The following is a 130,281-nucleotide window of genomic DNA, read 5'->3' on the forward strand; positions in this document are numbered from 1 at the left end:
CGTCAAATAGTGTCAAAGTTATGGGGAGAATTTTGCAGGGATACAAGCTTTCACGGCTTCAAAAATGTAGAAGACAAACGAAAACACCGGATGGAGAGGTAGTAAAAGTAATCAAAACTATTTATGAATACATCAGTTTAAAGGATATCTTATTTCGTCGTGGGTTATTATTTAATTTTTATTTGTTTGTAGTTGTTTTTTGTTTTTTAACAGTTATTGTTATTTTTTTGTATGGATGTACTTGTACTGTTGTATTAAAAACTATGCCATGACTCCATGTAAATGTACAGCTATACAACTTTAGATACATCTATGCTTTTGTTTTGATCAAACCTAACATTTAAATTAAAATCGTTGTAAAATAGTCGTGATATTAGGACCCGTTTTATATACAGAACTTTTTCTGGGCTCTAAGGTCATACCTAGAGTCCTCATTCGAAATGCATGCACTTTTTATGCAATTGTGTAGACTCTTTAAGTTTGAACACGAGTCTGAACAGACCAGAGGTGTTCGCAAAAGCCGAACGGGTTTCTTCTGATGACTAAGTGTCAGAATTACCAAATGTTTGACATCCAATAGCCGATGGTTAATTAATCAATGTGCTCTAGTGGTGTCGTTAAACAAAACAAACTTTGTTGCAGATGGTGTATTTACATACGATGCTACAGTACGTGATACGTTTCTGAACAGGATTACATATAAATGATCAGGACACGATTTTATGACGGGGAAAATATGTAGTAGCTTTTACCATATGTAAATAAAATTTAAATGTAACAGAATCAACCTGTCTGCTGTCTGTTTGTCTGACGATCTTTATCTGTATGCCCCATACACCATTGCATTGGCTATTGAACTGCTTATCAAAACTAAAAAAAATAATTACAATTGCTGTTCACCATATGACTTACAACTGATAAATAATATAATAATAGTGAATGATTGTGTCTGTTTGTTTACAGGGTAATGTGGGCTCTGGTTGTCATGGGAATGATGTCCGGTATGCTCTACTTTCTGGCCCAGTCGTACATCTCTTACTACAAATACAACGTCATGACGACCACACAGATCATGCAGACGGCAAGCCTACCTTTTCCCGCCATTACCATCTGTAACTTGGGAATATATGATACTACACAAGGCAAACCATTCACTGAACCTCTAACTAACTTCATGTACATGTTATCAGACGTTAAATCAAATGTTAAGTTCAATTTTAGCGACCCAAAAGTTATTGCCTTTATGAATTCGTCCTTCAGTGAATTTTATGAGACTCATGCCTTCAATGTTTCTGAGATGTTTACAGCTTTGAAATACGAGGGACATTTTTTGACAGATATATCAAAATATATGAAACCAGTCGACACGGAAATGGGACGCTGTTATATGTTCAACGGTCCAACGTCCATGGCTGCTGACGGCAGAAAGATATCAACAAAAACCGGCTATGAGTATGGCTTTATTGCATACATAAACATTAAACAACATGCATATCCTTTCATTGCTGACACCACCGCTGGATTAAGGGTAAGAAATATATATGTCTACACAGACCAAAACAAAATAGTCCTTAAATACCAACAATGTATTTCTTATTAGAAACAAAATTGTCTTGAAAACGGCTTTAGAAATCAAAACAATCAACTGTAAAGTATTTTATGTCATTTCAACTCATTTTCATGCTTATATTCAATTAAAGTTGAAGCACGCTGTCCTAGACACACACCTCAGCTATTTGGGCTGTCTGTCTAGGACAGTGGTTAATGGTTAGTGAGAGAGAAGAAGGTGTAGTGTTCTTACACCTACCCACTGAGACGTTAAAACTAGCTCTGGGTGTGAGCCGATACCGGGGTGCAAACCCAGTACCTACCAGCCTTATGACCACAACACCACTGAGGCTGGTACTGGAAAGTAAAGAATAGATAACTTTCAGCGATACAAGAAAATCTAGTCATCATATCTTGGCAGTGCATATAGTGATTGTAAAATAAAAGAGGAAGCAATCACGAAAGTCAATTGAAATGAATGGAAATGAGGCAGGAGTAGTGGTGGTGGTGATGGTAATAGTGGTAGTAGTGGTGGTAGTGGTGGTGGTGTTAGTGGTGGTGGTGGTGATGGTAATAGTGGTGGTGGTGGTGGTGGTAGTGATTGTGGTGGTGGTGGTAGTGATTGTGGTGGTGGTGGTGGTAGTGGTGGTTTTGGTGGTGGTGGTGGTAGTGGTGGTGGTGGTGGTGGTGGTGGTGGTTGTGTGGACGTGTGATCAGACTTTAAACACCTTTCATCTCGTCTATCCAATCTGAAAGAGCGTGGAACGTAGCTCAGTGGTAAAGTGCTCTCCTGATGCACGGTCGGTCTAGATCGATCCCCGTCAGTGAGCCCATTGGACTATTTCTCGTTCAAGCCAATATAGGAAAATGTACCTCCTCTCGGTAGCCACTACGGTCCATGATGTATATTCCAGCCCCTCCGTTTTCCACTACATTTGTTGCAGATCAATCACTATATACCTGTGTCCATGATGTCTCTGGATACTGTTCATCAATCATGGCCAATATCAGGGCTCGTTTGTATGGTTCACTGTGTTCGTCTCCACAATGGGGGTTGACCTCATTGCTCCAGTTATTATCCCGAGTGCTTGGCTTTGAACCCTGTCTAGTTTTTGTTGATGTCACTTTGCTGCTGTTGACCATGCACTGGATCCGTACTGATGATGTGGTCTGATTGGTCCTTGGTAGACTCTTTTCAGTATGTTATGATCAGAACCCCACTTGGTGCCAGCTAGTTTTTTCATTATGGCAAGTTTTCCACTTGTGGTTTCCAGGTCTGTCTCTTGTCAAAAGTGACCCCCAGGTATGTCTGTTGGTCCTCATACTGGAGAGGCGTGTCATCAAGTTTTAGGGTGCCTGCTTCCTGCTTTGTGAAGAGTGAGAAAAGAGTAGCAGCTGACTTGTCTTTGTTGATTGTCATGCACCAGTCTCGAGTCCAAGATGTAACATTGTCAAAGGCAAGCTGCATGCGATGTTGCATGTTGCTGTTCTTGCATACTCCTCTGAGCACCACAAAACTAGGTCATCTGCATATAATGCTGCATGTATCCCTTTGGGTAGTTGTGTGACCAGGTCATTGATGAAGATGATGAAGAGAATAGGTGACAGTACTCCTCCCTGAGGTACTCCATGGCGTATGGGTACTTTCTTGCTGTGTTGGCCATCTACCATTACTCTCGCCTTTCGGTTATGAAGATAAGACTTGGTCCATCTGTACATGTTGCCACATATTCCGTCAGAGCGTTTGTCGGGCTTTTCAATATTATGGTGAGATCATGGAGTTATCGCATTCGATCCACATTTAACTTTGATAGTTCGTACATGTTTGATGGATTCGTAGAATTCAAATATCTGTTTTTCTCCATATCCATGGCTACAGTTCTCATTACTTGTCTTTACATAATTCAGATGTCACAAAAATCAAAACCAATTCTTCTTCTCATTCTAATTCTATTGTGCAATGATGTTGAAACAAATCCCGGGTCAAACCAAAACACTGAAAATTATGGACAATTATCAATCTTCCACTTAAATATACGTAGCTTACGCAATAAACTGTGTATACCAGAACTTTCGGAAACACTTACTGACTTTCATATTCTATGCTTCACCGAAACCCATCTTGATCATCAGGTATCCAATAAGGAAATAAAGATAGATCACTATGACGAACCGTACCGAAGAGACCATACCAATCACGGAGGGGGTGTCGCAGTTTATGTTGATTTACATCTAGCCCATAAATGACGATACGACTTAGAAACGCCTCGTGACGAAATAATATGGGTACAAATTAAACTTAAACAGAAATCAATACTATTATGCGTGATATACCGCCCAAATACATCACGGACAACATTCTGGGACAGGTTAGACTATTCGATAGAAAAAGCATTGCCCACGTAAAACCAAAAAAGGAGATAGAAGTTCACCAACAAATTACAGACCTATATCATTAATAAGTTGTGTTGGAAAACTATTTGAGAGAATCGTGTTTAAACACCTGTATAATTATTTCACATTCAATAATCTACTTTATAAGTATCAGTGTGCTTATCGACCTAACCACAGCACCGTGTACCAATTAATTGAATTGTATAATAAAATTTGTAAATCACTTGACAATAAAGAATATTTCCGTGCAGTTTTCTGTGACATGTCCAAGGCCTTTGATAGGGTATGAAATTTAATCTATAAACTTAAACAATATGGCATCAGAGGCAATCTCTTAAAATGGATTATAATTATATTTCTAATCGGAAACAAAGAGTGTATATAAATGGAACGTTATCAAATTATGGAACTCTAAAGGCTGGAGTACCTCAAGGATCAGTTTTAGGTCCCTTATTATTTTTGATCTATGTTAACGATATTGCTGATGAACAAGGCTATTTGCCGATGATACAAACATTGGAATATCGTCAAATGGCATTTCAATTATAGAACGCGTTCTCAACATTAATTTGTTGAAACTTTATGAATGGTCAAACAAATGGTTAATTACCTTTAATCCGAATAAAACGAATGTATTATTGTTCTCTATAACCAAACTAATTAACGAACCATCCTTGTATTTGGTGACACAACTTTAAACAAATCAAAAACGCATAAACATTGAGATTTAACTTGAGCAGATGATGCAAATGGTCTAGTCATATTCAAAATGTATGCACATCAGCATCCGTAATGATCTCAGTGTTAAGGAAATACAGACTGTTATTAAATCGTCAAACTCCAATGCGACTATATAGTACTTTCATTCATCCTGTCCTAGAATATGCTTCAGAGGTCTGGGATGGCTGTTCCCAATTAAACGCAGATAATTTAGAAATGGTACAACCAGAAACAGCAAGAGTATTCACTGGCATGCCTAAATTTGTTTCATATAATTCGCTATATATTAAAACCGGTCTTACAACACTTACTGAAAGGAGTGAAAAAACAAAAAGAGGTGTACAATGTTTAAAATAATGAAAGGAATGACTCCTGATTTCTTAACTAATTGTATTCCACAAAGATTAGAAGAAAGGGTTCCTTATATGTTAAGAAATCGGGAGGACATATCTACACCTTTTGCTAGAACCTGCTTATTAAAATCATCATTTATTTATTCAGCAATTGATTTATGGAATAATTTAAGCCCAGCAATTAAAAAGTTTGAAACAATATCGTCTTTCAAAAAAGCAGTAACACCAGTGGTAAATAAAGTTTCATATTATTTTTCCTGTGGAAAAATAAAAGGAAATATATTACATACAAGATTACGACATGGATGTAGCCCTTTAAACACCGATTTGTACAGATGTGGACTTACCACGGATCTTTCGTGTAACTGTGGATACAGATTAGAAAATAATATCCATTTTTTTCTTTCAATGTAAAAAATATGAACAACAGAGACAGATTCTATGTAATTCCTTACAGCTTTTTCAACCAATAGATTTACAAATACTGTTATATGGTCGAAGCACATTAAAAGGACATTCCTGAGATTCCTGCAATTTTTAAGATGTTATCGACTAACAGAAACTTTTTGACGACTGTAATGACATATCAAATATATGTTTCTGCATAAAATATTAAAATGGCTGTATATTAAACTTTCTGATCGTCCTTTTGATTAATAAATTAATTATATTAAATTAAAAAGATTTTTTCGTAAGTACGAAATTATTTGAAGACAATATCCATAGCGACAAATATTAAGACTGAACGTGATGTACTATTTATGCACGAAAATATATTTATGCATCATTTGTTTTTCTTTCTTTACAATGCACAAACTCGGGAATGTCCCTTTAAGCGATGTATATAAGACATTTTACTTCCAAATGTATATACTCATCGTTTTGTTTAAAGTATTATTTAAATTACCATAAGGATTATTTGTAATGTGATAGCGTTAACGCCAAGTACTATTGTGTGTAATCTTTTACATCATTTCTTTTCTCGTTCCTTTACATTGTTTTGTATATACTACATTTCCTCCACTGTCTTTTATTTACAGCTATGTAATATATCGCCAAAATATTGTTTGCAATATAAGAGGGCCTCGTAAGTTTTCAAACTTGTGCCCAGCTTTGCTATACAGTTTGCCATATGCCGTCTTTTTGTAGCTTTGCACACCTTGTCAAAGGCCTTTTGTAAATCAATGAAGGAGGCAAGAACAACCTTCTGTGCTTGGAAAGCATCTTCGATTACTTGTGACAGGTAGGTGGCCTGGTCTTCTGTGCTGCGGAATTGTTTAAATCCTGCCTGTTCAAAAGTGATGATGTTCTCAGTATCAAGGAACTGTTGAAGCCGATGGTTGATGATGCGCTCTATGGTCTTGCAGACATATCTAGTTTGGCTGATGGGTCTGTAGCTGCTTGCCTTTCGTTTGCTTTTACCTTTTTTCAGTATGGGTATCATCACTGTCTCTTTCGAAATGCGTGGCACTTTGCCTTCAGACCAGCTTAGGTTGAACATTTCCAACAGCTTGGATCGCGCAGTATTGTCTAGGTTTTTCAACATTTCATTAGTAATACCATCCGGTCCTGGAGATTTCTTACTGTTTTAGACGTTTGAGGGCATTTCCAAGTTCTGGTAGAGTTATACTATTCGTCAGGGAATCTTGCGGGGTAGTTGTACTTGCCGTTTCGTTTTGTTCCCTTCGTGCTTCTTTCATCTGAATTGTTGTGATGGTAATGCCACTTTTCTTGGGATAGGTCTTTGCCAAATGGTCAGCAGATTTCTTACCCGTGAGTATATTTCCATCCTCCGTTAGAGTGATCTTCTGTCCTTCATCCTCATTTGATTGTTTTGAAAGTTTCCATAATTTGGTGCTGTCCTTTTCAAGGTTTAGTGCAGCAGTTTTGTCTTTCCAGCTTTTTCTTTTGGATTCAATCTTGGTTCTGAGGTATATGGCTTTAGCATGCTGGAGCTTCAGGTTGTTGTTTTGGCTCGGGTCAGTTCATCATGTGCCATTTGAAGTGTTTTATTCCAGTAAGGAGCATATACTTTCCTAACTCCTCTTGGGATATTTTCTTTGGCAGATTTAATGATTTGGAGGTTGAATTCCTTCACTACAGTGTGTATGTTCCTTCCCTGCACTTCAATTTCTTTGGTCAACTCGTTCATGAAGCTTGAAAAGTTCCAATTTGACTTTCTTGTAGTTCCACCTTGGGGGCTGTGAAGCTGTATGAATTTTGCTATCACTTAAGGTTCAGGAGGACCGGTCGATGGCCACTTCACCCAAGCTGTGGTCCTACTTCTCGAATAATGACTCTATGGACATCGTCAGTACAGAAGGCAAGGTTAGGGGAGGTTGTGAAATGCCAACGCCTGGAATAGAATGTTGATTGATCAAGTGGGTCATTGATGTGATTAAGGTTCTTTTCATCCTGCCATCTTTCTATTTTCTCTCCTCTTTTATCAATGTTGTTGTAACCGCAGCTCTGGGATTGGCTGTTGAAGTCTTGAACAAGTAGGAAGTTACTGTCTGATGTCTGGATATCATCATGGGAGAGTTTTTTTGTCATTTGGGCAGTAAACATTTACAATGTGAAACTCAGATGTTTTTGTTTTGATCCTGACCTCTATTAATTCAGCTTCCTCCATGTATCTATTGGTTTCAATTGCATTGATGTTGTTCCTTATCAGAGTGACTACCCCACCCTTGGATCTTCCACTGCGATCATTTCTGAAGGTCTAGCATTGAAGCTCATCGATTCTTCAGATGCGACAGATGTTGATCTGGTTTTCATGCATAAAGTGCTGAAGCTCTGTCTTCTTTTTTGAAACTCCCTCAGCATTCCAGTGCATTATGTTGATAGGGGTGTTTTCTTTTGTTGCTTTTGTCTTGCCAGTAGCTTTAAATCCTCGTCTCCTAGCTCCGCGAGACGGTCGGGAAGGACTTCCTGTTGTTAAGGATGGACCCCCTCGAGGTAAGTCATCACCTGCCTGATGAGTCATCACAGGGCGAGCACCGATCACGTCATTATTGTCCAGAAATATAGTCATAATAGCTTTTGATGCATGGTATTGTATATTAGAGTGCGCCGTGTGGCCCAATACCTCTGACTTCAGCGCTCGAGGTTTCTGTTAGGGTTACCTCACCTTTAGTCCATATCAGTCTAGTCTCTACCCATTGACCAGTCCGGCTTGGGTGTCCCTAACAGAAGCGAAAGCTCCTGCTGGCATAGCTCTCTGGGTCACTGAGACATACAAGCCCCCTCGCCAAGGATGGACTATGTACACCCTTTTTTATTTAAACTGATTTTTTCGTCCGTAAGAAATTACTTGAAGACAAAATCCATTTTGGGTTTCTTTCCAATATTAAGACGACCAGAAACATATTGAATATACAGACACTGATATTCTAAACAAGAAAATATATTTAATGTATAAGTTTAATCGTAGAAATATTTTATAAGTCGGAAACATCTTACAATGCAGAAAAGTCGGGAATGTCCCTTTAACAACATGATGATACAGATAATATAAATAAGCCTAAGCTCTTAGGTGAACGATAGAGTTGACACTGTGATTGAGAACTCCAAGGGAAAGAACAGCTGAGCTGTCCTCCTTTGGTCCCCGCTTCGGTTCTCTCTGGGTCTTTCTCTTTCTGTTTTTCTCATGGTCTATTTTATAGGATCAGGCTCAAATTGTTACGTCTTAATGTGCTTTGGTACTTTATTTTCCGTCAGTAGCGTTGCCCTAGGCAACACACTCAGGCTAAGACCTCTTTTGTGGAGTGTGTCGTTAGTCGACACATAACCATTATTTTGTCAAATGATCAGCTGTAATCTGCAACTGCTGCCGATTCTGAAGTAATAGTAAATAGGTACGTTGATTGACAGACTGGGTACCAGCTGGGAACAACAATTAAAATTCCGTAGTCTTCTTGATTGCAGTGATTTAGTTTCACACTAATTGGTCTGATAGCTATCCCCTAAATAACTAAAGTCTTACTTATTGCATAATTGGCAGGTGACACAATAACAATTAATTGAATCGTATATGCGCAGCTAAAATATAAATTACTTTTGAATATAGTTGTAAATGTTCCACTATGACAATAGGTTGTAAATTTATTTCAGGTGACTGTTCATGAGCCTCACGAATTTCCACGACCCAAGCTTGATGGTGTCTTGATGGCGCCAGGGACAGCAAATTTTATAAAGCTACAAAGAACGGGGGTAAGTACTGCTGAAATAATCACACTGAAAGTTTATTTCATAAATAAACAATACATTTTTAAAATATACAAAAATGGACATATTACTATGAAGCTAACTAAAGTTGATTATAAACATTTTAAATTATTTTCAACAACTATGTGTGTGTATGTGTGTGTTTGACCTCACATTTAATAACTGCGCCCCACCCCCATTGTGTCCCCCAGATTCGGACGCTATATGCGCTTAAATAAATTTTGAACATATGTTTATGAATATTCAAAACAGAGCAATCAAAATTTTACCCAACAATAAATGAGTTACGTTCATTTTTATAAAAGTACTACGATACTACAAGAGAAACTTTGAAACGGACTAGAACACGCATATGACATCATTTCATTTAAAACGGCTTAAAAATAGCATCTACTGTATTCCGAAGTACACTAACATACATTAAACACAGGCCATCTTCAGCAAAAACTAAAATATAAATCTACATCACTAAAGAGTAATAAATGTATTATATTCATCCGTTAAGCACCGATTGTCAGGACACACACACCAGCTTATCGTTAACTGTATAATGTATTGTTTTATTGCAGTACAAGTTCTTACCACGCCCGTACAGATCATACGGCGATGGTTACTGTGCCGAGACGTCAGCACTGCTGTATCAGAACTACAGCTACGACCGCTGCGTTTTCCAATGGATTAACAAAAACGTCCATCATGACTGCAATTGTTCGACTTTGCCGATAGAAGGTATGCATAAAAACAAGTCAAAACAAAAGCACAAAAATATGAATAAAATGTTATCTCAAGGAACGTATTGTTTATTTAACGACACCTCAGCACATTGTAAACTACGGCTCTTTGGTGAATACATTCAGTTATTTAATTAAATCAGTTAAAATGATTGATTATTTCTTCTCATATCGTTTTTACACCTACAAATCTAACTGGTGTGTTTTCAATGTTTGGTATAATATGTTTAGTAGTGTAGTCTTTGTTTTATAGCTTTCTCAAACAAAATGGTGTTACTGCATGATATAAAACTACATGTATTTATTGCGAGATAAAACACGTTCAAATGACAACAGGGGCGGATTATGCTTTAGGTAAGGGGGGGGGGTGGGGGGGGTGGGGAGGGGTTCCGAAACAATATGTAAATGTTTATAATTTGAAATTATACATTTTACATGGACATCAATTTACATCTATGTGGTGGAGTTGTTGTTTTTTACCCGAGGGGGTGGGGGCAGGTTCCGTACAACTGGGAAACTCCCCATAATCCGCCCCCGAACAAACACTGCCAGTTATTACCAATGTCACGATTGTCAGTATTTACTGTCCTATACGTATACGTATTTATGTACGTTGAAATAATGTAACTCTTAACAGCATAATTATATCATGATGAAAGACTGCTTATTAACGGACACTTCGGCACCGCCCCACCCACCTCTACACACACCATGAGTGTCTGTTAAAGGTTATCTCGTACAAGTCATTATTCATGTTCATCATTAACCCCAGTACTCAGACGGTAAGGGGGGAGGGGAGGAGGGTGTAGCTCAGTGGTAAAGCCCTCGCTCGATACGCGGTCGGTCTAAGATCGAACCCCGTCGGTGGGCCCATTGGGCTATTTCTCGTTCCAGCCAGTGCACCACGACTGGTATATCAAAGGCCGTGGTATGCACTACCCTGTCAGTGCATATAAAAGATCCCTTGCTGCTAATCGAAAAGAGTAGCCCATGAAGTGGCGACAGCGGGTTTCCTCTCTATATATTTGTATGGTCCTTAACCATATGTCTGACGCCATATAAAAGTAAATAAAATGTGTTGAGTGCGTCGTTAAATAAAACATTTCCTTCCTTCCTGACGGTAAGAGAGCTTGATAGACATTTGTCCAAATGTTCATCTAGCTCTCTTACCGTCACAGTACTCGGGTTAATCCATCATACACGTTGTACCAATTTATCAAAATTAAATAATTATTTAATACCACAGGTTATTATAGTTATTATTTCTCTTTTTTTTAAAGGACTACCGTTTAAGGAATGTTCCTTTCTGGATATACGCACATGTACACTGTGGAAATCAAGTAAGTAGACTATGTTCTAAGTTGCAATAGAAACTTTAGGCTATGCATGTGTTTGCGTGCGTGTACGTACGTATATGTGTGACTGCCTACCTGCATGTCTATCTGTATTGGGATACGGGCACCCATTTTGTAGGGGGCAGTTTGGCTTTTGCCCGAATTAAACGAAAATGCCCGAATCTGGACAACATTATTTATTCATATCATCATTATTACAAAATTACTTGATAGGTTGCAAACGAGTCACTACGCATTTTTGCATAGATTACATCTAATTTTGAGGGTAGATTGATGGAAATACATGATAAAAAGGTGTCAGGTTAGCACATTTTGCCCGAATATCTGTATAATGTCCCCCTGAATTTGAGGTTTTGCTCCAGCACTAAGAAGGCAGTTCCCCCTCTCTCTACTCCTCACTGTCTGGTACGCGTATGTATGTGTATATCTGCGAGTGCATGTGTGTGTGTGTGTGTGTGTGTGTGTGTGTGTGTGTGCGCGCGCGTGGTTCGAATGAAGTAGGTCTGTAGTAAAACATGGTTTTGTTTCCGTTGTTGTATTACTTTTATTAATTTTTAAATTAAAGACAAAGTAGCACTGAAATTTACCTAATTTAGCCCTTTCGAAAACATTTTAACATCTAACCTTATTTATATACATATAAACGAAATTATTATTATTTATATTATGCAACACATTATCAATAGTAGATGTAACGATGGCTGATGCCATTCCATATTTTGAACTTGTGCATACGTTTTCATCTCTTTTATGAAGTAACACACCTCACAGCTGTGGTGGCAGCTACTCAACTTTTGCGAACACTTGATATCATCACTGTTTTGACGGTGTTCTATGAGTACATGTCATCACAACTGTATTTATTCCAATGAGCTCTGTCCTTGTGCTAGATATGATTTAATAAAACAAGAGTGGCAGTCTTTTGTTTGACGGTGCAAGGATGAAATCTCCAGTAAAGAATATCCTCGGGAGTGGCTGTCCTCCTATAGACGAGGCATTAGATAGAGATTCATGGAATTGCATTGTGCAGAAATACGGCCTTTATCACGGTTTTCGGTTTTATCGTTCAGAATTACTTGAATAAAGTACTTTTTTTGGGGGGGGGGGGGATTTAAATGGATGTATGTTCCGTAAATATTTTGTTGAGCCATTCAGTAGATCAGTTTAAAACCCGTACCAACCCATGAACTGTCGGTGGTGCAGTGGTTAGGCCATCGTACATAAAGCTGGTAGGTATTGGGTTCACCTCTCGATACCGGCTCCCAACCAGAGCGATTTTAACGATTCAGTGGGTAGATGTAAGGCCACTACACATCTCTCTCTCTCTCTCTCTCTCTCTCTCTCTCTCTCTCTCTCTCTCTCTCTCTCTCTCTCTCTCTCTCTCTCTCTCTACTAATCCAAAGTCCCGGACAGAGAGCCTAGATAGCTGAGGTGTGCTTGAAACTAATTGGATATAAGTACGAACTTAACTATAAATGAATGAATAAATACACTGAACGTTTTCCTCTTATTTCCCCAGTAAAGTACTACACCCAGGTGGCGCAGATGAACGTACCACCAGACGACTGTCCTCGACCTTGTGAGGTCGTCCATTACAAACCTCAGATGACCTCATCAGCATATCCCTCACAACCGGCGCTTAAGAGTTATGCCAACGGGCCAAATGACACTGAGCAATATATTAGGTAATGTATGGTGACATAGAACTGCCATCGACATAACGACATAATTTAGAAACGAATTTCTGACAAAATTATATATTTCTAGGCGACTGTCAATATAACGATATAATTAAGCCAACAAAATGTAAAAATATATTACAACATATTGTACACAAACGGCGCTCAAGTTGTATGCCAGTGCGTTAAATGACAGTGAACAACATATTAGGTAATGTATTACAATCGTTAAAAAGTCTTTGTCAGTCGATAACATCTTAAAACGTGCAGCAAACTCAGGAATGTCCCTTTAAGCCAACAAAATGTGAAAATGTATTACAACATATTGTAAAAAACTAAGCCTAATCCAAATAAACTTAACCCTAACCCTAACTTTAAGCCTAAATCATGTCATTATGTGGTTATGTCTATGTCACCATAGTAATGAAACAGTGTTGAAAAATTGAAGATGATTCATGCTTAAAGCAATAGCAGCAACATCAAGCGCCCCTTCTCCCAAAAAACACACCAGCATAAACACATCACACAAAAATAATGGAATGAAAGAAATAAAATGACCAAAGGAAAGAGAAAGAAGACGGGAGTAAGATATAAATTCATGAAACAGGAGTAAAGGCATATGAGAGAGAGAGAGAGAGAGAGAGAGAGAGAGAGAGAGAGAGAGAGAGAGAGAGAGAGAGAGAGAGAGAGAGAGAGAGAGAGAGAGAGAGAGAGAGACTCAGACTCTAACCGCCAGTAGAATGATTTTGTGTTTGACCAACAAAATCTAAAATAGATAATCTGTATTCTGAAGACCTCTAATATTCTGCCTTGAAAAAGGTTATCTTGGACATGTACGAATCTTACCTGGATTTGGACATATTAAATTTTATATGGGCATGTTAAAGAGTATCTATCCATCCACCCAAAACAACCCCAAACAGCTAATCCCACAAAGTTCGTCAAATGCCCAAGAAACATCACACACCACATAGACGTAAACAAACAACGAGTATTCAAAACAGCCCTAGTCCAACCTACGTTTACGTCACCTACCTTATTGCTTTTAGTCCGATGCTGCTCTAATTTAGTTACACTGTTATTATCATCACTTTATGAACAAGAAAAACCACATCCCCTTAAAAAAAACCCCACAAAAAAACAGAACAACATAAAAAAAACCCCAAACAAAACAAATTAAAATAAAACAGAAACAACAATTATCTTAAAAGGTCTTCAGTAGCACCTATGACGTCGTTAGAACTACTTTATCTTCCCTGAATTAACTCGGAACTTTTCCAGTTTATGAAATAGATATACTCTGAGAATTAAGATCAGGTTAATAAAGAGGGCGGGGAAACAATCTGAAGCCACATTCAGTGCTGCAAAAATAGCAAATATGGTTTTGTGAGCTGGCGCATGTTTCACAGAGGTGCACGGGCCATTTACCTCTGCAGCTTTCACGACACTTACTTTTATTGTAATGTCGCAACATTTTCTGCATCATTGTGCCTTTGTGAAGGTATAGATTATTCATAAAATCATAAAGATTCTTTCCTGAATCCCCAAAAACCCGAAGCAAATAGCCTCTTCTACAAATGAAACTCTCTTTATTTACTTTGGAGGGATTAAACCAGGGTGCGTCCATTGCTTTAGTTTTTGGATCAAAATCATGAATCCATGTTTTGTCTTGCTTTACGATCTGCCTTATAAAATCGTTCTTGGATTTCTTGGAAGTTGCACTAATAAAGATGTTGAATGGTAAATTACTGCCTTCTTTTCATCAACAGTCAATATTCTAGGGAACCATCACACACACATTCCTGTATTCACTCGAAAGTAGATATCAAAATCTATCAACTCCATCCCCACCCTCCATTGGAAAACTTACGTTTACTCCATAAAAGTCAAGAATGCACCGTTTAAAAAGAAGAAGAAGAAGAAGAAAGAAGAAAGCAAACAAGAAAACCCCCCACAACAAACAAAAACAAAACAAAACAACGAAACACAAAAAAAACAAACAACAACAACAACAACAAACAACAAACAACACCCCCAAGTACTCGCCTCTACCGCTGGCCAGATCCTAAATGTAGATCCGCTTAAAAAATAGGTTTATTTTTTATGTCGATACTTTTGACACCTTGAACGTTTGTAGCAAAAATATTAATAACATGTATGTAAAAAAAATTAATATGTAACAGAATGTTTCCTTTCTAAACAGGGACAACGTCCTTGCCGTGTACGTATTTTATGACCGGTTTCTTGAAGAGCGAGTGGAGTATGTTCCAGAATACACATCCATGTCTATACTTGGTAAGTTCCTCAATACACATCCATGTCTATACTTGGTAAGTTCCACAATAGACATCCATGTCTGTACTTGGTAAGTTCCACAATATACATCTGTCTATACTTGGTAAGTTCCATAATACACATCTATGTCTATACTTGGTAAGTTCCACAATACACATCCATGTCTATGCTTGGTAAGTCACAGAATACACATCTGTCTATACTTGGTAAGTTCCACAATACACATCCATGTCTATTCTTGATACGTTTATATTTCCACTACCACTCTATCAAGACCAAAGATTCCAGGATATTCGTAGGAGAATTAGCATGTTGTTGGTGATTTTGGAGCCAGTTCATACACATTTTACACGTTCAAAATATAGAGTTCGTGGAAAACGCAAATACAAAAAGCACCCATTGATTCCCACATCCATAACTAATGGCAGAACTTAAGAGTGCTACTTGTTTTGACAATGTTATACTCAGACGTTTTACAATTATTAATATACTCAATAGATCCTTAAAATTATAAAAGCATGCTAATGATAATTGAATACTTTTTCAGGTAACCTTAGTGGCCAGATGGGTTTCTTCCTGGGTGCAAGCCTCGTTACCATTACGGAAGTTGCACAAACTGTTCTGTTGACGATCTGGATGTTCTTTTGCCGGTTTATAAAACATTGATATAAGTCCCACAGGCCTTGGCAACGTTCAAAACGTAATCCCAGAGATCCTGTTAATCTTAATCTTCTTGCGTGGTTTATGTAGGAAAGTCTTCAAAAAAAAAAAAAAAAAAAAAAAAAAAAAAGGAAAGAAAAAAGATTGCTTAACGACACATGAGAACATTTAAAAAAAGACTGTGGCTATTTGTTGTCTAGCGTACTTACTGTGACTTTTGGATTAAATAAAAATTAAAAGTTTGTTTTATTTCTTCTTCTTTCTTCTTCTCGTTAGGTTTCATATGCTCACTAAACCCTAAGATGTGCTGCATCAATGAACTGGATCGTCAGTTGGAGCTCAACCGTTCTGCCCTATAGCTTTTCTTTAATGCTCTTTTCTTCTGGCCAGATGTTTTGCCTTATGTTTTGGAGGAGAGGGCAGCTTTGAAGAACGTGTTCTGGCGTCTGAGATCCACTGTTGCAGGGACATTCTCCTGCATGTTTGAGCCTTAGGCGATGGAGGTGAGCCTTTAGTCTACAGTGTCCAGTCCTGAGTCTGAAAATTTGGACTTGCTGTTTTCTTTCCAGGCGCCACATTGGGTTCGATGGGTATGTACTACCTGTTCTGGATTTCCAAATGTTTTCATATCTTCTTTTGATGAGTGTTTTAGTTTCATCATAAGACATCTGACGTAGATACTGTGGCTTTTGACTGCCTTCTTTTGCTAATTGATCGGCTTTCTCATTTCCAATAATGCCACAGTGGGCAGGAATCCATTGTAGTGTGGTCTTATTGGTGTTCAGGCTGTTAAGCATGTCTTGCATTTTCCTTTTGGCGTTTCCTCGTGGCTCTTCTTGGAGGGCTTGCAAGACTGATTTGCAGTCACAAAGGAAGAGAATGTTTCTGTTGTATATATTTCTATCCACCAAAATGTTTCCAGCTTTTTAAGATGGCACACTGTTCAGCCCTGAAATTTGTTGAGAGTTCTCCAGTGGTGGCTGACATCTCTTCTGAATGTTTTATTTAACAACACAGCCAGTACACACTGATTTAATAATCATTGGCAAACATTTCATAAAAAGACTTAGAAGAAACCTGCTACAGTTTTCATTAGCAGCTAGGGATATTTAAATGTACGTTTCCAGAAACAGGACAGCATCCTTTGATATACCAATTGTGAGGCATTGGTCTAAATGGTGAATGTACCATCTCATATAGAGTATCCATACAGAAAAAAAGAGTAGATAATCTGTTAGATACTTTCTCACAGACAGAAAATATTTTACGACTGAGTCACATTCCGCCCACCAGCGATGACGATGTGTACAATTAGTTGGTTTTTATAGACTGACGTTATTACTATGTTGGTCTGTATTAGTGGTATGTTTATCTTTATGGCAAGCAATAGATACATGTATTTGTATTTTCATTAGCTCACTTTCATTATTGGTTTAGTTCTATTAATTCTGAAAGATCATTTAAAATTTTACATTATGTAGTCATTGTTAATATTGTTATAAGTATATGTTTAAAACAATTTACGGACATTAGGTGAATATTCTCATTAAAAAAAACCCAACTGTTTTAACAAATCACAAGTTTTTCGTCATGGTATTGTTGGTAGAACAGTAACATATAGTAATGAAAGCTTCATTTGTAGATCTATTATTTTTAAAGACAATCAAAATGAAACATATTATCAGATATTACTTGATTTTTGTGGCGTACCCCTTGACAGATTCACGGTACACGACGTTTAGTTCTTGAAAGCTATATGGATCAGCCAGCGTTTCTCCATTTTGCTTCGTTTTACTGGGACAAGGTTGCAGACGGTGGTTTGACACGAAACTGCTTCCTTTAAACAACCATAGAGATAGTAGATTATAAAAACAGAAAAAAATATGCATTACACGAAAACAATAACTGTAATCTAAGTACGTAAACATTGCAAATTTACACCAGAGCGCAGCTTTGAAGGCGAGCATAACGCCTGGAATGCTAAACCACCTCGTAACAAACCACATTTGACCATGTCAACACTGCAATCAATTTCCATTATCAATGTGTGTTGCAACACATTACTATGTTTGTTCAAGTCTTTCATACATTCATTTACATTAACACACACTTCTGTTTTCAATGAGCATAAAAGCAATATGATGTAGAGTTGACCACTTTCGTTTTATTGATTTTCGTCGGTCGTAAATACAAATTGTAAATAATCGTTGTATATAATATAAAGTTATATCGATTCCAATAATATCTTTTCAATTCTTGCTGTTAGATGAATGGGGCAAAACACTAAAAGGGGTGCAGAGGCAACTGAAATTCACCCAAAAACACAGTAACAACAAAGTATTGTGCTTTTTATTTAGAAGCGCCCATTTGGTTTTTCTGAAGAAACCACTATATTACAACAAGCGCATACCATGGTGGGCCATCTGAGTGGGGGGCCTTACCATACAATTATTACAAAAACTTTACCCCTTTCTGGACTATAAACCAAGAGCTTTTGTCGTCATTAACCCAGTTGCATGAATTATGTCATGCCCTTTTGATCTCATTTAAACTGGACTGTGTTGCTGTTTGGTTTGGTTTTGTTTTATGTTTTTGCTTTTGTTGTTTTAACTGCTGATAAAATTATTTCATCACTACCAACTATGTGGACATTCATTATGGTGTCTCCACCGATTTCAAGGAAACATTATTTGGCAGATTGTTTCCCCAAGTTAACTGCAGCTAAAGAGGATTCTGTATAAATGCTGATATATGCCAGTGCACTGATGTGGCAAATGACGGTCATGTAGACCATATTCGAATACGAGAATGTCATTACTACCAACCTTTATGGACATTCTGTATGGCGTCTAAATATACTGATCAAACAAGAGGGGATAATTAACACTTCCAAATGGCATATTTTAGAATTCAGCATTTCAAGCAATTTAAATTTCAAAAGTTTCTGCAGGAGGTTACCCCCTCGAAGGTTTGTGAGTTTCGAGCCCTCAGGAAAAGCACGATGCGAGAGACCATGGTTTGACTCCCAATAGCCGATGTATGTTTGTAGTGCGTGGGGTGTTGATAAAAATATTTTTTTCAGCAGGAATGGACAACTAGGTACTGCCCTGAACCCCAAGTAAGTACACCACTGTGCAGCTCAGTGGACAGGTGTAAAACATACACATTTGTCAGAGCTGGATCATAATCATTGATTAATTAATCATCGGCTATTGGATGTCAAATATTTGGTAATTATGACTCGTAGTCATCAGAAGAAACCCGCTACATGTTTTCTAATGCAGCAAGTGATCTTTTATATGCACTTTCCTACAGACAGGAAAGTACATACCACGGCCTTTGACCAGTCTTGGTGCACTGGTGGGAATGAGAAAAAAACCAATCAGTTGAATGGATCCACCAAGGTGGTTCGATCCTGCGATGCAAGCACCTCAAGCGAGCACTCAACCGACTGAACTAAATCACGCCCCACATCATAATCAGTGCTGTGGTATATAAAAAGCTGTACCATGTATTGCACTGGCCTCGGTGGTGTAGTGGTAAAGACACTGAATTTGAGGCTGGCATATATTCATACTGAGCTCACTTCCCAAGAGTAGTAGTTTATTTTTTACTTTAAGCCGTGTGGCTCATAAACATACAATTATATACAATATTATAAGTCATATATAAACAATCATCAGCGTAAACATAAACAAGTGGATGCGTATTTGGAGGATGCACAGTTATACATGCTGCGATCTTAAATGTAATGTATATTTTAAATATTTTCCAAGGTTACAAAGTTGTTTTCTATTCTGAACAGACAGTAATTCTATTGATTTAAAAACAGACGGTCTTAACCAGTAGTATTAGTTTTCATACAATATGCGAATATGCAAATACATTGAACATATTAAAATAAAATGAAATTCATCTTCAATTTTATTCCGATTACACATACGACATTTTCTCTGCGATCGTTCAGTTCCACAATACCTTCCTTGTTCAATGAGTAATTGGTGCGATGAAACACGAAATTTTGTGATAAGAGATTAATAACAAATAGGTAATGATATCCTAAGATAATATTGTAAACAAAAAATATCTGTTAAATGCTTTAAAATATTACATTTTGGTGAATTGATCAACAATTTGTCTATTTCTTGAATACAGTGATCTGACAGGCGCATGTTAATTCTTTTTATAAATATTACATGATTATCAACTTGCTGATTAAATCATACATCTCCAAATCCTAAAGAAAATAATAAATGTGTTACGTGGTGTAGTCAGTGAAAAGATTCCTGACTTTCTAACATATCATATATTGATTTCAAGATACAATTATTCGTTTCTAAAAGCTTCAACCAATATTTAATTTAAATTTAAAGTTTTGTAAATTTATCATTGTAATTTAACGTTAATCCTAGATAATTAAAACTATCAACCACTTGGATTATATTGTCATTGTAAGTCCATTTGTCTTTAGTAGTAATTTTCCCCGTTTCTGAAAAAAAAAATTCTATATTTATATCAATATTCCATTTAGTACTATAAGCATATAACGAATCTAATATTTTCTGCAGACCATCACAGACTGACAGCAGCACAGTATCGTCTGCGTACATTAAAAGAAACAGTGAAATATGTTGGATATACATCGGCTCACTAGAGCCTTTAATTAACTCGTTCTTAAAATCATTTACATACATGAAAACAAAAATGGTGACAAGGCTTCGCCTTGCATAAGTCTTGTGTTACTATTGAAAAAGTCACAAAAACCAGATTGGAATTTTACACAAGTCTTTAAGACATTATACATAGATTTAATAATAGTATGAATTTTCCCTGTGATACCGTTTCGGGCTAATTTAAATAATAGCTTATATCTATTTATACTGTCAAAGGCTTTTCTGTAATCAACAAAACCACAATACAGCTTCTTCTTACGTCCCAACGCTTTCGAAATCAGACAATGAAGAGCAAACATAGCATCAATTGTACCATAATCAGATTTAAAACCAAAACGTGCATCTGTCACAATATTATTTTCATCTGACCAATTAAGCAGTCTATTCTTTAAAACTGAGGTAAATATTTTCTCAAGACAACTGATCAGCGTTATACCTCTATAATTATCCGGGTTATTAGCATCTCCTTTTTTATACAATACTACGCCAACTTCTCTCTCACTAACAATTAATCACTGTCCTGGGCAGACAATAGCTGAGATATATGCCCAGAACAGCGTGCTTGAACCTTAATTGGATATAGGCATGAACATTTTGTTAAAATGAATACTAAAACTATTTTATATCAATCTTGATGGCATCATGGTTAAACCACTGGCTTTAAGGCTTCCACCCAGAGATGTTAATTACAACTCTCTAACATTTACAGGACGGGACGTAGCCCAGTGGTAAAGCGTACTCCTGATGCGCGGTCTGTCTATAATCGATCCCCGTCGGTGAGTCCATCGGGCTATTTATTGTTCCAGCCAGTGCTCCACAACTGATATAACAAAGGCCGTGGTAGGTATGTACTATCTTGTCTGTCGGATGTTGCATATAAAAGATCCCTTGCTGCTAATCGGAGAGTAGCCCATTGTGTGGCAGCAGTGGGTTTTCTCTCTTCGGATATGAATACGAAAATGTTCCATTATTGCCTATCATTTCACGTGTTCCACACATAGATGCATTACAATGCATATACACAAATCCACATCTAATTAATTAACATCAATGTTAAAAGTGAATATAAATTTAAAATAACAAATGTCAAATTAAGTATTGACACTATTTTGGCGGACAATTTGAGCATCTTAATTATAAACTTACTTAAGTTAGTACAATAGTGTATATTTAATGGGTTTAGCATTAAAGGGACATACCTTAGTTTTAAAACACTAAGGCATATTGTTTACTATTAGAGCCGTTTTTTTTATAACAGAAATCACACTTTACTTAGATTTTATTGGTTAGATGATCCATTTCCGTACATTCGAAGTGTTTTTTGGTCATTATGGTGTTTTTAAAATCACAAAATGCATTTCTCATATTTAAAAAACCGCACGTGCGTCTGAGAAGAAACAGTTATGGAGTCAACTTTCAGTCTATTTTTAAAGGGTATTTCACCATTTCAACTCGTGTTACAGGTTTGTAGATTAACTAAACTTAGTGTTAGTTTTCACTGGTGGAAACTAACGTCTGTTCCTTTAATAAACATAACTTAAGTTCATCTTGGATGGCAATCTTATGTGTATGGTTATTTTTTAATAATGTTTTTTAAAATAGGTTTCTTAATCCATGAAATGTGTTAAATGAGAAGCGCATTTCTGTCTCAATCACGTTTTGACAAAAGGGGCAGTATCTTTCATTTCTAGGAATTTTTATATCTTCCAGTTTCAAATATTTAAATTATGTGAGCTTGTTCTTAATTTTGTAATCACATAACTTCTTCTTTTTTTTCTTCTTTTTTTCTTCTTTTTTTTGGGGGGGGGGGGGCGGTTATTAAATCTAAATAAGTAGCACTTGTAAAAATATTATATAGGTTGCTACAGTTTAATATTCTGACACCTTTGTCGCTATCCTGATGTGTTGTTTGCTGCTTTTTAAGGATATTTAAAATCACGCGTTTTGGTTTCGTTAATAAAACTTATTTGACCAAGCCCATGGAATGAACCACAGACGGCATAACTTTTTAGTAAAGTAATACAATTGGGTTATGACTAAATTTTAAATTGGGCCAGACAAGTGCGATTTTAAAAAGGTTTTAATTAAAGATATGATGAAATACTCTTTTGTGTTAAAACCCCCCAATATTCTCCATGTAATGTAGGTGATAACAAAGAAAGTTTTAAAGATACTTTTCGTCCATTAGTTTTAGAATTAGTTGTTCATATTTGAGTATAAATATAAATTAATTAGCATCCAAACAATACTTAATTGTTAATTTCGATTCTTAGCTAAAGTGTCATTCTAAACTATGGGTGGACAAGAATGTCTTATAAAGATAACGACTCCTACAACTATTACAGTAGTAGGTGGTTGTGTTGAACATTGGCTCTATAAAACCCGTGGGCTACGAACATTTTATTAATAGATTGAAAGCAGTGGCGGATCCTGAAACTGTTCATGTGAGTAGAAAAATATTCCGTGTGACATTACTTGTTGTTGTAAAGGCAGGGCGACCAACTTTCCGGAATTTTCCGGAAAATCCGGAATTTTTAACCCATATCCGCAATTCCGAAATTAATGCCAAATATCCGGAATTTTTTCCAAATTCGCTATCATTATTATTTTTTTGGAAGCAACCATTTCTGAATATATTATAAATTTTCTATATTTTTAAATCCCGAGTTTATTAAACAGAGGTTATCATTCTGCATTCTCCATTGCAACCTGAACTTGATAATATCGACTGTTTCGTGCTATTACTAAGACTATTGTCTATTGGCTGTATGTGTCAACAGCCGACCAATGAAAATGTTTTTGACAATCGGGTAAACTGAAGCCATGTATGAAATTTGTCTTACTTGTTATGTAGTTTATGTACTAATTTTAAAGTGAATTCAAATATCATATAGTAATTACTACCGGACAGACATCGGTTCTATGGCGATGCATGCAACTTCGCCACGGTGTGTAAAAACCTGAACATATAACAGAACACTTGCGATCGTACGAAAAACAAAAGAAACGGATCCATAATTCTCTTCTTAAGTTCTTTTCATATGCTTTCACGTGTAACATTTCACTAAATACTATTTGGCTACCAGTAATCTGTGACACATTCATGACAATAATATTTATTAATTAATATACCTACCGATCTTGTTTTATTCAAGTAAGTTAAACTATAAAAAAATTAAATTTTTGCAAACCATTAGATTTTGCCGCGAAAAGTGATACTCTAATAGTGATGTAAGAACGATAGCCAATCTTAATGTGGGTACCAGACGTTTCGTCCCCGATTCAGTTAACCACAGATTAGTTCGACCCCACTAATGAAATAGTGCAAATGTGGCAATGTATCTACATAAAAATAACATTGGTCCCAAGTTTGTCACTTCATTACTAATCTGTAGGTGGGAGTGAAACTGTACAACACTATTTGCTGATAAAGTGGGGCTTTTAGGGTTGGTCTGTGTGTGTGTGTGTGTGTGTGTGTGTGTGTGTGTGTGTGTGTGTGTGTGTGTGTGTGTGTGTGTGATAATGCTGGTAATTGCTGTACTAGGTATAGTAACTTTATTTACATTGATGGACTATATTTATGATGTTTTGTAAACTAGACAAGCCATAAAGTCCGGGCTATGATTAAAAAGGAAGTAGAAAAATTCTGCCACTTATGTTGATTGATTTATACTTTTATTATTGAATACATAACATTCCAATAAATAATAAAATAAATTTTATTGTTATGTATCTCTTTGGTTGTTATTTTTTAAATGTGTCAAATATGGCGCTGTTTAAATAATTTTTTATATTTTTGAAAATGGCGTTTTCGCGTGCTTTATCCTATTGTTTTGAAAGGGGCGTTCGCGCGCTTAAAATGAAAATGCCAGAAAAATATTTCCATTAGGTAACGGTGAGCTGCATACATGTACACGGGTACAAGAAACAATCTATGAAGATGATGATCCTTTCGAGTAAGTGTGGATTAAGATTGGATCATCTATATATTGCTGTGGCATCTGTTTATTACCGAGTTACAGTTTTTCATACAGTGACATGTATGTTTATGTGTCTGATTCTGATTATTTTTAATGAATACATTATGTGTGTGTGTGTGTGTGTGGAATTTTGTTTAGCTTGTTTTGTTTGTCACTTATTAAATATTATTTTTAACTTTAAAGTGATAGCATACGGCAGTACAGGTATTTGCCTTTTGATGTTTATTTGTTGTTGAAAATAAATTGAAAACAAACCCTTTAAAATGTATTTTAAATAAATCATCTACAGCAAACAGTTTAAGTCTGTTTGTAATGGAATCAGTTCAGAATTAGTGATGTTAGCAACATGACATTACTTCTTTAATCTGACAATGCCAACCTAGATTTTGACCAGAAAATCCTAAAAGCTATGTAATAGTAACACAATGTCATTATTGTGTGAGAAACAATCATTATTTTCTAATGTAAATTTTTATTTAATATTGACAAGGAAAATATTTTATTATTTCATTTGGGGAATATGTTACAAATAATAATTTAAGGCTATTTTTACCACAATTGGATCATTATTATTTGCGTAAGACAAAAAAGTATAATATTTATAGAATTTGATCATTTTAGCAGCCATCTTGGATTTGACCGGAAATGACAACCTTCGCAGGGTTAAATTTTGGTGCAGGTCCTGATTTCCAAAGAGCAATGGTATACGCATCATAAAATACCCAGAAATTAAGGGGGCCAAGTGGTGTAGGGTAAAATAATTCTTCTGGCTTTGGAGCTCGGACTAACATGTAAAACACATTCGTGAAGTTCATCAAGTCACAGCTTGTAGCCTGCACATACTCCTGCAAAATGCATATACATGGTGCAGCAGCAGACTTGTAGAAGACGAGCATCTCATACCAATCAAAGAGTGGTGCAATATCAGAGAAGAAGCAAGTCCCCAGTTTCAGTTTTGGTTCATGGTTCTTCAACTGGAAGTCAAAATGTTGATATTTATCTGAGCAATTCAGGAGAAAAAATTCCTTTTGTACATTGATGCCCTGACCAATATTGTTCCATTCGTCTTTGCCTTAGATCACACAAATTATGCCAGATGGATTCCAGTCCATTTAAGAGATTTGGTTACACTTAAAGAACGCCATCTCCTTGTATATGCCGAATTTCTATCAGGAAGATTCACAGTCAAGTAGACAGCATGCCTTTTCCCTCACTAAGCCAAAATAACGCTGTTGTAAAAGGTTATGGTGGAGCTGTAAGCCGAACAGAGAATCCGACAGCTCATAGCCGTTGGATGGTATGTGAAGCCAGAGATGGCTCGACTAATAGTTTTAGTTATCCATTGAGATGACCCAGAAGGCAGCAAATTCAGTACATCATGAATTGACCAAACAAACACAGAAACAATTTCTCCGAGATGTCAAGTCGCTAACAAATATAATAGAAAAGATCAGTTTTGTAAAGGCAGTGATGATCTACTAAAACTAGACAGCCAAGACATTGCAAACCATGCAGTTGTTTATGCAATGCGTAAACTTGAAACGTTGCGATAGGATCGGTATGGAATATTTGTGAAAGAACAGCTTATTTATTAGAGACAAAGTCCATCCAAGAACCAATCAAGAATTTCTACCGCTCTTCAAGCATCCTCCAGTTCGAAATAAATCCAAAGTACAACAGCAAATGTCTTCCCTAAAAATGACTGATCTGTGTTCCAGACTTTGCGTTGCTTGCCAGGTTCTGGTTGGCAACCTGGATGAGTTGTTTTATCATGCGAATCAAGCCTGGCCACCATCACTGTCACATATGGGAAAACTAAGACTTGGCACAGAGTCTGACCTTGTTGACTGCCTAGAGGATCATGTTAAATCAGATTGCAGTTTTAAGAGACCTCCTGTTGACGTAAACATCTTTGATAGCGAAGCTGTAAATAACACGTGGAAACCTGGGACAGCCAAGAATTTCTCTGAATATGCAAGTCAGGTCTTCGTGACTTATCTTAAATCACAACTACAACAGGCTATGAGGAACGATGTCATCTGGGATGTTTACAACCTAACCAGTCAGAAGTCAAACACTTGAAGAATGAGAAGAAAAGGCATGTGGAGCCATTGAGTAAACGTCCTGGAGCCTGGCATGGATTCCTATAGCTTAACGAAAACAAGACTGAACTGCTTTCTTTCCTTGCTAACAAATCAGTTCTGTTGGAAACGGAGTGTCAGATAATTTGCATACAGAGCTAGCTCTGGCACTTGTTAAATTCGCAAATTTTGGGAATTTTAAAAACAATTGGCAAATTTTATTTTAATATGGCGAAATTATTCTTATGTAATAATTGATATTATTTTCGACAATATATCAGTTTCTACTATTTTAGAAGTTTATAGATAATTTGATGAAAATTCCTGCACACCTAGAACTAGTCCTGGCACACATCTTCCAAATATCCTATACAAACAGCCAAGAAATGTCATCAGTATAGCCCCATGTACCCAAGAGGAAGCAGACACACGAATATTGCTTCATGTAGATGATGCTATTAACGAAGAAAACACTGTTGTCTTGGTTCTAGCCTTAGCAACTGTTCAAAAGCTCAATATCCCTGAACTCTGGGTGGCTTTTGTTTTTTGGTACTGGAAAGAAGTTTCGACACCTGGCTGCCCATGAGCTATATCATGCCTTGTGTCCAGACGGATGCCTTTCATTGCCCATGTTCTACACGGTGTCTTCGTTCGGTGGTAGGGGCAAGAAAACAAGTTCGGTCGTCTGGAAAGTAGCAAATGAAGAAGTTTGTTTGTTTTGTTTAACGACACCCACTGAAGCACATTGATTAATTAATCACCGGCAATAGCAACTGTTGGTAATTATGACTCGTAGTCATCAGAGGAAATCTGCTACATTTTTCCTAATACAGCAATGGATCTTTTATATACACTTTTCCACAGACAGGAAAGCACATACCACGGCCTTTGTCCAGTTGTGGTGCACTGGTTGGCACGAGAGTAGCAAATGAAGTCACACCAGTGTTCTGTGCCTTAACAACTAGGGGTGCAACGATACGGTCAAAATCGTATTGCGATATATTGCGATATAAGAAACCGTATTGCAATATGTATTGCAATATAGTTGATATTATTTAAATTTAATATTTATGGGATGGGTTTTTTTATTGAAAGCAGAAGGCATAAAGTGTTTAATGATCTTTATTAGTTTCAGCTGTCAGGCTAAATGTTTTAGGCCATATTTTTATTTTTAACACAATGCTAGTCTACTACTACACGGGTGTGACGGTGTCAAACTATTTATAAATTGTCTCATTGGGAAATCCTTACTATCGGGCTTTTCTTTTGCTGGGGCCTAATTCACAAATGTCTCTTAGGCTCTGCTAGACAACAAAGCATCCTCGTAAGTCGTTTAGCATTGCACTGCGAGATCGCAAAGTTGTGAGAGTTTAGTGAATTAGGCCCCTGCTCGCTTGTCACGGAAGTGTACGCATTGAGTCGCAATGTTTCGGCAGGACGACCGAAACAGAGGTTATTGGCGAGGTGTTCTAAACGATCGGCCGAATTATTCCGAGTTCAGGGCAAAAACAGTGAAGTGCGATTCTCACTTGTTGATTTATTTCTTTGAAGATGATAGCCGTAAATGAACAATGAATAGTAATGTGTAAGTAACAAAACATTTATTTCGTTAACTGGTTATTTTTATTGGACTTTTAACATGTTTGGTTTAGAAGTTAGAACCAAGTATAACGTGATTGTTACATTTCCTGTCATCACCAATTGATAAAATGATGGGGGTTTATTTTGGGTTTTTTTGTTTGTTTGTTTGCCTATTTCAAGTCAAATAAGATACAAGGATTAAATAGCGTGTAAAAATCGCGATACGCAAAACTGTACCACGGTTCGTATCGAGCTGATCAATTATCGCGGTATACCGATATACCGGTTTATCGTTGCAGCACTATTAACAACACCAAGCACCACAGAGGACTGGTTTGAAACATTAGGTGGTTCGAAACATTAGGTGCTTTGTTTTATTGGTGTGTGACCACACCAGCAGCCTACACCATGTTAATGAGTACTCGATCAAATACCTCCTAAAAAGCAGCTCTTCTACGGCATGTAAAAAGGACAATGTACCAGACATCACACTGTTGGGGTCAGATGCTAGTTTGTGCACTAGAACTCCCACCACCAAATGAATAGGGATGGTATCAAGGTAACACAGGCAGCTGGGAACCAATTTGGACAACCTTGCCTAAGGCTACCAATGCATGCAGAGAACTCATTAGATGTAGTTGTAGAAAAGGGTGTGGAGGGCACTGTAAGTGTGTTAAGTGCACTACTCTCTTCCAGTTTGGTGATAATGAATGACTGTACAAGTATGTATGAGGGAGAACAAAAATAATGTAGTTTAGCTTATATTCTGGAACTGCCCCTGAAATTTGTATAAAACATCACCTCTACATAATGTACAATGGGCATATCTATAAATCAGTGTAATTAGTTCTGAAAAGAACACAAAATATGGTAAATTCTGACAACCGCATTGGATCTTGTGGTAGCCATTTTGAAAAATGGCCGCCATGGCTCCCAGACGACAAATCTGCAATGTCGTTATATCTAATTTTGTCTCTAATGTATGTCCTAGCATCATGCAAAGTTGCATGCTTTTATCATCAAAGGCACAATTTTGTCACATATCCGATGGACTATGTTATCAATTGAACACTACAATCGATTTCCATTATCAGTGTGAGTGGCAATACATTACTCGTGAATACACTAGAGAATAAACTCAATGAGGTTGATAAAAATGAACCAGCATTTTGATTAGAAGTGTATATAGCGCGCGCCGCATAAAGCGCACGTTAGCTATATGCGGCAGACATGTGCCTTGATCCCGCATAAAGCTCACTTATATATATATATATATATATATATATTAAAGGGACATTCCTGAGATTGCTGCAATTTTTAAGATGTCATCGACTAACAGACTTTTTAACGATTGTAATTACATATCAAATATATTTTTGTGCATAAAATATTAGTGGCTGTATATTAAATGTGTTTCTGATCGTTCTAATATTTGTACTAGTTTAAATTTTATTTTATTTCCTAAAATATATTTTTCGTACGTACGAAATTATTTGAAGACAAATTCCAAAAATTCTTACAAATATTAAGACGACCAGAAACACATTGAATATACAGACAATGATATACTAAACAAGAAAATATATTTAGGGCCTAATATGTAAGTTTAATCGTAGAACTATTTTATTAGTCCGAAACATATTACAAAGGAGCAAACTCAGGAATGCCCCTTTAAAAGAATCCATCATATGTGTCTATGTGGAACAGGGCTATTCCACCCGAGGGTACATAATTTGTTGTCGGGGACGAGGCTTGCCGAGTCCCTGACATATTATATACCCGAGGGTGCATTAACACTCGACTAATGATAAAATGTAGCGGGTTTCCTCTCTCTAACACAATGATAAAATTACCAAATATTTGATATCCAATAGCCGATGATTAATGAATCAATGTGCTCTAGTGGTGTCGTTACATAAAACAAACTTTTTTTGATGATTGTCGGGCACTTGTCGTATTATAGTATACAACGCCCCTGGAAGACGGAATGGCTGAGTGGGCGATCATGTGACTCAACGTCACGATATATAGGTCGGCGAACTTGGAATTCTGCTGTCCGGAGTTTGCCGAAGCTTAGCTGAATGTGGTTGCTGTCGGGTTTCTTTCTATAGTGTGTGTATTAGTGATTAATATCTGAAATTTTTTTAATCAAGGAACACGAAAATGGTCGATGTAAATGTATTTGCAAATACGTCAACCACATGATTGTTGTGTTATTAGAGCGAAAATCGTTGACTACTTTTTGGTGGTCGGCGATTGCCCAAAAATTACATAGCTTGGTCACTGACTGTAATGAGAGCGTATTTATGTCCAAATGTCCGTCTAGCTCTCTTACAGTTAGAGTGCTCGGGCTACTGACATACAAAGCCCGCTACCGACCCTGGTCAGGCTGCTTGTGCTCCCTTACATTAACACCCTACTGTTGTTTTCAACAAACACAATAGCGTTACTAAATACGATATATCGACCAGTTAGGCCTATATTGATTTTCGTCGGTCGGGAACACAAAAAGTAATCGTTTTATACAAGTTAATTATATCCATTTTAATAATACTTTTCAATCCCTGTTGTTAGATGAATGGGTCACTCCGCAATATACGAGTCGATCAAAGTTTCTTGTTTTAATATTCATATACCTGCATCTGTCATGATGATCTCGTTTCAGTCAGTATTGCTCCACGACTGGTATATCAAAGGCTGTGGTATGTGCTATTATGTCTGTGGGATGTTGCATATAAAAGATCCCTTGCTACTAATAGAAAAATGTAGTGGGTTTCCTCTCGAAGACTATGTCAAAATTACCCAATGTTTGACATACAAATAGCTGATGATAAATAAATCAATGTGTTCTAGTGGTGTCTTTAAACAAAACAAACTTTAACTGTCGTAAAGTGGCCTCGGTGGCGCAGTGGTTAAGCCATCGGACTACAGGCTGGTAGGTACAGGGTTCGCAGCCCGGTATCGGCTCCAACCCAGAGCGAGTTCTTAAGGGCTCAATGGGTAGGTGTAAGGCCACTACACCCTCTTCTCTCTCATTAACCACTAACAAACTAACAACTAACCCACTGTCCTGGACAGGCAGCCCAGATAGCTGAGGTGTGTGCCCAGGACAGCGTGCTTGAACCTTAATTGGATATAAGCACGAAAATAAGTTGAAATCAATCAAATCAATCGTAATGAATTTTACTTGTAGAATGCAGAAATATGCATTTCAAATTTCTACCAAGGAAGTCATACCAGTTTAGCAATTTTTTTTTAAATACCTTACATCCTTCGTAGTCACTTATACATTGGAAAATAATTCTCATTTTAGGAGATGACCATATTGAGTTTTTAGATTTGTGGGTGTTATTGTCTATTTGATCCCGCAAATGTCATTTTTGACCTCAGGCCAACGCCTTCGGTCAAAAATAACATTTGCGGGATCAAATAGACAATAACACCCACAAATCTAAAAATTCCATATGGTTATATCCATTGTAAACTGAATCGTTTTTCCACAGAACTGACTGTATATTTGGTATTTCTTGAAAAACTACCTGGCTACAATATAACTGTAGACCTTTGAATCGTCAACTTCGCCTGTTCCAATTGCTTTCTGAGTGTTATTGTCCATTTGATCCTGAAAAAATAATGTAATTAACCAATCACAATACTGAACACACTCGCTGTCAGTTTACAATTGTAATTAATATACATGGTATTTGCGATTGCAGTTTTAACAAATTATTCGATTGGATTGCCCAGTTGTTCAGAGTAGGTAATTACTTCTTGTGATCCAAGAATTTGGTACATGATGTTAGTGTTTATAACACAAAGTATACATCGTGAAATATGCATTTAAAGTGTTTTATTTTTTCATTTATCAAGAAGAATGTAAGAACTGAATTTCAGGACATAGTTTTCAAAATGTTCAAGGCAAGCATGTGTCACCCCCTCTCCCCCCCCCCCCCCCCCCCCCCCCCCCCCCGGAACTTTAAATGCTTTATGCCTTCAATCTCAACCGGCTAGTCTAGACCACTCTCACCTGCTAAATTCCCTGCACACACCTGTGATTCTCCCAAATCATCTAATATAGAATAACTACACACTGGATTGTTCATTAAAATTAAAATACAAAGTTCATAAAAAAACAATATAAAAAAGTGGACAATATATTTCATTGGTTGTTTCATGATGAGATTACACATTAAATGTAAGATATGTTAACAAATAAAGAACAATTTTCACATTTATCTGAAACGTTTATTAAAACCAATGAATCACACAGTCATTTCATACTCAAATTAATTCAATCAAAATCTGGTTAAAAGTCACAAAATATCCTGAAATATAATAAGGCAAAGGAATAGAGAAATTTAGGGGAAGAGTAATATTTTACACACACTTCTTGAGATTTTAACCAAAAGGAAAATTTCACCATTGTTTTTGAATAGTTTGCATCTCCATACCAGTTTAAACTCCTAGCCAAAATTCACTATGGGTTAACAAATTAAAAGTAAAGAAAAAACGAACCATCTCAAAATAAGGACCATTGCCCTTTTTTTTCTTTGGGAGGGGAGGGGGGGGGGGGGGAGAGGGGCAGAAATGCATAAAAAGGATACATTAAAAGTTTTACTATGTGGTTATTAATAGCATCATTTCCATATGTATAGCATATATATGTATGTGGAAAATGGTCCTTGTACAGTTTGTCTAAAAGGGAACCTTTTTCATTTTTCAAGAGGGGAGAGGAACAACTAGATACAGCCGTGGTACCTGAGTAAGTACCCCGACTGTACATGTACTCAGTGGAAAGATATAACATATACACACTGGTCATTGAAGCATCAGTGCTGTGGTATATTAAAAAGGCTGCACTATATACTGCACTGCTCTTGGTGGTGCAGTGATTAAACCACCGGTCTTGAGGCTGGTTAGTACCGAGTTCGCATCCTGGTACCAACTGACACCAGAGTGAATTTTAATGAGTCGATGGCTTCTTTCTGACTAACCACTAATAACCACGGTGTTGTCCCATCTGGTCGAATTCCCAATAGGCCGAAATGCCACTTGGTGGAAAAATAAGTGCTCGTCTGTTATATAACCACTACCTGATTACCTGTGTATGTACCGTAATGAACATGACCTCTTCATGTTTATACAAGTTTTGATTGTAGATGGACAATGGTTTATTTGCCAATATACATAAACGGGCTGCCGTACATAAACATATTTTCATAGTTTCTCCATACCTCTTGTGAATAAAACTCTGTTTATACAAATTTTCATTAATTAATTTTCATTTTAATTAATTACAGACATCCACTACATGGATTATTTCGATATTTGTCATATTTGCATACTTTATGCGTTAAGCGATATCTATACCATCTATACAATAATAATCGGTTTCCAAATAATCTGGAACAGTTCATTATAATGACTGAGGTTACAACATGCATGTCAGTAAGACCACTGAACCATATCTATTGTTGTTTTAGCAGTTCGACCAATTGGGAATTCGACCAGATGGAAGTAAGCCATAACCACTCTTCTGGACAGACAACTAAAATAGCCAAGATGTGTGACAAGGACAGCATGGAATTACATGACAGTATACACTTTATAACTACCTATAAACTTTATAACTACCTATAAACTAAGTTCAAAGGCAGGACTCGCCCTGTACATGACCAAATTAGCCAATTGCACATTTTTATTCCATAACTGAAAATTGGTGAAACCAAAATTAGTAAATTTGTTCCAGTATGAGCCCTAAAACTATGAAAGGCTTTAAACCAGTAACGACACCACAATAAAATAATACCCTACCATAACATGTAACATGTTGATAAAGTTTTACAATACCTGTAATGACCGATTCGCATATACCTGATAACACCAGTACTGTGTTTAACAAACAGTGGTCTCTGTATGACAAAAAATACTGTAGCTAAAATGAGAGCTACTGGAATGATTGTCAGGACATTTTACATGTATTTCAAAAATGCAAAGTCACATTTATTTAATATTTAATTGTAAATAATATATATCAGTTCTTGAATAAAACACCCATTATACATATTTCATAATCTAATTATTGTAAATACATATGGCAATATCATAAACCAAAGAAGACAAATTAAAATTACCTCTTTTTTTAAATCTGAAACAAGATGAGGAACAATGAAATAACCGATACACACCAAACAAAACTAGAAAATATATACTACATGTACTTAACTCTACGATTATACAATTACACTAAAAATACAATGCCATTTAAACATTTGTAAAGTTTATGTAAAACAAAAAAGAAGTCTAAATGTATGGAGTAATGAATAATTATATAAATAATATGGAGACATTTATTTTAGAACAGACAAACAGCTTTAAAAAATTTTTACTGAGAATATTATAATAACAGAATGGAGATTAAGAATATCCAACCTCCCACCACAGACAAAAACAAGTAGTTTGAAACATATTTAAACAAGGATAATAATATCATATGGGTATTACCCATTCGTCGAAAAAATTTCACATAAATGGTACTATTATATAATACAGAACATTATACCAAAAGGAAAATATTCTTTTATTTCATCAATAAATGAAGTGATTTGGATAAACAGATGGTAGGCCTTGTTAAATGCCTCTTCACAAAGTGACATTACAAGCTATAAATTTAAACACTGTATTCAGGATATGTTAGCGAGCATAAAAGTTTAGCAAACATAGCGAAGCCACACAAGATGCTAATATTTCATGATGCTAAAATTAAAGTGACGTACAACAGACTGTTCCATAAAACATTTGTGCGATTGTGTTATCAGTGATCAATGGATAGCAATCAACAATAGTTAGCATGTACATTACTGCAATTTTAAGTTGTCTCTAAGCTGCATAATGTCAAAAATGTTATTTCAGCGCACCATACAACTTATGCTTATTCTTTTTTTAGTATTTAATATGACAACCTCACTTAAGTTTTATGTCGCTAATATGTCACTTATTTGGATTTCGCTAAATTTTAAGATCACTTGTACTTTATTATTGACAATATACAATAAGAATATAAAACATAACATTACAATATATCAATATTTCATATTATAAAAGTATAACGTTGGCATTAGAAAAGACATTCAACTATCTTAAACGAATCCAAATAGAAAATAGGGGGTCACATATCATTTAAGAGATTTGATTAATGTTTTTTATTAATAACCCTCATTTTTGCTGAAAATTAGTTCCATTTGGGGGGTACCTTGCATTGGTTTCAACCTCTTCTGTATAACAACTGTATAACAAATAAAAGTGTATTTATTTATTGGCAATAGATAACAGTATTTGCACAAATAATCAGTATCACATATTATTACCAATTAGTGCCGCAGCTGTTTTACTCTGTAAATATTTGCTGGTGTACCTCAAACTTTGACTGTGAACTTTCTTCTTTGGTACAATGTAACCTTTAGTTGTCTTAGTGGTGGTATAATGGGAGGCAACTATATACAGTCAGACCTCATTACAATGATCACGTTCATCCCTGGGTCACTTTGTCGTTCGAAATTGTCGTTATATCGAAATTGCTGTTATAAAAATTTGTTTAGTTTAATGACACCACTAGAGCACATTGATTTAGTAATCATCAGATATTGGGTTTCTTACATTTTGTAATTTTTCACATAAAGTCTTAGAAAGGAAACCTGCTACATTTTTCCATTAGTAGCAAGGGATTTGTTTTGTATGCACCATCCCAGACAGGTAACACATACCAGTAGCTGGAATGAGAAATAGCCCAATGGACCCACCAACAGGGATCGATCACAGATCATTATTAAATATATTATTATTAATCAAGATGCTGTCATTGTCAATCTAATCATTCCATTGTTAAAGACCTACTTTGTTTACAAAATATAAATCTAGTAGATTTGATTGTTCGAAGTTAATCCTTTAATCGAATGACTACAGATTTAGCCGATATCGGTAACTTGGACATCATGTGACACTGTCGGCTTGTGATGAAATCAACGATGCCAAACCGCTGTGTGTACTGCCAAAATGCTACGGTATCGGTGATTATGTAATTTTGTTGTAAAGAGGTTTTTGAATGTCGGATGCATGTTTGTTCCTAATTTGCTCTGTCGGTGTTGGAAGGAGTGAATTCCGGTGTAATCAACAGAATAATACTGATGTACGTTTGTTCTCGACAATTTGTGGTCGGATGGTGTAAATGTCATGGTAACGATGGTCATTTTAACGAGGTCTGACTGTATACAAATGTACATAAAAATATACAAATACTGAATACTGCCATTATATTTTACAGCAGATAATATATTGGCCCCAATTTCCAATAGATTCTTGACTACAGTTATTTCACTAATTCTTAATTACTGTGTTTGAAAAAGATGTTATCCTATTTTTATGAAAAATTAAAGTTGCAGACCCTAGTTTGAGCCAGTGAAAATGAATACTACTTTTGGCTAATCTACAAAACACTTAACACATCTGTATAAAGTTACAATAAAGAGAAATAAGAGTCTGTCTCCATAGCTGTTACTTCTCAGAGATATATGCGTTTTTAGAAGTATGGAAAATGCTTTTCGCTGTATTAAAAACACCATTATGACCAAAAGCATTTGGATATATGGACGACATATATGCGTCGTTAAATAAATTCCTTCCTTCTTTTCTTGGATGTATGGAAATAGATAATCTAGACTAATAAACAAGTAAATAATGTCTTTTTCAAGAATGGATATAATAGTGAAAAACTATCTGTAGTGTTTAAAACGTTTGATCTGTCATTTTACTCCCTAACATAATAGATCTGTCATTTTTTATCCCTAACATAATAGGACGACACAGATATTGAGAGAGGAAACCCGCTGTCGCCACTTCATTGGCTACGACGACACTCAACACATTTTATATATCCCACATATGGCATCATACCATGGCCTTTGGACGACACAGATATTGCAGAGATGAAGCCCAATGGTCGCCCGACTTCATTGGCTACCAGACTTTTCGATTAGCAGCAAGGGATCTTTATACTGCACCATCCCACAGACAGGGTAGTACATACCATGCCTTATATGCCAGTCATGGTGATAATGAAATTAGCCCAATGGGACCACCGACGAGGAAATCGATCCCAAACTGACCGAGCTGCATCATTAGTAGATAACGCTTTACCACATGGGCTACAATGTCCCACCCTAACATAACAGAGCTGCCTTAATCATTAGTAGATAATTATCATTAAATACACATGAAGAATACAATGTAAATACATTTTAAAACACATTAGTAAAGAGTAGTAAATGTAAATTAAAAACTAAAAGACATAAACAAAGACTAGTATTTGAGCATTATGTAAATAAATTTATAAAAAAAGGTTTGTGGATTGTCAATATTTATGTCAAATGAGTTTCATTAATCTCTCAGGGCACATTTATGAAGTTAATTTACCTATTATTGTCAACAGAAATTCTGTAGCTAATTATTATAATACCCATAATAAATACACTACTATGAAGATTCATTTATAAAAACAACACTACAAAACAAAAAATCCTAAAAAAGATACATGTACCTGGGCCCGTGCTTATAAAACTTAAAGTCTAGACTTTAATAAAGTCCAGACTTTAACGTCATGCTATCTGAATGGCATTGCCATGACGTTAAAGTCTGGACTATAAAAATTCTAAGTAAATTGTTAATAATACAATTCCCAAATGAGTTTCACAAATTTCATGAAGTTAATATTTATCATCATTATAGATTTTGCATAATAAATCTAGGAATATAACACTCTGGAATGTCTGAGACCTGAAGTTCCTAGAGACATGTGATGCCATGACATTTGATTAGAAGAAAAATAAATTACTAACATGACAGTCCCACATGAATGTTGATACATGTTATTAAATGATATGTATAGCATTGTTTATTAGGAGCAGTATCATCAATGTATATAATAGACAATAAATTGTGTAATAAGTATACAAGCTGCAGTAAGTATAGATCTGCATAGGAAAATAATTTCAAGATGAAATAATCTTGATCTTTTCCGATTATGCCTTCGTCCAAGCTGTATCACTGTCCAGTGCATCTGTGTGTCTGTTGACGTGAATGATCTCCCACTGTTTCATCCATGGTCCATGTACTGTGGTGTCAAATTCGTCTTCAGCTACCTGTAATTCAAGTAACAAAATGATCAATGTATATTTCTAATTTGTTTATTCTTGGTAAAATAGAATAGCTAGCAAACAGACTAAATCTTGAAATCCTATGTTTTTTTTAAATTACTAAACTGAAAAAACACGATGGCTTAGATTTAACAGGAGTAAAGAAAAGATATCCCAACTGTAACAGGGAAGGAGAAAGAAGGAAATTTCAATCAGATGACCAGAACAGAAGGAAGCAGAGGACTCAGTGGTAGATTTTAAGCCATCCCAATGGCTGTTGGGATGTTCGGACCAGTCTACTAACATAGTGGGAATGTGTCATTGTATGAGGTCAGGGTAAATAGAAAAGAAAATACAAGTAACTATCTATTTTCAAATAAACTAACAGATCAGGAGTCAGTTTGGAGAAAACTTGAGTGTTTTCTCTTTTATAGATACATCACCTGTTCTCAAGGGTACTAGTTTAAGGACAGTGATGTTGAAAAGAAATGGAAAAACTGGGTGTGTTTTCTCTTTTACAGATACATCAACTGTCCTCAAACTAGTACCCTTGAGGACAGGTGATGTTGAAAAGAAATTACAAAATGTAAGTCTACGGTTCATGCCATACTCCTGTAAAGATGTTTTTTGTCAATAATTTCAGTTTGGTTTGATGTAAGAAAAACAGTAAAAGTGTTTTGGAAATAACAAAAACATACTATTTTTGTGTGCAATTTTAATAACAATCTGCTCAGAAATAAATAACTTGTAGTAAATTATATAGTATGAAAAAAGGTGCTCCCTGTGGAAAAGACTATAGTTTTGCACATACCGGTAAACAGAAATCCACAACCGAAAAACAATTCTTATACATGTATTTACAAAGAGTACAGATAATATACATAAATAATTTTCTTCTGTCCTCATGCTGACCAGTCTTCCATAATGACATCACTGTTTTGTGTGAAATAGATATAAACATACGATGAGTATGATGCTAACAGTAAAAATAAACTTCTGTGAAATTGATTCAAGCTTGAATTTTTAAAAATTGTTTAGGATTCTGCCAGAATCATAAAAAATTATGTTATCTAGAAATTTTGGGATTCCATCTAAAAATCTTACACTTCTGACCCAAAATGTAGGATCCACAGAAGCACAGAATCCTGCTAACTTTGCTGTCTGCTTACTGACCAAGTATTAAGAAAACATAGCAGGAGGTGGCAAGATCTAGAAATAACTACCGTACAACACTGAAGTAACCAGACTAACAAACGCTGATGAATATTGCTTGCGACATGGATAGTTACAAAAGACAAACATGTACATGTTTGTTTAAGCTGGAGAAACAAGAACCGGGATGCAGATTTGAAAGGTGGAAAATGGAACAGGGCTGCTCAAATCGAATATATCGGATGCACAAATTATTTTTGTGAAATCCCTTTTTTTTTGCTTACACCCCCGTTTTTCAAATTTCAAAATACATATAAAACACTACATAATTTATTAATGTAAAAATTTATATAATTAAATAAAATTAATATATATATATAAAAAATTACCATATGTCAATAATGCATTTTATTTGTCACAAATCAGATAAAAATAATGCAAACATCGTCCTGCATGACCCACATGTGAACGAAATGATTATTTCACATCATGTCCACACCACTAACACTTTTAAGAAGGTGATCCAGCAAAGAAAAATGGAAACATTTTTGAATAATCTTCACTATAAATCACACTTTTTCTTTTACATACATGTGGTATGTTTTAAAAACATAATCCATAACATGAAAAAATATTGTTGCAGGACAACACTTCCTATCTTCCATCGGGCTGCACAAATTGTGCAGTACAAGTAGTTCAACACATCAGTAAATGCTCGATAAAAATATATTTACATGTATGTATATTCATGCCTTTTTGGCACTACAAAGAAAAGAAATTTTGTGGGAGATTACAAATGATTTATCTTTATTCTATGTGTTCATTTTATCATTTATTTGACAATTACATGTATAAACTAATAATTAAAGCTAAGACATTCTCTTACCGTGGATATTTCATACAATAATCATTTACCTTGGGTCCCAGAAAGAGATTTCGTCTGCTCTTTATGTCTGTCAATCTTATTAAATGAATCCCAGTCAATCTTAAAATCAGGATCCTTAGAACTCTGCATCAGCAGCCCTGGCTTCAAATCATAGAAGCCGACATTCTTGTCTGGCGTCTGCCAGCGCAGGTCAAGGCTCCACCTAATGTCTTTAGACTTGTTTGGTAAACTGTAGGATAAAGAATGGCTCTAAAATCAAATCTTGTTACAACAGCAAACACACTAATGAAAACAGTAACACTATATAAAAGATAGATATATCCCCTGGAGATTTAACAATGTTGTGAGAGTATTAGAATGGTCTAATGAGAACTTGTGTGTTTTTTAGTGCTTTAGTGTGGTTAACAGCATATTCACTGAAGAGCAGAATCGAAGCTAGTTAAAATGAGTTACCTGCCTACCTGCAGTGTACAAGTGTGTACATCAAATCAGTATGTGTTATAATAGACTCCATCATAAGCGGTCATGTGGGATAGAAAAAGTACACTTGAGGTGGTGGAAATTTCAACCCGGGACGAGACTTTATTTTACACGAACAAACAAAGATGGCTGAAAAAGTAACTTCTTTATTTGACCATTTTATCATAAACTACACTATCATATTTGCTGTGTCTGTTTCATGTGTTAAATATAATTTAACACTACAAATTAACAAGACAGCTTTTATAATGAAGGTTTTAATAACAAAATATCGATTTAAAACTAACCAACTTGCATTAATATAACGTCATATATTACCAACAACTAATACTTACCATGTTGAATGCAATGACAGATTTATTCCATATGGGTTGACATCATGGAATGGGTCTGTCTTGCATAGCTAGGGATAGGAGGAAATGCTGGTACAAGCTATATAATATGTAATCAATTTTGTATGTGAATGTATAGTTATATATATTTTTGATGGATAACTGATCTAAAATAAAATATATTATTTTAGTATTACTTCAGCTAAGATTACTTAGGGGCCGTCCATAATTTTCAAAATTTTTACGAGTGTACAAACTGTACGCTGGGGGGAGGGGCTTAAGGGGCCAGCATACACTTTAAAAAAAAAAAAAAAATGTCGATCCATTGATGCGCAAATCGGCGGACACATTCAAATTTCATGCGCACAGCTAGCTCTGCTCTCCTCACTTCACAGTAACAGTGTGGCCAATCTACATCACGAAACAACGTAGTGATGTCATTGTTTCAACTGAAATCGGTTGTATTTTTATAATTACAACTGTGTTAATATCTCACCAAATACCGAAAATTTGGACAGGGACACCTTTTTGGGCCACGCTGTATTTGTATATTGTGGGTATTTCTTGTGGAGCATGTACACCTGTACTTGTAGACTGGGACATTAATTCACATCCTGAAATACTGTGTATGAAAGTAATCTCCATGGCTCCTTTTTAAAAACTATAAAAAGTGATTCTCTTTTGTGTCATCTGTATATCCAGACCTGTTTTGTACTGTGAACAGTGAAAGAGCAATATAAACAATTTTTTATTTGAAATTTATCTTTATTCTTACAAATATTGTGTGCTCTAGGTACAATCCATGGAAACTCCTAGCTAGTGCTCTGGGCTTGTTTTGGGGAATATGGACCTGGATTACTTTGCCACATCAACATTTTTCATTTGGAGATGTACACTTTTAGGGGTGGTCACAAGTGTACTCTTTGTACACTTGTGAAAATGTTGAAAATTATGGACAAGATAAACATGGTTCCTTAACTTTAATCAATTCCATTGTTTATTCTAAACCATACAGATAATGTATTTTGCTATTCAAACCTTTTGTGTGGTAACATATTGTTGAAGAGCAACATTCCACCATAAGGAACTGGACACACTGTCAAGTCTTTCTCCAGATTAACTCCTAGAAAAACAAACAATCCTGACTGATGTAATTTGCTGTACAAAGGAGAACTAATAACTAATGACTGGCTTCTGTTTATACAAGAAAGTGTTTCACATTACGGGACTTGAGATATGACCATTGAACCTAATACAGGTATGTTGTAATGACTTAACTAATGTCACATTCAGCAAACACTTCTTACCATTCCCTAGTTGACTTGAATGTGATTTCTGTCGTATGATTTGATATCTGGATATATATGTAGAAGACAATAAAATCTATTTAGTACTTTAGATACAGCCAACAATAAACGTTTAAAGAGTATCTATGATCCAAAAGCTTATTAAGACAACATTCCCTTTTTTCTAAGTGTGCTTGCAGTAATTTATTTCCAATAGTAATCATTGTTTACATTTATGCCTTTGTCCTTTTCTCCAACCTCTTTTTGATAGGCCTGTGCATTAACTTTAAACAGACAACAGATGAATGTATTAAAGTTACATTCTCTGGTTACCATATTATAACATCATGTACAAATGTGAAATACAAGCTCAAATGCACTTTTAAAAAAGTCATGTGTGTTTGCTATGAACGGATATCGTCAAAAGTATACGCTTGATTCGTTGCCTGTGCCGCCATAGCTCGCCAAAGCACAAACAACAGCCTGTTGTCAATTTCAGTTAACACGTGCGTTTGCCGATTTCAAATTGTATGGTTCGTCTCAAAAAATTAAAAGAGAAATCTTGCACTGTACGAAGAACGTTCGGTTGAGGATACGGTACTAGAGTCTTTCGTTAAAACCAGTTTGATCTTGACAACGTATTATCGACAGTCGTACCTTCCTATTTCAGAATTGATATTTTATAAAGTGTTAGTAGAACTTTCAATGTTTAGTTTGTATACTAGTAACACATTAATCATGTATATATTTTTTAAATAAAATATACTAAAGTAGACAATTAACGTTTTCACTTCTTAATTTTATGTGTTAAAATCGACAAATTCAAATAAATGTTCTTTCGTTTGGAAAGGGTAAAGGGGGATTGTTTAACGACATCAAAGTTAAAGCATATTGATTTAATAATCATCCGACCCCATACAACCGTAAATAAAATGTGTTGAGTGCATCGTTAAATAAAACACCCTTCCATCTTTTTTTTGTTTTTAAACAATATTTATTCATTTAAAATAAATGAAATGGATCGGCAAACACCCTTCCATCTGCTGTTGGATGTCTACCATTTGGTAATTTTGACATATAATCTTAGAGGAATCAGGTGCATGTGCAGGGGGAGGGTATTAGAGGTCGAAACCCTTACTTGCCCAAGCTTAAAAAAAATTGAAATGTATTTTCTGGGGGAGCATGGCCCCATATAAACTTCACTCAACACAGTCTATAACCCCAACCCCGCTGAAATCCCTGCACACGCGCCTTGGAAACCTGCTAGATTTGTTTTTTTAGCAAGGGATCATTTATATGTACCATCCCACAGACAGGATATCACATACCATGGTCTTTTATATATCCGCCGATGGGGATCGATCCTAGACTGACCACACATTTCCAAAAAACACCTTTTTAGGTCTAAGTAATGAATAAAAATAACATGTAGTCTTGAAAAATCTTACGTAAATCGAACACAGTACCCTCTTCCTCTACCCCTAGAGCATTACGTAATTAGTAACACCCTCTTACATGTAACGCGTATGCCAACAGCTGGCCACTGTCAAAATTTCAAGGAAAATCCCCCACCCACTGACCCCTGAAAGGCGTTGTACCATACTTCTATGGATATAAATATGTTTTGGAGATTTGAGATGACCCCTCAATCAAGACCGTTAAATTTGTTAAAAAACTGCGAAATCTCACGTGATCTCGTTGGGGAATTCTATACTTGTGATAAGCCAATGAAAACCGAGATCAGTAGGAGCGCATCAAAAATGTCCCACTTTCAAAATACTGTCTTTGTTTTTGACCTGGATAAGCCAACATAGTGAAACCAATGCGGAGTGCGGCGTCATATATGCACCAAACGTAATTGGATTTCCTGTTCTATATGCTTAAATAATAAAAATATTCCGAATACTGCCGCTTTAACCCTGACCACAGTGGTACAAATCCCGTCAAAGCTAGCTCCCACATTCATTCATCTTTCTCATCTATCACCCTCTACCTACCATTCTCATTGTCCTACTATAAAAAGACTTTCCAATTCCAGATAAAGCAACCTCCACTGAGGAGATTTGAACAACAAACCCTTGCAGTCCAGTGCCTACCAACTGAGCTAATAGGAAAGTTCACACTAGCTACTGCCTGCAGGAGCACTTTATACAAACACTACTACACACGTATAATCCTGTCCTTACCCAGTGTCTTAGCCATTTCCTCTTCTTCTAACATGACGTACCACGTACCACCATAACAACACTTATGCTGAGCCACCTGGCCTTTCTTATGTCCACCAGCAGCTATCTGTAAATAATGAAACATGATCACTAGCCCTCTACACATCCAAACTGAAACACAGCAACTTCACTGTACTTAAATACAGTTAAATGTGCAGGAAGCAGCCATTCACAGGACATTTTTAAGAAGTGGATACTTAAATCAATTGAACCAATTCTAAGAGACGAAAGTACTGAGTTTTGCATTCTTATACCGGCTTATACCACGAGTTGTAATGGCTCAAAGAGAAGGCATAAGAGGACGAGGAGCAAATCATCAATTTCAGGGAAAATAAATCCTTTTCTCCATGTATGTCCATCATTCTACACACAATATTAGTTGTAATCCATGGGAAAATGTGTAGCGATTTGTTTACAACCCTATAATATAGGTTTGGCAGTAATGCTATATGAACAAAATGTTATCCAGATTCTGGCATGTTCATTTAATTCGGGCAAGTCTGCCTGCCCACAAAAATTGGAGCCTGCACACCTATGGTTTAATGTACATTCAAATATTTGTGAGATATTAAAACAATCAGCATAAATATGACTGTTTATGTTATGTTGTGTGCCTATGGCAGATTAATGATCTCCCCTTGTATACTTGGAGAAAATCCTTTACCTGCATACAACCGTTCTCCTCTGTAGCATCCAACAGTGGAATCCATGCACCAACTTGGAGCACACCATAGGATCGGGTGTCCAGATACCCCGAATCTAACAAAACAAATGTTAACAAAAACTTGATACTAAAGAACATTTTGTCGGTAAAAATGCTCATGATAACAAATAGTGGCAAGGAAGGAAATGTTTTATTTAACGATGCACTCAACACATTTTATTTACGGTTATATGGTGTCAGACATATGGTTAAGGACCACACAGATATCGAGAGAGGAAACTCGCTGTCGCCACTTCATGGGCTACTCTTTTCGATTAGCAGCAAGGGATCTTTTATATGCACCATCCCACAGACAGGATGTTACATATCACGACCTTTGTTACACCAGTTGTGGAGTACTGGCTGGAACGAGATATAGCCCAATGGGTACATCGACGGGAAATAAATAGTGGCAAGATAGTAAAAATATAAAAGTTAACAATAATTCATCAGTACATGTTGTTAGAAACTTATCTTGTATTGTATAGATTGTATCACAATTTGTATATAATGCTGAACAATACAATTCAGTTATATCCATACCATACCATATATCCATATCCATACCATACCATTCCTGTTCACAAAATCTATTTTTGTACAATATTGTACAATATATTTTTCTACAATTTTGCACAGAAATACAATTATTTTAACGTTTAAATCCAAAGTATGGAATAAATTACTGGGTAGCAAACAAATTACTTTAAACAACAAGCCCTAAAATGTATATTAAAAATACTACCTTGATGCCATGGAACAATTGTTGCTTCGTTATTTGGAGTTTTTGTTCTCAGATTCCAAACAGGGTGACCCATGATATCTGGTCCAATCAGTTGCTCAATGACATTCAGCAACCGAGGGTTGGACCAGAGTTTCTGAAAAGCCTAAATAAAATGGTAATATATAAAACAACCCCACACAATTATATTTTACAGAACAAACATATTTAAACAGTACAAAATGATGAATAAGTACAAACATTTGGCAGTATCTGTACTTCATAAATTTAAATATTATATTGAGAAATGACTTCTATATATAATATATATATGATATAATATTTATATTTCAAAAGTAGTTGAAGAATACCAATAAACTATTAAAGGCAACACTTTTCCCAATCAGACAGTGTAAGGCATCGGTCAGATTTATCTTCTTTTTTTTTTTTTTCATCTGCACCAACTTTCGCATGTTCACACCAACTGATTTCAATACAACCTAATTTGATATGGGTGGAAACGGGTGCAAAAAATAGAAAAATCTGATTGTGGCCTTACTTACAAACTATTAATCCTGGCAAACACTGATCCAAATCAAAATGTAATTTATATTAATTATTTGTGCATTTCTGTAGTGACTGTTAAATATTATGTAAGTTGTTTTTGCCTGTCTCAATCTTTGTTCAAAGATCATGATATAAACAGGATCATATACAGCTTTGATTGGTCATTTATTCCCAATTTCTTTTTAAATTAACAATCTACTATTAATAACATTGGAGAAAACTTGGAGTGTTTTCTCTTTTATAGATACATTACCTGTCCTCAAACATGTGCACCCCCCCCCCCCCCCCCCCCCCACGCAAGTGGTCTGGTCCAAACATCCCAACAGCCAATGGGATGGCCTAAATTCTTCTACTGCATACTGCTCTCTAGTTCCGGTCACATGACTGTAACTTCCTTCTTTTTCCCTGAGCGCATCGCACGGAGAACAGGAAGCGGGGAGGCCCGGGCGGGATGAAATCTTGAGGACAGGTAATGTATCTATAAAAGAGAAAACACTCCAAGTTTTCTCCATTTCTATAGCCATTACCTGTCCTCAAACAAGTGCAGCATTCAACAGATGGTGGTGGGTGCCGAAATCCGTAGATGCTTGTGATAACTCCCCAACCGGAAAAGAGGCTGACTAGTGGAAGAATAAGGCCAACCTTGGTAAGCTCTCCTCCTAGGGATGCCCGTCACAGACCAATGCAGGTGATGTTAGTAACAACAACCAGAATGGTGGCATCCGTCAGCAGTGGCAGGTACGGCTCCTAGAACACATGGACCAGGAGGCGGAAGCCACATCTCATGCTGGTTCTGACAGGGTGGGAAGACGTAGCCACCAGGAATGCAGGTGTTAGGTAACCCTCACGTATTGAAGTGTTATAGTTTTTCAATAACTAGTGACAACCTAATGAGGTGCATCCATCAGAACATTGAACATAACAAGCCCCCCCCGAGTGTTTTCTGTCTAGTACACCAAAGAACTGTTAGTTCAATAACGACAACAAATAACCACATGCAGTGCAGGGTAAAGGTTATCGAGACAAAAGTTCCGGCACCAGTGCGTGAACTGTGCAAAACAACAAAAGTCTAAGCAATCCTCACCTGTCGATTCGATGGACATCTCGGTATGCAGCCCAGAATCAGTATTCAACAGAGTCTGTGCAGCAACAACCGGACCCAGATGATGGAACCCCTCAACGTCTTCTGTGGAGACATCCCTCAGATAATAGTTGGCGAAAATGGAATCCGTAGCCCAGAAACAGCCAGTGATGATGTGCTGAATGGATGTGTTGCAGTGCAGGGACATCGTGGCAGCCAAGGCACGGAGTTCATGCGGATTGGAAGCAGACGGAGCAGGTAAACCCTCCTTCTGATAGGCGGTCAGGATAGAAGACCGGATCCAGGTGGCCACCGTGTTCTTGGTAATATCCCTCAACCAACTCTGGTTACAGGAGAGGAAAAGTCTTTTACGATGTTGTCGAAAAGATCTGGTCCTCTCGATGTACTGGTGCAGGGCTCTAACAGGGCACAACGCCAAGTCCTCAACGTCCGCCGAACCAACGATAGAGGAGAGGGCCTGCACAACATACGAGCGAGGCGCTTGGTCTGGTAACTGATTCTTTGCAACAAAGGTCATGAGTAACCCCAAGTTGACTGCACGCCGATCTCGGTGAAAACGTACCAAGTCTACATCAAGAGCATGAAGTTCTGAGACATGGGCAGCCGTGGCGAAACCGAGTAAAAACACCGTCTTCCGCGTCAAATCTTGCAGGGAAGAGGATTCGATCGGCTCATAAGGTGCGGTCGATAACGCTCGTAACACCAGAATCAGGTCCCATCTTGGTGGCCGAAACCGGTGTACTTGATCTTCAAGGCGAAACCCTTGGATCATCTTATGGATCTCAGGAATACCCGATAACTTCGTTCCAGTAGTGACATCACGAACAGTAGCGATGACCGAAACGTACCCAGCGATGGTAGACCCCTTCAATCGTAAAGTGGTCCGCAGATACAGCAAAAAATTCAGCAAGACGAGGTATCTGGATCGTCTGAGGTTTGAGTTTTTGCCGAACACACCATCGGTGAAAGCAAAGCCATCTGACATTGTAAGCCGCAGTAGTAGATGATCTGTGCGCTTTCAAAATGGCCGCCGTAGACTGTGAAGAAAAACCTTTCTTCCTCAAACTCTTGGAGATAAAGTCCACGCGTGCAATTGGAACAACTGCGGACGTGGATGGTATAGTCTTGACGTGGGATGCAGCAACAGATGATCCCAGTCTGGCAGCGGTAAAGGATGTGGATCGGCAAGACGTATTAGATCTGGATACCACATCCTGGATGGCCACATCGGAGCAATGAGTAACAGGCGACAATGGTACAGCTGAAACCTCTGCAGCACCCTTGGAAGGAGGATTGGTGGAGGAAAAGCGTACGCGTCCATCTGTTCCCAGCTGATGGCCAATGCGTCGAGATCCAGAGCTTCGGGATCCGGCACCGGAGACACGTAAACCCTCAGCTGATGGTTGAATCATGTGGCGAAAAGATCGATGTTTGGTGTCCAAAGTCTGTCTCACACCCATCGAAACGCTTCCGGATGGAGCATCCACTCCGTCGGCTGGGACAATGTGTCGGCTAGTACATTGGAAACCCCTGGAATAAGACGAGCCCGAAGTTGCAATGGAATTTCGTCGACCAGCTTGTAGAGACGATAAGTCAACTGCAGCAGACTGCTGGAGTGAGTTCTGCCCTGACGATTGATGTAAGCCGCCACGGTAGTACTGTCTGTGGCGACCATGAGAGAGGCTTCCGTCAACATCTGTCGCCAATGAAGGATAGCGTAGTAGACTGCCAACAACTCTAGCAGGTTGATGTGGAGTCCGAGTTCGCCGGGAGACCACAGCCCTGAAGTAGTCTGGTTGCTTAGATGGGCTCCCCAACCTTCCAGTGACGCGTCGACGAACAGGTGATGAGTGGCTATGAAGGCCCGCATAGAGACACCTTCTAAGACGTTCGATCGGAGCTGCCACCAGTGCAGACTGGAGCATAGATCGTCCGGGAGTGAGATGATCAAGTCCGGATTGTTGAAACGAACAAACGGGTTCAGAAACATCTGCAAGCGCCGCAACTGGAGACGACCTCTGAGTGTCAAATCCTGGGCGGAAGTGAGGAGACCCAGGAGACTCTGCCAACCGTGGAAGGTCATTGGAGCGGTGAGGGCTATGGCAATCATGGTCTGGATCTTCTCCCAACGGTCTAAAGGAACTTGAACGAGGCCCAGGTCGGGTCGAAGCCAAGCGCCTACGAACTGTAGAGACTGCGTGGGAGCTAGTCGAGATTTCTCGATGTTGATAATCCAACCCAGCTGCTTGAGAAAATCCATGATGACGGCAACATGTGCAGTCAGCCCTGTCTTGCTGTGACACCTCATCAAGCAATCGTCGAGGTACGGGTAAAAGGATATACCTCTGCGATGCAGGAAACGTGACATCGGAGTCGTGATTCTGGTGAACAGCCATGGCGCTATTGATATCCCAAAGGGCAGGACTGTCCATTCGTAATGCCGACCCTGTAGCACGAACCGCAGGTAGTGATGAAAATCGGAGGGATGGCAGACAATTGCAGACGATACCCTGTCTTCAAGATCGACGTGACAAACGGATCTTGGCAAAGTGTGTGCCAGTTTCGCCAATAACGGCGAAGTCGACTTCCGACCATGGATCTTCCGACCGGTGTGGTACACACCGGAAGCGTCAAAACCGAATCGTTGTTCTGGTTCAAAATCAGGGGCGGGCGTAGGTTGAAGCAATCTGAGCAGTCCATGATCTGTTGGCTGGCGTCAACGTCGACCAGGCTTCCCCTGGGTCCGAGCTGGAGGACCGGATGGTCGTCTGACCGGAAACCGTCGAGAAGGTTGACCTCGAAAGGAACTTTTCCAGCGCTTAGATGGTGGTTGTGGAGTGAATGTAGACTTTCGCTTCATGGATTCCAACGTCGAAATAAGTTGCAACGCTTTGACAGTTGCTGTCGACTGTTGGTCCTTATCACTGGCCTTCACCACATCAGAAACCTTGCCTGCAAACAGCTTCGTTGCGGACCACGGTTGAGCTAACAGCTCCTTCTTATGATGGAAATCCAAAGTGGACTTTTTCAGATAAGCCTGGCGACAGTATTGCATCAACATCGAGGACATCGAAGTCACCGAAGACGTCAGGAAAGCTAGCATCTGCGCCGATTGCTGAAAACAGCGCGTAGCACCGTGCATCTTTTGCCTGGGTGGCCATCGCAGCAAGGAAAACGTCCAAGTAAGATAACACAAACAAGCAATGTCTCTGGGCAGTATCCATGGCTTGTACTTGTTTGTCCGTCAAATCCACGGTTGACGACTTCCCAAGACGGTGAACATCTTCATCCAAAGACTGAGCTCCATCTGTAAAGGGCATGTCAAACACCGGATACATACAGTGACCCCAAGACGGGAAGGCGACGAAGGATGCTGTCTCTTTAAAGGTGCGGTCTAAATCTGTCGCCACCTCGGATACGAGTGTACCGGCTGCCAAGGAACGGATCACCACATCTTCCGGAGGGACATCAGTCGCTATCATCGGTGTCGGTCCCTTCTTGTACGGCGTTGGTGGATGTGGCAAGGACGGCAACATGTCATAGACGGCCGCCAAGCAATCACTCATAGTCATATGGTCAGGCTCATCAATGATGGAAACCGCTGTAGGCGCTGCATCTCGAAGCACTCGAGCACAGGCTAATCGATCCGCCGAAACAGAAGCCACTGGTGAACCGGACCGTGGACGGTCCCGTCGAGAACCCTCGGAAGCCTCAATAGAAGGTCTGCGCTGCCGATCCACGGAACCCGTAGGGAGCCGTGCAGGTCGTGGGGAACGGCTACGGTCCCGGCTCCGCTGCGCCGAAGATGACTTTCCCGCTGAAGATAGGTGATCCTTGGAGGCCGTGGAACGTCTAACTGATTGAATCGGCTTGTCAGAGGGCTGTGTAGGAACCGCAGGCCTGTCATCTGAAGTCTTGCATCCTGGAGCCGCACCCTCCGAAGAGGGGACTGGAACCGGACCTGACCCCAAACCCGCCGGTTCTAGTAAGGCCGCCATCGACGCCATGGTCTCTTTCAGCATAGTGGGTAGCATCGAATGTAATACTTCTGCTACGGTGTCCGCAATTGATGGCGAAGATTCCACTTTCTTGGCTCTCGTCGACACCACCTTCAAGTAAGCCGCGAACTTGACAGTAGACAGGCCCGAACACAGGTCGCATCTCGAAGAGAGGCTACATGGCACACGGCAACCCGGACATAAATCATGAGGGTCGCCGCCTGCAGTGAACTTCTTACATCGTAAACACGCTCGTACCTGTCGCTGAACATTAACATCCGACATGATAATAAGTTTTCAATCTGTGAAAGAGAAAGAAAAGACGCAAATTTTGCAAATGGCGTCCGACACAACAACCGGCAATATAACAACATTTCATGTAATTAACACTTGGCAAGTCAAGCGAAATACGCGAAAAACATACGAAAGCTAACGAAAGTTAACGAAAATTAAGGTGAAAAACATTTCACCCAAACACAAAGCCAGTCAACACAGACGCCATTTTGCAAATGGCGTCCGACACGACAACCGGCAATATAAACAATATTTCATGTAATTAAACGCTTGGAAAGTCAAGCGAAATACGCGAAAGAACATACGAAAGCTAATGAAAGCTAACGAAACCGAAGGTGAAAAAACATTTCACCCAAACACGAATACAAAACCAAAGGTCTTATAAAAAAGTTGACTCCAAACAGAGCCAAGCAAAAGGACGTCCAGACCCTTTAGCGAAGAGAAAAAGAAGGAAGTTACAGTCATGTGACCGGAACTAGAGAGCAGTATGCAGTAGAAGAATTTAGGCCATCCCATTGGCTGTTGGGATGTTCGGACCAGACCACTTGCGTGGGGGGGGGGTGCACTTGTTTGAGGACAGGTAATGGCTATAGAAATATATACGCCCCAAAAAAGAGAAGAAAAAAAGAATATTTATTTTATAACACCATAGCACAATTTAAAATACGGCTATTTGGTGTCTAACATAAATCATAGCTTTCAAAGACTGACTTGACAAAGAGAACCAAGACTATGCCAGTCCACTCAGTCAGTAGTACAAATCCATTTAAAATATAATTATAGCTCATCTATAGCTCTATAATCTAGCTCATTATTATACAATAATAAAAAAAACCAACTGGAGGGAACTCTCCACTCTTGTGTAACAAAATATTTGCGCCAGGAAAGTCTTCTTCTATCTTGATCAGTCTTTGAAAGAAGCCTTGATCCATATACAAATCTAAAGAAACAAACATTAATGATAAAATAAGGATGATTAAATTGGATACAGTATTTTTTAATGTTCAAAGTTAGTGAAAGTGAAAAATTATTATATATATATATATATATATGTTATAGTTACATCATCCTTTTCCAAGAGATTTGTCTAGTTAGACCACGGTTTTTGCGGCCGTTCGAGTGACGGGTGTAATGATCGAGGGCGTATGGTGTTTATTTTTTGACCCTGGTTATGCCTTTACGTTTTCAATCATAATTATAAATTAAATGTTTATATGGCCATGTCTGTAGCTTTGGGTTTATTTTCCATCAAAGTTCCATTGTAATTCTCTGATCGTAACTGAAAAACAAACGGGCACTCAATAATTTCCGTGACACACAGTTACTGGTGATGTAATTCGATTGGTTCTCAGCATCCTCACTGAACAGTAGACGGCTTCCCATTGACTGTACATAGTGACATCTGTATGTATGGTCACTCTATTGAGTCTCGAGAAACGAAACAAGTGAGGTGTTATGTTAGGTGTCTGATTGTTTCTAGCCAGACATGATTGGTAAATAAACATGAACTGCTGAAGGCAGTGGTCATTAAAGATGCCCCATGTTAGGATTATTTAATGACTCATGATCTTATTCAGCTGTAATCAACGGTCATACTCCACTGAAGGATTAGCGGTGACATGAAACAAACAAATGAGTTACACATGCCACATGGGTAATGACCTTCAATTAAACAAAATATCTTCTGCAAGTCGATGTCAGTGTTTGCAAAATGTATTAACCCATACGTTTGCATGCAAAATGCCAGCGAAAAATCGTACTGCTTTAACGTTAGAACAGAGAATCGACGTTATTAACAAATCTGAAAAAGGCAATTTAAGTGCGCGAAAGATCGCTGATCATTTTGGTGTAGGACGTTCTCAGATTAATTCTATTTTAAAAAGGAACGCTGATGTTCTGGCCAATTTTGACAATAATGTTTCAGCCAAAAGAAAAAGGCAGAAGAAAGCAACAGGCAATGATGACATAAACAAGCTAGTGTGGAAACAGTTTTAAAATGCGACAGTTGTGATATGTTTTAATATATGGGTTCTAATTTTGAACCTGTATTAAGGGTCACCTGTCCATAACGGCCACTTTTGTCAGGTCCCTGGGTGGCCGTTATATACAGGTTTGACTATATATATATATATATTTTATTATTTTTTTTTTTTTATTAATTTTTTTTTTTAAACACTGAACCCCAACAACAGTCAATTGCATAAATACATGTATGTTTACTGATAGTGTTCATTAAAATTATTGTATGTAATATTCTGTGAAAAGATATTTGTACAGGCCTGTTTCCCAATTCATTTCATTTATTAATAGAATAAATATGTCTAAGAAAAAAAATCTAATTTATTCCCTGTGAGTTTTTACAACTTTTGTACATGTGAGTTTTTACAACTTTTGTACAGCATAAAAAAGTATTAAAAATGTATTATGCACAAAAATATAGAAAAAATGCTTTCAGAATAACTATAAAAAAACATCTTGCTATTAGATTATGTATTAAACACTAAGGCTGTCCATTTCACTACCCCATATCTCAAAACTACTTGCGATACTACCATTATAATGTGTGTTAATTTACAAATAATATACAATTTATACAATTTATAGTACTATTCAGGCTTTAAGCCTTTATTACCAAATAGCCAAATCCGAATTAAAAGTAGAGTTTAATCAATATATAGAGAATAATAAAACAGTTACTAGTTATTATCAAATTTATATCCCAAGTGAAATGTTGTATGTTACACCAATATATAATATTTCTTACTGAAAAACAAAATGCAAAATGAAATTAAAAATAAATAAATAAATAAATAAAAAATAAAATCTTAATTTTGTTATATTATTTTTGGTTAAATATTTGCTAAATTACTAATATATTTTGAGTCCATTTTAAAGCAAACCCTGAATATTTATTTTAAAAAATACAAAAACACATATACCGTATATAACAAAGCACAATACAAACTTTTTATCTTGCCAGCGTTGAACAGTTTCTGTGCCAGTCTATCAACCTGTTCCCTCACAGACTCTCGACAAGCATCGAGATCATCCTTACTGAAAAAGTCCTCCACTATGACATAGCCCTATAAATAGAGATTACTGCATGAGCGGGAGTGCCATACAGAATTTATGAAATGAGTTTGGGATTCTTTTATTCCTTGAGCAAGAATGAGGCAGTGTTCTAGCTAGCAATAAATAGAAGGGCGCTGCGCCCTGCCCCCGTTTTGTACCGCCCTGCCGTGTTTGTTGACGCACCACCCCTAATTATCGCCGCCCTGCCCTAATTCATTGTCAAACAAAAATACAAAATCTTGCTTTCCTCTCAAAGCATGTACAGTGTTGTTACGAGCCTGAATTCCCAACTAAAAAACGTTTGACAATACATTGTTTGGCCACAGTTGTGAAAGCCGACAGCAGTAACGTGATATGTTTTGTTCTTTTCCATTGTTAGTCGATATGACTGCAGACGAGCGGACAGGCAGTCTTACAAAGCTTGAATGCGAAGTAATCCTCACACCGTCACACACATAACCACACACCACCTAGCAAACACCTAGTTGAAAGTAGACCATCATGATAAACTTCGACAGAACGTCAAATGCAAAATTTATTTTGATAAGTAAATTTTTAAAAGTAATTGTTGCCTTTGCAAATACCCAGACCAAGATACATATAGTTTTAACTGATGTCAGTAGTCCTATCAATGACACATTGATTGCATCTTTATAATATGGCACAGAGTACACTAGCAACACTGGTTATTTGGTCTATGAAGGCATAACTGTGTTTTGTTAAAAGCATGTCTACAAAAAGCTGTTTAATGAAATCTATCTAGACTTTGACATGCAATAATAGCCGTTTTTAAATGCAGTGAACAACTTGTTACAAATATATCCTTATGTCAATTTTTAAATTTGTTTGTTCTTTTATTTCTTTATTTCTTTTTATTTATTTCTAATCATTCTCTTTTTTTCATTTCTTGATTTCTTTAATTATTTCATTTATTTATTTTAAATTACATTTGGGCATGATATTAAATGGTATAAATACTATATATAATAAAAAAAAGAATATGATTTTTTAGCTGATCCAACCTTTTGTAAAACATTTTAATAGTTAAAGTTTGATTTTATTTAACGACATCACTAGAGCATATTGATTTATTAATAAACGGCTATTGGTTGTCAAACATTTGGTAATTTTGAAATTTAGTCTTAGAGAAAAAACCACTACTTTTTTCCATTAGTTTCATCGTTTATATACACCATCTCACAGACAGGATAGGACATACCATGGCACATTCCAGGCGTGTTGCACTGGCTGGAACGAGATTTTGTTTTAACAGTGTCTATATTTAGTACATTAGTACAATAATATTGCATACTGCGATGAATGTACTGTTTCATCAAACATCCAAATTTAAGAAAAATAAATTTGGATTTAGAAATTGATTGTCCCCCTCCCTCCAAAAACGTTTTATAAATTAAAACCAGCATAGATATTCCTACATATATGATATTTATGAATGTGAAAAATTCGATGATATCCAGCACTTGCCTCAAAAATAAGATTTTCGCGTTAAAAATGCCCTACAATTAAATTATCGGCCTGGCCCATCAAAATCCTAGCTAGAACACTGTGAGGGGTATAAAACAAGTTCCAAATGAGTTTCATAAATTCTGTATGGTACTCCCGTTAATGTTATAATTTATTTCTTATCCACAAAGTGTGCTTTATAGCAAATATTAAATATGATTGTAATCACTTCACAACTCAGGTTAATAGCATTCACTGATATTAATTAGTCACGCAGAATGATGTCATTACCATAGCCTCTATTAGAAACATACTTATCTGCCCTTTGTTTTCATCGAGCTAAGCGGTCCCAATTAGCCACTACATTATTTCCGGTGCGTTACGCTCCAGTCGCTTGCAACAAAGGCCCTTTGTTACTACTGAATTGTGGAGTAGTTGTCGACTTGTTCTTTTATTTTTTGACGTTAATAAAGTTTTCTATTACTATTATTGTTCGTCAGATTGTGTGCAATCTCCTTCTTTTACAAAAAAGAAAATGTACAATATGTTTTGTGCTCAACAAAAATACTTATGAACACGTTAAAACGGTATCTTAATAAAGTTTTGATATTAAATTTGCAAGTAATATGCATGTGTTTGTGTATATATCACTGTACGAATGGCAGTACATTAATTTGACTAAATGACTAGCTGCGATTTTCTGTACCGCTAGCTGCATTATTAACTTAGATCTATGCAGTAGTTAATAATGAAACTAATGATACAGAAATTCACTTCCTCGCCTAACGATAAGGTTTCTACTGTCTGACTTGCAAACAAATTGGAACAGCTAGTCCAGTGTCATTGTCAGACGGACAGAGTGTAACGGACACAATTTCATGTGTAATTTAATAGTTATGATCGACTATCTACCTGCAATTAATATTATGCACAACCATTAAGCAGTCCATGGTGTATGTGTGTGTGTCTATATATATATATATATATATATATATATATATATATATATATATATTCACTGGCGCAGGAAGCAGGGGGGCAAGTGCCCCCCACTTTTCAGATAGTTTGCTTTATATACAAATATAAAAGTGTGGCCCCCTCCCTACACTTTTTGTCTGTGTGTGTGTGCATACATTCCCCCGCCTTGCCACCTTCATACGCCACTTGTATATGTACATAGATAAAAAATAATAATTCAAATGTGTGTGTTAGTTTGGGTTATGTTTTTGGTTGTGCGTGTGTAATGGTGTGTGGGCTTGTTTTGTAGGCTATTGTTTATTTGGGGGCAGATTTATCATGCAAGACTAACATAAATATGTTCACACATATATTTTGATGTAAACAAAACAAGTACTTTTACTATAGGTAGATGTTTTTAGGTTAAACTATATATTTAGCTATTATTACTGCAAAATTTACACTATATAATGCAATGTATATAGGCCTAATCAATTTACAGCAAGCAAAATATTTAGTCAAACAGGTGCATGTGCAGGAAATTTTTTAGGGGAGGGGTCGGGTCATGCGTCCCCAGAAATACACTGAAAAAAACTAAACAAACATAATATAGCACGTGGTGAAGGGGACTGGTCTGATCGGAATATTACATATAGTCCGTCCCATCCTACAAAAAGGTTGTTTTTGTAAATAATTTATGTTTGGTTTGACGTAAAAATTAAAATAAAGGTTTTTTGGAAATAACAAAAATATACTATTTTTGTGTGCAATTTATAGAAAATAAGCGGCTCAGAAATAAATAACTTGTAAATTCCATAGTATGAAAAAATGCAGGCCCGTATGCGGGGGTGGAGGTGGGGGGGGGGGGGGGTGGTACGTGGGGTGCATATGCACCCCCTATAGTCTGTCGAGGTCCGTCCGTGGATGTGTAAAATAAATAAAAATAGTCCGATGATGTGACAAATTTACTTCCCAGAATGCAGAAAAATGCATTTCCTAGATTTAACAAAATTTCCCCCGGACTCCCTTTTGGCCGTCGAATTATGCACCCCCATATAAATTTCTGAGTACGGGCTTGCCGCACTATTAAACATAATGTTTCTATTATCTATTACAACGGTGTTACTGTCACACACAATTCATTAAAACTGCAGGTGTGTTTGTATGTTTAAATGAAATTATGATAATTAATGTGAGGCGAGATTGCAGCTTTGACACACACACAAAAAAAAAATTCCATGCAAGAAAACCAAAACAATCAGGGTGTGTGACAGCTTGCTAGGTTCATCTCCTATATTTAACACATGATCAGTTATAACAAAACGCAATTTCATCAACTTAATCTTTACCTGTATCATTCTTTATTTTTAAAGCATAGGTGGGGACATTTATGATGCCAGGGATTGGCATGCATAAATCTCAGCTGAAGATTCACAAACAACTGTGACCATTGTTTTTCCAGCTGTGGTTTTGTTCCCGTTGTTGGAAGTACATGTACTACTATCAGTTATGTGATGCTGTTATTCACTTATTGTCTGTCATCTTGTTTATATGAATATGTTTTAAATTTGTGGGGGAAAAGTCCTAATAATTTTTAATTAAGCTTGCATGTCGCCCAATTCCACTGAATAAAAAATGGAATAAATATTGTTTAAAACAAGAAGCACCAGTAGCAGTAATACAAAATGTTTACCTTGTCGAAGTATTGCTTTATTGATTCTTCAGGTAGTTGCCCAGGTTTCTTCTCCTTTGGCTGAGGCGGCATCACCGTAAAGACATCAGGGTAAGCTTCCTCACTTTCTCCTGGATAACGAACATTTTGTTTCTTCTTGGGTGGCTCTTCTGCCATATTTTCATGAACTGGATCTAAACAATAATAGTAATATTATTATAAATAAACCAAAGGTTTAATGACCTTATTGCTCTCAAAATTAATAATGAAAATTACATTAATTTGTGATACCAAATCTTTCTATTGTATCAGTTGTTGATTTATTTCACAAGAGAAACTTCAAAAAATAAATTTGGTTCTGGATGGATGAACTGACAAGTTGCAACAATTAATATTTCATAGCTATAGCAGTCTGCTGATTGCTGCATGGTGCTTAAAATACTACCTGCAAATGTCTTTTGTATAATTTAAACAGCTTTGGTAAATAAAAACAAATTTTTAACAAGTTTTTAATTTTTACAGTTCTTAATCTTATCGGTTTCCACAGAAAAAAATATTGATGTGTCATCATTTATTCATTTTAACTTATTTCCGTGTTTATATCTAATTACGGTTTAAGCAAGCTGGCCTGGGCACATACATCAGCTATCTGGGCTGTCTGTCCAGCACAGTGGATGTGTGATCACACATTTGTACTGACATCATTCACCAGCATAAAAAAAAAAACCCATCCATATGCAGACAACTGAACATTTAGCCGTATGTTCAGGGCTTGGTTGCCATAAACAATAATAATAAAAACAAATTTAAACTACACATCCTGTTGAGTACATCATTCAATAATTTTTATAATACATACTGGTAATAAATAAAAAGTTAGTAATAACACATATACATGTGATAACAATTTAAAGACATACAACTGGCTGCTCCTCCTAGGTGATGACCAGGTTACCAATGCCTAGCTAGAGTCACCTCCAGCCCTATACCCCTCATTGATATTGATATGTGGGCTAAAGGGGTAGGACTGGAGGTGATTCGAGTTAATCATTGCAATACCATCCAATTAAAAAAAAGAAGCATGATCGCAATTGATGAGCCTACTCTGACATAAGTTATAAGATGATATTGATTAGTCCATGATGCGTAACAAGTGCAAGTGCTGTAAATAAGATTTAGTCGGAAAATATATTTAAATTTGCTTAAAACTGTCGCTCATTAGATATATAGGTTTTAAAACAACTCGTAAAATAAATGGTATATAACGGCCACTTGTGCAGTATTCTCTATAGTACATAACGACTGAAGCATTCAGGGCTCAAAACTTGCCAAAAAATATGGTGGCCCCCAAAATAATGGATGTTGGCAAATTATGGTAAGTGAACCACAAACCATGAGCACGATTTTAAGAATCCGTGTCGTTTCGCCCTGAAACCATTTCGAACCCTGTGCTGTTTCACCCGTAGACCCATTCAGCCAGGGTTGGTTTGATCTAAATCTTATTCATACCAAGTCGTTTCGCCCCAAAAGTGAGTTAATTCGCCCCGATTATATATTTATTAGTGTATTTTTTTTGTTCGTTCGTGGATCACAACTACAGTGGACTGTGATGAACTCTTACCCGGTTTGGACTGTAAAACTAATCAAATAGTTATCCACTTGTCCATCTGTAGTCCTTCCAACAGGGTAGCGACCACCAAGCTAAGGGCTGCAACTCTAAATGTGTTCTATCATTTTGACAAAAATACGACCCCGAACAGCTACATGTAGGTTCCGGCTTTATGAACAATAACAGCCCCTACTATTTTACAACACCCCTAGTTTCGCACAAAAGTTTAGTACTTTTTTTTTTTTACAGGTACCCCATACATGTTTCAAGCTTGTGGTGTTATCTATCAAAAACCTCAAACTTTGACCCCACTGGAAGTTATTTAATAACATTTACCGATGTCTGCTAAATCTGTAGACTTGTAAGACTAAAACTTTTGAAAATAAGCCATATTTTTTTTTCTCAACCAGAAATTCATTATTCATTACAAAATGTTAGGTAATTTCACACTGAAACATTTAAACTAACCTATTTATATATTTTCACCTATTTTATGTGTACGTTGTGAGTGCAGTGTAATATATATTAAAAAAGATGGAACAAATAAAAACAAAGAAAGGAAATGTTTTATTTTCTGAAAAGAAAAGAAAAATTAATTAGATCTGCTCGAATTTTAGTATAAACCACCCGCGTATTAGACCAAACTCTGTGGTTATTGACGGCAGTGTGTAACCCCCCCCCCAAAAAAAAAACCCCATGCATATATGATAAAGCAATGAATAAATGTTTTTATTAACAAAATAAAAAAAAGGGAAAAACGACCCTACATGGGAGCGAACCTACTCAGTTAACAGTATGAATGGGCCTGGGTCGAAATGACCTATCACCAGATTTTAATGTGGAATAAATAGATGCAATACAAATATTAATAGTGGCTCATGTTATAGATCTAAAGTAGATTGCTCAAATAATATGCCATCATTTTTTAATAATCAAGTCACCCAAACAGGGCATTGGTTGCATTTGGCGACCTGGCCACAGGATGTTTCGAGCCCTGATGTAGCATCCAAGCAGTACCTAGCCTAACATAATTGGCAGTGGTGAATAAAAAGAACCATAGAACAGGCACACTGACATTGTCTTCTCCAGATGTATTATTGGGAGCTCTCATTTACCCCAGCCCATTACTACATGCCTGTGCTTTGGCACACACACACTACCCCCCCCCCCCCCCCATCAGGTGCGTGTGCAGGAATTTTAACAGGGGTGGTCTGTGCCTGTGGTAAGCGAAGTTTATGGGATGAATCAAACCCCAAAACCCACCCCCTGCAAACATCCCAAAAAGGAAAATAAAAATGACCGCCACCATGTTACCATGTATATACAAAATAACGTTATAGTCGAAAGGTTATTTGAGGTGGGTGGGTGTGTACATGCGGATCGGGACGAAACTAACGGCCATGACTGAATGAGTTGGTGTGACTGGGTCAAGTTTGGGAAAACAACTGTAGTGCTGAACCTGACTTTTTTGCAAAAGACTCCTTGTACATTCACTCTAAATAATTTACTAACATGTCAAGTGTCTTTGCTTCGTGATCCTGCTTGATATGTATGTACAATTTTGTTGTTGATTTGTGGGGTCAAGGTTCGCCGCAGAGTAAAAATAAAATTGCATCTACGATGGTTACGTTCGATCGCTGTCCGAGTAACTCGATAAGCATTAAAGCTACACTTTTTTAATCTTACACCTTTCTTGGAAGGGTATTAAACTAATAAAAAAAACTCCCATCACTAAATATAAATCATAACTTATCTGGCCAATCTACCCTAAAAATAGAAGCGTATTAATAATCTGCAATCGAATGGATTCGAGTTTTAGGGTTTTACTATTTAATTTTAATATTGCATTCCATATTTGAGTAATTATTGTTAAAACCCTTTTGTTTCTGCTGAAAGAAAAATAGAAATGATAAAAGATAAAATTTCACATAAAATAATTAGGAGATAACTATCTTGTATTTAACAATTTGTGGACATTATTGCTGGTTTTACTGTCTTAAATTTCATTTTACAGACAACGTGGAGTATGAGGCCTGAATTATGCATTAATTAATTAATATGAATTGAAATGACTTTTTCAGTACCGTTTGGAGTTTTGGAGAGATTGAAGTTCCTACCGACAAGTATTATGGCAGTAGTACAGCAAGATCTATCATCAACTTCAACATTGGAGGACCAACAGAAAGAATGCCTGTATGCAGTTTGTTCCCATTCCCAATTGTTTAGCTGTCACTAGTGGGCCGGAGATTATACATACAGTTGTATGTAATATACCAGTAGCATCTTGAAAGACTTACATTTAGCATCATCTCCGTTAGCTATCAGTATTTATCCCCATTTTGATTAATAATCTGCAATCGAATGGATTCGAGTTTTAGGGTTTTACTATTTGGCAAAGCTGCAAAAAACGCGTTTTAGACGTTACCTAGCTGCATAGTGTAGGTCACAGTGTGAAGAACGGGTCAGCTTTAGAACTAGCTTCAACAGTTTGTTTTTAATGAATCGCTTTATCAGAAGGTTGTCAACGTGTAGAACAATCATGGTATGATTCCTTACCCATTTTTCACTTTTGTGGTTAATGACCATAATATTTTTCAGTTTCTTATTAAAAGGAAAACTACCATGATGATGATCCTAGCGCACATGTAGATGATGACGTTGATAGTTAGGGCTCTATGCTAGTTCATCAAGATTAACGTCGAGTGCAAGCACCACTGCCAAACATTTTAGGCTAGGTACTGCTTGGATTCTGCATCAGGGCCCAAAACGGCCTGTGGCCACGTCGCCAGATCCGACCAATGTCCTGTTTGGGCTACTTGAATATTAAAAAATGATGGCCTATGGCTATGCATACAGGTAGACAAAAGCGGTCACCCGAAATATCTGTTTTGGTTGTTGATATATAATAATTTTATTATTTTGCAAATGACAACCGTATAATGTATTTTTTGAATTTTATATAAATGACCGCCGTATAGAGACTTGGCAACTGAAGGAGGGGTATATACATGACAGATAATAAATATATTATTTCATGATGAAAATAACTGCGAATATGCTGAAATAAAATAATAAACAGTCAGAACACAAACTCACCATTTATAAACGATTGCAAATTATATTGACTGATTCGCAAAGTGTTAATTCGTTTTAATGTACCACCCCCTTCCTCGATAAAATACCTGTATTAAGCGACCACAGTAAATTTTACTACTACCTAAAAGGAATACTTTAACAGCGATAAGGTGCAGCAAACAACCGATCTTCACACTTTCGTTAAATTACTCATATGATATCGTCTACAATAAACGGTTACATAAATATCGTATTTTCCCACTCTTTTTTTTATGACATAGGCTATAATAATACATTGAAAACTGTTAAATCACACATCTGACATAGATATAGTTGCTATAGTAGCTGCAAGCATGTGAGGGTCATAGCTATGATATTGACATCATTCTGCATCGCTGTAATTGACATTGCTGAATGTTATTAACCAGGATTGTGGAGTTTAGATAATATTTGAGTAATTATTGTTAAAACCCTTTTGTTTCTGCTGAAAGAAAAATAGAAATGATAAAAGATAAAATTTCACATAAAATAATTAGGAGATGACTATCTTGTATTTAACAATTTGTGGACATTATTGCTGGTTTTACTGTCTTAAATTTCATTTTACAGACAACGTGGAGTATGAGGCCTGAATTATGCATTAATTAATTAATATGAATTGAAATGACTTTTTCAGTACCGTTTGGAGTCTGATAGTTTTGGAGAGATTGAAGTTCCTACCGACAAGTATTATGGCAGTAGTACAGCAAGATCTATCATCAACTTCAACATTGGAGGACCAACAGAAAGAATGCCTGTATGCAGTTTGTTCCCATTCCCAATTGTTTAGCTGTCACTAGTGGGCCGGAGATTATACATACAGTTGTATGTAATATACCAGTAGCATCTTGAAAGACTTACATTTAGCATCATCTCCGTTAGCTATCAGTATTTATCCCCATTTTGAAGTAAAACAATTTACCATCTGCAACATAAAAATTTCCAACTTAACTTGCTTTGATACTGTTTCCTGAAGTCAATAATTGACTTTAAATCTCGGTGATTAAACACTTGATAATTCACTTGCTCACTGAGAAAAAAGTTATAATATTTATTTATTTTATATGTATGTATCCAAGTAACTCTATCCTTGATTATCAACTGGGTTGTCTAAGTTCGGTTAAATTCTTACTGATTTAGAAGAAATGTGTTTTATATAATATAAAAAATTCACAAACTGAAAAGCACATTGTCAGTACAATTAATTTAAAAATTAGTAAATTTGTATACTTTATTAATTTTCCCAAATGATCTCATAAACAAACAGATATTTCTGAGATATACATAATGATTTAAACTTAGAACATTCAGCATTCTTATATTCTTGAATTTCTCCATCTTTCAGATTCCAATCATACGAGCATTTGGCATTCTGAAAGGTTGTGCCGCTAAAGTGAATGTTGGTTATGGACTGGACCCAAAACTATCTCAAGCCATAATACAAGCTGCTGAAGAGGTATGGCATTTGTCTTATCCAGGTTAACATTTATGATCCACATTGTTCAAGATATTCAGGGAAATATAACCAGTATGACACACATGTGTCATAATGATCTCACATGCACCATAATGATCTCACATGCACAATGCAGAGCTGCCAACTGTAGTTTTCTACTCTTGGTCGACGTTTGCTATGCTCATGCCCACATTGCTACGCTCAGTTGAAAAAAATCCAGTATGATACGTATGCTAATGAAAACCAGTAATAACTTTTGCAACAGATCAATATAACTGGATGATTAGTGTATTTGGCCAAAGTTTCTACTAACGAATTATGTTTTATTTGACAAGCGTATATGTTTTATCTTTATCACAAATTATAGGTCTATAGAGTACAGTTGAAAAGCAGGCGATTTCTGGCAATTATACTAAAAGTTGGACATAATTTTGGAATACAGTCACTAAAAACTGAATCCTCATTTCTGTGGCTTTTTTTAATTTTTTATTTCAACATATAAAAATATAATTTGTGGATTAAGAACCATTGTAAAACAGTTATATTAAGATGTATTCAATAACAGACATGTAGTTTTACTGTAGGCCGAACCCAGTGTTGTGTACTATAAAACCTTCAAAGAATTGTTCTTCAGTTGTGTTACGCTTGCATGCTGGGAATATAGAAAATTGCATGTAAATGTATGCCAGTTAGGAATAGAGTAATTTTAATTTTAACTTGAAATAAGAATATAAGCATTCAAATTTAGTATTGATCACATCATCGCACAACAGTTAATTTTGGGTTTATTGCATTTCGATCTTGTAAAAACAAAATTCTAGTCATTCATAATCCTGTTCAAATTGCCCGACTTATTTGACAACATTCGTTACATTTCGGGCATGTCTGTATCCTTTAACCGATGACAAGCGTTATCTATGCTACAACTAGCATGACCCAGTCTTTTGCGGTTACTATGACATAATTATTTGGTGTTTTCTTTTGCTGCTGTTTATGACATTCGGCCATGCTACGCTCAAATATCATTTGCTACGCTCAGCTTGCTATGAATGCTACTCTCACTTGTGGCTAGGGGTTGGCAGCTCTGACAACGAATGACGTAATTTAAGGAAGCAACATCATCAAACCTGTCAACCTTTAGTCAAGAGAAAGCAGGTGGTGTGTGTTGAAAAAGCAGGAGATTTGTTAAATTAACACAATTTAACCCAAAATCACAAGATTTAAAAAATATATATATTACAATAAGTTATATGAACATTACATAATGTCATTTATCATATAATATCTTACATTTTTAGTGCAATCAAAGTACAATTCCAGTTGCAGTTTCTATAAGGTTTTTTTAATTATTGTTTTAACATAAATAAATAGCAGTGATAATTAATGTTAACTTAAAATACGGTGGTTCAAATGTGACATACAAAATACAGTAAAAACTAATCATATTTAATTATCTTTATTAAATTTATTCTAGGACACAATTGTCTTGGCCAAGTCTATCTTTCAGTTTATCAAAGGCTTTAAGGTAACGCATGCGCACATAAAAATAACAATGGACTATTCCACAGTTTAGGGAGGTTTTTGTGTTCTCTCAACGTAGTTTCGTTGTCAGTATTGTTTTAAGTAATTTTATAACAAAGGACAAATTACATCTGAAATCCTGCCATCAAGACCTAAATGATGCAATAATGGTCCCCGGATTACTGCAATAAACACTTGAACACAATGCTATAAGCACTACGATGAGTCTTGTTGCGCGAGATGTCAACATTATACATCGCCAGTTTTAGTAACTGCTTTTACTTTTTCTTCTTTTAATATTAGTTTTTATTGTTTCTGGTAAAATATTAAAGGTTTGTGGAACATTTTATGATGGAATTTTCTAGAATGTTTTGGGTTTCGTATGCAATTAACCGATGTTTTTCTTTATAAAGCTATTCAAATATGCGACATAATTTGTATTGATTTAATGCTATTTGGTTCTGTGCAGCCGATATGCAATAATGTGGCTTCGACTATATGTGATATTTTTCAGATCACATACTTTAAGAATTTAATAACTTTGCAAGTTAGATGTAAATTAGTCGATGTCTCGGTACTAGGTTTATTGACATTTAAGCAAACATACTTGGGTGACACTCCATGATTGACGTATGCATTCATAGTCATCAAATAAAAACACTTCAATGGCAATTTGACACTGAAAGCTGTCCAGCGTTCAGAAAACAAAAAACATTAGGCATAACTTTATTTTGATGTAAGGACATCCAAAATGACGTCATTCGAGTTTGACGTCATTTCCATTCAAAAATACACCGCGCCACATATTCTTACGTCATTTGAATATCTAGTAATGGCGGACTGGGATTAAAGTTGCGGGTACAGTTTACAAAAACATGTTGTATTAAGCTTGAGCTTATATGATAAAGAGATTATTACCCTCGTGTATTTCGGTATCGTCATTATCATATATTAGGAATAAAAATAATGCCAGAGGCTCGCATAATACAATTTTTATTCCTAATATATGATATTGACAATACCGAAAAACACTTTGGTAATAACCTCTATATATACTTGTTAACGTTTGATCTTGGCATTTAAAAAAAAAAAAAAAAAAAAAAAAATATATATTATTATTAATTTTTTTTAAAGTTTAAATATTATTATGATTTAATACATTTTTTTTTTTAAATAACTCTTTTATCCAAAAATGTTAAGAACACGAACAAGAAATAAAAAAATTAATTAGTACATTTACGGTATTTTTTACCGTATTACACCTACAGCCGTTACAAGTTATGTTACATCATCATTTGTGGTTAGTGTAGCTAAGTACCTAAGACAGATTTATATAAATCTTATAAATTAATATTCAGTTTTTACTATTATGAGGAACAGTGGCGTGGTACTTATTTAAAATCATTATAATGATGCAATAAATATTGTATTTCCATTAATCATAAGTGAAACCTCATTACGAACATCCTGTGAAATTTACCAGATATATATCCATTTCCGTGAGTAACTTTATGTCAAACACAACATTTATTAATTGTAAAAAAATAAACTCTTGAAGTGTACCCTTGTTACCAACATTTTACTGCACAAACATACAAAATTAACAGACACAAGTATGTTTGTATAGCTAATTGGTTTTTTCATTGTCTTGCTGTGACATGTGATTTTAACATGCATTGTGTGTATTGTCGCTGTCAGCTCTGGGCCAGAGTGCTTTTTTAACAATATAAATATCCCACAAGTCCTACTTCAACAAAGTCAGGACAATTCGGCCTGTTACATTCTCGGAAACCGAAAGTAGTCGACATTTTCCGAATGAGAATGAGTTACTTCCCTTATGTTATTTTGGCAAAACGGGATTGATTTTTTTTTTTTTATGCTTACAAAAATGTCATTTAACAGGAGAAATTGTCTCCTGCTCAGGGTCCGGGAGACTCCCGCGGAATCCGGGAGGGTTGACAGGTCTGAACATCATAACTTAATGAGGCTTCCACAGTCTTATTTCTGGGTAAACACTTAACAAAATAACATCATGCATTTCGGAAAATAGCGTCGTTTCGTCTTCTCCTTCCAGTTACATTTGAAACATTTTGACATGGTCCTAGCTTGTTATTCATAAAAATAATGTTATGGATAATAAAGAAATTATTACACTTGCATGCAAATCATACTGATTCTACGAAACTTGTGTTGTAAAATCAGTACAGCACACTAGCTCATATAATAATCTCTGTTTATTTCACATATGGGCTTCGATATCTGAGGTAATATATATATTTATCATATCACTACTAAGGAATAGCATTGGGCATGCCCATTACATAAATCACATATTTTGAGACATAAGTATGCAAATATTTAGAATATAAGTATGCAAATTACATTATTATGCAAATTATATACCGAAAATGTAGAACTATTTTGAAGTCGGAGATAGCGTTACTATCGATAAAAAAGGAAGTGCTACAATCAAAGCAACTCTACCTTCCGGTAATTATATAGTTATGATTGACGGGTCCATTTATCAAGCTGAATTGTCACCAGAACGTTTACAGTTAGTGCAAACAGGGGATAGGGTAGAGCCACGGACATCGAGGCAGACGCCACAATCTGGCAGGCCCAAAAACAAAACTCGTAGATTTGTAGAAGTAGATGATACGATGATTGGTAATGTCATTACAGAAAATGAAAATAAGAATACTGCCAAAAAAACTCTATACGACATGCGCATTTTTGAAAACTATCTACAATCAATCAATGAGTCCAGACCAATACATGAAATGCCCCCCAAAGAACTCGATGTAATTCTGTGCAGGTTTTACATCAGTGTACGAAAAGAAACCGGGGGACATTACGAACCGAACAGTCTTACCTCTTTCCAAAGCAGTATCAAAAGAACACTGAAATGTAGGCGATATGGATTTTCAGTAACATCTATTGAATTTTATCCAGAGAGGTCCTAAAATCCCAAAAAATTTAATTGAAGAAATCCGGACTGGGCAATCTGTCTCTGCGTGCCGCCCACTTAATGACAACGAGATTGAACAGTTGTGGGAAAATGGTGTCATTGGTATTAACAAGCCTATGAGTGTAATAAACTGTCTCTGGCTTTTCAATGCCATCCATTTTGGCCTCCGGGGAGTGAACGATCACTATAACATGCGTTGGGGTGACGTTTCAATTTTGCATGACGATGATGGTCACGAATATTTGTAGCTGTCAGGCGCGGATCCAGGATTTTTAAATAGGGAGGGCACGAAGCGCCCGAGATTCCTAGAGGGGTCCGGGGGCATGCTCCCCCACGAAATTTAAGTGGCCTGAAACGCGATTTCCTCGCATCTGAGTAACAAAATAGCTATATTAATGTATGTTTTTGGTATTGTCATACTGTTTTTGTTATCTTCAAAATTTCATAAACTCTGGTCTCTTCTTTTTTTTAAAAGTTAAAGTGGTCATCTCTCCTTCCCATATTAGGCTGGGTTTCCGTTGACTGCAGCTGCCGGTAAATGGGAAGAAATATCGAAACAGTTATTTCAGTAATATACATTGCTTTGAACAACTGGGCCAATGTGTATCAACAGCCATGGTATGTAATATCTTGCTGCTAATCTGAAAGAGTAGCCCCTGGAGTCGCGGCAGCGAGTTTCCTTTCTCATTGTTTTGTGGTCCTTAACCATATTTCTGACGCTATATAAACGTCAATAAAATGTGTTGGGTATATTGTTAGTACAAATATTAAAGCAGTCAGAAACATGTTTAATATACAGTCAGTAACATTTTATGCAGAAACATATATTTGTTATGTAATTACAATCATTAAAAAGTTTCTGTTGGTCGATACCATCTTAAAAATTGCAGTAAACTCAGGAATGTCCCTTTAAGACGATTTTCATGAACAAAATATAATTTAAAGACTCTTGGGAAATAAGTGCATTTTTGTGTAATTCCACTCTAGTGTATGCTATAGTTAAAAAAAAATAATAACTTGACCCCAAAAATAGGGGTGGCCCGGGCCCCTTGGGCCCCCAACTAAATCTGCGCCTGGCTGTCCATGAGGCAGGAAAAAAACCGCCCTGGCGAAAATCCCCGCGATTGCAGAGACGTTATTCCAAAAATGTGGGCGAACACACAAAATCCCCTTCGATGTCCCGTTGAAGTTTTCAAGTTTTATTCTTCAAAACGACCGCAAAACATCTGTGAAGCTGACGACCCATTCTACATTGCTACACACACACTCGGTATGCCGAAAGCAGGAGAACAGTGGTTCCTCAGGCAATGCATTGGTAGAAATAAACTTGCAGGACTGATGAAAAACATGTGTTCGAGTGGTAATATTTGTACCACTAAACGCCTGACGAACCACTCTGCACGCAAATATCTGGTCCAAAAACTGAACGACAATCACGTTCCTGCTCATCAAATCATGCAGATAACAGGACACAAAAATATCCATTCAGTTAATGCATACTGCCATATAAATCACGACCAACACAAAGAACTGTCGCACATTCTGTCAGTGCCATCTACATCTGGTGAATACTCAAGTTTGGTTCCTGCGTGTTCGTTTTCGAAGGAAATCCGACAACACTTAAATTCTAAACAATCAAAGATCATCAATATTTACGGCAGTGTGAACACCATGTTTGGAGGCAATGTCAGTGGGGGCAACATCGTAATAAATGTGGCTCAGCCTAAAAGTCCTGTTGTCCCCCTAAAACGACGAAGAATAATTTTCGACAGTGATTCAGACTCAGACTGAACTTGATGAAGCCCTTAAATAGGTCAGGCCTATGTCTGACAATGACGTAGTACTCAACAAAATGCCGCGAAAAGTTAATTTGAAAAATTTGGCTATTGTCAATTATTTTATTATAATTTCATTGTTTATATATAAAACTGTTAAATTAGTATTAAATTGTTTAAATAGCTACAATCTTTGTTTCCGCTTTTAACCTAGTTTCAGAAAGCATAGATAACCTTCAAGGTGTATTGACAAACCGATTATCAGCTGAGTGATTACGTCCGAGCGTTGGGGTTTTGTTTATTAATCATTTAAGTGGAAAATAAACAAAATTGACAGTGATATGATAAATAGAATTCGCAGAGCCTCGACAAATACAGATTAACAAAGCCTCGGTTGATATTTCCCATATTAAAAAATATTCGTGACGAATCCTCTATATATATATATATATATATATATATATATATATATACTTGGCAAAACAATTTTTTTAGCTTAAAATTGTTTTAACTTTACGAAATAGAGGAAATAACTATGTTGTATTTTACCAGACGTTAACTCTGGATTTACGGTCTCAAATTGAGTTTTACAGTGTCAACTATGTGATGTTATGTTTGATGGAATTGTTTTAGACAGAAGAGGGATTTGTATTTTAAAAAGACAGTTAAAAGTGACAAAAGCTGTTTTACAATATTAATTCACTTGGAACATATAATCCATATTTCCTCAATAAATAGAAAATATTTAAAATGTATGTAACGAACAGCATCTGTCATGATTTTGAGATAGAGTTAAATGTCAGGATGGAAAGAAAACATGGATCTTAAATAAACGAAAGAAAAGCAGACTAGTGGGATTGAAAAAGAGGACATATATCAGGTCTTTAGCATGCAATATAAATATCTAGTGAAAGTGAATTATAATGAGCAGAATCTCATGAAATTGATGGGCGCATAAGGTGAAAAACTCTGGGCTTAAATGTATTAATTTTTAAATGTTGCATAACTGAGGAATCACATTAAAAAAAATTTGAAAAAAGATTAGCCTCAAAATCCCCACAATCTCTCATGGATTAAAGCAGTCCAAATTCTTGTAGTTTTATCTGAATAATATTGAACAAACTTTGTTTACATGTTCTGTTTATCCATCTAGTTTAATATAGGTTTTGTAGTCAGATTTTAATATGTTAAAGTAATTGTGTGATTTTTTATTGTAATTTCTTCAGGTGGCTTCTGGGAAGCTGGACGATCACTTCCCACTGGTTGTGTGGCAGACGGGGTCTGGAACCCAGACTAACATGAATGTAAATGAAGTGATCAGTAACCGAGCCATTGAAATGCTTGGTGGCAAGCTGGGCAGCAAGAAGCCGGTGCACCCTAACGATCACGTCAACATGAGTCAGGTAGCATCATTTACAGCAGCAGCACCAGTCTGATTGTGCTAGAATCTTACTGGGCACTCCATCTGTCAGGAGATCTGAGAAAAAAGAACATTATTCCACATCCAGATGACCTTTCAGTTGACCCTTCAAAATGTTTTTGATGTTTAAAGAGTCTGATTAAGATAGTTAATATAAACAGTGATACAATAACAACAATTTTTAATTATTTAAATTTTTATCATTTTATACCAATCAAAACTTGCGGAATGGCATTTGTGCCTCCAATTATAGAATGTTGGCACCGACATATTTCTGCAAACCGATTAAGGCATTCAGAATGACAAAATCACCTAAGGTCGACTACAGTGCATTCTCGCATCATCGTTTTGGTTTCATACACAATAAATAAAACATCTTAGTGTAATTTCATAAATGGTATGATTTTGAAAATGTATATATTAAGCATTATCATCAAACAAACAATTTACAAGAGCAATTTTTGCATTAAATATGTTTTAATGCTCTAAAAAAAAAAAAGGTAGTGTCTTGCACTAGTTTATTGTATTGAGATGCAAAGTGACATCATTTGAATACTGATATGACTGAAATTCAAAAACAGCTATGTGATTTTTGTTTAAAGTTAATTTAACACCTATTAAAAAATATTTGTTTCATGTCAGTATAGTTTTATTTTATAAGTGAAAACTACAAATTAAGTTTAAGTTAAAAAAGATCAAAGAAAATCAAATTGTACCATTCGTCAAATACATATACTGATGAAAAGAAATAAGGGAACACATCAAATTGTTGACTAAATTTAATTCACAACTAGCATAATAATGTCTGTATTTCATACCAAGTTGTACTGTGGGAATGAATGTCTGTAGTGTTGAATGTGCTGCCTATATGTTCCCAGTCAACTTCTGATAATATGAATTGATTTTTGATGCAGTCATTATATCTTGTTATCTGTGTGATCCTTTATTTCTTTCCATCAGTATATTATAGTTATTGTATACAGAGCCAAACCAACAGTCCTATGACACAAAATAGCAAGAATATATATTATTTAAATCCGTGGTAAAATGTGTCTATATATTTCCTACATGATACCCAAATCTATTATCCTCTGGGGTTAAAAATTTGTCACACACTAAGAATTACTAAGAATTTCTATAATTATGTTAGTGTAAATTCATGATTATGTCAACACTACCGGTAATTTTAATGCCAGTGTTTTAGAACCAGTGATGAAGACAAAAGATTTAGGTGGATTTAGACTCAAAAGGTGACACTGTATGTATACATGTACCTAGCAAACTATTTAGATGGTATTATTTTCAAAATCATACTGAATTTATGTTTTGATTGTGATTTGAATATATCTGATAGATTGAAATTATTTACTGACAAAACATCAGATGCCAAATATTGTCATTTTGTCAGGGGAGTAAAAACATTTGTGAATAGTAACCCAGTGTAGATGCATCCCTGAAAATGACTGATCTGTTACTAACAGCTGGATTTTTATTATTTTTGTTTTGTTTTTTGTTACAGAGTTCTAATGATACATTCCCCGTAGCTATGTTTTTTGTTACAGAGTTCTAATCATACATTCCCCACAGCTATGTTTTTTGTTACAGAGTTCTAATGATACATTCCCCACAGCTATGCACATTGCTGTTGGCTTGGCGATCAACAAGAGTCTGATTTCCTCCCTAGAAACTCTAAGAGATGCCCTTAATTCCAAAGCTGAAGAATTTAAAGATATTATTAAGATTGGACGCACACACACACAGGTAAGTCAATAGAATTGGACAGCGTTTAGACAGACTGAGCAGGAAAACATTTGTTAGACAGGTTTATGTGCTTTACATCAAACCAAATACATGTGCAGTCAAATATACTACTCAAAAGAATTTAAGGGTCAAAAATTTATAACCAAATAAGTTTCAGAGTGTATTAGACTGATGATGTAAACTACACCAAATTTTTTATTTATTGTTCCATATTTACAAAAAACCACAAATAAACGTCACTGTATACAAGAAAGTCACATGACATGCTGTCAAAGTTGAAGGTTGTCAAACATGGATTTTACACATTAGAACATTCGTTTAATAGTGTGTGAATCCACCCCTGGCGCGAATACACTCGACACATCGTTGCCTCATGCTGTTGATCAGACGTCTGAAGAACTCTTGGGGAATGGCCTGCCACTCTGCCATAAGAAGTTGACCCAGATCATGAAGGTTGGCCGGAGGGGCATGGTTATCCCGAACTCTCCTGCCTAATTCGTCCCAGGCATGCTCTATTGGGGCCAAGTCAGGCGAATATGCTGGCCAATCCATCCTGGCGATACCTTGTTGTCTGAGAAAGTCCGTTACCACCCTGGTGCGGTGGGGTCTGGCATTGTCATCCTGCAGAACTGCCCCGCCACCAGTCTGCTGAAGGCCTGGGAGAACCAACGGCCGGATAATCTCATTCAGATAGCGGATTCCATTCAGATTGCCATTCACCACATAGAGGGGGGTCCTGTGGTGGATAGAGATGCCGCCCCACACCATGACGCTGCCACCACCGAACCGGTGACATTGTCTAACGTTAAGGTCAGCGAAGCGCTCCCCAGGACGTCTGTAGACACGAACCCGACCGTCGTTGAACTGGAGACTAAACCTGGACTCATCAGTGAACATCACTCGACCCCACTGAACACGTTGCCACCGCAGATGAAGCGTGCACCAGTGACGTCTGGCCGTTCTGTGACGTGGTAGGAGTGGTGGTTGAACAGCCTGGCGACGGCAGTGTAGATTATTGGCTCTCAGACGATTGCGTATGGTTTGATCAGACACTCGAGTTCCAGTCGCAGTCCGCAGATTGTCACGTAATCGGCGTGCAGTGGTTGTGCGTTGACGTAGAGCCATATTGGTGATGTAGCGGTCCTCTCTATTTGTAGTATTTCGGGGTCTTCCCGAACATGGACGATTTCGAACAGAATTCGTTGCTTGGTACCGTTGCCACACTCGGCCAACGACACTCTGACTGACACCAAGTCTCAGAGCAACATTTCTTTGCGTATTGCCATCCTGAAGCCAAGCAATAGCCCTTCCTCGATCTTCGATAGTCAGTTGAAGTCGTACCATTGTCAAATTTGGAGTGTGCACCGTACACGAACGCAAGCTCCAATTATACGGAAATTCAGTATTGGGAACATGGAATACACATGCAAAGCGTGCAAATGAAGCGCTTTGTGAAAAAGCATAGTTATGGGCACTTAGCAGACCTTTCGCCCTAATTTACGTGCAAATGTAAGCATGTTTTTGCCATTAGAACTAGTCGACAGTGTCAATGACAGTGGATTTTAATTCATTTATGGGTTGCTTAGACCTACTTTCGTCAAAATGGAACAATACCATGCGTGACATTATGGTCTAGCTAATATAATTGACATTCAGAAAATAATGTCGAAAATATTGTCTGACCCTTAAATTCTTTTGAGTAGTATAGTTTGAAAGCATTATTGTCACTTGCCATTGCTGAACTCGGGGATTTCTGGCCAGGTCAGAATATATGTGGTGTATGCTGACCTGTTAAGCATACTTTGGTTTTTGTTTGATTACTGATATATAATCCCAGAATCAACCAAGTTCTTCAAATAACATGACCACTACATGTTTACCAAATAACATGACCACTACATGTTTACCAAATAACATGACCACTGTGAAACATTGTTATATTGGCCTGGTAGATTGGGAAGTTTACCAAATAACATGACCCATGTGAAAATAGTCATATTGGACTGATGGGTTGTGAAATTTATCAAATAACATAACTCCTGTGAAAATAGTCATATTGGATTGATGGGTTGTGAAATTTATCAAATAACATGATTAGTATGTAGATAGACAGAACCGCATACCAGTTGTTTTGTCAGGTTATTTATTGCAGGAGTTTATAGTACACAATAATATACCATGAGACCTTGTAGGATACTATAAATGAATGCAATAAATAACATGACAAAACGACTGGTATATGGTTCTGTATTTATTACATACCACCTTCTATATTATGATTAACAAAAGTTTAACTAAATAACACAACTTACTTCGTCTGAAAAGTTAGCTGGATTTTATGGAATTGACGGAACACTGAGCATCCTGGCTAGGAACATGACATCATTCCTGGCTAGGAACATGACATCATTTGGGGTGAACATGTACTACTCATGCAAGATTTTGTATCACAAATGTGGTCAATATAATATTGTTTTATTGCAAGGTCTTTATCACTATAGTAAGATTAAATGGGTATGTAATAAATTGTCATATTGAATTTATGGATTGGAAAGACATTTATCATTTTCAATCAAACCCATAATGTGTATGTGTTAAATATTTCAACGGTGTTCTTTGCAGGATGCTGTACCTTTAACCTTGGGTCAAGAGTTTGGAGGATATGTTCAACAGATGGATTATGGGATAGAGAGAGTTAAATCTTCACTGCCACGATTGTATGAACTTGCTGCTGGTATACTGTAGCTTAGTGTTTAACTCACCACTAATATTGTTTATTTATGCCTACTTCTATCCAAAAGATCTTAAAAATTAGGTATATTAAAGTACATTTGGTGGGGGTGGGGGAAGCAGGCAGCAGACTTGACAAATAGATTCTAATCTTTCAAATATTAAAACGACACTTGTGTGCAATTTGTAGTGGATATTGTGAAATGCACATGATTGCAAGTGAAATGGGAATATGGTTTGCTTTTTAAATGTCTGTTTAAGTTTCACTTCTATTTTGCAACCTGTCTTTGGCATAGGTAAAATGTTCTTAGTTATTGTTCTAATTTTACATAACTAACAATTAACTTGAGTTATTTTCTTTTGATTTGCTGTAAATGTTATCCAAGTTATAAACTTGAAATACAGAAGTAGAGGTTTTTGTGATATCTTGCTGTACCGATAATTGTACTAACAATTGTCCTTTTGTAATGTAGAAAGTTTGCTTTTGATGTTTACCTTTTTAACAAGAAACAGTAACAATTTGTTTAATCTACAGAAACAGTGTCAACACAACAAACTTGCTCATTGTGAATAATAACCGTTAATGGATACTAATATTTATAAAAAGTTAAATAGAAAATAAAGATACTACTTATCTTCAGAGTTTTTTCAATACGAGTTGGATATGTATTTAAATGAGTTGTACGGTAAATATTATCTGTCAGACATGAATGTAGTATTCTATATCTTACAATTAAACAGGTGTCAGGGCTAGCTCTAGCACTCGCCAAATTCAACAATTGAAAATTTTAATAACAATTGACAAATTTTATTTTAATTTGGCAAATACATTTTATGTAATAATTGTAATTTTATATGAAATAACTGGGTTTTTGCAATTTTTGAAGTTTAAATACTGTAGATCTTGAAATTAACGCGTACCTAAATTAATGCGAGTGACAGTGGGCAGACTAAAATGCGACATGAATTTAATGCGAGTGGCCTCCATTTGAAATATTACTTTACTAACAACACACGTCCGTGTAGTGTTTTGTTCAATCCAAGTTACAGTTGTCTTCAATGAGATCAACTTATTAACATATCTGTGTACACATCAGTTAACCTGTTTAGTCCTTAGTGTTTTTGGTGAGATCAGCTCCAAGCATATTTTGCAGCGTTCAATTACGTAACGGGTATGGTTACATAAATCTGGTTAAACATTAGCAGATATGTACCATTACAACTGTATCTTAAGAATGTAGACATATTTCAAAGTCATAACAAAAGAACAATTCACCCAACTAAGTTGCAGTGAATTTGAACAGTGAAATCAAAGAAACGGTCGACCTCAGGATTAGTGTGCTAAAACCCATTCACACGCGATGTATTATGTCGGCTTTTGATAGGATGATGGCCAAAGACCCTGCAATCATCACGCGTGGCTGGCATCTTGTTAGATTATTGTACAATTAGTATGTCTCGTTTACAATGAATTGTGCTCTAGTTGTTTTATATATGTATTAGAATTTTAATCTTTCTTTTAAAACTGACACATAAATGTAGCTTGCTAGACTAGTCAACAATTAGTCAGTCTTGACTACAATGAATTGTTTTTCAGTTGTGTTATATGTTAGAATTTTAATCTTTGTTTGTTTTGTTTTAATAACATGGGATACATAGACAAAACATTGAAATAAATGCGTCATTATTAATGCGAATAAGACGAGCTCGCAGTTTTTGCATTAATATTATGATCGCATTAATTTCAGTATCTACAGTACTTGATTTAGCAAAAATGTCTACTCACCCAGAGCTACCCCTAAGTTTTCAACTAAGCTTATTTATGGCACTTGTGGTACCAGTTAAAGGGACTATTATGAGTTAGCTGCCATTGTAACATGTTTGCAAAATACAGTCTTTTTGATTACTAAAATATTACATCTAGAAGATATTTTCTTGTTTAGAATATCAGTGTCTCTGTAAACAAGATGTTTGTTGTCGTTTGTAGTAGCCCAAATCGGATTCTACCTTCCAATAATTTCATACTTGGTAAAATAAATATACATGTAAAATGAAAAATGACTGCTTCAAACATTAGCACATGACCACAAACACTTTGGACATGCAGACACTGGTTTTCTAAACAAGAAAATGTATCTGATATGTTATTTTAGTCACCAAAAAGGATCTGTTAGTTAAGAACACCTTTCAATGGCTCCAAACTCAGGACAACTCCAAACTCAGGACAGTCCTTTTAACTTTTGCATCACAGAGCAATCATTTTCAGGTTAACTTATATGTTACAGAACAATGAATTTTGATTGTGCTCTTTCACTGGATCATAGGGTTATGGTTACTGAGTCATCTAGATGCAGCCAATCATATGTCTTTAAATTGATATCACATGTATGTGTGTTATTGGTTTATTTTATAAATAATAAATGATGTTCTCACCAAAGGGTTTGTAAGAAAATAGATTTATTATTTTAGGTGGAACTGCAGTAGGAACAGGTTTGAATACAAAAATTGGATTTGCAGAAAAAATATCAGAAGAAATAGCAAAGTACACAGGTAAAATATATACAGTATTGTAAAAAATATATATTTAAAAATGTGCGGATCATATATATTTTTGACCCTGGAAAAAGTTAGATTTTATATTGTAGGTATTGCTTAGACTTACTGATCATCATTCCAGTTTGTGCAAAATGCTTGGTGATTGATACAATGATGCCTAAATTTATGTACATAGTGTTTGGGCAATGGTCTTGGGAAGGATAAACCTGGTTGGTAAAACCAATCTCCATGTTCTCATAGAAACATTGACAGGCACCCGTTACAGGGATCAAATACTGGATCAATACATTCCATTTTATGCATGTACTTGAGATCCTGGTTTTATCCATATTATGCTAGGGTCAATAATAACTATCGTCATAGAAAACCATTGTGTGACTGGAGTGGCCAGCCAAATCGCAGGACCTCAAACCAATTGATCATGTGTGGAACATGCTACAAGTAGTCATTTCACATCGCCGGGTCCAGCCACAGAATCTGCAGGACCAATGTAACAAGTATCGACAGAGTATGCCATTAAAATCGGGCATTCACAAACATTTTGAAACCAGTGGTTTACATTAAGCAGCACAATCCATCTGCACATGCATGCCTTACAGTCAAAACTGACAGCACATTTAAAATAATTCCTTCAATCAAATTGGTATGAAAATATGGTATGATAAAGGTTTGCATTCACGGTTTCATTTTCATTATTTTTATAACTTTGATGTCACTTATTGGAGAGGTGAGCTTAATATGTTGAATATGACCGTTATAATCCAATCATACCCGTAACATTAATGTGTGTGCTTCTCTATCAACTTCTGACGGATGTATCACTGTACCTCACCAGTACTCTTTACTGAATTTTTTAGAAAGTTCTATGTAATGGGAATTCAGACAAGTTTGAAATTAAAATGTAACCTTATTTTAATGAATGGAAATAGTTTAACTCATACTTATATCCTCCAGGTTTGCCATTTGTTTCTGCGAAAAACAAGTTTGAAGCATTGGCTGCTCATGATACGATGGTGGAGGTCCATGGAAACCTCAATGTGTTGGCATGTAGTCTGATGAAAATAGCCAATGACATCCGCTTTCTGGGGTCCGGGCCTCGCTGTGGCTTCGGAGAACTCTCCCTGCCTGAAAATGAACCTGGGAGTAGCATAATGCCAGGTAGTGAGGTTTCTTCTTTTTTTCTATTTCGAAAGATTATGTTTAAAACATTTTTTTTCTTTACAACAATTATTGTTGTTGTTGTTGTTGTTGTTGCAATGTTTTTAAAAATTATTATTGTAGGATAAAAGGCAGTTTGGACTTCAATTTTATTATTTATCAAATTTGAGCAAACAGTAAACATTTAAAAAGTGGTCAATTTTAAGTTTCAATTAACTAACAAACCAAAATATGTGTTAGTCTCCAAAAGGCATCCCATTTTTTAATTACATTTTTGGCAAATTAATAATGCAATGTATTTCCTGAATTAAACCATAATTTGTATTAGTGATTTGGCGAATGACACCATAAACCCTGAACATATACAGATAAAAAAAAAAAATCCTTTATTTATGGTTTTAAAAATAAATTTGATAGCTAATAATTAAAAACCTTATTAATATACAGTATATAAAACAAATACATAAACATTACAGTATTAAAAATAAAAAACAAAAATACCATCCCAGTTATTAATGAAGTGACTTTTTGTAAAACGCATGGGGAAAAAACACTGCTCAGTTGATTAGACAGATCAGTATGATGCAATGCAGGTATGAACACATGCAAATAATAGAGCTAATTACTACGTGAATGGTTCTTTTGTTCTTGAATTTGCATCTGAAGTCCAGAATAGAAGGCATCTGGTGTTGACTGATTTTTTGTTTCCTAATAAATTAACGGTAGCTGAACGGGACTTTAAAACTGTGCTGGTTTACACATAATACAGGTTTAGATAGATGCCGGTTTGGACAAAGAAAGTCCACTCTGTGTGTGTGTGTGCGTGCGTGCGTGTGTATATACTAACTTTGTTTGTGTATATATATATATATATATATATATATATATATATATAGTAGAATCTCATTGGCTTGAACACTGCCGGTGCATCAAAGTCTGTTCGACCCATCGGGTAGTTCGAACCATGCATTCGGCCGTTGTCGGGTGCTTCTGTAACACAAAAACCAATTGGAACACCTCGCATATTTCCGTAAAACTGGCTTGGGTGAGATGGTCCGATTGACTCATGAGTAACGAAGTCGTCATCAAATGTCGGATGAGATACATATTTGTAACTATTATTTATCACCGTTAAATAAACAAATAACAAACACACTGTATTTATAAATATTTATTTCTTTAAAAAATCGTTCTTTACTATGCTGTTGAGAAAAACGTTGAGAAAAAAATTAATGCATGAAGCACAGGCGGAGGGCCTTTACCTGTTATTGTTGCAATCACTACATTACAATGATCTCTCCTGTATTTCAAGTTAAAAACAGAATATGCCGATGCTCAGGCATAGAGTAGCGATTAAAATGATTAAAGTAAACCGGCGAGGCCTGGCTAGGCTCACCAATTGATTGGTGTTACAGGCAAGGTTCAGTCAGCTAACGATTGTCGTAGTACAATTGTTTGTACTAGAAAGATAATTACCGATAGGTGCTAAATAAACAACATGATAAGCCGGCATATGATGTAGGATTAATTTGTTCCACTTTCAAACTTACTTCAAGACTGACATAAAAGGGTCGATAAATATTTTTGTACATAAATATTTTTTGTATTTCTTCGGATAGACTTAGACGTTCGAGCTAAATATGTTTCATTTTACAGTTAGGACCAATAAACTGGTTTGAGAGAAAGCTTCTGTTCGACCCTAGGGGTATTCGACCAATCAGCACCATAAAAGGGTTTAATAGAGAAAAAAATCGGGAAATTGTTCTTGATTCGAGAATACCGGTAGGTTCGACCGTTGGGCGTTCGAGCCAATGAGTTTCTACTGTGTGTATATATATATATATATATATATATATATATATATATATATATACGCACGCACGCATGCACGCACGCACACACAAAATGTTTGTATTTAATTATGAAATACAAGCCCCATATTTTTTATCGTTCTAGGCTTGGTACCCTCCACTGGCGTGGGTAGGATTTTATATTGGGATTGTTGGGGGGGGGGGGGGGGGTAGGGAGAGAACCCACACTGTATATATGATTTTAGAAAATTTAATAGTTTAAAAAAAAAGTTAGATGGGGTGGGGGTGGGTTCCCTATGCCACTGCAGGGATGGCGCATGGCCTAGCACTTTTCAAAGAGGCACTTTTGTGGGTTATATTTGTTGTATCTGTGAAAATGTCGTCAATTTGAAAGAAGAGTCGTACCACTGTATTTTAAACTGCCACCCCTGCTCTGGTATCCTCCCCCCCCCATACCCTTTGAGCTCTAGTTTAGGTCGTGGTTTCTTGTTTGCTGTATTATGCGCCATTGTAGAACATGTGCCGGTGGGGATACAGGATATGTTAAAAAAAATATATATAAAAAATAGGTGTCATATTATCGACCACCTTAAATAATTGTCGTAATCCCCAGTGATGAAGTGGTCACTGCAGATCCTATCCCATCATGATGGTCCTTTTCATTATGCATGGGTTCTGTTTAAGAATCACTTCCATGCAAACCCTGTAATTGTCGGTTTTTTTAAAGTTTTGAAAAACTGCTGCTTATATATCCAAACACTAAACAATGATTCCATCCATACAATTCAATAGAATAAAAATTTTGTGTTTTAAAATACACATGTTCCAACTTCCCAGTAAAATGTCTGAAAGGCTGTGAATCACGCTTTCATGTTATGCCGGTTAGTGCGTCACAGGGTCATGTGACTTGACTCTTGGAGTCGACAGGCGTTTTGGCAAGCAATGGGAAAAACGTGACCTTTTATTGCGAATATATTAAAAACGGGTAAATTTAAAAAAAAATATTTTATTGATACTTCATATATTTTTTGTAAATGGTATGCATAGATACCAAACAATGGTGAATTATGTTTTTGATAAACGTTGACCTTTAAATGTTTTTGCAGGGAAGGTGAATCCAACTCAGTGCGAGGCTATTACAATGGTAGCTGCACAGGTGATGGGCAATCAGACGGCAGTTACCATTGGAGGCAGCAACGGTCATTTTGAACTGAATGTCTTTAAACCGTTAATTGTACGAAATGTTCTGCAGTCGACACGTCTCCTTGCTGACTCGTGCGTCTCATTTGCCAAGAATTGTGTGGTTGGCATAGAAGCCAACAGAGAGAACATCAACAATTTGCTGAACCAATCCCTGATGTTGGTAACTGCGTTAAATCCCTACATTGGCTACGACAATTCTGCCATGGTTGCCAAGCTGGCCCACAAGGAGGGGATAACTCTGAAGCAAGCAGCTCTCAAATTGGGAGTTCTTTCTGAAGAAGAGTTTGATAAGTACCTCAAGCCAGAAACAATGCTGGGACCCAAGTGAAGTGGATTATTTTCTATATTATCCACATGGTTCAAAGCGGCCGGTGAAGAACATTTCTGCAGATTGTATGGATACAGATTTCATGTGCATTCACTTAATACATCTGTAGCCTGTATGTAAACTGCATGGTCAACAAGATCTTAGCTAAAATTAGCTCTACTGGGTCTACCAGTAGATCTAACAGTATTGCGTGGACTCCCATGTCCAGGTGACTTCCATCTATAAATAACAATTTAAATATCAACCAATTACACTTTGCTTTTTATAGCGTTATTCGGGAGCATACAAATTAAAAAAATATCGGGCGAGACTATTTATTCAATAGACGAACTTGTTGGTCTATTTCAACATTGAAAAAACAGGGGTAAAAGTACAGTAATAAACTCTGGATTGTATACTAGTATAAACAGATTTTATGGTTATACCATTTTTTCGTCTTGAAATGAATTTTAAATAAAATTTTATATTGCAATTAGTTTCCAGCATACTTCGTAATTCACCCGAATCATTTCGTATACCCTCGGCATAATCCCGAATGTTTTCAAATTCTTTTCAAATCACTGGCATAATTTTGCAAGTACGGTTTTGATTGGTCGAATGAAAGGTCAACCAGACATAAGCTCCAATGGGCTGCTGTTAGATCTACATGTAATAGTGGAGCTAATTTTAATTAGATTGATTTGTTACATACCATTAATTATTTTGCTTATGAAGTTTGTATTACCACAAGTGACCTTAATAAGTTTTATAGGAAATTTGTAACACTTTATTAATTGTACAAATCAGGGAATTTGAATTGTATTGTCAATCATTAGCATTGCAATGCACTTAAGCAAACAATACTGCGACTAGTCAACTTCAGATAAATGTTTTGCTCTGCTATGATGTTTAATCAGCAGAGCTTTTCTGATACTGATTTGTTCAGCATCCAGTCTATCTCCAAGAGTTTGATTGGATCATTTTGAAACTTGGTATAGTGATTCTCTGGGGCAATCTTTATGTTCGTATATAAAGCATAATTGGTTCCTGCCTTAAGATATCTGCTTTATCTTGGTTAGAATGGTTAATGGAGTGTTGTTTCATTTATCGTGCAATCCAATAAGAATAGTTGGAAAATCATAATTATTCCAGTTTTGGTTGTTTGCAATTGAATACTATCAACCTATCAAGGCTTGTGCAGCATGACTTCATTCAAGATCCATGATGTCATTCTTTGTAAGACTGCCTACATTCTGTCGCATTAAAACAATTTTTTTTTAAAACTAAAATATATGTTCTGTATCTTTATCTTGACACAAAACATTATTGTATACATTGTACTGAAACAAATTATTTAAAGATTATGCTGTTGAAAATCTTGTCTGAAATACAGGAGTCACGTCTGGCTTGTCTCACTGAACACAAATTTTGAAATTTACCTAGTCATAATATCCCAATGTATAGAATGGTCTGATTGATATGATCTAAATATCTAAACTGATTGGTTTTTGGATGCCCACTCAATTGAGATATGATCGAAGCATTCAGGGGTCAAGGTCATACCTTAAGGTCAAGGTCAAACATGTCGGGTGCATCTAAGTAATGTTTATTCTCAATGGCATTATGTATTTTTGTAAACTGGTCATTGTTTTGGATGCCCAATCGATAGTGATATGTTCCAAGACCCACCAGGGTGGATGTCATACCTCAATCTTACACAATCGCACAACTAACGTCACAGTAAGGTCAAGATCAAAACATTTACAAAGTATGTTGAATACCACTATCTTAGAAAAAATTGTCTTCATCATCAACTTTGAACTCCACTGCATTGCAGCAATCCTCACATTTGCACAGAGCAGTGCAACTGAGACCATTTCTCAGGCAAGAGCAGTTGGTCGACTTGCATGAACCATGGCATCCACACTTCACCAGCTCCAAGACAGCCAGGGGTGCTGGTTTATTCAAGCATTTGATCGGGAGATATCCACCTTCAGGGTTGATTTCCCATCCATTTTGTTCAAGTGGTGGTAGCATTGGTTTTGACACAGTGTACGACTTGTCTCGCATTGACATATAGTTAGCTCGAAGAATGTGGGGGATTAGAGTCCCCAGTATCGGTGGAAGCTTTTCACCTTCGAGGTTTGTTTTGAAAAACAGTTCCCACCGAAGGGCATGGAGAGACTTTAGGTGACTGCTTTCCGAATAAACACTGCAGACAAATCTTTCAAGAGGGCGATACTTCTCAGGAATCATTATGTCTTCTTGCCCTTGACTGCCTAGAGCTTTAACAATGAATGGATTGTTTCCCATGTTCTCAAAAGCTTGCACAATTGCATCATTTTTTCCCAAAGACAGATAAGCAGAAACCCATGTTTTTTTGGACACGCCAACAAATTTCCCGCCTAGTGAAATGGTGCAGGCCAACTAAGTCCCTTGCTGTTTCAATTCCAATTGCCTTTACCCGATCACGCACATCAATTTCTCTATATTTAGTTCCCTTTCCAGTTAAGAGACGGAGCTTGGTGTATACACCCAAATGACCATGTGATACCAGGTCAATGAGTAGAATCAGAATGTCAGTATCTGGAGACCATACATCAATAGCCTTGAGCTTTGACATACGCACGAAGTCCAGCACATGTAGAGGAATCATTGTATCTGCCTCTTCGTGAGTGTGAGTCATCATGTCTTCCGGTAGTAACCCAGGCCGATTCGATTTGACTTTGTCTAGATATGATACTACCAAGTCCTGCGTTGATTTACTGAAGGCCTCCAGGAGAGCTTCACCCAGTAGCTCAGTTAACTGAGATTTCGTTTTTGAGTTCGAGAGGAGTTCTTTTAGCGACACTTTTGCTAAGTTCATATCATTGTGAACCTTGAATTCCAGAGCTGATGTTTTTTCAGCTCGTTTGGCACGTGTTTTGTTTTTCAGAGATGCATCCAGGTACCGATCGAATAGGACTCGTCCCTGAGAATAGCCCTTAATCAATCGGATGATCCTTTTCACAAAAGCATTTTGAGATGAGACATTTGTGTCATTCCTGGAGTCTTCTTCATGCTTTGTGAAACTGCCATAGCATAAAAAAAATCACTGTTTCAAGTTCATCATCGAGATCAATTTCACAAAACATTGCTTTGTCGGCCTCAACACCTTCCTCGATGGCTACACAAGCATGTTCAGTAATACTTTCATCGATATTCTTGGTCGATGGCTGGACGTTGGAGATAACGGGTACAGCCTCAACAGCATGCATGATACTGCGCAATTTTGAACGGTCGGTCGAAAGGTCGAAAGGGCCGAGCTAATATAGGTTTTGATATTAGTGAATCGAGAGTAGCTCGTTAATTTTAGACCTTTACGATGCTGTGGTGTCTCCCTAGGTTGCCCATAGGGCCCTTATAAGGGCCTGATCGTTTCTGGTCGAGGCATCACCAAGTACCAAGTTATTACCAGCAGCAAGTATTGGGGGTTTGGGTGGGGGAGGCCAATATTCTTTTGTTCAGCTGCTTCCCCCGGGTGCATTGCAATTGTGTACTCGGAACGGTATTCTTTTGTCCGGTTCCTTATTAGAGTAGGTGCTGGGCCATTAAATGGGGGCGGGTGCATTGTTATCATTAGTCAATGCACCCTGTGTACTGATGCAGTGAGCGTGTAGTCTGTGTGTGAATCCTAGTTTTGTGTTACGGTTGTACCTATTGTCTTAAGTCCCTATTCTAGTGAGTTCAACGGTCATTCATGACCACCCATCCCCCTCCGTCCTTGTATAGCATTGAATACAATGACGGAGGGGGAGTTAAACTAGCCTAGCTATCTAATTTGAAGGGTTAAACCCTTATAGTGTAGGTATTGGTTTAAAAGCCTAGTGCTTGGCATACTTAACTTTATTACCAATGCAATAAAACGAAACTAACGGTGGCAAGTAGTAATAGTATACATATATGCACCGATCTAGGTACTTAGTTTGAAGAATTTTGATTCCCGCCCCCCTAAATATAGGATTTTAGTAGGCTTACTTTAAATCTTATCAGTCATTGTTCTTTATTCATGTGTTTCCAACAATAATTAACATGGGTAATAATTCAGCCTTAGATGACCAAGATATCTCGAGATCTGAAAGACATAAATGAAGACTATTAAGTTACAAAATATCAATATTTTAGTTTGACCTTGACTCTTATGTATGACCTTGACCCCTGAGTGTCTCGTATCATATCTCAATCAATTGTGCATCCCTAAAACTATCAGTTTACATATTTAAATCATATTAATCACACCATTCTTTGCTGATATATGCCTATTTCAATGTTGATCTGGCTCAAGGTCATTAAGAGGTCATGTGACCCCCCTTAATGTGGTCGAAAAAAAATTTACCTTCTATTTTCGTGTTTCTTTCATCCAAAAGATGCATTACCCACCCCTAACTCAATTTGGGCATGAAAATCCTACGGGAGCATAAATTTGCTACATGCTCAACTGGACTAACATGGCATATGAGCCATCATTGCTTTCACATTTTGTTCTCCAATGAAAAGCCAAGTCGAGACGTAGCCCAGTGGTAAAGTGCTCGCTTGATGCGCGTTCGGTTTGGGGTCAATCCCAGTCAGTGGGGCCATTTGGCTATTTTTTGCTCCATGCTCCAGCCAGTGCACCACGACTGGTACATCAAAGGCTGTGGTATGTACTATCCTGTCTATGGGATGGTGCATATAAAAGATACCATGCGGCTAATCGAAAAAGAGTAGCTCATGAAGTGGTGACAGCGGCTTTCGGAGCTCGATATCTGTGTGGTCCTTATCCGTATGTTCGACGCCATATAACCGTAAATAAAATGTGTTGAGTGCATTGTTAAATCAACCATTTCCTTCCAATAAAAAGCCCTAAATTAGTATGTTTGATTGCTTTTTTTTTCTTCAGAATTACCCCCCCCCCCCCATCTAGTCATTTTTATTCTGTATAATTAAATTTTATGTTCAATCATCTATACCATGTACCATCCTCCATTTTAAGCATTTTTTTTGACTTGACATAGAAAAGAAATACTGTTTTTGAAAAAAAAAAAATATATATATATATAAATAAAACGGATAAACTCACTTGGTGAAGAATGTCGTCTGCTCATTTTGAAATTATATATAAAAATAATCAAATATAAAGCACATTGATTTAGTAATCATCGGCTATTGGATATCAAACATTTGTAATCAAATATAGACTTTAGTAGAATAAACTAATCATGGAAATATAATTTCAAACTACAAGCAGATGACCTTGTCCACTATGGACAAGTACCATTTGGCTGTTCTATTTATACAGTGGCCAATGTTGTTACAAATTGTATGTTAAAACAGAGCATTCTTGTGATTTCCAAAATGACACTTTTCTTTTTCAATCTAGAATTATTGACCAAAACAATTCAAAATAAGTACTGGTACAGGGTATAACCGTGAAAATAAGTCAATAAATTTACTAAACTATATATTTGTCGACTATTATTTTAACTTTTCTAGTTTTTAAAAACTGAAAAAAGATTAATAGCAGAGTTGTCTAGGCAGACTGGACTGTTGTTTTTTAAAACAATATTTATTCAATAAAGTGGACTGGCAAATGGATGTTGCCTGTTGTTAAATATATGATCTACCGAAAGGCTTTAATGTACCGGGTATGTTGATAATACTTTTAGACAAGTAGGTAATACAATTCAAAATATTTTTGTGCCTTTTTATTCTTTAGGATATCACTTTGGTTTCTTTACAAACGATGTTTTATTCGACCTACCAATCATTGAATATTGCCATTATGTTTCACATATAGTACAAAACTGTGTGAAAGATAATAAATATTTCGACAATCAACTTGTAGTTCACAATTCTGATATAGTTAATGTTTTATTTTCCTGCTGATATACATTTCTCTTCAAATATTTCTCAGTGTTATTACAACTTTTTTTTAATTTTTAATTTTTTTTTATAAAGGTATATCTTTTTAGTCGTCCTACCGGTGAATCGTAGGGGACTATAGATTTTATCTCTATCTTTCCATCTGTCTGTCCCACATATATTTTTATTTTTTTCACAATGCCTTGAGATAATGAGGTAATATTTTGTGTGTACCTTCATTATGTTATGTTACACTTACAGATCAAGTTTTGACTTTCATGGCTACTTACCAATTTCTTTTTACAGTTATGGCCCTTGAACTTAGAGAGATACAAAAAAAAACGTGTACTCTTAGAATGCTTGTTCTTAATATACAATGTTTGTTGTAATTTATGCAGGGATCTTATTGCCTGCTGTCCCATGGGACTGGCAATAATTTTGCATTTATACCATGCTGTACTGAATGTCCGCTAGTCAGGCCCTTTCTAAGGGCCCTACGGGCAACCTAGGGAGACACCCCAGCATCAATAGGTCTAAGTATCGAGCTACTCTCAACTCACTAATATCAAAACCTATACATAGCTCCTGACTTTATCTTTCGATCGACCATTCAAAAATGCGCCAAATTTCCTTCATTCAAAATGCGCCAAATTTCCTTCATTCAAAATGCGCTCCCATTCTCTTTGGCTAAATTCTGACCGCTCCTTCCAAATTAAAAAACCCATAGCACCCATTCCACTTGCTACCGGCTTCGGCCGGACTGCTGGTGCTCCCTTGCACCTTCTAGTGCAGGTGGTCCTTCCTTCCATCACCCCCACCTTTCCTGTCCTGGACGGAGGAGCCGGCACCTGTGCCCAGGACAGGCGTGCACTACAACAGCTTGCTCTGAATATGCATTTTAAACCCTCTGACCTGACCTGACCTAATGTCTGCTAAGTATTTCAGCCAGATTTGAACCCTGATTTATGCACGTTTACTTTTGCTTTGTTTGATGTGTCAGTTTATAAAAATGAAGTAATGTTTTAATTTTAATGCATGCCAAATAACATTCCATATATAATTCCATCTTTATTGGTGCTTTAATGATGTGGTTTTGTGTGACATATACTCAACCAAAAAAGTATTGGAGTTCCCACTAAATCGTCTTCAAACTTTATATTATTTGTCTAAAACCAGTCAAATTAAGTTAATTAAGTAAAATGGATTATTTGAAAAGCCTGGAAGTAAATTTACGTTTATGAACAGATGTTTATTGACGGATACTTCATTGTTAAACAGGAGGGTACAAAAATGTGATTTTGTCACAAATGACAATATCTTGTATGCCGACCATTTTGGCGAATAACGGCTGTACAATGACGTCTCATGCTGGATGTAAGCCTATGAACTTCTACTGCAGCAGTTTGGTTCCATTCTTGACGTAACGCCAGTTCAAGGTCACGAAGAGTGTTCAGTTGTGGGTGATGTTCTCGTAATCCTCGACCCAAGATGTCCAACATGTGTTTAATGGGGGAAAGGTCGGGGGATCTGGCTGGCCAGTGTAAGACTTGAATGTGATTTCTCTGCAAAAGTTCATTAGTTATGTGGGCGGAATGAGGGCGGGCATTGTCTTACTGGAATGTGAACATAGGGTTGCGTTGCATAAATGGCAAGACAACAGGTGTAATGATTTCGTCACAACATCGTTGTGCAGTTAATGTTCCATTAACAGTAACCAGGTCAGTTTTGCCGTTGTAATGGATTCCCACCCAGATGCTGCCTCTGCCGTATATGTCAAGCTCGATGATGTTTGCAGCGTCGTAACGTTCGCCTTGATGAGCCATGCTCTTAGTCTACCATCCACAAACTCTAGACAGAATCGGGATTCATCTGTGAACAAGACTTCGTTCCACTGTCTAAGATGCCACTGCTGATGAATCCTGGCCCACCTCAAGCATTCTGCGACATGACGTCGTGTTAATGGAACCCCTTCTACAGGGTGACGAGCTCTTAAACCAGCGTCATGGAGTCAATTACGAATGGTTTGAGGGTGAACCATTGTGCCAGTCATAAGTCGGCCGCCAACTTGGGAGCACCTTGGAATCTACGGCGGCGTGATGATGTCACTAAATACCGGTCCTCTCTTTGCGTTGGACCGGCCTTGGTGGCGTCGTGGTTAGGCCATCGGTCTACAGGCTTGTAGGTACTGGGTTCAGATCCCAGTCGAGGCATGGGATTTTTAATCCAGATACCGACTCCAAACCCTGAGTGAGTGCTCCGCAAGGCTCAGTGGGTAGGTGTAAACTACTTGCACCGACCAGTGATCCATAACTGGTTCAACAAAGGCCATGGTTTGTTCTATCTTGCCTGTGGGAAGCGCAAATAAAAGATCCCTTGCTGCCTGTCGTAAAAGAGTAGCCTATATGTTGACAGCGGGTTTCCTCTAAAAAAACAGTGTCAGAATGACCATATGTTTGACGTCCAATAGCCGATGATAAGGTAAAAAATCAATGTGCTCTAGTGGCGTCGTTAAATAAAACAAACTTTACTCTTTGCGTTGTCGCACGTGGCCGACCGGAGCAACGTCCGTCTTTTACTGCACTAGTTTGTTGCAAACGATACCGTAGACGCAGTATTGTCGTCGGGTGGACATTAAAGTGACGAGCAACGTTCCTAACACTTTCACCAGCAGCAAGTCTACCAATGGCCTCATGGCGTTGGTTTTCGGACATTGATGGACGGAGTCCCTATCGTTTCACATTAGATACAGGTCTGCCAGTTGAAAATCAAGGCTTATGCTTAATCATGCACGTGATTTTCATGTTATGTTATGTTCAGACTGTGCACGAGCAAAGACAGGAAGTGGAAAACTTTCCAGAAAAAACAGATTGACAATCAAACAGTATGCTGGATTAAACACGGTGATTACTTGCATTTCTTTCAATATTGCAAAATGTATACATTATGATCAAAAATGCAATACTTTTTTGGTTGAGTATATGTTTAATGATTTGACATGTACATGTATCACTGTATGCTTATCTGGTATTGGACAAAATCAAGGTGGTGTCACTTCCTTGTGATATATATTTTATATACAAATGTCCACTGGTATTTTGGAAAGAATAAACTTTATAAACTTGTTATTGTTTATGATTTTTTAAAATTGAAATATAATTGTTGAAAAATGCAATCTAATTCGTGCCTCATGCAAAAGTGAGATTCGATGAAGTCATATTTTCACTGTATTTTAGTCGAGTAAATATATAAAATGCATATTTATATTTTTGTGAACAAATTCACGATTCAATCTCCCTTAAAAATTATTACGTTTCAATTACTGAGTTCATTGTCGCTTCGTTTTTAAGTTTGAAGCATGGAAACAATATATGTAATTTTAACAATTGTATCTATTTAAAATTGATATAAAGTGCAATTACGATAAAATATCTAAAACTGAGTACAAAACTAAATAATAATGACACAATGACCTCTTGTTAAATGTAAGTGAAAGTTTAACTTGCAATACGAATCATGTCTTGGGTTTTTTGAGGATCGCTTTATCAGGTATGCTTGCATAGCAGTAGAATTAAAATATTATTTTAATAATTAAATAAAGATATTTCCTCATATTTCTTTTAAAAAGTTGATGGTTCAGTACTAGTACATTTTATGTAAAAGTCCCAGTGCAACAAATATATTGTGATGTTGCATGTTTTTGATAGGATAGGTGAAAAATATCAAAATTGGGAAAGACTTACATAATAGACAATTCATCGTGGGGTTTTTTCGAAAACAATTTTTATGTAAACTCGTTAAGTGTGAAAACCATATTTTCACCGATTACTTTGCAATTTGTGAAAAGATAGTTTTCACACATCACTCATATTTAAAAAAAACCCCATGAAACTGCCTCTATATGATAAACTGGGGCGGGGCATAGCTCAGTGGTAAAGCGATTGCTTGATGCATGGTCGGTCTAGGATCAATCCCCGTCAGTGACCCATTGGACTATTTCAGGCAGTGCTGGTATATCAAGGATGTGGTATGTGCTATCCTGTCTGTATGGTGCATATTGAAGATCCCTTCCTATTAATGGAAAAATGTAGCAAGTTTCCTTATATATAAAAATTACCAAATGTTTCACATCCAATAGCCGATGATTAATAAATCAATGTGCTCTAGTGGTGCCATTAAACAAAACAAACTTTATATTAAACTATTCACTTTTCATTTGTTATTCAGTATACTTTGAACACAAAATCCCCCAGCATCTCATCTCAATGAAAACCGTTGTACAACAAATATTTATTCATGTATAAAATACGATACCAAACATGATGAATCATCATATTACATTGACATAAAATGTAATATTTAAATCACTATATACTAGTTTTAACGAATACTAAATAAACTACATGACTGTAACAATAATTGTATGTAGATCTATAAATATGACTTGAGAATATGAATTATTTATCACTATAATAAAGTACCAGGCAGTAAATGTGATGATCTTTAAAAATAACAAGGAATACCACATCGTAATTCTGTTGATGGATCATTAAAATAATATGAACATGTTTTTATAACCAATGTTTGTATGAAGTCCAAATACAGACATCCTCACAATTGTATACAACATGATGGCATATCTTTAGTAAAATTCTAGCTTATAATTACCGAGCATGAATACAGATTCTATTCCTCTATTCAAAAGTTCCGAAGACAAATTAATATATAAACCATTATAATTTTTGTATCAAATAAAATTAATAAAAAGAGAAATGTGTCAAACAGTAGAATAAAATAAATGTAAGTATTCTCATATTCAAATGCTGCTTAGCAAAGAGAAATTTATGGAATGTCTTAAAGCATTATACATTTTTATACAAGACTGACTCTTGCATGTATGGTGACGAAAACGTGGTCTGCAGTACACAGTTTGTTGAAGGAATGTCAGAACGTTATTCAAAACAAGAGAAAGTGTATACATATCAAATATCGACTGGAATATAAAATTTTGCATATAGTGCCAATTAACAGTGAACAGGACCGGGCACATCGATGTGCCAAATCCATCACAATATAGAATACAGTTGTGCAATACGAAAAATATATTTTTAAATTCACCATATCAAGCCATTTGATCACAAATTAGAAGTCTATTTGAAGGAATGTTCCAGTTGTTATAAACAAGAGAAAGAATTTAAACCCATGTACACTGTATATGTATATGTATATGTAATATTTGTATATGTGCATGTGTATGTGTATGTGTATGCATATGTATATGTATATGTATAAGATGGTGGTTTAAAAAACAACAAAACCCCTATCAATGGGTTACTAATACACATTTCAAAAAATGCAATGGACATAATTTGAAAACAAATTTTAACAATAAAATGTTTTAAAAAATAGGAAATTAATAAAATATATTTTTATTAAAAGTTTAATACTAGTTAAGAATGTTCATGAAGTAAAAAGTAAATAACGAATACAATAAGTATATAGTCCAGTCACATTTTACTATGACTATATAAGATATTGTAACAAAATTAAGCTGCCACAACGAAGATTCATAATTAAACTTTTTGTATTCTTATGTATATGTGTTTGTATATACAGCTACATGTATGCTCTCAGATCTGTACAACAGTAACATAACCATAATATTTTGGAGAAAAGGTGGTGGGAGTACTTGGCTTTAGAAAATAGAAATATGTGATGTTTTCCTCGGAAAATAGAAATAATACAATTTTGGTAAATCAAACTGCATAGACCTATACATATATAAGTAGACTTATTTCATGAGGGACTTAAACTTGATAATACATAGTAGCAAATTTAATATTCTAATTATTACCCCAGCCTGAATTGGTTTCTACGCTCTATGTATTGATTATTTAGAAACAGACTATACCAAAGCAAGAACGGAGTCTGTACATACATGTATTAATACATATTTACTTTAATCAGTGTTTAGTTTATAAAACATATTGCTCTAACATAATTCTTTAAGTATGATCATCCTACAGGTCTCAGAATTTACTACTGCTTCTACAGCACTGTCAAGGTCTATGCATGTTGTGTCCGATTTAGTACGTGCCCATTCCTTTGTCAAGTGAACTGAATTATCCAATCAAATAACCTATTAAACCAATACATAATAATTTTTCAGTGATTTTTTTTTTTATTTCCCTGGTAATGAGTGCCCGCTGGGTAATACATGTATATAAACATATACACTTAACACATATACGGCTATGTAGATGAATTACAGTGTAATATAATAACAGCAAAAAGAAATGTCTGCACCTGGCAGCTGGTTGATCAGCTAGATTATGACAGAGTTACATCTCTGTGAATACACGTGTAGGACTTGATATGGAAGCATGGAACATTGACACTAATTTTAATTATAATATAATGCCACCATTTATACCTCGCTATGAATATTTATGTTGCCAATACATTGATATCATAGCCTACAATGGTTTAACAATATCGTAGCACTAAGATAACTTTCAAAATTGTAGCATAATCTTTCGAGCTGGGAGAGGGCAGTTCCCTGTAGCCATTGCACGTCCGAGGACTATGGACTGGTGCCATGGAAACTAAGTTACCAATCAAGTCTGTTCAGTTGTAGTTTCACTGTTGCCAACATGTTCATATACAGGTATGTTAGAATTGCTTAGGAGTTGCAGAATGAGTTGAATTGAATTCCACTGCTGCTAACTTTTTTGTATTAAACTGATTAGACCTTTGAGTTTCACTGCTTACTTGTTTAATCTTAGAACTGATTAGTAGGGGTTTGTTGAGTTGGAGTTTCACTGCTGGTTGTGTATCTCCCACAACACAGTTTACCAAGTCTCCACAGTGTGAACAGAGCTACACCAAGTTGGGCAAGCCACAGAATAAAGGACACCCACACAGCCACCTGAAGAAAAATACAGGAACAACATATTAAAACAATGGTGTATTCTGAGAATAAAGAAACATTTAGTAACACGTCAGCATATTGTTTTATCACTGGGCATCTTAAAACAATGGTATATTCTTAAATAAAGAAAAACGTATAAACACCTCAGCACATTGTTTGATCACTGGGTATCTTAAACCAATGGTATATTCTTAAATTAAAAAACCCCATATTAACAAGGTCAGAGCTCAACACATTGTTTTATCACTGGGCATCTTAAAACAATGGTATATTCTTAAATAAAGAAAACATTAACAGGGTCAGAGCTCAGCACATTGTTTTATCACTGGGCATCTTAAAACAATGGTATATTCTTACATAAAGAAAACATTAACAGGGTCAGAGCTCAGCACATTGTTTTATCACTGGGCATCTTAAAACAATGGTATATTCTTACATAAAGAAAACATTAACAGGGTCAGAGCTCAGCACATTGTTTTTATCACTGGGCATCTTAAAACAATGGTATATTCTTAAATAAAGAAAACATTAACAGGGTCAGAGCTCAGCACATTGTTTTATCACTGGGCATCTTAAAACAATGGTATATTCTTACATAAAGAACAATGTATTAACACCTCAGCACATTGTTTTATCACTGGGCATCTTAAAACAATGGTATATTCTTAAATAAAGAAAACATTAACAGGGTCAGAGCTCAGCACATTGTTTTATCACTGGGCATCTTAAAACAATGGTATATTCTTACATAAAGAACAATGTATTAACACCTCAGCACATTGTTTTATCACTGGGCATCTTAAAACAATGGTATATTCTTAAATAAAGAACAATGTATTAACACCTCAGCACATTGTTTTATCACTGGGCATATTAAAACAATGGTATATTCTTAAATAAAGAACAATGTATTAACACCTCAGCACATTGTTTTATCACTGGGCATCTTAAAACAATGGTATATTCTTACATAAAGAAAACATTAACAGGGTCAGAGCTCAGCACATTGTTTTATCACTGGGCATCTTAAAACAATGGTATATTCTTACGTAAAGAACAATGTATTAACACCTCAGCACATTGTTTTATCACTGGGCATCTTAAAACAATGGTATATTCTTACATAAAGAAAACATTAACAGGGTCAGAGCTCAGCACATTGTTTTATCACTGGGCATCTTAAAACAATGGTATATTCTTACATAAAGAACAATGTATTAACACCTCAGCACATTGTTTTATCACTGGGTATCTTAAAACAATGGTATATTCTTAAATAAAGAAAACATTAACAGGGTCAGAGCTCAGCACATTGTTTTATCCCTGGGCATCTTAAAACAATGGTATATTCTTACATAAAGAAAACATTAACAGGGTCAGAGCTCAGCACATTGTTTTATCACTGGGCATCTTAAAACAATGGTATATTCTTACATAAAGAACAATGTATTAACACCTCAGCACATTGTTTGATCACTGGGCATCTTAAAACAATGGTATATTCTTAAATAAAGAACAATGTATTAACACCTCAGCACATTGTTTTATCACTGGGCATCTTAAAACAATGGTATATTCTTAAATAAAGAACAATGTATTAACACCTCAGCACATTGTTTTATCACTGGGCATCTTAAAACAATGGTATATTCTTAAATAAAGAACAATGTATTAACACCTCAGCACATTGTTTTATCACTGGGCATCTTAAAACAATGGTATATTCTTACATAAAGAAAACATTAACAGGGTCAGAGCTCAGCACATTGTTTTATCACTGGGCATCTTAAAACAATGGTATATTCTTACATAAAGAACAATGTATTAACACCTCAGCACATTGTTTTATCACTGGGCATCTTAAAACAATGGTATATTCTTAAATAAAGAACAATGTATTAACACCTCAGCACATTGTTTGATCACTGGGCATCTTAAAACAATGGTATATTCTTAAATAAAGAAAACATTAACAGGGTCAGAGCTCAGCACATTGTTTTATCACTGGGTATCTTAAAACAATGGTATATTCTTACATAAAGAACAATGTATTAACACCTCAGCACATTGTTTGATCACTGGGCATCTTAAAACAATGGTATATTCTTAAATAAAGAACAATGTATTAACACCTCAGCACATTGTTTGATCACTGGGTATTAGGTGTTCGTGCTTCTATCCAATTAAGGTTCAAGCACACTGTCCTGAGCACACACCTCAGCTATCTGTCCAGGATAGTGGGTTAGCTGTTCACTGTTCGTGGTTAGTGAGAGAGAAGAGGGTGTAATCACACACCTCGGCTATCTGTCCAGGATAGTGGGTTAGCTGTTCACTGTTATTGGTTAGTGAGAGAGAAGAGGGTGTAATCACACACCTCGGCTATCTGTCCAGGATAGTGGGTTAGCTGTTCACTGTTAGTGGTTAGTGAGAGAGAAGAGGGTGTAATCACACACCTCGGCTATCTGTCCAGGATAGTGCGTTAGCTGTTCATTGTTAGTGGTTAGTGAGAGAGAAGAGGGTGTAATCACACACCTCGGCTATCTGTCCAGGATAGTGGGTTAGCTGTTCATTGTTAGTGGTTAGTGAGAGAGAAGAGGGTGTAATCACACACCTCGGCTATCTGTCCAGGATAGTGGGTTAGCTGTTCATTGTTAGTGGTTAGTGAGAGAGAAGAGGGTGTAATCACACACCTCGGCTATCTGTCCAGGATAGTGGGTTAGCTGTTCATTGTTAGTGGTTAGTGAGAGAGAAGAGGGTGTAATCACACACCTCGGCTATCTGTCCAGGATAGTGGGTTAGCTGTTCACTGTTAGTGGTTAGTGAGAGAGAAGAGGGTGTAGTCACACACCTCGGCTATCTGTCCAGGATAGTGGGTTAGCTGTTCACTGTTAGTGGTTAGTGAGAGAGAAGAGGGTGTAGTCACACACCTCGGCTATCTGTCCAGGATAGTGGGTTAGCTGTTCACTGTTAGTGGTTAGTGAGAGAGAAGAGGGTGTAATCACACACCTCAGCTATCTGTCCAGGATAGTGGGTTAGCTGTTCACTGTTAGTGGTTAGTGAGAGAGAAGAGGGTGTAATCACACACCTCAGCTATCTGTCCAGGATAGTGGGTTAGCTGTTCATTGTTAGTGGTTAGTGAGAGAGAAGAGGATGTAATCACAGTAGTGGTCTTACACCTACCCACTGAGTCGATAAAATTTGCTCTGGTTGGGAGCTCGTACCGGATTGCGAACCCTGTACCTATCAGTCTTATGCAAATTACAGCTTAAACTCAATAGATGTATGTGTCTTACTACTCCAGCCCTTTATTAGTTCTGTTGATAAGGAATGGATGAATGTATAGCAAGTAATACCATTTTGTGAGAAAAGAACATGCAGATATAAAACCATGCAAGTAAAAACATACCAAATATGGAAACAATTGTCGTTTGTATCACCAAAAATTGAAATCCATTAATAACAAAAGACAAATGTGACAAAAGCAATTGACACCATAAGCGTACAAGACGGGAGGGCAGGGATGGAGCAAAACCTCAAATTTGGGCAAAAATTATAGATATATTCGGTTAAATGTGCTAACCTGAGACCTTTTTACCATGTATTTCCATAATTCTACCTTCAAAATTAGCTGTAATCCATGTAAAAATATGTAGTGCTTCGTTTGCAACCCTATATAGCTGTTTGGCAGTAATGCTAATATAAATAAATGTTGCTATTCAGATTCGTGAATTTTTTTTCAATTCGGGCAAAAATCAGCCTGCCCCCCCACCCCAACAAAAATAGAAGACTGTACGCCTATGATGGACACCTCAGTGGTAATCCAGTCTAACACAAACACTCTGATGTGAATGTGTGCACACACAAATATGCGTTTTGTACATGTACCTGTGCTGTAGACAAATGGCCATAGAAGAAATAGGTACTGCCACCAGAAACCTTAACAGCAGCAGATGAACAGCTGAAATTAAATTAAACAGAAAACTCTGTTTATTAGCACTAACTAAGTTATAAGATACATAATTATGCAATTGGTTATGAATTAATGTGCTACATATATTATGATATATCATCAAAGGAGGGTTTTTCCCTTCACCTAATCACATGGACATTCATTCTGTTCTATATGTACAGGTAATACGCACACAATATAATTATATCTGAATGTAGATAGGAAAGCCAGTTCCCTAAAGCATGTTTGTCAAAACAAGATGTTGGATTTGAAAATTTATGCAACCAGTTGCATTGGTTAACTTTTAGTTTTAACCCGTGAAAATTAACACTAAGTTTAGTTAATCTACAAACCTGTAATACATTTGGATAAAGTTACAATTAAGTAAAACATGAGTCTGTGACTTTTAAATGGTGAAATACCCTCTAAAAATAGACTAAAACTCGACTCCATGACTTATTTCTCAGACACACATGCGTTTTTAAAATATAACAAATGCATTTTGTGATATTAAAAACACCAGGATGACCAAAAACACTTCGAATGTACAGAAATTGATAATCTAAACAATAAAATCTAAGTAAAGTATGATTTAATTATCAAAAACGGTTATAATAGTAAAAAATATGCCTTAGTGTTTAAAAACTAGGGTATGTCCCTTTAAGAGTTAGGCTTTGAAATAATCTATATACAGGTTTCCATAAATTACAGGCCATATTATTAAGCACTCACAATTCACACAAAGCTTTAAGACCACTACATAGGACTCTCCTGGTTAGCCAATTGCTAATTACTTTTTTTGTAATAAAAAGTGGTTACTATTTTTCTTGAACTAATAAATGTTTCTTTATATTAACCACTATTGAATATATTTTTCAATGAAATACTCTACATATTACATACGAAAACTGACTAAAACTAAAGTTGCTCCAGTGTGAGCCTTGCTACATCAACTTCTCTTACTTTATAACCACTAGCCTTTAGCCTGTCCTAAAGGGGCGGGATCTAGCTCAGTTAAACATATACAGGGCCGTACCCTGATCAAAATCCTAGTGGGGCACTACTTTTTATAAACAAATGAACACTATACAAACTAAACTGAGATGTGTATGCTATTTTCTGGAGTAAAACAAAACTACCCCCCCCCCCCCCCCCCCCCCCCAGAGGGTACACCCTGATATACCTTGTGTAATACACACACAGCTTTTCCCCTGGAGGATATATACCCTGAATGGCATATGGGCCTGTGCTTATGAAACTTTTCGAGTCCAAACTCAATCTCTAATGATGTCACATGCATACAATTTGTATGGTGTTTCCATGACATTATTGTCTCAGAGTCTCGAGTCTAGACTCTAAAAGTTTTATATGCACCAAGCCAGTTCTATACCAAATCTACACTATGGGTGAGCCTTTTAGTTATGGAAACATAAAAGCTCTGAAGTTAAGATAGAAATAGGGTTCACACTGTAACAAATGTTTGTTTAGACAATTTTCAGAGCATTTCCTGCAATTATTAAAATGTAATTAATTTGAGGATAATTTGATTAGTCAAATACTAAATGTTGTAACCACTTTCAATAAGAAAATTGACTAATTTGGCAATGGACAAGGTGAGCCCTGTAAAGAACAAATTACTGATGGAAAAAACTACATATCTAGAAATAACTTAAAAACATTACTTAAAATACTTAATCAGACCTTCCACTAGTAATAGCATCACACGTTTCCTTGAGCCCGACACTGAGGATGCAGCCAGATATGAAGATGAAAGCACAGCTAAGTCCGTCGAGAAACACATTCAGAAGGAACGGCAAGCTGGTCAGGTCACTCCTACAAACAACATCTTGGTTTGTAGTCTTTTAAAAAAAAATATTTATTACCCCAGATCACTGGCAATGTCAAGGTTGGGGTGCCTTGAGTCATCGTCTTACAAATGTACAATAATAATAAAATTATAACTTCTTTCATATATACATATATGCACACATACACATACATATAAATACACACATACATATATATATATATATATATATACATACACATACACATATACATACATACATATACACAGACATACACATACATATATACATACATATACACACATACATATACATGTACATATATACACACATACACATGTACACACATATACATACATATACAGGCATATATATACATATGTATACATACATACATACATATATGATACATATGGTAGTTACATTCATTTCATTTGTTGTCTATATTGCACAAGCATATCCATATTTTTTTTTTTTTAATGATCTGAGGGTCAAAATGGATGGATAAAACGAGCATAGAGGGGAGAAAAGAAAGGGACAAAGGGAAAGAAAGGATAGAAAGGAAAGGTTTGTCTATCAACACCCAAATGTTTTTGGGTTTTTTTTTTAAATAACTGCTTTAAATGGGTGTCTAATGTAGTAAGAACATCACTTGGTATCCTAGAAATATGAATGAAGTATGGTAAAAATAGGCGAGGTTCAAAAAGAAGTATGGAAAACAAGTTACAAAGTTGTTGGGGTTTTTGTTTATTGTTTTTTTTTCTGTTATATTTTTAAAGCAAAGACTATAAAGAAAGAAAAGGTTACCAGCCTTATAACAAGAAATATTTAGGATTTTATGTAGGCCCATCAGCACTAAAAAGGTTAAGCCACTTTCCAAAACGTTCGTCAAATTTTTGATACTCACAATTTTTAAAATAAATATATCTTTCTATTTAAAATTTGTTTTGCAATTTCTTTTTTATAACATTAAAATTACCGTAAGACTGTTGTTTAGAATTTTCATACTATAAATGTGATGTTTTATACTGATTATTAACCAGTTAATTACTTGGTTCATATCACTGTTTATCATACCAAACATAACTGTATGCTTATTCAGAGAAATTCTAATGCCCATTTGTTCAAATATCCATTCCTCCAATGCATTCCATATATATTTTATTTTATTGCAATCATAAAACAAGTATTGTAAGGTTTCAGGGACATTTTTACAAAAACTACACTTATTTGAATCTACATAGTGTATCATATGTAAGAAACAATTTGTAGCTAAAATCTGATGGAGCAATCGATACTGAAAGCATAAAAGGTTTGTATCTTTTACACATTTGAAGGGTAGAGCATAAAACTTTTCTCACATACAACAGTCATATGTTAAACCCTTAGATGCATATTTTGTTTGTGACTTTGGTATTACATATTTATTATTTAAAATATTGTACAAATCTTTACTTCTCGTATTTTCATTTAGCATAATTTTCATTTTAAAAGGTAATATAGGTCTTTTTGTAGGGTGAATGTTGTATTGCTAATGTTTTGTAATGAGTGTAAGAAAGATTTTACAGCATTCACTAGCGATGCGTAATTTAAAAAGTTTGTCTTTAGGTCATATCTTCCTTTAAAACTAATATAATCAAAAATGTTTCCTTCATCATCAAGTAAGTCATTTATGAACAAAATCCCTTTGTTTATATACTAGTAATTAATATACACAAATGGTTTATTGTCTTTTAGTATTTTTGTATTGTACCAAATATTCAGTCCTTGTATATCTTCTGTATTTTTAAGATTATGGTTTTTCTGTATTAACAGCCAGCTGATAGGTACATCTTTCCAAAACCTATTTTGGATATTTTTCTGCTTTAATGTAATGAAATAATCTACATGAATAATAAGATCTTTTGTAGTCAGACCGGTGGTTGACTTAAATAAATTTACCCATTTTGTGTTGTTTAGAAAAAGTCTTCTCATCCAAGACAATTTTAAAGAGGTCATAATATTATGTATATTTGGCCTTTTTAACACATCATATTTGTAATCTTGTGTTAATATATCTCGCTTAATTTTTTCGGGTTGATTTAGCCAAATAAATTTGAAAAACATTTTATTTAAATCTTCTATAATGTATTTTGGTGGATTTGGTAATAATATTAATAAGTATATGTGATTTTAGGTATTATTAAAGTTTTAAGAATTGTAATTCTTCCTAATGCTGTAAACTGTAAGGTTTGTAGTTAGTATAATTTAACAAATACAAGATGTTTTAAAGCTGCAGCAACCACTCTTCCCCAATCCCCAGGGATTCTATATTTTCCCTGTATTTGGCTACAAAATGCAGAAGACAACTTCAGAACTTCAGTGTTTTGTCATAAAGGTACAATTAGTCCATGTAATCTCTTATACAGGAATTCAATGTGCAGCTGCATTCCTTTGTGGCATACTGTCAGTGTTAGACTTTGTCTATTTCCCTAAACATGCAATCGAATGTGACATAAATTATAAATAACATCAAAAAGGAAACATGCCAAGAAAACAAAAGTTGAGTATTTAAATATTAAAAATGTGTGTACACAAGACTGCTTTAATTGTAAGACAAACTGGTGATTGTACACATCAAAGAATTAAAGACTACAAGTGATACTACTTTTAAACTGACCTGGCTTCCTCTTAGATATTATAATGAAGGAATGATTAACTGCATATTTTGTTCAGTGATTTAAGTAGAAGACATTGTCTAAATCAGCCTGTTAATAGATTCCCACTCCAAATCTCTGACTCCATTGGCACTGCAGATTGTAAAATAACATTACAATTAAGTTATAAACCAAACGATTTGACATTCCTTACCCGTGTAAGTGATTAATATTGGAGTCTAGCAAGATTAGAAAAAAATACATGTAACATTCCCATTGGAAGTGTCTCAATTGAGGGAACATTCTGCTTTCAAATTCTTGATTAGCGATATTTCTAGTCATTTGAAAATTGATTAGCAACAAAATGTCCCCTGCATTTTGCCTCAGGCATCAAGTATGAAATATACTCACAGCGGATTTGGTCGGCCAATGAGAGTGACAACACCGGATCCTGTCAGCACCAAGCCAAAGACCAAGTTGAACACCACAGATGTTGCTATTATATAGACACAGTTTGACTCTGAACCAAACGTGATGTGAATACCTGTTACCTTTGTGCTGTACAACAAGCAATCACCAGAGAATTTTCCCTGAAAAAAGAAGAAGAAATCCATAAACAATATAACATGTATTATGTATATTCACACAGAAAACACAAACCACCTATTATAACTTAGGTTCAAAATATTAATTAATTCATTTGTCAAATTTTTAATTCATAGATTTCAACTTTTACAATGTTAAAGTTTATTTTGTTTAACAACACCACTGGAGCACAGTGATTAATTAATCATCGGCTATTGGATGTCAAACACTTGGTAATTCTGACTCGTCAGCAAGGGATCTTTTATATGCACTTTCCCACAGACAGGAAAGCAAATACCACGGCCTTTGTCCAGTTGTGGTGCACTGGTTGGAACGAGAAAAAAACACCAATCAGCTGAATGGATCCACCGAGGTGATTCGATCCTGCAATGCAAGCACCTCAACTGAGCTAAATCCCGCCCCCAACTTTTGGAAAGCTACTATATACTAGTATGTTATTATCGTTACACTATAATGATTACATCTTTCATTTAAATTTAAAAAATAAACACGTTAATTTAAAAAAAAACCCTGCGGTGTCACCCAAGCTAACGCTGTAATTTGTATCAGTTTCATATGTTGCTATTAGCTATACACTGGTGTAGGAAACTGGGGGGGGGGGGGGGGGGGGGGGGGGGGCCTCCTCTTTTCAGATATTTTGCTTTATATTTGCTTTATAATAGTGTAAAAGTGTGTAAATATAAATGTCTGCCCCCCCCCCCACCACACACACACTTTGGCACCTTCCTACACCACTGCTATATGTCTATACATAGTAACAAGGGTTCACAAAGTAAGTCAGCAAACTTTTTTTTTCAAAATCTTGATTAGCAATATTTCTAGTCTGAAAATTGGTTTAGCAACTACTGTTTAATGTTTTAACATTGTGTAGTGATCTCTTAAACTTGCGTAGCAATGTACATGTACATCCAACAATGGTTATTGGTCAATGGCTTAGTGTGTGTGTGTGTGTGTGTGCACGCACGTGTGTGTGTGCACGCACGTGTGCGTGCATTAAAAATACATCCCCCCATCCCTACCGGCCAGTCGAGACAGCATAATTAACACATACCATAGCCTTAATTTAAAACACTGGTTGGAATGGGAAAAGCTTAATTGGCATGGGTGCATTTTAACCAAAAATTGCGTATACATATACATTTTTTTTTAAAAACCCTGTAGGTCTAGTCCGAATCGGACACAGAAATGGGTGGTTTTTCCACATTGGATTACAAAATCTGGGACGTTTTGGTTGGGTACGTTTCGGTTTGGGTACGTTTTGACCAGCTCAGTTGTAAGGAACTATTTATAAATAAGGTTAATGACATGAGTAATGCAATAAAAACAAACACACTCACCATACTGATTGCTACTGGGACGAATATAATAAAACTGGTGATGGTAATGGCGGCATACAGCAATGTCCGAATGATGACTACTGCTTTCACCGACACGGTGCCTGCCATGGTTGTTTACAATCTGGAGCCCTCAACGAACTGTAGCCTGTAGGCTCGCACCAATGTATACTTTAGATGTATTAGAATATGCATCTACAATTTGTTTTCACAAAAGAAAAGTTGATGACAGTCAGTGTACTCAAGACAACTGATTTTCTTTAGGTGCGTTCACTGCTTATAATGCATGTAACGTATGTAACTGTAATATCGATTTGTTAATCACTGCCTGAAATCGACGCCGGGCACTGTTGCAGTGTTGGTATATATGCACAACATACTCTTCTAAAGAAGTAGGGGAACGCTAATAAGAATTTACAATTGCCAAAATTGTAAGGTATATTAGCTTTGGGGAATGGTTATAGGCTATATGATAATAGTTAATTAATTGGGCAAATATTACAACCGGTAGTTCAGTATTACAGTAGGTTTTATGACCACCAAGGATCTTTAAGGACGATATTGGAGTCAGAATTGAAATTTGAAAGTTGACGGGGTTTTTTTTTTTATCAGTAAAACGCAAATTCAAATAATAAAAATGAATAAAAACAAAACAGTAACAACTGTATGATCAACAGAATGAAAAATATTGACAGATATAATGTTCCATGTGCAGTGATTAATGGACCTTCCTGGAAATTTCGAACTACGTTATATAGTAGACAAAAACGTAAGAGGTGTTCGACGTCTTCAGTTATGTTCCCGCCATCTTCATAAATCAAGGCTAATATTCGTTCCTCGCTAGTAGTGGATATCAGTAATCTTGACTACATGTATCAAGGCTGAATACGAGGAACGAATATTAGCCTTGATTTATGAAGATGGGTTCCCGCAAGCACAAGATGGATTGTCACTATAATTACGTATCGAGAGTATTTAAGGTACCATTACCCAAAACGAAGTCGGCTATGTACTGTATGCTGCATTATATTGCCATTATAAAATTACGATGATATAATGTGATCACATTTTTTAAAATTAGAATTTTAAATACATTTAGGGATGAAGAATGCCTAATGTCAGCTGTTATTCCATAGTTTAACGGCGGACGGAAAGAAAGAATTTGAAGAGTTTTATTCGACAAAAAATATGTGCAGATGATCTGCACTACGTGTATGATGAGGATTCATTTTAGCAGTAGAATGCTTTAGTTGTAATGTCAAGAAGGTGGGTAGCATTGATATGCGTTGATTTGCATTGACGTCTTTCCATTGACACGAGTGCTAACCGAGGGCAAAAAAATAAATCGATCATGTATTGATTATTTTTTTCAGCCGCAAGGGGAATCCATAAAATGACGTCATTTTGGGGTATTACCCACGATTACCCATGTCATGTCATGTCATAGGGTTTTACGTGCACATTCAGGACAAGCTGTTGTAGCGCACGCCTGTCGTGGGCACAAGAACCGGCCTTGGCCGGCTCCTCTGTCCATGACCAGGAAAGGTGGGGGGGGGGGGGGGGGAGAGGAGGGACCGCCTGCACTGGCAGGTGCAAGGGAGCACCAGCAGCCCGATCAAATCGGTAGCAGGCGGGTGGGGGTGGTGGTGGTGCTATGGAATTTGAATGGAGCAGTTAAATGCCAAAGAGAAAAGGGTGCGCAATTTTGATTGAGGGAATTTGGCGCAATTTTTGAACGGTCGGTCAAAAGGTAAATGGCCGAGCTAATATAGGTTTTGATATTATTGAATCGAGAGTAGCTCGTTAATTTTAGACCTCTAATGATTACCCATCTCCTGCCCTTGGTTTATAGCCTCTATTAGAACATACTTATCTGCCCTTTATTTACATAGCTCTAAGCGGCCCCAATCAGCCACTAAATGACTTCCGGCGCGTTCACGCTCCAGTCGCTTGCAACAAAGGCCCTTTGTTACTACTGAATTGTGGAGTAGTCATCGACTTGTTCTTTTATTTTTTGACGTTACTAAAGGTTTATATTACTATTATTGTTTGTCAGATGGTGTGCAATCTCCTTTTACAGAAAAGAAATTGTACAATATAACAGAAATACTTACGAACACGCATCAAGGCTTGTCCTGCCAGTCTATCTTCTCACATGGTGTTTCGTAAATAGGTTTTGGAACGCCGTAGTCAAAATAAAGCCCCCCCCCCCCCCCCACACCACCACCACCACCACCAAAAAATACAAAAATACAAATGTGATTAATGTTGCCACTGTTACGGCACTGTATATCACTTTTCTTGATCAAGGTAGCAGCAACGCTGTGTGTGTGTATATATATATATATATATATATATATATATATATATATATATATATATATATATATATATATATATATATATATATATATACACATACACCCCCCCCCCCCCCCACACACACCCACCCAGCTTGCCACCTTCCTATGCCCCTGGTATATGTACATAGATAAAACCTCTTTTTTTTAATGTGCGTGTTCGTCTGTGTAATGTTTTTGGTTTGTACGTGCGTACTGGTGTGTGGGCTTGTTTTATAGGCTGTTGTTTATTTAGGGGCAGATTTGTTGTTGTTACTGGGGTTTGAGGGGGGGGGGGGTATTTTTAAAATATTAGGTTTTTAGTTTGCCTGCCACTTACGCTTATAATCATGTATAGGCCTAATTTTTACATGTATCATTCTTTATTCTTAAAGCATAGGTGGGGACATTTATGATGCCATGGACTGGCATGCATAAATCTCTGATGAAGATTCACAAACAACTGTGGTCATTGGCCATTATTGCTGTAACCGGAACACGACGGGAGTGGTTAGTGGTTAGGGGACGTAACTCTGCCTATTTTGTCTCGCGAATTTCTAATAGAGGCTATATAGCGTAATTTAATTTTCTAATTTTCGGAGTAGGCATTTTCCAACATTTTTCGTGCAATAGGTGAGCAAACGTTCACACGTGAGCAAATGGAAATTTTAATTGACTTGGACTAATAAATGAAAACCCCGGTACTTGCGACCAATCCTTAAATCAATATAAGTAGCCTACTCGATCTGGAATAGCTGGACGTCCAAGACATGACAGGTGCAATAATAATAATAATAATAATAATAATAATAATAATTTAATATTATGCTATTATTATACAAGCATATCAATGGAAAGTTGATAAACAACCATCTAAATTTTACGATGCGGTGGGTTCTTTTACCCACCCCTGCCTACGGACCCATGATGGTAGTAAAACATAATCGGTTTCGTGTGGCACTGTTGTATTATAAACTGGCGTAGTCAGGATTTTAGATGGGTGGATGGGGGACAACCCACACTATGTAGGCTATGTATGTATCAATCTAATTAAAATTAGCTCCACTATTACATGTGGATCTAAAGACAGCCAGTTGGAGCTCATGTGCACCAATCAAAACCTTACTTGCAGAATCCTGCCAGTGATTTAAAAACTAACAACACTGCGTAGTCCCCAATGTCCAGGTAACATTTCGTCTGTAAATAATAATTTAAATATTGACCAATCACACTTCGCCTTTTATAACGTTATTTGGGAGCATACAAATTCTAAAAATATCGGGCGAGTCTATTTTAGTGGCCGCAGTACAGCGAACCATACCGATACGTACGGGGTGGGTTATCAGTCTTCAATTTTACATGAAAAATTATTTATTTATTTATAAAATTAAAAAAACCTAAATCAGTCTTCAGTTTTACATTACAAATTATTTATTTTATAAAATAAAACATGTTTTACGGCATTCGTAATTCACACGAAACATGTCGTATACCCTCAGGATAATTCGGAATGTTTTCAAATTATTTTTAAATCACTGGCAGGATTCTGCAAGTAAGGTTTTGATTGGTGGACATGAGCTCCAACTGGCTGTCTTTAGATCCACATGTAATAGTGGAGCTAATTTTAATTAGATTGTGTATGTATGTAGGCTATGTATGTAGGCCTATGTATGTATGTATGTATGTATGTATTTATGTATGTAAGTATGTACTTTATAAGACAGTTAAAGAGACGTTTCACTGAATGGGGAATGGTGCCCGTACCCCCACCCGCTACATCAAGTATTATAAAATGTGCTAATAAATTGTTGTATTATATTGTCGTTTCCAATAAAACAGTATATAATGTTACTATGCGTGTAGGCTGCTTAGTATTAGGCCCTGCATGATATCACTAAAGGCTATAATACCTGATGCATATTATACCAGCCTTTCCTTTGATGAACGAGGCTCACGGAGAAGGGTATTATAAATAGACCTACAAATCCCAAAACATATTCCAGTTTCTCGGGAGACACGAAAATACTGATGATATTTTTCGCTATCAAATTGAAGCTCCCGCGCTAGATTACGGAAAGCATCCATCTCCAATCTCCTTGTTATTTCATTATCCCAAAATCTGAATGCCCTTTTCACAGATCTATGTTAGCTCTCGTCGCCTATAAGGCGGGACGTAGCCCAGTGGTAAAACGTTCGCTTGATGCGCGGTCGGTCTAGGGTCGATTCCCGTCGGTGGACCGATTGGGGTTTTTCTCGTTACAGCCAGTGCTCCACGACTGGTGTAACAAAGGCCGTTGTATGTACTATCCTGTCTGTGGGATGGTGCATATGAAAGATCCCTTGCTGCTAATCAAAAAGAGTAGGCCATGAAGTGGCGACAGCGGGTTTCCTCTCTCAATATCTGTGAGGTCCTTAACCATATGTATGACGCTTTATAACCGTAAATAAAATGTGATGAGTGCGTCGTTAAATAAAACAATTCCTTCCTTCGTCTCCTATAGTTCGTCCCATTCTCCTTCAAAAATGTGTTGTTGTTGTGGGGTTTTTTGTTGTTTTTTTGTAAATAATTTAAGTTTCATTTGACGTAAGAAGAAAAGTAAAACTGGTTTGGAAATAACTAACAACCCAACTATGTTGTGTCCGATTTCAAAAACAGTCGGCTCAGAAATAAATAATGTGTAGTAAATTAAATAGTATCAAAACAAAGCGTTTCCTGTGGAAAGGACTATAAGTAGTAGTTCAAATCTCGATTTGATCAAATGTTTTATTTTTTGTTTTTCCCATGTAGAAGTTTCATTAGCATCTTCCTCGTTTAACAATGACATGTTTTAATTTGCAGTATCAAACGAAATCGAAAAACATGGCTGCTTTATAAATTAATGGCGTCACATGGAAGGAACCGTGTCATAAGAACAGGGCCGTAGCTAGGATTTTTTGTTGGGGGGGGGGGGGGGGGGCAACTGAGTAGTTAATAGTCTAAAACTCCTTAAACAGTTAAGAAGAGAATTTTCTTTAAAGGTAGGATGTCACAAGTCAAATGTATTTTGTAAATTATTATTATTATATTTTGTATTGAGCTACATTGTCACTGTTCATTTTGTCAGTATGTTTTATGTAGCTGAGGAAATGTAGCATTAGAAGTCAGAAATAGCTTGGTGTATAATTATTGACAGCCTTGTGCGTTACTATTAATGCAATAGAACAATAGAGCTGTAGCTTGGCTTGTAGTTGTTGAGAATGACTGTAGAGTGTGGGTATGAAATACTGTGTGGTGCATGCTTTGGGAGCTTGGGTGTGAGTAGTTTTGGTGAATAAAAGCAGTGTGGTGTAGTGTACTGGTCACTGGTAACACATTCTTTGGTAGAGACGTTTGGAAAAATATATTGGAACGAGAGATGTGGGTGTACATTAAAAGCTGGTATAAGAGCGTGAGTAGAATCATGTGTATATGTAGTAGTGTTGGTATAACGTGCTCCTACTGGCAGTAGCTAGTGGGAATTTCCCTATTAGCTCAGTTGGTAGAGCACTGGACTCTCGTACTGAGAGTCTGTGGTTCGAACCCCTTCAGTGAAGATTGAGATTTTTATGTTACATTTGGAGCCGACGTAGGGACTGGGTGTGTTCTTAACACAAGAATACAATTATAATCCAGTCAGGACCCGTAACAGTTCAACTGCCCGTGGCCCACAGCTCCGGGACGTAGCTTCACTTGAGAGGGGAGTATGTAGTAGTGTTGGTATAACGTGCTCCTACTGGCAGTAGCTAGTGGGAATTTCCCTATTAGCTCAGTTGGTAGAGCACTGGACTCTCGTACTGAGAGTCTGTGGTTCGAACCCCTTCAGTGAAGATTGAGATTTTTATGTTACATATATGTTTTACATTAAGCATAAATGTTAAAGCTTGTAAAATATGTGGTATGAGATAAATGTTGGTTTGTGGATCTTTATGTATTTAAACATTGTATGCATATTATGAGTTTGTGTAAACGAAGAAAGGAATGGATTATTAATTGAATGTATTAATAACTGAACTAGTTTATGAGCGTGTAATACATGTATGTATGTATGTGAACTAGTACCGGGTATGTGGTTAAATATGGATGTGGTACAATGTGGTGATTTCAATAATCTTTTGTTGTAGTTTTTATGCTACGTGAGATGTGCCCCAGGTGCGGTGGAAGTTATAACAAGAGGTGCGTCACGGGGTCAGGGCTGTCTTTCGTGATGTTGAGGGGTCTCTTAGTTCGTAAGAGATGATGCAATGGAAAACTGGATGGAGAGCCGAGAGAGGTGGTGAATTCGGTGTTTGGTGTATCTAAGTAGATACTAGGTGCTCCGTGGACTGAGAACTGGTTACTTGTGTAATAGCATGACTTTGCAACTCGTGTGAATCATTGATAGTTTGTTGGTGGACTATTATGCAATATTATGTGACGACATAGTATTGTAAACTATTGTTGTGAATTTGGTGTGAATGGTATGCGGGAATGAATGATTGTGTTCAATATGAAAACGATGGGTGGTATGAAAGAGTATGGTGTGTTATATTTGTGAATATTTATGAGATTATTGTAAATTAAAATTATTGTTTATATCCTGAATTATGTTGTTCTTCATAGTTGCTAGTACGTGACATAATTTTGGTGGAGATGCAGGGCATAATATTTGATTTGTTAAGTCACTGTACTGGTAGCTAAGAAGAGTAAGGTGGGACGTGTATTTAACTTGATACTTACTGTATTGTAGTTTGCCAGTTGTTCAAAGCCGCGGGACTTGATAGATCAGTGTAATTTGACTGCTTTTTAACACGTGTTCCGAATGTTTCACTGCAGATGTATGACGGATGGGATTGTAGATATTGTAAATATGTGATGCAACACTGGTAAGTATGTGGTGAGTATTAGTTGTTTAGTACATTGTTTTGTTTGGTCATAGAAGAGTTGGTGATTATACATACCCGGTATGTATAATATTGTCATATTTTAAGGTTCAAATGTGGGTTAATTATTTGTGCATTTGTTTTTTGTATATAGCCTTCATGTCTAAATTCAGTATGGATATTGAAAGATTTATTACAGTAGGCAAGAGTTTGGGTTTAGAGAAGGGAGAATTGCAAAAGTTTGTTCAAGAACAAAAAGAGGAATGGAGAGAGAAGGATAGACTTGAGAGAGAAAATCGTCAGAGGGAAAGAGAGGACAGAGAAAATGAAAGGAGAGCAGTTAAAGAGTTGGCTGAAATGGAGCTGGAAGAAAAAGAAAGGGAGAGAAAAGCTGGAAAAGAGATGGCAGAACTGGAAATTGAGAAAGAAAGAATGAAGTTGGAGTTGGAACTGCAAGGAGGTAACATGAATAGAGGCGATCCATCTTCGATTTCTAAGGTGAGTATGTTCTAAGGTGAGTAACATAAAATTAAAATTGCCTATATTCCAAGATGGTCGGGACGATATGGATGCTTATTTGACAAGTTTTGAGAGACTTATGGAAGTACAGGAAACTCCTCAAAGAGATTGGGCTATTCATTTGGGAATATTACTAACGGGTAAAGCAAGGGACGTATATGTGAGATTGGAAACTGAAGATGCAGTTAATTATGAAAAACTAAAACGTGCTCTACTACATAGATATGAATTAACTGAGGAAGGATTTAGGTTAAAGTTTAGAAACGCACAAGTGGAAGATGGGGAGACTTACACTCAATTTTTAAGCAGATTGCGTGGTTATGCAAATAGATGGATTAAATTGAGTAGCATTGATTTGACGTTTGAGGATTTGTTAGATTTGTTGCTCAGAGAACAATTGTTGAATTCGGCAAGTATTGACTTGACTTTGTTTTTGAAAGGAAAGGAACTAAAAATTATCAGAGATACTGGTTGTTCCACAGTAACGATTAAAAGATCCTTAGTGCCTGAGTGTGCTATGACAGGAGAAATAGGAAGCTATGTAGGATTAGATGGAATTGTGAAAGATCAACCTTGGTGTGAAGTATACCTGAGGACGCCCTTTTATACAGGAAAAGTGAAAGCATTGGTGTTTGATAATCCCATTTATGACATTGTTATTGGTAACATACCAGGGGCGCGTGATGTAAAGCAACCGGATCCGACTGGGACAACAATCAAAATACAGACCATTGGTGTGATGGAAACACGGTCACAAAAGAAGGAAAAGAAGGTGAAACAATTGATAACTGCAAAGGTCAAGTTAGATGTAGTAAACTCGGAAGAGATGAAGACAGCACAGAGGAAAGACGTGAGTTTGGAAAAGCTGTTTCAGTTAGCGGAAAAAGGAGTGGAAAAGGTTAAAGGTAAGAATGTCTCAAGGTTTGTGGTGAGAAAAGATTTGCTAATGAGAGTTTAAATCGCCAAATGTGGAAAATGGAGAATTATTCTTACAATTAGTTGTTCCTACAGAGATGAGAATGCAAGTAATGAGAGTTGGTCATGAGACAATAATGGCTGGACATTTAGCCACAAAGAAATCAAGTGATAGAATACAGAGACACGTTTACTGGCCTGGGTTGAATAGTGACGTTCGTAATTTTGTCAGTCATGTGATGTCTGTCAAAAGACAATACCGAAAGGTAGAATAGGTAAGACATTATTAGGACAAATGCCAATAATTGATATACCTTTTCAGAGGATAGCAGTAGACTTGATTGGGCCTATTGAACCAATGTCAGAGAGAAAGAACCGCTACATTTTGACCATCGTGGACTATGCTACAAGATACCCTGAAGCTGTTCCATTAGCGAAGATTGACACAGAAACCGTGGCAGAAGCGCTGGTATCAGTATTTAGCAGAGTGGGTGTACCGAATGAAATTTGACTGATATGGGGACTCAATTCACTTCAGATCTAATGAAAGAGGTAGGACGTTTATTATCATTACATCAACTCACTACCACTCCTTATCACCCCATGTGTAATGGACTTGTAGAGCGCTTTAATGGGACATTGAAAACCATGTTGAAAAAAATGTGTGTTGAACGGCCCAAAGATTGGGATAGATATGTAGCACCATTGTTTGCTTATAGAGAAGTGCCACAAGAGAGTCTTGGATTTTCACCGTTTGAATTGTTATATGGGAGAACAGTGAGGGGACCCATGCACATTCTAAAAGAACTGTGGACAGGAGAAGTTCAGGATCAAGAAGTAAAGACAACTTATGAGTATGTGTTAGATTTACAGGAAAGGTTAGAAAGAACATGTGAAATGGCAAACAAAGAGTTGAAAAAGGCCTCAGCGAGGTACCGTGGGTATTTCAACAAGCGAGCGAGGGACTGTAGATTTAGTGTAGGTGATAGAGTATTACTTCTATTACCAGTTCAGAACAACAAACTATTGATGAAATGTCAAGGACCTTTTGTAATCAAAGAGAAAGTGAGCAACTTGGATTATAGGATTGAGATCAATGGAAAGAGGAAAACATATCATGTAAATTTATTAAAGAAGTATTTGGAAAGAAATAACACAAGGCCAGGGCATAATGTGGAAACAGTTTGCTTTGGTGTGGTAGAAGATGATGGGGAGAGGGATATGGACAAACCATTAGACATAGAATTACCATCACTATGTGTGACAGAAACCTGGAAAGAGTAACATTTCACATGAACTGCAAGTGAATAAAATAGAATCAGTGCAGAATTTGTTAGAACAATTTGGGGATGTGTTAACAGATAAACCTGGATTGACAACGTTAGACACATTTCAGTTGAAACTAACATCAGATGAACTAGTTAGATTAAAACCTTATCCAACACCTCACAGCTTAACCGATATTGTAAGAAAGGAGTTGGACCAAATGCTTGAACTGAATGTTATTGAACCATCGAAATCAGCTTATGCGAGTCCAATAGTCTTAGTTAAGAAGAAGGAAGGTACTTACAGGTTTTGTACAGACTATAGACGTCTGAACAGAATAGTGGTTTTCGACGCAGAGCCTATTCCTAACATAGAAGAGTTATTTAGTAAATTGTCAAAAGCTACATTCTTTACAAAAATGGATCTATGTAAAGGTTATTGGCAAATTCCAATAACTGAGGAATTCAGAGAAATGACTGCATTTGTTACTCCTCATGGACTATTTCAATGGAAAGTGATGCCTTTTGGTATCGCAAGTGCACCAGCCGTGTTTTCGAGAATGATGAGGAAACTTCTGAAAGATATTGACCATGTGATGAATTATATAGATGACATATTAATTTACACAGAAACTTGGGAAGAACAGATGAACTTAGTAAGGCAAGTGCTACAGAGACTGAGAAATGCAAACTTAACAGAAAAACCAAGTAAGTGTTTCTTTGGATATCACAATGTGGAGTTTTTGGGTCATATTATCGGGAAAGGAGAAATAAAACCCGATGTGAAGAAAGTCAGTAAAATACTGTTAGTGACAAAACCACAGAACAAAAAACAGATGAGGTCGTTTCTTGGCTTAATTGGATATTATAGAAAATTCATTCCAAATTTTTCAGCAGTTTCATCTCCATTGACAGATATGACAAAGAAAGGAAACCCAAATGAACTGAAATGGACAGACCAAACAACTCGGACGTTTGAGACGTTAAAGCAGTTGATGTCTAGTGCATCTTGAGACTGCCAGATTTGAATAAGCCTTTTATAATTCGAACCGATGCGTCAGGTACTGGTATAGGGGCAGTACTGTTGCAGGAAGATGAAGGTAAGACATTTCCTGTATTGTATCTGAGTAGGAAGTTGAAACTGAGGGAAACCAGATATGCAACTGTGGAAATGGAATGTTTGGCCATAGTGTGGGCAATTGGTAAGTTGAAGCAGTATGTGTATGGGACAGAATTCATTTTAGAGACAGACCATAAGTCACTGATTTGGTTAAACAGTGCAAAGATGACCAACAGCCGGATCATGAGGTGGGCACTCAGTCTACAACCGTACAGGTTTGTATGTCATAGCATCCGGGGTGTAGACAATGTTGGAGCAGATTTGTTGAGCAGGTGTGGCGACACTGGTATGTAAATATCGGATATTGAGGACCTGGCAAATATATGTATATATGTTCAGTAGTAAAGTAGAATTTGACTTGTGATTTTGTTTTTAATTTTCTTACGGGAAGAAAATTCTAAAGTAGGGGGATGTGTCACAAGTCAAATGTATTTTGTAAATTATTATTATTATTTTTTGTATTGAGCTACATTGTCACTGTTCATTTTGTCAGTATGTTTTATGTAGCTGAGGCAATGTAGCATTAGAAGTCAGAAATAGCTTGGTGTATAATTATTGACAGCCTTGTGCGTTACTATTAATGCAATAGAACAGAGCTGTAGCTTGGCTTGGCTGAGTAGTTAATAGTCTAAAACTCCTTAAACAGTTACTCAAACAAGAGCCTTATGTGTTGGAAAGATGCATACCCGGACCACCAACACATACTGACACTTTAGCAAACGCGTAATTTTAGAATTAATGAAAAATCCATGATTATTCCTGCTAACTGGGGGCAGCCATTTTGTTTCGTTTTTGTGACGTCCGGTGGGATAGTTTGGAGCGAAGTGACGTCAGCTCCTGACCGTCTCCTGTATGTACAGTGTAAACAAAAGCAGTAATTTTCTACAAGGCGCTTCTCTTTGATCAACCTGACTTGTAAAACAGCATAAATGACGTAATAATATAATAAACTATTTAACTAAATATATTTCAAGTTGCATTAACGGAACAAAATGGGGTTATAGTATTTTTCTCTGTTAAATAATCCGAAGGAAAAATGTACACTATTAGGCCTATTGATATGCTACGTTGGAGCAAAAACGAGAACCCACGATACCCAAGTGATAATTTTCTTTTCTTTGGGACTACGTAATTGGTCAGTTCTGTGGTTTTAGATGGAAAAGTCTACTTAATCAATAGTTTTATAGAACTATTTACAGTAATAAACCATGTCCATTACAATTATAGGGGCGACAGGTAATATTCCACAATACCGGTATGTATTTTTGTGCCTAGACAGCGTCAATTAATTGGCTCATCTGGTTACCAATCAAATACACACCTGCCAATCAGGAATCACAGGTAGAAGCAACTAACAGCATAGACCAATTAACTAAGAAAAGACTCCGTGTATCATTTCATAGGTTAATGCATGGGCAAAACATTGTTAATTGTTTTGACTTGTTGTGTAGCCACTTTGACAATGGTATTTTTGTATTGAAAAATAATATATATAGTACTGGATATACTTATTGCTGGCTTACTGGGATGTGTATTATTACAGAACATTGCAATTTATGACTGTTTATCATCCCGCAAAAACCAGGTAGATCGTGTTTCTCTAGTTCTAAACGCGTAACGTCATTACGTAACCACCAGCTCGCCAGAGGGCGTACTCATTGAGATGGTACAAAATGGCTGCGCCCGTTATATATACTCTTCAAAAGAAGAAACGCAAAACCACATTGTCGTAACATTTGGAGAATTGATTTAATTATTGAATGGTGAGTCCGATAATTACCAAATGTTGCAGGATTGTTCACAATTCACTCTAGTCCATTGTGAGTAAGTGATAGGACACACCACCAAGGTCAAGGTCATCTGGAGTCAATACCGGGTGTGGCCTCCGCGTGTGTTGACAACTGCCTGGCACCGCCTGCCCATTGGAGCAACCAGAGTATGGATGACGTACCGGGGGATGGTGGCCCACTCGGCCTGCAAGGCTGCTGCCAGCTCGGGCAGGGTCTGGGGCTGTGGTTGTCGCTGTCGGAGGCGTCGGTCCAACTTGTCCCATAGATGCTCAATTGGGTTCAAATCCGGTGATTTCGATGGCCAAGGAAGGACATTAATGTTGTTGTTCTGTAGGAAAGCCGTTGTGAGACGTGCTGTGTGAGGCCTGGCGTTGTCATGTTGGAACACTGCGTTGGCGTTGGCCATAACTGGAACGATGTGTGGCCGGAGGATCTGGTCAATGTAGCCCTGTGCATTCAGGTTGCCCTGCACGTGGACCAGGTCAGTTCTGCCAGTGTGTGAGATGGCTGCCCACACCATGACACTACCCCCGCCGAATCTGTCCACTTCCTGCACGCAGTTTGCCGCATAACGTTCACCACGACGCCTATACACGCGACATCTTCCATCATGACGTCGGAGAAGAAATCGGGACTCGTCACTGAACCACACCTGTCTCCATCGCAGTTGAGGCCATTGTCGATGAATCTGGCACCACTGCAGTCGGAGTCGACGGTGTTGTGGTGTTAAGATGACACTTCGAACTGGACGTCTGGCACGAATTCCTACCTCACGTAGGCGGTTCCGTACGGTCTGGTCGGATATCCTGCGCAAACCTGGTATTGCTGCGGCTGTGGAGGTGGCAGTAGTCAGTCGTTCCCGAAGGTGGCGTACCCGGATGTAGCGGTCCTGCCCGGGGGTAGTGACCCGTGGTCGACCGGATCTAGGGAGGTCACGTGTTGATCCATGTTGCTGGTAACGGTCCCACAGTCTGGAGATAGTGCTTGGGGACACATGGAATGCCCTGGCAACGGCCGTTCTGGATTCGCCTGCGTCTAGTCGGCCGATGGCATTGTTTCTCTGCGGTTCACTGAGACTTGGCATGTCCTGGATTGTCAACTGTCAGCCAGATACAGAGGCCAGGCAAGCGAACACCCTGCACTTTTATACTGTCGGTGTTCATGTTGCACGTGCAGACAACGCACGTGCAGTGGTGACATGGTTTGCACGTGGCTGCGTTTTTGCGAATATTCACATTTTGGAACTTTATTGTACAGTAGCTGCGTTTTATCGAATGTAACCGTGGGAATGTGTTTGGGACATGCAATGACCTTATATTCACAAAGCATGAACCGGTAGGAAACATAAAATCGGAGTTATAACCCATTTGTACCCTTTTGCGTTTCTTTTTTTGAAGAGTATATAATAGCCGTCACATTTAATCGTTTTATTAATTAATTAATGCAATAATGTGCATTATATATCGTTGAATATACATACCAGATCAAATGCCTTAATTGTCCTCTCCTTTAAGTTTCTATACTGCTTTCCAGATTTTTTCAGGGGGGGGGGGGGGGGGGGCGGCAACTGCAGGTGACAAGCAGAATTTATTTTTGAAAAACTGGCTCCCAATTTCACTTTTAAATTGCTCCTTGAAACTTTTGTCTTCGGTAATAGCTGAAGGACTGAAAAAGGTCCTTCCAAAACTTATTAATGAAGATCAAACTGATTTATTGGTGACAACGTTCGTTTATGATTCTATAGTGAGTGCTGAAAAGTTAAATATTCCTGGGATGTTATTTTTGGTAGACTTTGAAAAGGCCTTTAACTCCGTATCTTGGTCCTTCATTGATAATACCCTTTTATTTTTTCGTCTTGGTAATGACATAAGAAGATGGGTTCAAATACTTCAGAAACATATTAAATCTTGTTTAATAATTAATGGCACTTTATCACCATGGTTTGAAATGCATAGAGGCTGTAGACAAAGCGACCCTATTTCTCCCTATATATTTTTATTATGCTCAGAAATTTAGCTCTTATGGTTAAAAACAATCCAAATATCAAAGGCCTTTCCACCAATAATGAACATCTCCTTTTGACACAATATACAGATGACACTGAGTTCATTGTTGATGGGAGTAAAAAATCTTTTGAAACTACAGTTACAGTATCGAACGAATTTGCTGATATGTCTGGAGTAAATATTAACTATGACAAATCTCTATGACTTGGATCGGAGCTAAGAAAAATAGTAAAGACATATATTTATCAAACTTAAAACTAGAATGGAACCCCAAAATGTTCAAAATTCTTAGAATTACGTTCATAATAAATACGGATGAAATGTGTCATATTAATTTTAAAAAGAAACTGTTCGAAATCAAACAAGTAATTAATAGATGGATAAACGTATTATTACACCTCTCGGCAAAATGCAATTATCAAGTCTTTACTTATTTCTAAAGTTAATTACTTTTTCTTGACTCTTCCAAATCCACCTGGAGACTTTCTTAAAGAATTAAAACAATATTCTATTTAAATTCTTCTTGAATAATAAACCTGATATAATCAAAAGAAAAATAGCTTGTCGTCCTGTTAGTAAAGGTGGTCTCGGTATGGTAGATATATATGCGTATGTAAAAGCCCTTCAAATTATATGGATGAGAAAGATTTTGGATGTAACAAAGGATTATAAATGGAAGAACCTACTTTTATCGACAGTTCCAGATTTTAACAATATAGTTTGTTTTGGAAGTTCCTACCCAAAAGTCTTGGCAGGCAAAGTAAATAACATATTTTGGAAAGATTGTCTGAATGCCTTGCACATAACATTTTGTTATCATTTTTCGATGAATTTTTGGCAGATCCGATATATTATAACTCTAATATTTGTATCGATAAAAAGCTTTCTACAACTTAAATTGGCATCAAAAAGGTATCTCTCGGATTACAGATGTTTTTAACACACGTGGTAAAATTCATACATTGTTAGAAATTCAGGATAACTTTGATACTGAACTGTTATGTCCTTTATAACTTACTATGGCGTTGTTCAAGCAATTAAAAAATACCGTAAGCTATATCTCTGTGCGCGTATGCGTATGCATATGCGTATGCGCGAACGTGTGCGTACGCGTACGCGTAATGACTGTCTCCATGTGTGCGTAGAAGAATGCGTAAATGTTTTTAGCGTGACGTCACAACGTGTAAGTTGAGGAAGTGGCCACCGAAATAAGATAAAGATAAAAGATAAAAACTTTATTGCATATAAACATTCCACATACGGAACTGGATGCAAAACATATGTATAAACAAGAAACAAACAAAATGACTAAATAAGAACTAATTATGGGCAATACATGTATAATCGTGAACAAATTTGCATACCGCACCAGCACAGGCTGGATTTTGGTTTTGCATAATATATATAAATTTTTCTTGCATACTCATACTTTTAAATAGGTAATTATGGAAAGTTAGATATGCATATAATTTGACACGTTGACTATTATATTTCTTACATATTATGATATGATGGTATTCATCTTCAATTACATTGCAGTGGTCACATAAACGTTCTTCCACTGGAGTGAAGGGTTTTGTATGGCGCCCAGTCTCTATTTTTAAATTGTGGTCACTGAGACGTAATTTAGTAAAAGCTTTACGGTGTTCTGGATGTATACAGTGTAATAAATATGGCTCTAGTTGAATATTGTGTTTATATAATTTGTACGTTCGCATCTTATTACTGGATCCATCTCTTTTGGCTGGAGCTGTAAGGTTTTCTTTTAAAATACTGTGATACTTAGTTTTAAATATAATTATAAGATGAATGGGATAATTGACAGTGCTTCGTTTTTGATTCAACTCACCAATGTAATAATATAATTTGTGAAGCAAGAGAAAGCATGTTGTAAAATAATGTTGTCCGTAGTTTGCATATGGGAGTAAAAATGTAACATTCTTTTTACCACAGACAACAGGAGTGGGTACAAACCTAGCTCATTTCTAGAGGCCCAATTATGGGTACGACTATTAACCTGTAGTGTTGATTTACAGAATTTTAAAAGCACTCTCTCTGGCAGGAAAGTTTCCAAATATTTTAATGATAATATGAACTGGGCACCCCAAACCTCCCTGGCATATAAAAGGACAGGCTCAACAAGAGAATTAAATAACTGGCATGAAATGTCTACTGGTAGGTTAACATTTGAGAATTCTTTCTGCATCTTGTAAAAACGACAACCTAGTCCTTTGCTTCAAAGTGATCGGGAACATTCTTTAAAATTTCCATTTTGAGTAAAGTCAACCCCTAAATATGTATACTTTGTTACAACTGGGACTTTATTGCCCGAGAGATGCCAAGTAAGCTTATTTGTTGTACTTTGGCCACCAAAAATAACAATTTTTGTTTTATTTAAATTAATAGTAAGATTGTTATTATAGTAAGATTGTTATTACAATATATATATCTAGTTGACCAAGGAGCTGTTGTAGACCATGTGAGGTTTCTGATGAAAGTAGAAGATCATCTGAAAAAAGTAGATGGCTTAAGCGCATTGTGTCTAGTGATACTTTATCTCCAATGTTACATAAATATTCTTGGAAGTCATTAATAAACATAGTAAATAGTGTTGGAGATCAAATACAGCCCTGGCGAACACCAATGTTTGATTGGACTGGTTGTGATATGCCTTTATCAGTCTGAACACTATATGTAACATTAACATATAAATATTCGATTATTTTTAAAACATTACCTGTAACCCCCATAAGAGCAATTTTATTAAATAATTTGCTTCTATCCATAGAATCGAATGCTCGTTTGAGATCTACAAAGCATGCATAGACCTTTTTCTTTTTATATTTATATTTATCAATCAGGGTTTTTAGTGTAAATATGTGATCTGTTGTTCTAAATCCTTGCCTGAACCCAGCCTGACAGATATCAGTTTGTTTGGTTTGTTGTTGGTAGTCTACAATTCGTTTATCTATTATTTTGCAAAACAATTTACCAATACAACTACTTAGAGCGATTCCACGATAGTTATTTGGGTCTGTTTCGTCACCTTTTTTGTGCAAAGGGACACTTATTGAATGGGCCCACTGTGGAGGAAAATAGCCTATTGACAATATATCATTGAAAAATTTGACAACATGATCTAGTATTAATGGAAAGAGACATTTGATAAGCTCATTACTGACATTGTCTACACCCTGTGCCTTTTTCAGCTTAATATCTTCAATACATGCTATAATTTCCAGTGCTGATATTGGTGAATTAATCACTTGGTTATCCTGCAGATTAGTATAATCAACCTCATTAGAAGAACAGTTAACTGTTGGATCTTGGTAGATCTTTTCAAAGTGGTCTACTAATTCATGAGGATTAAAGAACACTTCGGTTTTTTTTTTTAACCTTGATACTATTAATTGTATGCCATAAAGCTTTTGTGTCATTCTTAGGTATACTTCTAAGTTTTGAAACAAGATCTCCTTTTTTTATGACGGGTTAATCTCTTATATTTCTTTTTGACAGAAATGCATTTTGCTTTGTTTCTTGTGTGTTATTAGCATTAAATGTCTTGAAATTAGATTCAATAGTCAATTTGGCATTTTTGCATTCTATGTCAAACCAAAGATTTTTCTTCAGAGATCTATTTATATTCTGATTTTTGGTAGCATATATATTTATGGCATTTACTATAGATTCAAACAAGTTGACATAGCAGCTTGCGTCTACATCCGACGTTGGTGGTGGTGTCAAAATGAACCTATTGAGTGCCTCTTTGTTTTCATCTGACATTACTGCTGAGTGGCATGCTATTATTATTGTGCCATTTTCTTTGTTTACGTTTCGTGAATTTATGGCTGAATTTTTTGGGATTTTCCTGTGACTTTTTGTTTCTAACTGATATATTAAGTTTTAGGGAGAGCTGACAATGATCTGATGTCCATGAAAGTGGTTAAATATTAAAATATTTCACATGGCTGTACAGTTCTTCAGATGTAAGAACATAATATACAACACTCTGACCATTGTACGTGTGGCATGTAAACTGTCCCAAGTGATCTCCAACTGTTCTACCATTTAAAATAATTAATTTTGATGCAATTGCTAGTGATATGAGGGATTGTCCAAATTTGTTCGTTATATTATCTCGGTTATTTCTTTTTGTCTCTATGGTAGTAAAAATATCTGGCGGTACATATATGTTTTCAAGAAAATTAATTCCATCACTATTCACACACCCACACTCGGTAGCAGTTCTAGCGTTAAAGTCCCCGCCAATTATTATCGATCCATGCTGCGAATATTTTAAAACTTCATTACTTATGACATTAAAGGGATCTGTTGTTAAATTTTTCCAATATGATGAATTTTCAGGTGGTACATAAGTAGTGCAGACAAATATATCTTTGTCAACCGATAAAAATATGAGTAGGGGAAAAGTTATAATAATAATAATAATAATAGGGGCCTAATAATAATAATTATTATTATTATAATGTTGAAAAGATTGAAATCACGAAAAGACGCACACAATGTTAGCTTCAAATATAGCGGGAAATTCACCGATGACGTAATTTTATGGAATTTACGTGTCCGTACTGCGTGAGCGTAGAGAAAACTTCGCTACATGTACCACGTACACATGGAGACATCACAATTTAAATACATAGAAGCGAAGTTTTAGATACGTACACGTTCGCGCATACGCATACGCATACGCGCACATGGAAACATAGCTTTAGACGACTAAAGATGGTTCAACCAGAGTCAATTCTCCTTTCTGGATGTTACTATTATTTTGAGAAAACTAGTTTCGATCAAAAAGGGCTCTAAAACTTATTACTATATTTAAATAACTACACTTCACAAAATAAGGACAGAAGCAAAATGGGAAGAACTCTTTAATTCTGAAATCGGTTGGGCAACAATATATTCCAAACCTTTTAAGACAACTCAAGATAATACATTAAGGTTGTTCCAATGCAGATTATTGCATATTATTATTACAACGAACATTTCTTTTTTTACAAAAAATTAACAAAGCTGAAAGTAATCTTTGTAAAGTACTCCAGAAACCATATTACATCTTTTTGGGGACTGCTTACCAGTCAAAACCTTTTGAAATTCTTTTGTCCAATTCTTATTTGATAAATGTCCTCATATTCAATATTTATCTCTCGATGCCAAATTAATTCTACTAGGAGAAAATACTATTACAGCAATGGACGAAATTTGCGATCTGTTTCTATTACTTGCTAAATTCTTTATCTATAAATGTAAAGTAAAAGACATCTTACCAAATATGAAACATTTTAAACATATTCTGAAATCTAGATATCTAACTGTGTGTTTGTGTGTGTGTGTGTGTGTGTGTGTGTGTGTGTAGTTATGTGTGTACGGTTCTTTTGGGGGGGGGGATGGTTGGTGGGGTTGGGTGGGGATGAGTGTATAAATAGATACAATATAATAGATAATATTTCGCAGAACCCATTTTGTATAGATAATTTTTGTTTAATTAAATGTCTAGTCCAAAATTATAAGCTATGAGAACATAGGTTACATAATATACAATCGTTTTTCTATCTGTATCACTAATATTCATACATACATGTATAACCTCGTGATAATAACTATTGTAAATACTGAATGAAAATTTCGATCTGTATACCAAAATAGTAATGTATAATTTTGTATTGTAACTGTCACTTCATCCCTGTGGTTGGGACAGATAACAAATGTAAACAGGGATTCTGTGAATAAATATTACTCAGGGAATCTATGACCTGACAGTAATTTGTTGATCAATTACAGTAAATATAACTGACAGTGTACAGATATCTGCTTTAGTCTGGAATATAATATAAATCCATCCACTAGAGGAAAAAATAATAATCATAATCATAAAACGAAGCACCAGAGATGAATTGACATACCTAATGTCTTAAAATATGTGGAATATATAACACGAACAAATAACATTAAATAATATTGTAAAAAAGATGTTAAAAAATAACAAACATGTAATGGAGGTATTCACAATACTAAATGTTACAATATATGAACTACATTCTTTTTAGCTTAAACAATCTCAGGATATACCCATTACCCATGAGCAAAAACATGATAAAATAAATGTACATTATCTCTATTTCCAAAACTAATCAGTTATACTATTTATACATGAACGGATTCTAGGGTTTCACAACTGAGGGGGTGCTGGTGTTTATTTCACTACATGAAATGGTGCATTATGAAAGCACACCCATTCACAGTGTTTCCTTTTAAATCCGCACGAAAACTATTTATTCAATTTTCTTGTGAAATGCAAAGATTTACTATTATTTCTCCGTATTAAAGAGACTGTCCTGGTTTTTTTGCCATTGTAAGATGTTTCCGGCTAACATTCTTTTTGGTGACTAAATATTCATATTCATTGAAAGACAATAGATAATTTTGGATCAGGGTTAAAAATTCGGCAGCACAGTTACTTGCCTTTTTGTTGTTTATTTGTTGTTGAAAATAAATTAAAAACAAACCCATATTTTAAATAAATCATCTACAGCAAACAATTTAAGACTATTTGTGATGAAATCGGTTCAGAATTAGTGATGTTAGCAACATGACAGTATTCTTTAATCTGACAATGCCAACCTAGATTTTGACCAGGAAATCCTATAAGCTATGTAATAGTAAAACGATGTCATTATTACGTGAGGAACAATCATTATTTTTTCAGTGTAAATTTTTATTTAATATTGACAAAGAAAATATGAAGAAAAATGCATAGGTTTCTGGTGTTGGATCTATTATTAATTTATAGAATATAAATTTCCACCATGTTCTTCATTTTTTACTATTTTGTTTGGGGAATATGTTAAAAATAATCATTTAAGGCTATTTTTACTACAATTGGATCATTATTATTGGCGTGAGACAAAAAAGTATAATATTTATAGAATTTGATCATTTTAGCAGCCATCTTGGATTTGATTGGAAATGAAAACCTTCTCAGGGTTAAATTTTGGTGCAGCGTTCTGATTTCCAAAGAGCAATGATATACGCATCATAAAATACCCAAAAATTAAGGGGGCCAAGTGGTGTAGGGTAAAATTATTTTTCTGGCTTTGGAGCTCGGACTATATGGGACATGCATTGTACAGGTAGTTATGTTTACAGCGGATGGGGGATGTGGAAATAGTGTTAAAATGTATTTTTAACGAATGGAAATGCCTAATACATTTTTTTTTTTTTTTTTTACATATTTTGCTGGAATTAATTTAATTTGAATAATCAACAGTGACAATTTTCTACTGCATCGAAACTACCTAAATCTTTTTCTTTTAAAAGTATTCACTTTGCACGTTGTTTAAAAAAGTGTGATCGTAGCGCTAAGATCGCTTCGTGGAACAGGGCCCTGGTGTTTATTATATCAAATCATCCAATAATATAAAAAAAAATAGTGACTTTTTATTTTTGAAAGTACAAACCTGAATTTGAGACTTTCTGATAATAACCAGTATACATGTATATGTATGTATGGATGAATGGATGTA

General features: G+C 36.4%; 4 protein-coding genes across 6 annotated transcripts; 2 read left to right on the plus strand and 2 right to left on the minus strand.

Annotated features, from left to right (window-relative positions):
• Window positions 1–1,407: 1,407 nt before the first annotated feature.
• LOC121369827 (acid-sensing ion channel 1-like) lies at window positions 1,408–16,204 on the plus strand. 2 transcript variants are annotated; one of them, XM_041494900.1, is made up of 7 exons: window positions 1,408–1,528; window positions 9,129–9,227; window positions 9,812–9,971; window positions 11,254–11,313; window positions 12,848–13,013; window positions 15,211–15,302; window positions 15,850–16,204. In XM_041494900.1, the coding sequence occupies exons 1-7, from the start codon at window positions 1,409–1,411 to the stop codon at window positions 15,966–15,968; spliced, it is 816 nt and encodes a 271-aa protein (XP_041350834.1). In that variant the 5' UTR covers window position 1,408; the 3' UTR covers window positions 15,969–16,204. The 2 variants fall into 2 exon arrangements, with proteins under 2 accessions (XP_041350834.1, XP_041350835.1); XM_041494901.1 differs by lacking the exon at window positions 1,408–1,528 and adding an exon at window positions 6,184–6,258.
• Window positions 16,205–37,475: 21,271 nt separating this feature from the next.
• Window positions 37,476–62,581, minus strand: LOC121371266 (1-deoxypentalenic acid 11-beta-hydroxylase-like). Of its 2 annotated transcripts, none has more exons than XM_041497025.1 (10): window positions 62,497–62,581; window positions 59,397–59,569; window positions 55,176–55,293; window positions 53,050–53,150; window positions 46,274–46,415; window positions 45,490–45,584; window positions 44,787–44,892; window positions 42,353–42,437; window positions 40,532–40,731; window positions 37,476–38,470 (listed from the first exon to the last, which is right to left on the minus strand). In XM_041497025.1, exons 2-10 carry the CDS (start codon window positions 59,550–59,552, stop codon window positions 38,463–38,465), a joined length of 1,011 nt encoding a protein of 336 aa, XP_041352959.1. In that variant the 5' UTR covers window positions 59,553–59,569; window positions 62,497–62,581; the 3' UTR covers window positions 37,476–38,462. The 2 variants fall into 2 exon arrangements, with proteins under 2 accessions (XP_041352959.1, XP_041352957.1); XM_041497023.1 differs by lacking the exon at window positions 62,497–62,581 and adding an exon at window positions 60,997–61,633.
• Window positions 62,582–63,421: 840 nt separating this feature from the next.
• LOC121371267 (fumarate hydratase, mitochondrial-like) lies at window positions 63,422–85,055 on the plus strand. The gene is made up of 9 exons (XM_041497026.1): window positions 63,422–63,526; window positions 64,736–64,855; window positions 65,444–65,554; window positions 73,045–73,221; window positions 74,844–74,999; window positions 77,622–77,733; window positions 80,199–80,279; window positions 81,240–81,443; window positions 84,361–85,055. The coding sequence occupies exons 1-9, from the start codon at window positions 63,482–63,484 to the stop codon at window positions 84,783–84,785; spliced, it is 1,431 nt and encodes a 476-aa protein (XP_041352960.1). The 5' UTR covers window positions 63,422–63,481; the 3' UTR covers window positions 84,786–85,055.
• A 7,996-nt stretch (window positions 85,056–93,051) lies between these two features.
• Window positions 93,052–108,163, minus strand: LOC121371268 (transmembrane protein 179B-like). Its single transcript, XM_041497027.1, has 5 exons — window positions 107,909–108,163; window positions 106,377–106,555; window positions 103,223–103,354; window positions 101,458–101,530; window positions 93,052–97,569 (listed from the first exon to the last, which is right to left on the minus strand). Exons 1-5 carry the CDS (start codon window positions 108,014–108,016, stop codon window positions 97,423–97,425), a joined length of 639 nt encoding a protein of 212 aa, XP_041352961.1. The 5' UTR covers window positions 108,017–108,163; the 3' UTR covers window positions 93,052–97,422.
• Window positions 108,164–130,281: the final 22,118 nt, after the last annotated feature.

This window comes from Gigantopelta aegis, chromosome 4 (assembly GCF_016097555.1).
Source record: "Gigantopelta aegis isolate Gae_Host chromosome 4, Gae_host_genome, whole genome shotgun sequence".
Taxonomy (NCBI): Eukaryota; Metazoa; Mollusca; class Gastropoda; order Neomphalida; family Peltospiridae; genus Gigantopelta; species Gigantopelta aegis.

Excerpts from the sequence above, each read along its gene's own strand:
- LOC121369827 (XM_041494900.1), top strand. The coding sequence starts at position 1,409 with ATGGCTGCTGACGGCAGAAAGATATCAACAAAAACCGGCTATGAGTAT. Across the intron at positions 11,314-12,847 it reads ATGTACACTGTGGAAATCAA|TAAAGTACTACACCCAGGTG; the intron begins GTAAGTAGACTA and ends TTATTTCCCCAG. Across the intron at positions 15,303-15,849 it reads CACATCCATGTCTATACTTG|GTAACCTTAGTGGCCAGATG; the intron begins GTAAGTTCCTCA and ends ATACTTTTTCAG.
- LOC121371266 (XM_041497025.1), bottom strand. The coding sequence starts at position 59,552 with ATGGCAGAAGAGCCACCCAAGAAGAAACAAAATGTTCGTTATCCAGGA. Across the intron at positions 45,585-46,273 it reads AATTGTTCCATGGCATCAAG|ATTCGGGGTATCTGGACACC; the intron begins GTAGTATTTTTA and ends TTGTTTTGTTAG. Across the intron at positions 42,438-44,786 it reads GGAAATGGCTAAGACACTGG|GAGTTAATCTGGAGAAAGAC; the intron begins GTAAGGACAGGA and ends TTGTTTTTCTAG.
- LOC121371267 (XM_041497026.1), top strand. The coding sequence starts at position 63,482 with ATGAATCGCTTTATCAGAAGGTTGTCAACGTGTAGAACAATCATG. Across the intron at positions 63,527-64,735 it reads CAACGTGTAGAACAATCATG|TACCGTTTGGAGTCTGATAG; the intron begins GTATGATTCCTT and ends TGACTTTTTCAG. Across the intron at positions 73,222-74,843 it reads ATCACGTCAACATGAGTCAG|AGTTCTAATGATACATTCCC; the intron begins GTAGCATCATTT and ends TTTTTGTTACAG.
- LOC121371268 (XM_041497027.1), bottom strand. The coding sequence starts at position 108,016 with ATGGCAGGCACCGTGTCGGTGAAAGCAGTAGTCATCATTCGGACATTG. Across the intron at positions 101,531-103,222 it reads GATGCTATTACTAGTGGAAG|CTGTTCATCTGCTGCTGTTA; the intron begins GTCTGATTAAGT and ends ATTTAATTTCAG. Across the intron at positions 97,570-101,457 it reads GCCATTTGTCTACAGCACAG|GTGGCTGTGTGGGTGTCCTT; the intron begins GTACATGTACAA and ends ATTTTTCTTCAG.